Source organism: Dermacentor andersoni, chromosome 11, assembly GCF_023375885.2.
Source record: "Dermacentor andersoni chromosome 11, qqDerAnde1_hic_scaffold, whole genome shotgun sequence".
NCBI lineage: Eukaryota > Metazoa > Arthropoda > Arachnida > Ixodida > Ixodidae > Dermacentor > Dermacentor andersoni.
The window spans coordinates 65,449,379-65,571,274 of record NC_092824.1 but is presented as its reverse complement, the minus strand read 5'-3'; the positions used below and the strand labels follow the sequence as shown (position 1 = coordinate 65,571,274).

Here is a 121,896-nt window from a genome sequence, read left to right as displayed (position 1 = left end):
GCGGAATGCAAGCAACTAATCTGAGTATGTCCAAACGACAGCAAACAACACTGCCTTGGTTCTGTCCCGCTAGGTGGCACTTGCATATTTTAAATCATGGTGCATGATAGTTGGGACACCCTGTAACATGCTAAGCTCTCCCATCGCCTCTCTACACCTACCACGTGACCGGCTTCCGACACTTCACAAACACTTTTTTACACTTTGACACTCTTAACTGTAACACATTAAAGAGAAGCCATTCTTACCGTGAGAAGAGGCATCGATAAGTGAAAAAAATATGCCAAAACGAAATACAGGTGGTAATTGACGCCGCCCTCGTGACGTCATGCATCTGTGACGTCATCGTGACGTCATGCATCTTGACGGCGCCTCAGGCGCGTTTGATTTTTCTCCTGTAAAGACAGACTGCATCGGCTACTAAACGAGTAAAGGGCTTAGATTAACATGTTTGAAACATTCTGCTTAAAAACAAGAAAATGGTTTGAAATCCGTGACATCACTCCGACGCACCCACGCTGGGGCTCCTGCACGAAATTCAAGAAATGAATTTTTGGCCCTAATTTGCTCTTCTAATAATCAACCCGTTATACCATGAAATTTAACGTAGAATTTCAAAAGAATGCTTAAACCAGTGTATCTCTTCATGCGTCCCTTTAAAGGAACCCCTAGCTGCTAATGAAGCCAATACATTAACCGAAACACTCTCGCACTGTGCAGGCAAAAAACGGCAGGCAGTACGCATTAGGTGCACATCTAACCATCAAAATACATAGTCTTAGTGCCTTTGTGACACAATTTAGTCGTAATTGGTCGTAATAAGAGATGACCGCATTCTATGCGCAACTTCCCGTCCTTCCAGGTTAGTGACTGGCGCGGGCGAAAAGAAGATTGGCGGCGGCGACTCCCGAGTTCAGACCACTGCTGCGACGGCAGGCGCTGACGCGGCTAAAGAAAAACAAGGTGCGGCGCCAGCGATAAACCGTCGCATAAGTTCTCAAACTTCTGTTCATTTCCTAACTTACGCGTATAGTTAATGTCTGTTGATTTCCTAACTTATGCGTATAGATAATGCAACGTGGGTGGGCTTAATTAGCGTCCCGAAGCTGCGCACCGGACTACGAAGGATGCTTCCACAGCGGAGAGCGCCACGCGGATCGATTTTCACAAACCTGGTGTTTCACAGCGAAGCCTTCTCTGTCCCTTCCTGCAACTTGGAGGTATACGATAGTAGCCGTTACCGACAGCGCATGCGCTCAGTATCGGACCGCACATCCTGTATCCCTTCCGCACCCTGTCAACTCTCGTGAATACCTAATCGGCCGCGGTCGGCTGGGTCGTTCGACCAAAGGTTGGGCGTTACACGTTTTCTTAGCTCACCTACACGATCTAAGTGCGAGGAAATTGTCAGCGTGGGTTCTTTCGGTAGTAGCAAGAACAGTTGCGCTTCGCAGATGAGTGGGAAATTGTAACGTTCAACTACTGACCAAACGCTGACCATTGACGTCGTCACACTTACGTATATATATATATATATATATATATATATATATATAAGGACGGCAAAATCCTAGGGGTGTGCGAATATCGAATACTAGCCTATTTTTTATGGAATATCCAGTCGAATATGAAAAGATCGGAATAGCGAATCGAGTATAGAATATCAGAAAATATTTTTCCGAAATTCCATGCTTACAAATTTTGGGCAAAACAATATACTGCTGTACGTGCTCGGGAGTCTCCTATAGCATGCATAAAAAGAATGTATCGAGCTATCAATAACATAGGCACCTAGAGATCAAGATATATACAGTACGGTCTACTCTTATTCAAGGGAACGCCAAATTATATGCCAATGCTGACTACAGCTCAATTCTAGTATAATGAACATCTGGAAAAAAATGTTTATCAATAGAATCTCTGTTGAATAAAATTTTTTCCCCTCTGAAATGAATGAATTAGTGACGTTCTGTAGTACTGAATACCAATGAGGTTATCAGTTACATGGTGGACCTGTGTTTTGCGGCAATCTTTTATTTATCGTACAGAGAGCTCTTCTTTCCAGTTTTTAAAGTACAGGAGGGCTAAACCATCTTTACGGCAGTTGGGCTATAGCAAGGCCAATCCGCGCGACAAACGAAATAACCGCGCATCACGTGACTCAATAGCCACTCCGCGCGTAGCCGGCACCGACGGTAAATAGCAGGCGCCGTTCGCGACCTTTCATTGTCAGGTTCGGCTCCATTTGCCACCTGTCAAATAATCGGAAATCTGGAGGATCGCTTCATGCAAGCTTTCGCGACGCTCGCTGCCCCCCTTTCCCCTTGTCCCTCGCCCTCGTACATCCGCCGTCTTTCGCTTTCGTCTGAGAAGCGGTTTGTCGGCTTTCCCGATTGTCGCGCGGCTGCTGCGAGTATGGACCTGCGTCAACTCGGCGCCAAACCGTAACTTTGGCGCCTGATGATGAAGCAGCGCCGATTAGGCCTAATGGCCGAGGTAGTGCGGCCGTGAGGAATACTCGCCGCTGGCCGATGTCGTATAACGGGCCACAAGCCATCGAGGAATGCTTGCCACTGATTATTTCGTAAGCGACGTGAAATTCGTCGCCGCGTATCAAACACGATTTGCGTGCCTGACGGCGGCTGATAGGCCCGATCTTCGCACAGAACTAGTATTCCGATTCGAGTATTCACACACCCTTGCGAAATTTACTTTCTCTCAGTTGTGAAAAATCGAGACAGCGGCGGAACGTGAAGAAACGACCCGAAGCCAAGGACGCGTCACAATCTCTAAATAAAAAGAATTAAGAAAAACTGCACATTGTACATATAATTTGCCTTGTTTCACTGCACCGTACTCCAAAACTAAGAAAGCTTCACTTACATGCATGGACACACATCGGGGATGTGTTGGGCCTAATTATTTATTGGGATGGACCATATACGGAGGCTCGAACCACATTCCCGTCGCCGTCGTGCTGTCCTGCAGTCGAAGTATATAGCATGCGCGTTTCGCGCACGGAGGGTTGTCTCCGGAGACGCGGAGTGCGTTTAGCTGCGAAGGCTTTTAGCTGCAAAAGCGTCTAGCTGCATGAAGCCATGAGAATGGTCAATAGGAGGTAAGTGGTTAACATCTGTGCGTAAGGAAGGTTCAATTCTTCGAGCGACGCGTCTGTAAAAGTAGCATCTCGCACGGTTGGAACACGTTTAAATTTCGTTGCATGCCGCTATGTGACTACATCGTACGCAGGGATCCGGCGCCTAATTGTACGCGTGCGTCTGACCTTTATACGCGTAAGCGTAGACAAGGAAATTCCCAGGTCCCCTTAGCTATTGCCTAAGAGGTGCGAAGGCGAAAGCCTTGTGAAGCCTACTGTAGTCCACCTTCATCCACGTTTTCCCTCCTTAATGCATCCTAATGCACCTTAATACACGCTAATCCGCCGTAATACTCGTCCGTCCACCTTCGGTTCCTTAATCCACCTTAATACACCCAAATCAGATCACCCATCAGTCATTAGCTAACTTGGCTAATTAATCACCTCTTATACACGGCTAGACATGCTTTCGTTCGCTGCTGGCTTTCTTTGGGTCACGTGATATTTTATGTACCTCACAACGCGAGCTTGAAACATCTGAGGCTTTCGCCTTAAAGAAACCTGGTACAGAAGGGCCGCGCTTCTGCCGCACTGCAGAGCTGGACGCCGTGCGGCAGTGGTGCACCGCGCGGTCGGCCAAGGCCGGCGTGTTCTCGGTGATGTGGGCCCTGCTTTGCAAGCGAGGCATTCTGTGGGTGCGCGTCTGGTGGACCAAGCCGCTGTCGGTGGGCATCCCCGTGCTGTGCCTGCTGCTGCTGGCGCTGTGCGAGAGGCACTTCCTGCCGGAGATCGTCAAGGACGACAACGACTTCCCGTACGAGCCGGAGAGCGTCTTCGACGTCTCCTACGGCTTCATAGAGAAGGACAACGCCAGGTACGATCGCGTGAGCTGCGTCGGCGGATGTCGTCGAGCATTGCCGAGCGTGACGCAATCGCGGCGTCGAGGGAGAACCGTAATGAGGGCGCTGTTTTCTCTCCTCTTTTAAAGCCCCTTAAACTTTGTAAAGTAGCGACACTCTCCTCCTCCGCCTTCTCTCCTCTTCGTTTCTCCTCTCTTTCACGCTCCTTCCTCGACCGTGGCGCCGCCTACACTGCTCGAGCATAGCAACGGCGCCAACGTGCCCTCCTCGCCACTACGTAGACGCTTGTCGAGCAAAAATGGCGCTGATGCACGGCGCGAGGGCCCACGTGATGCTAGTAGGCCAATAGCGACGCGGCGTCGCCCTCGGCTAGAGCGCGCGAGGAGGAGGCGGCATTCTTCAAAGCGTGGCACTACTTTACGAAGTTTAAGGGGCTTTATCCTCTTACTTTTAGGGTTTGGCTTGAGTGCGTAAGACAGCGCGTTGAATCTGTACCAGCTAACGAAAACCTTGTTGTTTTATCCGGGGCGTGAAAGTGGGGTGAAAGGGCGTGTTTCAAACAAACAACAAACACACACACAAACAAATAGAGAACAATGTATAGTAAAAGTCTTCTATTCGTTCTTGCCTGTATAAAAAGAAAAAAAAACGGACCAGGTGCTTTATTTAGACTACGCGGAATTTTTTTATACTGCCTGCGGCAAATAGCACAATTCTAATCCTTGAACTGGACTTGAACTGGATTACTCCAACAGGTGGGTGCGACTTGCACAATAGAATGAAATGCACCATTAAATAATTTACAAAATTTTACTGCTTAGGTTTTCCTAATTTTTTTACGGCACGTATTGCAATTTACGAAATGTAGCCAGTGAGATTCCGGTGTATATCCATTTGGAACGAATTTCTGACGATGGTGTGGGTTTCGACATAAGCGCCATAAAAGTTGCGGTGCATTTGAAGCACAAGGTCAACTGGAACGCCAATGTATCTCGTCGCGCAATTTGGGGATGAGTATCTGCTGTCGTTGAATTAAGGTAACTTAAGTGGGAAAATAGCCATCAAGAAAAAGCTCAGGCAAGGAGACACAATCTCTTCAATGCTAATCACTGCATACTTACAAGTATTCAAGCTATTAGACTGGGAAGGAATTAGGAGTGAGGATCAACGGCGAATTTGTCAACGACCATCAGTTTGCAAATGGCATTGTCCCGTTCAGCAACACTGGGGAGGAATTGCAACAAATGATCGAGAACCTTAACCGAGAAAGTGTAAAGGTAGGGTTGAAGATTATTATGCAGAATACAAAAATAATGTTCAATAGCCTGGCTAGGGAACATGAATTAATGATCGCCAGTCAGCCTCTACAGTCTGTGAAGGAGTACGTTTATCTAGGCCAATTACTCACAGGGGATCTTGATCATAAGACGGAAATTTGCAGAATAGTAAAGATGGGTTGGAGTGCATACGACAGGCATTACGAAATCATGACAGGGAGCTTACCCCTGTCGTTGAAAAGAAAAGTGCACAGTCATTGCATTCTACCGGGGCTAACATATGTGGCAGAAACGTGAAGGTTAACAAAGAAGCTCGAGAACAAGTTAAGAATCGTGCGAGGAGCGATGGAAGGAAAAATGCCACAGAAGAAGGACACAGAAAAAGAGCGGTGTGAATCAGAGCAAACGGGTTTGGTAGCCGGTGGAGGGAGAGGAAGCGCAGTCGAGGGCGCCAGAAAATTAGGCGGGGTGATGAAATTAGGAAATTTTCAGTCGCAAGTTGAAATCGGATTGCGCAAGACAGCGGCAATTGGAGATCGCTGGGAGAGGCCTTCGTCCTGTGGTGGACATACAAATAGGTTGACGAGTATCTGCTGTCGTATTGCTCACGGGGTTACCAGCATACACGTGCTACACCTCCATACGAGATGACGAAGTTGGAATGCTGAATGGAACCAACAGCGCAGGTCCTGTCGCCAGGCGGCTGCGCTAAATGTACAGACAGCTGTATTCACAATGAGTGACTACGTTCCTCTCAACTGCTTGCGTGTACCAGGCATCGGCATAAAATTATCTAAAAAGGTGTTACCTTTATTTGCCTCTTATCCTCCACTTGCCGGGTGCTGGCTGCCGCAGTCTTGCTGATCATGCAAATCAAACCACGGGGTGTGCGAACACCCTTGGCGAATTCCGTCGAATAGGTGTGTGTCACATGGTGGGTGCCGGGATAGACAAATAGAACAAGAGACAGGAAGTGAAGAAGCAAGCGACAAAGGCAGCTCGGTGTAGAGTCGGTGGTAAAGCCAACTATAGGACCAGAGCGTGTACTGAGTGAGAAGGGTTGAGCTGTAGAGAAGTGAAGAAGTCAGGTGAAGATGGTTCAGTAAAAAAAACGTAACACCGGGAAATTTTGCTCGAGTCAGAGAGTCCTTCTCATTCAGAAGGACGGCTCGTAGATTGCCTGGGGGCGCATGCGCAACACGTACACCCCGTTTTCTGGAGATGCAAGCTAGTGCTTCGCTGGGGCCTGTATGCAAACCTAGGGGATAGCAGACCGCCTTGATTTCCGGCACGCCACTACGTACTCCCCCGTTTACTGTCCCCGCCCACCAAAGATGATCGTCACACGGAGATTCAAGTACCCAGTGCGCCTGTTTATCTAAATATGTTCAATATGTCAAAAGTAGTTTCGGATATCTTTGTTGAGACATCCAGATGCATTATTGCTCTACATGGCGTCGCAAGGTGTCTCTTGTTAGTGTCCTCGTATAACGACCACGGCACCACGGTGTGCACCTGTGCTCGCCGAGTGCCTTACGACGTTCCTTCGGTCCTGCTTTCTATGTGCAGCAAGCACTTCGCCGAGAACGTGCTACTGCCACTGCTGTCCGAACGCTCCGTGCGCGTCTTCTCACCGGGGAGCAGCTTCGTGGAGCGCGAGCTGCTCTTCTGGGCCCAGCAGAGCATCTACTCCTACCTGTTCGAGTACCAGTACGGAGCCAGCATCTTCGGTGACAAGAGGTGCGACGCAGCCTACCGAAATCAATCAATCAATCAATCAATCAATCAATCAATCAATCAATCAATCAATCAATCAATCAATCAATCAATCAATCAATCAATCAATCTCTTTAACACAAAGTAAATGAGTGAGAAATAGAAGCCTTTGTTTAATTAGGCAATTCGACGGGCCTACACCCCATAAGACGAGCAGCAGTTACATACAGTAACTTGCCGGGAATAAAAAGGCAGTGGATGAAGAACGTTTAAACAAGATAGTGCAGATTCGGCAGGCACAGTAATGGAGAGTGACAAATCCCAATATTACTGGTGCTCACTACTAATGAAAGGGCTACCGATACAGTGGGTATCACAGGAGATCAGCTACCGAGGTGAAGAAGGCCACGCAACACGAGTACAAACAAAGGTTGTAGGGACACCGCAATGGCGGACGCACACGAGCAACATGATAGTTCTCTTACATTTCGCGGAGGCAGCAAATGGTCGTCATCCGATTCTCATTCGAACAAACAAACAAACAAACAAACAAACAAACAAACAAACAAACAAACAAACAAACAAACAAACAAACAAACAAACAAACAAACAAACAAACAAACAAACAAACAAACAAACAAACAAGCAAGCAAGCAAGCAAGCAAGCAAGCAAGCAAACAAACAAACAAGCAAGCAAAGAATACCTAAAATATATTCACACGCGCAAGCAGGCGTTTTCTGTAATGCACAAACGTCTCTCTCTCGTCCAGGGCTTTCGTCTGGTTCAACGGCCAGTGCCCGCACAGCGCCCTGCTCTCCCTGAACCTGTTCCACACAGCGCTGCTAAGGAACTTGACGGGAAGCAAGAACTCGCGCATCACGCTCGTCAATTCGCCCTCGGTCACCAAGGACATCGAAGCGAGGACGGAGTTCGAGGCCAACTACGGGCAGCTCGAGCACTATAGCGGTGAGACGCGCACGCACGGTTGCACACGCTGGCAATCTCGCATCCGCGCGACACTCGACGGAGAATTGAAAGAGAGAGAGCGAGAGAGATAACATTTATTTTTAATAAGGTGGGATGACTTCCTCCTAGGGTGGGAACCCTTAGTTCAGGGCTCCATTGGCTTGCGCCACTCCGCGTGCCCGCCGGATCAGCCATCGCTGCTCTTGCGGGTCTAAGCTGGTCAGCGCAGTCTCCCGGGAGGAAAGTGAAGGTGAAGGAATAGGGGAATAAACCGGAGGGCGCGGGCACTCCCAGGTGCAATGATATACTGTAGGCTTTGCTCCACAGTAGGGACAGTATGAGGGATATTGTGTGGGGTGGAAGAGGTGAAGAAAAAGAGGCATCTTCTCGGTTAAGGGCATTATGTGGTGGGGGGAAGTGTCTCCTGCTATCTCAGTAATGTTGTAGAGTTTTAGTGTAGTGCTGTGATTGTGTCGGTGCGTCGTCTGGGTTGGACAGCTCTTTCAATGGCGTCCGGTTAGCGAGCTCTCGGGCTACCGCATTAGCGCGTTCATTACCATGGAGAGAGGAGTGTCTAGATGTCCAGACGATACGCACCCTGTGTAACGCTGTGGGGTGTAATGATGTAAGGATGCGGTGTGTGTTATCACCATCCCTTGTGCCAAAGTCGTGCAGGCGGTCTGTGAATCAGCGACCACTGTGATATAGGTCCATCCGGTGCCGGTATGGTTCAAGCATGTACAATGGCAAGGGCGATAGCAGCCTCTTCCTTCCTCGATAGCAAGGAGGTCGCATACCTACAGCCGGAAACATTGTTATATCCAAAATTTCGTCAAGTTGAAGATGATGTGTATTAGTGGGTAAAAAAAGATGTTCTGAAACCTTGAAAAAAAAATGCGGTGGTCCAAATGGCGGTCATAACAAACACAAAGAAAGTAGATTAAATGGCGAGTTAAAATAAATTCATACTTGCTTTACTGACGGCACATTCATTCATACTACTGACGGCACAGAAGCAGGGCGGAGGAAGCCATGGTTTCGTATTCGTGTGCCTTCGCTGAAGCAACGTGCGGTGCACTACCGAAAGCGTCATCTCGTTTCTATAGAGCAAACTGCTCCGCGAAAAGGGTCAATAGGTCCCGTGAAACGTGCTGCACGGTTAGGCTTAGCCGCCCACGCGGCTTCCTCTGCAGATCTCGCGCGCCTGGGCCACGAGTCGGAGCTGTTCGCGACGCGCAACCTGATCACGCGGGTCCTCTGCTCCTTCTTCGTGTCCCTGGCGATGGGCTTCTACGCGGCCACCCACGTGTTCACGCCTATGGTCGAGTGGTGCAGTGGCCTCAAGCACTTGCAGCTCATGACCGGCATGTCGGGCTGCCTCTACTGGATGGGCCACTTTATCTTCGACGTGCTCGTGGCGTTCTGCAACAGCGCTACGCTGACCTTCATCATCTTCGTCAGCCACATGGAGATGAGCGTCTCTTATCACCGTACGCCTTGCGCACGCACTGCTATGTAGACGCGCAGCACCCGCGAAAAATGAACTAAGGTCTGCGAGTTTTACACGCCAAAACCACGATTAGATTATGAGGCAGCCCACCGGAAAGGGGGGGGGGGGTGGACTCCGGATTAATTTTTGACCACCAGTGGATCATTTAACTGTGCCCCCTATGCACGGGACACAGGCATTTTTTTGTTTGCATTTCGCCACGCGGCGCATTCCGCCTTCCTATCGGCTAAGACGTCTTGCAGCTTCCACAGTGCTGCAAATAACTTGTGACATAAAGTCATGGGTCATGGGTCACTCCCGGCGAGCGCTAATGGCGGCGTTTATCCTTTGTTTATCAGTTTCGGTATCAAAAGAGGCTATTTTCGGGACGACCCCGCTCATATTTCAGACGTCGAAATTTTGCTGGAGGTTCCTTTATATTTACGCTATACTAAACTAGGTTTTTTTCGCGGTCCAAGATTTCGTTACAGTTGACATTTAAGGGAGCCCGCCTCTAATAAAGTTAGGTTGTCTGGCGAGAGTTGTAGGCTTCAAGAAATGTGGCATTTCAGGCCACCTGTAAGTTTGCCATGCCAGAAAAATAATAAAAACCTGCAGCAAATTCTCATTGTGGGGCAAGAAGACGTGAGCGGTAATGCACATTTCTCTCCCCCCCCCCCCTCTTCGTTCCCCGACCAGACTATGTAAAAGATCACCGCCCAAGCACTCCGTACAGATGGTTAACCAGCGAAGCTGAAACGTGCGGGCCCCGTGTTTATCACTGGGTTAATCCCGACGGTTCATTATACGACCGCTTGGTAGGCTGGGTACGCCTCGGTACGCAGTTGGCGCTTGCGCTCAGCTGCACGAGCCTGTACTTGTGCCCGGGCTGCAACATCAGCACGGTGTAGACGAGCTCGTTCCCGGTTATGCTCGCGGCGTTGCTGATCGAAAGCTGCCTGCTCCTCAGGATTACGTATGACGCGCGGCCCACCCGCTTTGGAGCCGGAGAGAAATTGCTGCGCGCGCGCTCGGCTGCGACGGAGAGCAACGACGTCACTACTGGCACAGCCAATCGCGCGCCTCTCTTTCTTTTTTTTTTTTCGCGCATGCGCATGGAGTTGCGCCCAACGAGTTTTCCGCGTACAGGCGACAGACGGGCGAACGAATCGGCTAGTGATATACATCTTTGCTGCAAAAAAAAAAAAGAGATAGAAAACGCGACATGTGACTGAACAATTCTACGCGTGGTTCCGCTGACGGGTTTGTCCTGCTGCAGTGGCCATCCTGGTTCTATTCATGGCGAACGCGTTCTCCAGCCTCCCGCTGGCCTACCTGTTCTGCGGGCTGTTCCGAAACACCACGTGGGCTTTCTCCTTCTTTGCATTGGGGCTGTTTCTCGCAGGTGAGTGCAACTGTGAAGAAGGCCCCGACGTAGCTGAGACGCGCCTCTGCGGATAGGCAACAAAAACGTGACGTCACAAGAATGTACGTGGTGGCGCTGCCGTCACCTTCGGTGCGCAGCAAACCAGGTGTCCCCTCTCCCTAGGTCTCATTTTCTCCATTTAAATATAGGGAGAGAGTGTAGCTTAAGCTGACATTTTCAGCTTCCATTACCCCCCCCCCCCTCGATTGCATTAGTGGACGAGTGGCCTGGTTGAGGGTAATTAGCGAAGTTTGAACACGTACCATAGACACATTATTTCAAAGTTGTATAAACTCTACCACACGCGTTTACGTCAAAGAACGACACTTAGCAAGTACGAAAGTTGAGAAACACTTGTTAAACATTTGAATGTCACACCAAAGTTTCATACAAAGTCCGGGCATGGTGTTATCGACGTTATCATGACGTCATGACATAGAACAAAGCTTGCTTACTTCGCGTAGCAGTGTGCTAGCATGAGGCTGTTGCTCATAAAGACCGAAGTAGAGCGTTGCGCACGTGTGTGGCAGCGGTAACATTGGACGACTTTAGAAAAGTCAGCGCCACCTGTGGCGCCAAAGGCATTATGGGACCCTTGAGGGTAAGTTTTTGTTTTGGAGGCCATATGTGCTGGCGTACCGAGATACCATTGCCGGCGCGGTACTATCTCTTGCCATCGAAATGATCAGACACCCGCGTGCTCTGATTGGTCTCTGTGGGTGACATAGCTACAGGCGCGCGGGCGTGGCTACGCGAGCTAGCCCCAGCTCGCGCTGTCTGAACACAGTGGTCGTATGCACGGCAATGCGTAGAGTCTGCAGGTGACGCTACTTTGCTTTAACGCGATAGCGTTAAGGGACGAGGGTGGCGATATGGGCTTGTTGGTCGGTCATCATTGAAATGTATCTGTATAGCGCAGCAAAACAAGGAAACAAGAAGAAACGAAGAGAAGCGCTATGGGGAACCAGCGTTAATAGGCACGTGTCGAACCAAATCCGGCGTCGGGGTCCGGCGTCGGCCGTCCTTTCGCGCAAAGTTATTCCGGACCACGCATACAACAACCGCCCTTCTATCTCTAAAGTTGCTCATGCTTTGTCTTTCATTCTTTACAAAGTTATTCCTCGGAATTTCGAGAATGACAGCCCGTAAGCAAATGTCATGAAAAGAAACACCGACAGCGCATACCTTTTATGCTAGATCTTCTGAGACAGGGATATTAAAAGTGCGAAACAATAACAGGAGATCAGCCCACGCAAAAGGCCGCGTTTCCACCAGAAAGGTCGCTTTCGTGCATAGCGTTCGCCGCCAGCGTTTCCCGGCAAACACAAGCTGCCGTTGCCGGGTAGCCTGAAAAGCACTCGGGTATTGTTTGAATGCTATCGCGTTCCACTCTTAAAGGCGAAGCTTAAGCGTCCTCCAAATTTTTCACGGGCACTTCGGCTACGATTGCCGACGCAACCACCGTTCTGTGTGAAACGCCTCAGAAGTTATGTGCTCGCGAAACACGTGAAAGACTTGAAAACATTATCAGACGGGTACTGCAATCGATCGGGGTGGTTGTGAAATAGTGTGCTCTCGCGTGCTCGTACAGATACCTCGTATCATACCAGCATACACCAAGGTGCATTTCTCAGTATAAGCTTAGAAGAAAGTGCATGTGGCAGGAAATGTTTACATGCAATCCGTCCGTGGCATCCGGCAACTCGGCAAAACATGTCGAAAGACACACACTGTTCGAAATAACATCTTCGGCATTTCAACCGGCACGAGCCGCATTCCAGTGAATAACACACACGGCTAACGGCTCCATAAGCAACCGTTGACGCACCCGATAACTTTAAACGCGATTGCTGTCGCAATGTCTCCGCGCATACAGATTGCCGTAATGAAACCAAGTATAGCAGCGCAATACCTACCCCGGTGTTCTGCACGCGTGCGACTGTCTCTTGGGCAGTGTGTCGTGGCTGTATGTTTCATGCGTTTAGGAAGAACAAGTCACGACTCACGCACTTCGCTCGCTGCATATACCGGACAGGCGATGAACGGATTCCAGAGTAGGTGTCGGTGTCACCGTAGGAGTAGGAGTAGGTGTCACGGAGTAGGTGTCGGTGCACCGAGTAGGTGCACCGACAGCGCGGAGATGTGAAGGCTGCGGAACCCGCACGACATCTTGTGGCCACTGGGACGCGCTTATCTTTCCAACCTGTTGTGCTACGGCTAGCGAAGACAGTAGAAGAAAGACTTGACTCCAGTTAGATGAAGCACATCCCACGGGGGTGGCCGCAAGCAAGTAGACGCCGAGGCGCCCTCCCTCAAGATTCCCATAAAGCCCTACCGACGGCCGCACGAGGGCACGCGCCACTTTCTAAAGTTAATTTAAAGCCGTCCGTAGCGGGAATCGAGCGAGCTAATGCATCATGACGTCATGACGCGTCCAATCCACGCGCTACCGAAACTTATTATTTGAAACAACTTAGTTAACTTTAATAGAAGTTACAAAATTAGTCAGGGTGCTCCGATGCTTGCTATCCTGTCTTATACAGTTAAAACGGCTAACACCTTCATGTAACGCAAACAAACGACATGCAGAGAATATCATACTGGTACTCCTATAATTAGCTGCTGCTTACAATACTGCTTCTTACACGACGCTGAGTAATCTGCCTTATAGAACCTGCCTTATGGAAGTCTGTATTCTATAATCTATGCTCAGTAATCTGTAATCTGTAGTCTAGCTTATAATCCGCTTTACGGCAACCTCCAGAGGATTTTGTAGCAATTGAAAATATAGTGCTCCGGCAATGTCCTCGATGACCGTTCCTGTTCTTTCTCTTAGCAGTCCTCAAGCTCTTGAGAATACTACACCGCGTTCATTCCCTATGGCGCTCCCCGTTTTGTTCCTTTCTCGGGCACTTCTGCGGTTCTTCGTCGCTCACTCGGACACTGCGCTGCGCCGCTGCGCGCAGGCATGGTGGGCTCGCTGGGCGTGGAGATCCTCAGCATGCTCACGCAGGAGAACCCAACGGCCACCTCGTCGACGGCGCTGTTCATCTGGGGCTTCGTGTGCCGCTGGTTCCCCACGTACGCGCTCGTGCGGGGCATCATCAAGGTCATCCTGCTCTTCAGGCTCAACGCAATCTGCCTCACGGGAGGGGAACTGCTCGACGACGCCTGCCGCGACACCCAGTACTCGTTGGACGAGAGGACGTCCCGCTGCTGCGACGGTGAGGCGGCTTTGGCGAACCGCCTCGCGGGCCCCGCATTCTCAAACCACCCTCGACCCGGAAGCACCTCCCTCGTTCCGCCGGGTTTAGAACCCCTTAAACTCAGCAAAGTAGCGCCACGCTTTGAAGGATGCCGCCGCCTCCTCGCGCGCTCTGGCCGACGCCGCGTCGCTATTGGCCTAATAGTATCACGTGGGCCCTCGCGCCGTGCTTCAGCGCCATTTTCGCTCGAGAAGCGTCTACGGAGTGGGGAGGAGCGCATGTTGGCGCCGTTGCTACGCTCGACCGGTGTAGGCGGCGCCATGGTCGAGGAGGGAGCGTGAAAGAGAGGATAAACGAGGAGGAGTGAAGGGGGAGGAGGAGAGTGTCGCTACTTCACGAAGGGGCTTTAACGGGGTTGAGCACACGGCACCACCCCTCGGGCGAAGAAGACGCTAAGCTTCTCAAGAACTGCCGCAGAGTGTCAATGAAGCGCAGCGACTACTTCTGTCGAGGGACGGCGCTGCCACCCACTTTCTTAAGTCAAGACAGGAGGGCTAGCTGAGTCGAGGACGTTCTAGAATATGGGAGCTCAGAACGGGCGCAGAGAGGTCCCAGATCCCATATGGAGAATCTTGGCATCAGTTTTTCAGCGTTGACTGAACGCGATACGTTTACAAACACAGTGGAACTATGTCGATATGGTTTTTTAGAGAACCAACGGAGAAACGAACGCATTAGCCGAACAAAACGAAACATCCGTTACCGCTTGCGTCACACACTGCACACAAGGCGCGCGAAACCTATTCTCACAGAAAGCTGTATCCGAAGTTGAATAGAAAGCCAACAAGCACGCTAAATTCCACTTCACTTTATTTCCAACACAAAGTTGGGGATTAAAATTATAGAAACTTGAAAACCCCCGCAGAAACGCGGCGGCAAATGCTGCCGCCGCCGAAGGACGATGCCTCGTCAATGGTGCACCGTCGCTGCTCTTCGACGTAACGACCGGGAAGGCAAAAGAGTAAAGAACGGTAATACACACGGTTCCATGGTAACTAAACGAGACCGGTGCTTCGGCACATAATGGCCGTGAAAACGCAATAAACCGGAATGCACCAGTGATTTCTACTGCGCCAATTTCGACCGCCATGAAAAAGCTATTCTCACGGACTACCTATTGTCAGCACTTTCACTTGGACATTTCGTCAAATGCCTAAGTCAGTACGTGTCACCCTTATATATATATATATATATATATATATATATATATATATATATATATATATATATATATATTATAAGGGTGACACGTACTATATATATATATATATATATATATATATATATATATATATATATATATATATATAAAGAAATCAACACGATGCTCTATTCATGGTCGGTATAGATGACTCACAGATACCTTCATGCGCATGCTTCTTACATGCTGCCACGTGCCTTTCTGGCATTGCAGCTCTGATCCTCGAGGGACGATCGTTATCACGTTCTTTAAGTGCTCCCACAAACTTACCGCAATATTAGCTTCGTACTTTCGATGGGCCCATCGCATCAGGCCATGTAAGTCGACCGGATGTAACGGTTGGTACGCGGGAATCGGTGATAAGCGATGCTTTTTTTATGTTTAAGAAAATGTCAAAACAAATATGCGGACGTATAACGCTATACTGGTGCAAATGCATCACAGTTTCTTATGCGATTTTAACGCAATCACCATAATGTAATGCAACGACTCAAATGTTTCGGTGTATAGGGGCAGCTTGCGTACATATGTTCGTGTCGCGTTGGTATACCAACGCGACACGAACGAACATATATGTTTTAGATACCAGACACGTGTGTCGTGTTTTTTCATTTTGAACATTATAGCCCGCGACTTGCAAGACGCAGTGCATGCTATGCATCGTCAGTAATGATAAAGCGTTTGTAATTGGCGATGCGATCGTGCTTCTTAAAGCGTAGCGAAGGAGTTCTTTCTCCTCTCGACGCTTCTCTCAAGCTTCGATCGCCTGTACGCTAAGTGCACGAATTGATGTCATTTCGTTCATTTCACCTCCTTTTTTCCCACACCCGACTGCTTCTTTTGCCGACTTGTTCACTTCGATGTAGCCGACTCTTTCAATTTTCAGTAGCCGACTTATTTCTTCTCTTCTTGCCTCGTGTTCTGCTTCACCATTCGGGCTACGCAACCCAGTGACACGTACTCATGCAATGGCCCAATTAAAGCATGTACCCAGCGCTCCATGTTGTCATCTACTCGGAAAGATTGTAGCAACCAGCAGCGACCACCTGCAAAGTGATTGGAGCAAGAGGCATAGGAAGCTACCCTGTAAAATAACAACGACAAAAAGTATTGTTCTGACTCGGGAACGGAAGTAGGGAACGGAAACGCTCGGAGAGAAGCATGGGCGAAGACGCGGAGCTTTCTTAGCCTGTACCCCCCCCCCCCCCCCTCCGCCCGCACACCCACTTTCCTGTTGATGGCTTGCGGCCGCTGTATGGCCGAGTGTATAAGAACCTGGGGTTACCTGAACATTCCTGGCGAATTCCACAGAATAGGTGTACGTACCCCACTGGGCGTGTCCCAGAATAGGCAAGAAGCGAAGTCGGCAACAAAAGCAGCCGAGTGTGGAGATTGAAGGGAACGAACTGGGACCAGACGGCGGCGCATTTAGCGAAGAGCGTTGAGCCACGTAAAAGTGAAGGAGGGAAGTGCAGACATCTTCGCTGAAACATCAAAGAAAGCTCCGCTTATCACCGATTCGTAATGCGCAAGATCAGCCAATTATTTCTTTTTCCTTTAATTGTGGCATTTACTGCGGCGCCTGCCACGTTCGCTGACGATGACCGTCACGGCATTCTGTACGTACACGATGCGCTCCTTCGCGATGCGTTCAAGATGTCTGAGGAAGCGTGGAAAGCTTGGGCGAGTTGGCAGAGGTTCATTTTTGATGGTGTTCACAGCGCAAACGTATCTGCCTATCCCTTATTTCCTTAGATATGCGCGTGCTGTGAAAACCATCGAAATGGTACGAGGTGGCACGAAGACAGCTCGCACGTTGTTTACCGGACGCTATTAATTTTTGCCTCGACGTAAGAAAATTAGGTGGTGCGATGAAATTGGTAAACTGGCAGGCGCAAGTTGGAATTAGCTAGCGCAAGACATTGGAGGAGCCTTCGTCCTGCAGTGGACATAAACATAGGCCGATGTCGATGATCATCATTGTAATGATGATTATGATGATTATTATGATGATGATGATGATTTTCGCAGCGCGCCAGGGTAACAGCACGGTGCAGCTTCTTTACCCGCTGGAGCCGTTCTACGAGACTGGCTTTTACGAGGCTGTGAGCATGATGGTCGAGGGGATGCTCTACTTGGCAGCGCTCTCGCTTGTGGACTCGCCACTGATTTACAGTCTGCGATGGTGAGTCTCAGTGGCAATCTGCTGGTGGACTCGCCACTGATTTACAGTCTACGGTGGTGAGTCTCAGTGGCAATCTGCTGGTGGACTCGCCACTGATTTACAGTCTACGATGGTGAGTCTCAGTGGCAATCTGCTGGTGGACTCGCCACTGATTTACAGTCTACGGTGGTGAGTCTCAGTGGCAATCTGCTTGTGGACTCGCCACTGATTTACAGTCTACGGTGGTGAGTCTCAGTGGCAATCTGCTGGTGGACTCGCCACTGATTTACAGTCTACGATGGTGAGTCTCAGTGGCAATCTGCTGGTGGACTCGCCACTGATTTACAGTCTACGGTGGTGAGTCTCAGTGGCAATCTGCTTGTGGACTCGCCACTGATTTACAGTCTGTGATGGTGAGTCTCGGTGGCAATCTGCTTGTGGACTCGCCACTGATTTACAGTCTGCGATGGTGAGTCTCGATGGCAAACAACGTTCGGTGCAGTCGGGCGCTTTGCACGGCTCTCCAGAGCTCTTCAATCAGACCAGTTCCGAAACTGCGTTTCATGCACCGAGAATACCCTAGTTACCATGGTTACCCTAGTTACCATAGTTACCATAGTTACTCTATTTACCCTATAGTTACCCTATAGTTACCCTACCTTGGTTACCTTCCTGTAGGTGTGAACTCTATCGCCCAGCGTATCGTAATTTATGCTCCGCCCAGTTTTATACCTCAAGATGCTGATCGAAGCACGAAAACCACAACGTAAACCCTCATGTAGTAGCATTTGTGACACACGGGAATGAACTTTAAGATGTGGAAAGCTCAGTAAGCCAGTGACGTTGCTATGTTTGTATTTAGAGGTTAGATGCAGTCGTGTTTCTACACAGTATCAGTTGGAAGAATTCTTCTAGCCTGTCTCCGAGATATCCGACTCCAAATTGGAATTATCATTCGCATGATTACGCATGCAAGAGAGTTAGGATCGGCGCAAAGCTCCTCCCTGATGTGACGCGGCTGTTGTGTGCGGCGTTTAGTTTGACAACGGGGCGGAGGCATTGGCAAAGAACACAACTGTCCTCCTTCCCCTCTCGGCTGGTGAAATAAAAAAAAATCGAACCCGGAACCGCTGTCGGTAACGCGCAACCGCACAGCCTGTAACGATGGCGGCAGCAGCCATGCCGAGATAATGGCGCGAGAGGAGAAGCCGCAGGGCAGCGCGCGTGCGTAATGGGAACTAAGAGAGGCGGGCACGGTCCTTGCTGGGCTGCGCAAATAAAGTGACTGCTGACTTCGAAGTATTGTAAGTTTTAATGAAATGAAGAGCAACAACTGCACGGCCACACCGCACATGTCCATATCGTCAGTGTTCTCAGACTTAAACGTCAGAAGTGCGAAACAATAACAGAAACCTGAAAGGGATGCAATTTTCCTGGCGCGGCTGTGCACTACCTCCGGGATCGGCCCACGCAAGGGGCCGCGTTTCTACCAGAAAGCTCGCCTTCGCGCTTAGCCTTCGCCGCCAGCGTTTCCCGGCAAACGTTACGGTTACATAAGCTGCAGTTGCCGGGAAGCGCGACAAACAGTCAGAGTTATTTGAATACTATCGCGTTCTACTTTTAACAAATTGTTTTGACGTCATCTAGTTTGTCAAGATTTTTGGTAGTGGTAGTATAGCATCTTCATAGACGCAGCTCCCTCCAGCGTCACTGATCACGGGATACAGGATCCGACCTCCCTTACTGCAAAACGACAATGAGGGTATACCCCTGGTGACGTGCTCCTTCGCAATAATAATAATAAAAAAACTGGCTTCGATATAGCTTCTTCTACATGTCTTGCACTCTATTGGAGAAGAGGGGAAGAGTGATTCCCCTGCACTATCATAAGAAGCATGCGGTTAGAATGATAAATGTGGCAGCTTCCCGCGACATGCTAATTGCATGCCCTTTATCCCACCCCACCACCCCAGGATGGCTGGCGTGTCATGTCGTTGGTTGTGATACCACGTGACCGCCGTCTGCACTCTCGGGGGATGGTACTAGTGCCCCTTTTCATGCCCGAAGCAGCGCTTTCTTTGGTGCCCGTTCTGGAAAAGTCGTTTTAAAGGTGCTGTAATAATTTATTTGTGGCACTCTCGACTAATTTAAATTTCGTGCCGTAATTATGGAATCAACAGCGATCCGAAAAAAAAATTATTATCAGTGCTCCTGCAACTCAGCGTGAAGGGCACCATGTTAAGCCGAGAGGTTGGCAGTGTCGTACAGAATTCCTCAGCTCAATTGACTTTCTTGGCTTTAGTACAATCACATCAAGCTGTAGTGGTTTCCTCTGGGTTTGCACCGTCGTGGTACAAAAGCGCCTCCCCGCCCCCCTCCCTCCCCACTGCAGTTTAAGAAAATTTTCTACCAGTAGCTGTTCTTTATCAAGAAAAAGACTGGTTCGGCTTTCTGTTTCATTTTAACTACAACGAAAATTGACCCGCCATCCTGGCCCTGCGAAATTGGATGTCCATCGAAGCTGTTGGAAACCACCACCAAAACTGCTGATGGGGGCATGCAATGCTTCATGGCTTTAGAGTAATGGTAGAAATGCTGTATTGGAGTAATGGTAATTTTGACAGCACGCCACCACCCTTAGCGGTGCTGCGACGACGCTGAAATCAGTTGATGGGCTGATCATTTTATAAAGGAAAGGCTAGGGGCGTCACTCCCCACATCACAAGCTGCCATCGCCGCGGCAGTTTGTGCCACAGCAATCTTTACCGGGAAGCGTATGCGGGGACCGCTACGTGCTTCACATTGCATGTAAGGCGCAGGAGCGCCTAAGCATTAATTATGTGGCGCGGATGCTTCTTTTGAGCTTGTTCTTTATTGAAACGTACGCTGTTCTGCGTGTTGTATGCTTGATTCGAAAAAACGTGTGCACTGTTCGCTTCTCTTTGCCGAGTGCTTGTAGCCTCTTAATGACAGTTTTCTGTTGACGTTACGCCACGAAGAAATCCAGCCAACTCGCGTCATTACGATTATTGCAGGAGCCAAAAGTTATTACGGTACCAAGTGAACGCTATGCTATTCAGCCGCCTAAGCTACTCTGGTTCCTTGCGTGATGTTCATCGGAAGGCTGCTTTAACCTTCCTTCGTAGCGCGGAGTGCAAGCAGCATTGCATAGACACACTCGAATAGCACCGATCTTTTAACTAAGAACATTCGTTGCGACTTTTGCAGTCTATGGAATAACTTGGCCTTAACATATCTTTTCCGGGCTAACGAGCATACCCGCAACCTGCCCTCGAAAATCAACATGTTGCAGAGCATGGTGGCGCGCTCTTTTAGCGTCATTATCTCACACCAAGAATGGGAAGTGCATTAAGCACTGTCGTTGCCAACCATTTGTACGTAATATAAAAGGCGCTTATCGAAGTGTGTGCTAATAAAGACGGTACTTACTAGCCTGTTGAACTACAAAGTGAACGTCTCGTGTAATGTGCTCACTTACATTACATGTCCTTGGCGGCTGAGGCCAAAGTTATTTGAAAAAAGAAATTTAGAGGACGCTTAAGCTTCGCCTTTAAGAGTGGAACGCGATAGCATTCAAAGGTCCCTGACTGCTTCTCACGCTTCCCGGAAACTGCAGCTTATGTAACTGTAACGTTTACCGGGAAATGCTTGCGGCCAAGGCTACGCGCGAAGGCGAGCTTTCTGGTAGAAACGCGGCCTCTCCGTGGGTCGATTCCAGAGATAGTGAGAAGCCGCGCCAAAAACAGTTACGTGATTTTCAGGTTTTCGTTAACGCTTCGCACTCCTAATATCTAAGTCTGAGGAGGTTTAACACGAAAGGCACGCACTGTCGTTGTTTTGTTTCACGACATCCTTCTGTGGGCTGTCGCTCTCGAAATTGCGAGGAATATAACTGCGTCAAGAATGTGACAATACAAGGTATGAGCAACTCTAGTGATATAATAGTGTGGCGATATAACCTGCGTATACCGCATGTCATATAGAAAGGCGTGGTGTATACATATGCATAAATACACACGGCAATTTTCGCTCACGGGGACGCCGGCGCCGGACGCCAACACTGGATTTTCTGCATGCGACACGGGGCGCTTAACGCTGTCGCGTTAAAGAATTAGGCAGGGACACTTAAGACTGCTTACGTGTGGTAATGCGAAAGCATCGTACCATTTGTAGACCTCGGAACGTCGTGAACCCGCTCATTGCACGCATGAACGCACTCGTGAACGCACGCACTTTATGGCAGCTCGCACAACAGTAATCTTAACCGGGAATACGCGGTTAGCGCTATGTGGCTTCGCATTGCATGTAGGCGCTGGAAACAACATCGACATCGGTTGACAGGCTGGCTGTTACGTCACTCCCCACGTCGCAAGCTGCCGTCGCCGTGGCAGCTTGCGCAACAACGATGTTTTTTTTTTTTGAATTATGGAGTTGGACGTGCTCAAAACACTTTCTGATTATGAGGCACGCCGTAGTGGAGGACTCCGGAAATTTCGACCACCTGGGGTTCTTTAACGTGCACCTAAATCTAAGTGCACGGGTGTTTTCGCATTTCGCCCCCGTCGAAATTCGGCCGCCGTGGCCGGGATTCGATCCCGCGACCTCGTGCTCAGCAGCCCAACACCATAGCCATTGAGCAACCACGGCGGGTAACCACGATGTTTTCCGGGAAACGTATATGCGGGAAACGTGCTTCGCATTGCATGTAGGTGCAGAAGCGCCTTATCATCAATTATGTGGTTCGTATGCTTGTTTTGAGATTGTTCGTTATTGAAACGTAAGCTGTTCTGTGTGTTCCATGCGTGATTCCAATGAATGTATGCACTGTTCGCTTCACTTTGCTGAGTGCATGCTTGTATTGTAACCTCTGCCTTACGGGGATATGAGCTACCATTGATTGCACTTAGTGGTATGAGCCATTGGTGATGGTAGCTCCGCTGTAAAGAAAAAAGCCTGAACAGAAGTTTCTTCTTTCCATTGCTTGTCAATCTAGACGGAAGTCCTATGTTGGCTGACTACACAACTCCAGAGGAAGCACTTCCAGAGCAAGATTGTGAAGGTGTTGCTTCTGACAAATAGTTTCATTAGCCAGATTTGATGTCAGGACGGCAATTCTAGGTGGACTAAAAGAAAGGTTATATTAAGCGGTATTAGTACGCCACGCTTCACATGTGACGAAACGTTTAATTTTTCCGTAAGCAGAGTGCTTGGCAAGGCAGAAAAGACGCACAAATGAAATCTGACTCGGGAGGCTTTCATGAAGCCCCCATACACTGGCTCGTCAATGCACAAAGCACTTAAACAGCATTTGCATGGGCCTGCAATAAACTATTTTTAGTAAAATAATGCACTGCGTTCTGAATCCACCAAAGGCTCAGCCTAGCAAAAATACGAGAACTTATCTGGTGCTAAAACTGATCAAATGCACGAAAAAAAATAAATATATTTTTTCGTCACGTGGTGCCACTGACGTCTCGGCAAGAAATTTAGAAAGACATATTTGGTCTTCTTTTCTTTAATTATTCACCAACATATTTTTAAGATATACAATGAAGAAAGCACTTATCATTGTAAACTGGTTTTAAACTGGTCGCTGAAGAGTATCTGCACAATTATGGCTTGTCTTCCATCGTGTCCTGCCATGTAAGGCACCCACACGTTAGAACTCGTTTTTTACCACGGGGAGCCTCAAAATATGTAACTGACCAAGTGGCAAGCACTCTGAAAATATGAAGAGAAAGAACTAAATTTCCGGAAGTGTGCAGACACGAGGACAGCTTTCTTTGCCTTTCAGGGACGGTAGACGACAATTCCGAAAGCAACCGAGAATCTCCGAGCCAAGTAAAAATAAAAAAGAAAGGGTTGCTTACTTACGCCGTCGCACGCCGGCTTTTCAAGGACGCACGATAACCATTGCGGAACTGTCATTAACATCAAATAAACTGTGGCAAAGAAGCTTCAAAGTGGGCTTGGTATAGTTGGCGCAGACGCATCTTTTTTTCTTGCGTTTGCGTTTTGCAGGCAATTCACGCGTTCAGACTCTTATTAAATTCGTGTTCCTTTCTCCTTGTTCGAGATGTTTCCTAACGCATAGCACCAAGATGCGAAGCTGTAACCGACCTCCCTTGTAACATCTTCGCTGTAATAAAGCGACATCGTGCCGCAAACGTTACCGCGACGCCGTTTGCTTTTCCGTTTTTTTTTCTTCAAATACCGCGGTAGCAATTATTGACGCGTGCGCGAATGCAGGTATGTGGCGCGTCGCCTCCACGGTCCCGACGACTCCGACGAGTCGTCCGAGCAGCAGCCGCGCGGACCCCGGCTCGTGGCCGTTTCCATGGACCCCGAAGTCGAGCGCGAGGTGAACCTGGTGAACCAGGTGTGTCGCACCAGGGCGTTCAAGGACGTCGCCATGTCGGTGCGAAACATCCAGAAGGCCGTCGGGTTCGTCGAGCAGGTATATGGGAAGCGCGCCCCTCCTCGCGAGTGCCTCGATGCAGACGTTTCATTTTAACGCGACAGCGTTAAGGAGCTCGTGTCGCAGAAAAGCCGGTGTCGGCGTCAGCGGCGTTGGCCGTGAGCGATAAATCCCAGAAGGCACTTCATAAATAAAAAAAACACCTTGCAAGATGGGCTGGTGGGAATCGAACCAGGGTCTGCGGTGTGTGAGACGGAGACGCTACCACTCAGCCACGAGTTCGTTCCTTCAAAGGGCTACAAAATCGCCTCTAGTGAATGCGGTGTTGCCTTAGAAACGCGCCGTAGAAGGTTATACTGCGGTGTATATCGGTAATTATGACCATGTAACTTACAGAAGTCGCAGTTTCACGAGTAGCGAAGTACGTTTCCGCTACATTTCTTCTGCGCTCTGCGCACACGCAGAGCCATCTTGCGGCAAACACAGAAGACCCCCTCCTCGCAATGTACGGCGCTGCCCCGACACGCGGCGCGCCACTCGTCCCATGATCGCGTCCGCCTTCATGGCGCGCCGCGGCCCGGTTATCTGTGCCCATCGCGACGTTTGGGTGGCGTAGATCGTTGGAGTAGGCGGTGCGAACGGGGTGCGATAACGCTGTCGCGTTCCACTCTTGAAGGCGAAGCTTAAGCGTCCTCCGATTTTTCTTTTCCTTTTTCAAGACAAAATGTCGTAGGTAAAAAAAGAAACAGGAAAGCACGGAGAAACAGCTGACAACAACAACAACAACTTTACTGGCCATTTAGCGCTAAACCAGAGAGAAATGGGTTGGCATTACGTCCCACCTCGTTGAGGTCCGGGATCGTCGATGTAAAACCGCGCTCACCACGTTGCTAAGTGTTGTTCAGGAGCGTACTTCGACGCCCGTCCTTGCCTCTTCGAGGAGTGAAGTGCGAGTCACGGTGGTCCAGAGCAGACCTCTCTCGATCATCATCATCCTTATTTTATCTGCACTGACCCCAGGGCGAAGGCCTCTCACAGCGATATCCAGTTACTCCTGTTTAGCGGTAACTGATTCTCACTTGCGACGGCAAATTTACTGATTTCATCATCCCAACTAGTTTTCTGCCGTCCTCGACTGCACTTTCCTTCCATTGGCACACATTGTTTAACTATAATGGTCCACCGGTTATCTACCCCACGCCTTACATGGCCTGCCCAGCTCCATTTTTTTTCTCTTAATGTTAACTAGAATGTCGGGTATATCCCCGTTTTCCCTCTGATCCACACCACTCAATTCCTGTCTCTTAACGTTACGCCTAACTTTTCTCGTTTCATAGCTCTTTGCGCGGTTCTTAACTTATTCTCGAGCTTTTTTGTTACCCTCCAAGTTTCTGCCCGATACGTTAGCACCAGTAGAATGCAATTACTGTACACTTTTTTTTTCAGCGACAGTAGTAAGCTCCCAGTCAGGATTTGGCAATGCCTGCCGTATGCAATCCAACGCAAGATAGACCGCAGAGCGTTAAATTTGACCTATTTTTCCTGCCGTTATCGCTGAATACAAAATAGCCACACGTGCAAATTTCGCCGATTCCCCCAGCATCTATTCCAAGAAGCCAAAAGCACCGTCAACTGCTGCCGACGTACTCGGCACAGTAACAGTAACTGCACATAATCAATCCCCTTCATTGCCGCAGAAGATTGTCCGCGAGTACTGAAAGAAAATAATTCTGCATCTCACGAAATATGCAAATGCGACTAACAATGAAGCAATGTAACGACCCACCGTCGTCGAAACTCGTCATGTATTCGGTGTGTGTGCGGCCATACGCTCTTACGCTTCTTTTTCAAGATGCCGCACCATCTCTTTCGCCCTACCCTTTCGAAATGGCTCGAACAATAATCCACAACCTCTCCGAACGCTGTGAAAAAAAGATCGCGGTGTACACGCGCTGCGCGAGGACAATCGATGGAACGGGGTTGGAGTTTGTGCCTCCCGTGCCTAACCTGCCATGGCCGTCGACGTGGTTCTCGACGGGCTTGCCAGCGCATCAAACTCGGGTGGCTCCACTGTGTAGGCGACGGCTTCCCCGGGTGACATGAGGTGTTTTGACGGAGCTGGTGGCGCCTACAGCTTCGTGCCCCCAGAGTTCACAGGGTGTAGGCCTACCCAGAACCTGCACCAGTACGTTGAGAGAGGGAAGAGCCAGGAAGGTCCATTTTTCAGCGAACGGTATTCTACAGCTCATGTTCCCACAGCTTAAACCTAACAACGTCCACGTCATCTCCTCTTTTTTTTCCCGCCACCGACCCGAAACGGACGCATGCATTGATGATACAGAAAATGGCTCAAACATGCAAATAATGAATGCTGATGGCGAGTGGCGCTATTATATTGAACGAAGTATTGCGATACAAGTACAGCCATTCGCAATCATGATGCATGCGCGCCGAGAGTTATTGCCTTCGTGTGTTTGGAAGTTTAGTAATGTGAAGCTCGGTAGATGGCGACACAAGAACGCACGAAACCAAAAACACGAATATTAGGCCCAAATCCAGGTATACCACCCATCATTCCCGTGGTGGCTATGTCATTCTGCTGCCGAGCACGACGTCGTACGTTCCGTTCCCGGCCACGGTGGCCGCACTTTGATGAGTACTAAATGCGAAACCTTTGTGTACTCAGATATGAGTTCGCGATAATAAACCCGCGATGGCGAAAATTAATCCAGAGTCGCCCACTATGGCTTCTCTCATAACACCATACTTGCTTAGGAGCGTTTTGATTTTGGCTCAGCCATTTGAACAGGTCCCCATACTGTTGCTGCGCATCACGCCAGAGGCCCCGTTGAAAGCCCCATGCGACGATACCTACGAGGTCTCCTGTGGTGAAAAAAAAAAAAAAATGTCGCAGTTTCACTCGAAAGGCCAAGAAGCGTCGATTTCGATAGCAGCTTATCAGACAGCCATACGAAGTAAGGATAGTAGGTTTATCAGCCGTATAGAATTGTAAGTATTCGCTCACTAACTAAATTAACTAGCACGGTGTCACGCACACGCAGGCAAATATAAACACATCTCACTCGATGAGCTCAAACACTCGCTGTCAAAACGCTGGCGTGAGTAATAGCGGCAGCAGTAGCGAGCGGAATGACCTTCGTGCTCCCTCTCGCTTCAACGCGAACTAAGCGGCGAGAACAGAACGCACACGAAGCTATCAGCCTTCGGCGCAGCTAAACTGTGTACCCATCGCAGGTCGCTCTCAAGATAGGCATGCGCGGCCATGCTACACTGAACGCCGCCAGAGTGAAATTCCTCTCCCCGTCCCCCGGTGCATTACGCGCGATGGAAGACGGCGCGTAAACCACCATCCGCCTTCCTCCCTCGCGCGCGCGAGATCGAGCCACCATCCTCGGCTCAAGTAAAACTCTTGCTTGGGCTAGTTGGTTCATGCTTGAAGTAGTAAAGGCAAGGCGCAGAAGACCAGGACTCAAGAAGAAGAACAGAAACGACAGGACCGGCGCCGGTCCTGTCGTTTGTGTTCTTCTTCTTGAGTCCTGGTCTTCTGCGCCTTGCCTTTACTACTTCAATCCTCGGCTCACCCCGCATGCTTTCACTCGCACCCACAGCACATGGCGCGAGCCCGCGCCTGCACTGTCCATACACAATCGCTCTCGCAATACAACTACGCTTTGATGATTGATGCCTATTCGTACGCCAATCTGTTTCACGACTGCCGTCGCTTCGCTCGCGTCCTCTGGCGGCAGGTGGAAGTCGTGAACGGCGTCAGCATCCTCCTGAACCGCGGCGAGTGCTTCGGCCTCATCGGCGTCAACGGCTCCGGCAAGAGCGCGCTCCTGGAGATCCTGGTCGGCCTCCAGGTCCCCACGGGAGGCGGCGCGTACACGGCCGCGCTGTCGCTGGGCGGGGACCTGCGCGCCTGGCAGCAGGGCATAGGCTACGCGCCGGACGGCCTCTCCGAGGAGAGCTTGCCGTGCCTCACCGTGGGCGAGCTGCTGGAAACCGTGGCCAGGCTGCGAGGAGTCGTCTGGAGGCGCCAGGCGCTGCTCGGCGTCCTGGCGCTCACCGGGAGGCTCCGGGAGGACCAGATGATCAACAAGTGCAGGTGATCGACGACGGCGGTGTTTCACGCCGGGCCACACAGTCGAACTTCTAAGTGGTTCTAAGGGAAAATGAGACGGAAACGCGAGAGGCTATAGTTTTTTGGGAAAAACTGAATCCCGTGAAAAGCAACGTGGGAGAAGCAAAATTTAGATTTATTGATTAGAAGCTTAAATTGTCAAACGTACCTAAACGTCGTTTTTGAGCGCAATAAGCGGCATACGAAGGGACGGACACGCACGCACCCTCCCACACACAAGTACGTACATACGTATGTATGTATGTATGTATGTATGTATGTATGTATGTATGTATGTATGTATGTATGTATGTATGTATGTATGTATGTATGTATGTATGTATGTATGTATGTATGTATGTATGTATGTATGTATGTATGTATGTATGTATGTATGTAATTCTATTCGTATGTCTCTTGCGCCCAAGAAACAATGTTTAGCAAACCCCACCAAGTTCCCCACGTTCCTCGAAACATGCATAAATTTGTGTTCAAGACCGACGAAAGAAAAAGACGGAAGGAAGTACACGGACGCAAGATACCAAGCGCTAACTATAAATTCTGTTCTTCAGAAGCTTGAGAACGTTATATGTGACAATGTTACATGCGCACTGCACTGCAAGTGCGAATTATTTTTTTGACATCAGAAAAACGGTGCGTAATTCACTAGCAAGCAAAGAAAAAAAAATCGTGAGAGCTGTCCCCTCATAGCACCTGTATCAGCGCACCTACTTTATAGAGGTAGCTCTCGGCAGAACAGAGATTATCTTAATCGGTGGTAATTGATGACATCGGAATATAGATTCGCGAACGCGTCATTGCACATGCGATGTGGCCACATATAAAGTGTTTTATTTTAGTTGCACAACATTTTTAAAAATTACCTGTGGCACAAAGCCCAGTTGTAACCCTTGATCTAAATTACCTGATGAGCTTGACGAGACGGCCGTTACTTCCACGAAAAATAAAAATGCCTAATTGAATAATTAACATAATTACACTAAATGTTAAGTTAATTACTTGACGGCGCATATTTCAATGTAGGAATTTCAGCTACTGTGTTGGCAAGGCATATCCACTTGAAACGAATTCTTCGGATGGCAGCGGTTTTGAGATATGCGGCGTCAAACTTGCGGCAGAAATGCATTGTTGTTCCTCTTAAGAACACGCTGTTCTATGCATTGAAGCACAAAAATAACTGGAACGGCAATGTATTTCGCCGGACACATTGAAAATTTATGTATGCAAACTTGCGTAGTCCTCATCCGTTTCAAATGAATGCGCGTTGCGAACTCACCGGCTACAATTTGTTAATTGAAGTATGTACCGTAAAGCAACGAACTAAAATACTGGTTAGTGTAGTTATGTTAATTATTCAATTACATATTTTGATTTCTCATAGAAGTAATGGCCGATGCATTGAATAACTTAGATCAAGGGTTAGAATTGTGCTGTTTTCCACAGGCAAATTTTTAACATTTGGTGGAGCTAAAAAATAAGCACCCCGTATATATGCAGTCGATCGACACCCGTTCCACACTTGCGGGCCATCAAGATTTGTTTGAATTACCCGAAAGATCGAATTAACAAGCGCCGGCTAACTGAAAAAATTCAAGCCTTCATCATGGCTTGAAGTAGTATGTAATGTCTTTTTGCTTCTCACTACTAAAGCGCGGCTGAACCAGAAGGCCGCGAAGAGCGCCGGAATGTTTAAGCGCTACCTTAGCGTTGAACGCAAAAGTTCCGCAGCGGTGAACCAAGTCTTAACACTATAGCCGCACAGCGGGGTGACCTCAGCGTCACTCTCGTCACAGAAGTATGCTGAATTTCTTGCGTGTTTAACCTTTCGTTAACACTTGCAGGCATGAGGGTGTTCAACGGGAGTCGGTGGGTGCCGAATTTACCGAAGTGGTATTGTTTCACGTTCGAACTAAACAGGTTTACTTTCCATGGCAATGTATGGTTAAGTCTCCGACACTTCTCAGTGCATTCGAATTATGTAGAAAAAAAAATAACCGAGGTCAAATTAGCAGCAGTGGTCGACTCTATTCTGAAGTTTCTAAATATAAAGAAATAAATAGTTGGTAGTTTGCGCTTGGTGCCCCGTGTCCGTGCGCTTGCTTCACGCAGGTCCTTCCCTTGTTTTTTTGCAGAAACTTAGGTGCACTAAAAGGAATTGGTGGACACTTAGTCGAACAAATGTTGTCGCTAGCGTCAGGGTTTCAGCAACTGGACATCTAACTTGGGGGGGAGGCGGTAGGTTGAGAAGCAAGAAAACTGCGACGGAACCCATCTTAAGATGACTGTCGACGGTAATGCGTTAGCATTGAATAACTATAGTGACGCAACGTATTGCCACCGTCGAAACGAGTTATGTAGGAGGCGTGCACTGCAGCGGGACTTCTTCGCGCTTCCCTGTGAGCACTCGGCGCCATCTGGCGGCGCCGCCGCGAAGCCTGTGCGTGGCCTCCGAGACTAGAGGCTTGGCGCGCCACTGCCTGAGAATGCTGAGAATTGTTCCCTGGCTTGCCGCACATTTCAGTGGCAGATACTCAGCTACCCAAGTTGGCGAGAGGGTCATTGTATAGCGACGAATGCGCAGTGCAGTTGTGGCGCAGCCTGCTAATGCGTCGGGCTGCGGTCCTTGGGGAATCCTTGTGACGTGAATTCGATTCCGTTCAGTATCGGATACATTTAAGCGATAGGTTTCGTCATTGTAGAGCGGCACATTCCCAGTGGTACAACATACCTAGTTACCCAATGTTGGCATCGAAGATGTTCATTGAAGGCCAACACAGACCGAGCGCCACATACGCAAGTACTTCAAGTCGGCGTCGTGTAGTTTCTTCGAACAGCGGCACCTGCCCAGTCCCACGTCTACGGTGACCCATTTCGGCGTGAGAGAGGTTCGTTGAAGAGCCGTACGTATGTACACATTGCCACATACTCAGTGACCCAAGTTGACCCAAGGGTTGGTTTCGAACCCTGTTGCCTCAGCACAGTGGCCCGATGCGCTACCCATTCGACCACTGACTACCCCCAGCGACCCAGGAGGCGGAAAAATGGTTAGATACAAACATAGATGGCCTCCGGAAATTACGTGAAGTATTCAAAAAAAGTGCTAGCACGTTGACATAGTTCCTAACTACATGTTTTCGGTGACGTCGCGAACACGATCAGTTTACTCATATGCTGAAAAATGAAAGCGCAACCGCAAAGATATTGACGCAGTCACGCCGAGATGAAGATGCTGCTGCTCGCGGCAGCAGCCATCGGCGTCCCTCCCGTGTTGCTGGTGGACGAGCCGTACTCGGACGTGGAGCCGCTCTACCGCAACGAGATCATCCGCATGCTGCAGCTGCTCAAGGGTAGCCAGGCCGTGTCCATCATCATGACCTCGCACCGGTGAGTGTTTGCCGTTTGCTGCCTTTCCCGTAAGGACCATTTGGAGCTACCCAGTTGCCTGAGAGGCGGGGAGAGAAAGTTGTCCAGAAACCACTGACGATGATCGTCAATGCAAGCGAATAGCCCGAATGAACGAGCGAGAGAACGGGAGATAGATAGATAGATAGATAGATAGATAGATAGATAGATAGATAGATAGATAGATAGATAGATAGATAGATAGATAGATAGATAGATAGATAGATAGATAGATAGATAGATAGATAGATAGATAGATAGATAGATAGATAGATAGATAGATAGATAGATAGATAGATAGATAGATAGATAGATAGATAAAGATAGCTATTCGCTTCAAATACGATTACGCGCTTGATCCTAGCGTAAGATTACCAAGTGTTCTGATCTCTGCGTATAACCCTTGTCTTCAGTAACCCACAACAGTGGGAAGTGCTGCATCATGTTATTGTGTTGCTTGCCATCAGTCATGTTTTATCACTGCAGTAGTGTTTGTTGCTTTCTTTTTTTCTATTTGCAATTAGGAGGTGCTAAATTGTAAAGAATATTTTTTCATACCTGCTTGGTTTTCAAAGACCGCAGTATATTTAATAAATAAATATCTGGGAGGCAGAAAACCGGACAGCGAAGGTTGGAGACATAGGGTATAAAGCGGATGTTTTGTAGGCGAATCGCTAGTCAAGTGTTAAACTCAGGTTCTAATCTGCGAGCTGCTTTTCCTTCGGTGTTTGTTTTGTGCTATTTAAATACACGATGTCGCCAAAATAGACGCGGGAAGCAGAAAAAGCCAAATTAGTGGCTACAGCGGGCATACGCGCTCCATTATATATTCGTTCTCACCGGTGGTGTAATGAAAAAAAGAAAGCGTTTGGGAACGTGTTTTATTACGGGGCAATTCTGCCGAGAATACGCATAGCCGGCGGCTGTAAAATTAGGACAAGAATGCTTGTGGGTGCACTATCTTTAATTAGCCGAGTTACGTCTCGTGACAAAAGATTGCTGTGATCGCATGGCCGCCCGGTGTTTGCAGGGCGGCCATGCGGACCTCTCTGCCTGCATACTTTTGATAATGGATGTTTATTTTTGCTAGCACACTCGCTGGCTTTGCGTAGTTCAAGTTTGTTGTCGCAGCATGAAGATGCCTGTCTCGATATGATACGCGTCACGGTAAACAAGTGCTACGGAAGAGATCCCAAAATAAAACCACATGTCAGCGCGACCTCCTATCGGTACGGCGTTAGTTAATTACAGGACAAGCGAGTCTAATAAGAGAAGGAGGCGAAAATGCCTAATGGAAACGATCAATATGAAAAAGAAAGTACTGGAGCAAACATGGATTCAAACACTTTAATAAGAAATTCACAGGGATCGAGAAAAATTACATTTACAAAGAAACAAAAAAAGGACCTGAAAAAGAAGAAGACTATGCACGCGTTCGTTCACCACGAAACGGCGTTGGAAATACAGACCAGAATATTGCAACAGAGATGTAACTAATGTACACGTTACACCAAAAAAGCTAAAATACGTACAATATGCAAGAACATCAGTATTACAAAGAAATGTCACGCACAACCAGACGAGAGAATTCGCGATGCGGAACATTTAGTGGTTCACATATGATTTATCAGTCTGGTTTTGAATGAGGCCAATGTTAGGCGTGTCTTAATGAACTTGTGGACAAAGACCTGGTGATCGCTAAGCCACCGGTGTTTTGCACGTAGCATGTCGCACTGCGAGGTTCTGTGCGACCGGGTGGCCGTCATGGAGGACGGCAAGATCGAGGCGCTGGGCGACGCGATCCAGATGAACCAGAAGTACGGGCGCAGCTACATGGTCACGCTGCGGCTGCCGCAGGAGAAGCGCTTCGACTACTACTTCCAGCGCTGCCTCATCGACCTGATGCAGGACGAGTTCCACCAGTGCACCTTCTGGCACAACTACAAGGTGCGACTTGCCCCCTCACACTGCAAAAACATTATATATACAGTAACGTTGCCGCCTGTGCACCCCTCCCTCCCCCCTCCCCCCAAAAAAACGAAACAATTTGAGAAACAGGTTTTTTTAATGAAAACAAAATAAAAGCCGATACGCCGAACATAAGCTTGGCGTTATTCAAATGCTGTGTAGAACATCTGATGCACTTTTAAAATGTTCTTGCTGTTCTTGCTACAAATAACTTATCTATAAGGCATTATTCGTAAGGCAATACTTATAGCGTTACATACGAACAACGTAGCAATACGCGGAAGTCAAGATGGCTGCAAAATACATGACGCCTTAAGCAATTAAGGGAATAACCGGAAATTATAGGGATGAATTCGTCGGTGACAATTCAGCCGACGTGCTATGTACAAACGCCCGACAAAGCGCTTGCGACGCAGCTTATAAGGTGCCGATTTTGGAAGAACCGGAAAACCGGCAAATAGCGTGCTGGTGTGGAGGTCGAACCGGCAGCCGGCACCATGAGGGGAAAAAAAAGAAAACCGGCTGTGCCGGTGGGAAAGCGACCACATATATGCGCGACCCCACTTATAGCCCGTTCAGACGAGCAAGTTTAATGACAATATATAATGTAAACTGACAGCTATACCAAGGTTCAGCGTTGCGCTTTAACAATACGCGGGTGCTACCGAGGCGGGGTGCTACTCGTTGGGGCGCTGCAGTACGCAAAGCTACTGCTGCTGTGCAAAAGAAACAGTGCCCCGGCAGCTGCCAGGCGCCTCACAACGTTGGTGCGGTTAGGAGCACCACCAGTGACGTTTGCAGCCGCTTCACGTCTCGATGGTACGCGATATAAGGCCGACTTGAAAACGTGTCGCCCAGTCAAATATTAGATGATGTTGCCCTGACTTTTGCTGTCCTCTCCGCTCAGACCAGTGCATACAAACAGCCGCGCATCAAGAACGCTAGTGTGCTTGTATGTAGTGTTGCGTGCGCATTGCGAACAAATAATTCCGCCCCTTCTCGACCGCCGAGCCGATTGAGCAGAGCGTTGACGGTGCGTCCACTTGTGGTTCGTCGCTTTCAATGCACCAAGCGCGTAGCGTACGTCAAGTATGATCACTTAAGCAAACGCACTGTCGACTATGTAAACCCCTGCCGTTCTCGCCTATCTTATGCAAATGCCACATTACTCAGCATCTACTTAATTCTTTAACAAACGTCGATCCACGTGTGTTGTGCGGGCAGATGATTCGCCACAACGTGGGCTCCCACACTGCGTGGGATCTGCAAACGTCTCGCTTCTTCGCAAAGCTCGTCTACACTGCTTCAAAGTGATAGAGCCCCGCAATTACGCCGGGCGCATCTCGGCTAGGACAGGTTTGGCGACTGCGTTTTCGAAACGACGATTGTAGCTCGTCGATTTGTGTAGCTTGAGCACCCATATCTTCGTGAAATATATGAAAGCGGAGAACTTAAACTATTCGCAGCGTTCTTTTTTTTTTTTGGATTGATAACTTTCTTCACTAATGGTTCTTCTCTATGCGCTAAGTTAGACGATCCTATAGAGTCTATATACACTCGTTCACGTGAAATTTCGGAAAAGATTACAAGCGCTTACAGGCACAATTTTACACCACGAAAGAACCGATCGAGAGTACACCGGTGCTCATTTCTTGAAATGAACCAGTGGAAAGTTGGTTAGTTGATAAACCGACAGAATATCGTTAAACTGGCATAAACCCAGGAATGGTTATTCTTATCGGTAAAAAAAAAAAAATGTCGTTTCATTGCAATGGAATCGAAACTTCTTGCACCAAAACTATCTCATATGCGACAAGAATACATTAAAATGCGTAACTTCACGATAGAATCCGCGACATCACCAAAGTTGCAATGAAGGTTGACTTCGGCGAAATTCCGAGGGGCCACTACCCTTTCTGGTGCTGAGGCTGCGCCGCTATGTTCAAGAGAGGTTGGCTTTGCGTCTTTCTCAACTAGTACAAGCAACGCTGTAATGTCAAATAAATAAACAGAAACGATAAATTATGGTGTTTTACGAGCCAACACCACGATCGGATTTTAAGCACGTCGTAGTGGTGGTAATTGCGGATAAATTTTTGACCAAACGGGGTTGTTTAAGGAGCGCCTAAATATACGTACTCGAGCGTTTAATTTTTTAATTTCGCCTCAATCGAAATGCAGCGGCCGCGGTAGGCATCGAACCCGTGACCTTTAGCTTTGCAGCGGAACGTCGAAGCCACTAAGCTACAAAAATAGCTACCACAGCCGCTTTGCTAACGAATGAAAATAAAAAAGAAATTGAATATATATTGTATCAGCCTCGCCAGATTTGCGTCGCTCTTTCGTGGGTGTTAGTGGGTGTGCCTATGTGGCGCCATCTGCTGGAATAATTGTAACTCGCGTAACCGTCTGGAACGCGCACCGCGTGGTATCCTGATCTCCGCTTGCCTCCTCTGCGCAGGGCATGATGAGCTTCAGCATCGGAAAGACGTACACCAGCTGGAGCGAGCTGTTCACCAAGATGGTGGCCATCAAGAGCGACCAGGGGCTTCCCGAGTTCTCGCTGAGCGACATGACCCTCGAGCACATCTTCGTGGGCCTCGCTCGGCGCCAGATACTCATCACGGGCGTCCGGCCGCACAACTACCTCAGCGGCGTGCCCTCGCGCGTGGAGACAGTGCGCCGCTAATAAAGAAGCGTAGGCGCTGGGGGAAAAAAAAGAAGCGCCGTGCATTAATTCTTCGTCAGTGTCGAGGCGCGACGCTGTAAAGTACAGAAAAGCTTGCACGATCAAAGCCAGTTCTTCGTTGTGATCCAAGCCGCCAGAGCGAGAACCAGGGAAACATTGAAAGGGAGACTAAAGAGCGTACAGTAAGTTAATGTGTGTAAGTGAAATATGCTAAGCTACAACAACACGACCATTCGTGAAAAAAAAAGGCAAAATACGGCAGAGCCCATTGCACGATGGCTATCGACGGTAATCCGATTAGCATTCGATCAACGTAGCGACACAGCGTATTCCTGAGCGGACGTTTATCAATGACCTCTAATAATTCTGAGGTTTTCCTTTCTTCGGTTATATAATGTATACGGTCCACGGTATCAGCCCACATTGTTGCGGCACTCGCTTGCCAAAGTCGCCAATGAGCACGAGTGCGCGACGACGACACTATGACGACGATGTTATGAAAACAATGGAAAGACTGAATGACGTCGACGGAACAGCAAAAGAGGTGTGACGACGGCGTGAGCACAACGGGAAGAAGATTGTGAAATGATGACGATGGTAAAACGCGGATAGCGCGACGACACCGGCATGGAGATAATGGGGAAGGACGACGAGTTTATGGTGTATGACGACAATGGCTTGACGACGCCGCTACGGCGATGACCAGACAAAGCTGTAATGGCGATGGCACAGTCACAACGGAATGACGACGGTACGGCAATGACTGCGTGAGAGCTACTGCCTGACGACGACGCAGTGAAGACGACGGCACGACGACGAAATGAAAATGGCACGAGAACGAGAGCGAGAAAGCGACTGCCTGACGACGCAATGACTGCAATGGCCCGACAAATGTGGCGCAATCACGATTTAATGTCAATAGCGTGAATACGATAGAATGACGTACAGCGACGGAATGACGTCACCGGAAGGACGTAAGCCGTATAATGACGGTGCGACGACAATGGGTTGACATTTCTGAAGTGATGACAATGGTTCAAACGTCGGCGTGACCACGACGGCATGGCAGGAGCCGGATGACGAAGTTAGAATGATGGCGATGAAGGAACCACCAGACAGGATCACGGCGATGGTGCGACAACGAATGCGTGACGACAGCACGTTGACAACGATGGCGTCACGGCTACGGCGTCCCAATATTCGCATGGTGAAGTTGGAGTCACGAAGATGGAATGACCACAGCCGCGTCACGTTGATATGAAAAGGAATGCATGGTGACTGTGTGACTACGCCGGCATGACGACAGTCAGGTAACAAAGAAGGAATGACGATGGTGCAATGGCTGCGAGAGTATCACGACAACGCTATGAAAGCGAATGCGTGACGACGACCGTATGACGACAACGCGTTGACAACGATGTCGTCACGGCGACGGCATGCGAGAGCTGCATGACGTGCCAGGAATGAGGCCGACTGAACAACCCCAACCGAATCGCAATGGAGTTATGACAACGAATGCACGCCGACTGTGTGACGACGACGAGAGGACGAGCTAGATGACAAAGGTAGAGTGATGGCGATTCACCGACTGCGACAGCATCTGGGCTCAAGCCATTCGACAACTTAGGCCACTGTGTCTGCGTAGAAGGGGTGACGACGGCATGATAAGATTCAGGTGATGAAGCTGGAATTACCACGACGATATTTACGACAACGAGCACGACGAGAATGGTATGACGGCAATTGTGCGACGACGATTGCGTGACGACTGTGGCACGATGACGATGGCACAACGGCGACAGCAGGACGAGAGTCGGATGACGAAGCTAAAGTGACTACGATGGAATGACCGCGACATCATGACAGTATGACAAATGCACGACGACGACGACGACGCAGTCACAGCGATGGCGTGGCAACGATGACATGACGAGAGTCGAATGACGAAGCGGAAGTGACGACGACAGAAAGCCAACAACGTCATTACGTTCACCGTATATGCGTGACCACTGTATGACGAAGAGGGCGTGACGACGGCGGCATCACAAGGGTCGGATAAGGATGACGTCAGTGAAAACGAAGTTCTAGCACTGGCACGCTGTGAATGTCATGCCTTATGACAGCGGTCATGAATTCACGCCAAGAACATACCGCGTACGTTCATGTCAAAAACATACTGCGCATTATGCAGGAAAATGGGCTTGGAGCATTATTCATTGGCAAAGGAAGACTAATTTGCATTCCAACGTAACGATGAAACCCTAGACCTAGCTTGCAACCTACGCGACCTTACCCTGGCGTAACGGCGCTGAAATATGGGCCCTAAATTCAGAAAATTCAATTTTTTTTTCAGTGACTGGTAAAATTCCTCGCAAGATGAACGAAAAGAGGATATTGGAAGAACAATTTACGAGTCTAAGCTGCTTGAATATTGGTCTCGGCGTCCTTTCAAGACGACTTCTGGCCAATATCCACTGCCTTTCGAGAACCGATGGAAAACAATGACAATCATTTTAACATGTAATTTCACCTTCAGTAGCACTTATTGCTCTATAGAAGTCCTGAAAATTTATTTTCGATTATAACTCTGTATAACGCACCCATCTCTCGATCAATCCGCTATTATGTGTATGAGCCGTGTGTTCGATGGGGCAACAAGCAGCAACAAGATTGGGAAATTACAGCAATATACGACAGACCTACAGAGGTCTGCGGCATATTCTCCTCCGCATGTTCCGTGTGACTGCTGCCGCTATGCGTCAAAGAGACGGTCTCTGAAGGCGGCACTACACCTTCAATGGTACTCGAGCCTCGAACTGCGGCACATTCTCGGTCCATGGCAAAGCACCACCTGGGCGTTACGCGCCACGAAACAGCTCTGCTGACCTGTGAATTGCAGGCCACGAGCCTTAACGAAACTTGGTAAATATCTCTATAGCGTATATATCCGTGCGTGTGACTGTATGTGCTGTTAAGTGTTTATCGCTGTATTGTATGTCGTAATCATCACCCAGCACCTTGAGTAGCTTGTCAGGCGAACAGCCAGGCTAAGGTCTATCTCCAGCACGTCAATAAAGCTTGTATCTCTTTCTCTTTCTCTCTCTCATCCATATGTGTTACTGCGCCAAGTAGTCCGGAATCTCTGACAATGCTTTCGGTTTCCTGGAGCAGATACTGAACCAGTGTAGCTTCCTCGTGTGACAGTTTCGTATTTGCCCAAACGCGGAAAAGTACAAAAATAATTTAAGTTTACCAATCAGTGGTGCATTTTGCTTTATGTTGCTGTTATATTTAAGTTATTTGTAATTTCTCTCCACCGACCGAAACTAACGTAAACTTTAATGTGGGACTTTTTCCAGGAGCACTTTTACTTCTTATCTCGCATTCCCCGGTAACTGGGACCCCCAACACCACCTTGGTAATCAAAAGGCTTACGCTTCTTTTCGTTAGAAGGGAAACAGTGTACACAAGCGTTAACTTCCCATTGAAGCTTTATCTCTGATACACTGCTATTTACATATCACAAGTCATGCGCTTGAACCATTTATCATCGCAGAAAGGGTGAAAGAAAATGGGGAAAAATGCTAACATTCAAAGAATTGCCCAGTCTAGGTTTGACATGTGTAGACGATGACCGACAAGCGAATTGTGGCAGGTTACTTTAATTCTAGAATTTTTTTCCCTCCTCCATAACGTGGTGTCTCTTGTTGGTCTGATTTTGTTCGTTTTCTTTCGCCATCTATGCCATTGTACCATGGTTCACGCGCATGGTTTTTCACGTATAAATAATATTGTGTTAGAAATAAAGCTTTAGTTGAAAGTTAACACTTGTGTACGTCATTACACTTCTGTCTCGTCTTTCCACATACCATTGCCTCGTGCGAGTCCTGCTTAGTACGAGCGAACACGTTTTATTTCCCAAAAACGTGCCGTACGGCAACTTTGCCTCGATACATCTAGTCCACTGTGGTGCATTTTTTACAGGGGTATAGTGGAATGTAGTTAATTTTCAACTATATATTGGCGACGATTACACGCCTACCGTTATTTTACCTACTCTGCGACCAATCTTCGATTCATGTGGACACCGCTTAAGCTGCCTTCCAGGCACCATTCCTTCGTGTGAGCCTTGCTTATTCCATGCAAACCCACTTAACTTCATCAAAACGTGCCGTATTGCAGCTTTGCCTCAACGTGGCTATATCTGCGGCGGTGCATCCTTTACAGGGGTATTGTGCGATGTTAATTTCCGACTACAAATTGGCGACAGTTAGGTCCTTGCCGTTGAATTTACCTGCTCTACGACCAACCTTCGCTTCCTCTCTCATTGAGACTTACATTTTGATACCTCCTGGGGCTCGTTCGGACGCACATGTTGGTCTAGCATACAGCGTATTTCTCTCTTCCTTTCTTTTTGGTTTGGTTCGACACGCTGCTGCGTCCGTGTCCTCCAAGCACAAATATATTGCTGACTTACAGGTGTAGCCAATTGACGTCGTGTCTAACGTGAACGCAACTATCGCGCATTCTCACGACGTATATATTCACTTCCAGAAGCTTCTCGAGGAGCTAAGAACCTCGCAAACAATATTGCACAACGGAGAGCAACTGTTTTTAACGAACTATGCATACCGTGTGTCCCAGCTAGCGCTGGGCAAGTTGTGTGACAAAACAGAAAGAGTTAAAAAACACGGTGTAATGTGCAATTATAAGACCTTCTGCAGTCGACTGATGTCTTGCGACCAAACACCATACGGCTTAAGATCCTGTTTTGCACCGTATTTTTTTAAATCATGGGTTTTGTTGCTGTTATTGAACATCTTTGCTAACGTTAGCTGGGGCACCCTATATAGGCAAATCGCGGGCATGTGCATTTTTACGAGTTGCTTTTTTGAAACCTTAAACAAACGCTATAGGCTACTTACCGAGTTATTCTTGTGGTGACAGTTTTGCAGGCTTTAGTTTCCTCAACGGACGTCAGCCCATTAGTTGAGATAATTTTTAATACTTTTTTACGGTTTTTCTTCACTTTGCTTTCGAAAATTATGTCCCCTTACTCCCTACGCGCAGCGTAGCAAGACAGCAGTAATGTGCACGGATGCCGTAAATTAACAGTAATCACAGTAAAAATTCTTATGAAGAACTGCTGAGCAAATTGGAAGAAAGTAAATGGGCTGGGAGAGTGTTGAGGTATTCGCACAGGAAAAACATTGATTAACACTGGAGGAAGAGAACTAGGAAGCTCACCAGCAAGTTTGTGGCCTATATGGTGAGCGACACAGCAACAAAGAACATCAAGCGGAAAGCCAGAGAGGCTGAATTAATCTCATGGGTGGTGGCAATGGAAAAGAAACCTGCCATGAGTAACAACTTAAGAGGAAAAAACGAAATCAGGAAAGAAACAATTTATGATAGCTCGAAGGGAAGCTCATTTATTTTCGAAGCGAGATCAGGATGCCTTAGAACACGCCTCTATAAAGCGAGATATAAGAAGGAAGAAGAAGCATGTGCTTGCTGCGGTAAAGCTCGGAAAACGATGGAGTATGTTGTATTCGAATGTGAAGATATCCGTCCGGTGGTCGATTTAGGAATCACTGACCTCCTTGAAGCCTCCGGGTTGAGCGAAAGCAGGGGGAAAGTAAACATTTCTGCTATACAGATTAGTAAGAGGCAATTGGAAGGCTGGTGGAAGAAAAGTAGTGAAACGACCAACAACGGAGACATACAAAAACAAAGTTCAGAATAGGGGGTTCATAAACTTTCTTTATGAGAATTCGGTATGGAATTTTTTTCTTTTTTTTCTTTTTTAACATAGGTAGGACATTAAGCAATAAAATACCAAGAGCTTGGTGGCGCAACCCACCGCCCCGTTCCAAAGGGGTCGCTCATAACATCCGTCCATCCATCCGGATATCGTCATCATTACGTAGTGACCAATACGGCCTCTGCGGTAGCGGTTGATGGGGCTCGCCGCGCTGCTAGCTTGCTTGGTTTTTGGCGTTTTGTTACTGCTTTCGGGGAAGAATTCCGGTGTACGGTACTCTAACATGACTACAGATATCTTTATTATGTCGCCAGGTGACCGAGAGGCCTCAACTATCAAAAAGGAGGACACTTGAAACACGTGAGCTTACACTGTTTATTGTCAATGGTGAATGAAGCTCACAATTTTCGTACAGGTCAGGCGGACTTAATGATGTTAGTCACTAAGTTTACAACATACAGGAAATCAGATAGCCATCTATTTAATGGAATTCAAAGTTGAAGTCCATCGACGTTTTTTCATCGTTTTCGGAGTGCCGCTAACGCAGGGAGAGCGAAGCTTCAGACGATATTTATGCTAAACTACCCTCGTACTTGTAGTTGCGTATGGTGCTGCTCGACGTGTTTCATACTATACGTATATTGTTCGCGTTCGACGATCTCAACTAGATTAACAAAAGAAAGATAAAAAGTGCGCGACAAAAATGTACTGTCAGCAAGATGAGCTCGAGTTGCAATGTCTCATTATTTTCATAACGCATTGGCGAGAGGCACGTATTGTAGGGGAAAAAACGTTATGCTAAATTTTACAGCATATGTTGTCTGCTGTTGATACTTCTGCTGCACATTTAGTGTTCAAGTGCGGCAGTAAAGGCTTTGATACAAGTGGAGTACCCATAGGAAACCGAAGAACGTTATGGTGTCAACAGTACCTGCACGGACTTTGCAAAGATTGCGTGAATAAACAAGGACCCTAAATAAACGTATAAGCAAGCCCAAATAATGCTCGCTGATCCTTGGCAACGCAAGTTACGGTTGGATGCTGAAAAAAAAAATATCGGTTTAGGTATTCAAATAAACTAGAGAGGTTGCAAGGAGATCAACACTTCAATTGTGTAATAGAGGTGAGCAAGGGAACCCTCAGCCTGGAGTGAGCGTTTCAACAAGCAAGCATAATTGTGAGGGCCATGAAGAACACCAGTTCGTAGGCTCAGGCTTCCCTTTCTCGTCCACTGTTGATCGGCTGAATGCTAAACCAAGCTTACTCCAAACATATTTCAAAAAACTTTTGGGGAACACACTGTGCTTAGGTTTGTCATCTGCTCTCTGACTAGAAAAAAAGATTGTTTTTAGTGGCTTGTCTGGTTGACAAGTGTGGAGAAGGCCGCTTGTGGGAACATATCTTTTCAAGCTATCTCTCACGGTGCAGGGCTAGCCTAGCTATTGATTTCATGCGAACTGTAGATGAACAAATTGTAATTAACAAATGTTAATTATAATCCAAGCACTTGCCATCTTAACAACATTCCCTTAGATTTACGTCATCACGTACAAATATCTTGCTGTACACATTGCAAATAACCTAAAGTGGACCATTATCATATAGTACATCATTAACAATGCTAATCATATGCTCCGGTACTTACGGTGCAACTTTTTCAAATCAACGTCTACGTTGAAACTGCAGCTTTACACGGCTCTAATATGCTCGCAACTTGAATATGGATCTGCGATATGGGATCCCAGTTGCGCTAAACTTATTTCACTTGAACTAGTAAAAAATATCTCTACTCGTTTCATTTTTTCTAATTATAAGCATACTGCGAGTATAGCCTCAATAAAAACTAACCTAGCACTTATTCCACTAGCTAACCACTGCAAAGTGGGCCGTCTTTCGCTATTTCATAAAACTTTTCCGTCACCGATAAGAAACATTTTCGTAAAACGTTAGCTAATGTAAAACCGGGAGAATTATTATATTACCAGAACTCACTGCACTTGTTTGTTTGTTTGTTTGTTTGTTTGTTTGTTTACTTTACTCTACTACCTTGTAACCACTCCCCTCTTTAATGCCATATGGTACTGGGGGTATGTTAAATAAAAAATAAAATAATAAAATGAACAGTGACTGCCAGAGTTTCAGTAAACATTAAGCATCATTTCCTCAGTTACATTGAGTGCGTTTGATCCTTTTAAATTCTTTGCATTTTCATGTAAAACATAACTGTTGTCAGGGATCATGTGATATTTGGTGCTACTGCCCGTCAAGTTGATTTGCAAAGAACAGATGAGAGAATTTTTGCATTAGCAAATAGGAGCCTGCAGCATTGTTCCTTTCCCGGTCGTCATAGCTATACTGACCAGAAAAGAAAGAACTTGGGACTCAACATCTTGCTTCTGTGTTTGTCATAAAACGTCCCTAAAAGCCTTGTACGTAAAATTTTAGGATTTCCACTCTGTACGATACAAAACTGTACACTGTTGCTTTCGTGATAGGGCTCACACTCCTCTATCTGGTAAACTTTTAAACATTTCATGGTCAGGAACATAGTTCGAGAGGACTTGTTGTCATTATGATGACTTGAGCTTCTTATGGTTTGGCGTGGGCAGCTTGCAGACCAATAATCTCTCTATTGTCCATTTTCTTGAAAAAGGAAATGATGAAGCCATGACAAACATGCAAACAAAGAATGCTGGAACAAAAGTTAGTCCAAAAAATCAACAAGTCACGGTTCAATTTAAGTGTTCAGAAAAATACCTATGAGGATTTTGGCCCTGGCTTGTACGTCTTGTTACGGGGACGGGGTTTTGTGACCTTCAACTGCGTCTGCTTAGAGCTGGAACCAGGTTTTTCACATCCTCATTCCAATTTAAACAGCCAACAGGAGCGGGAACTGGCATCGTATTCAGACGAATACATACCCCAACATGCACCACCTACACAGAATACACCCGCTGACGAGTGCCCGTGGTGCACAGACACACCCACACTAAAACACATCACATGGGCGTGCCCCAAGAGGCCTCCGCACATAGACAGCCCCATAATACACCAACATCCGCTAATGAGGAATAGGCAGTGGGATGCATGGTTTGCGGACGAGGGTCGGGAGAACCAATTGGCCCTGCTGGACCAAGCCCAGCGAACTGCTCGTGGCAGTGGGGCTCTGGAATAGGGGCCCCAACTATCGTGCCTTATTTTAATTTTTTTTTTCAATTAATTTTTATCCCACTCACTCACTCGGAGAGGGTTTGGCAGGGAAGACGAGGTGACGTAAAAATAAATAATAGAAGCTTAATACAGCATCACGGGTGAGTATGGCGCTCCAAGACAATACGGAAACGTTCAGCGTACGTGGACCTGCATGTATGGGCTAAGATGCGACCACACGTGGCAGCGAGCGAGTGAGTGAGTGAGTGAGTGAGTGAGTGAGTGAGTGAGTGAGTGAGTGAGTGAGTGAGTGAGTGAGTGAGTGAATAAACTTTATTGCAGGTCCGGCGAGGACGCGAACTCGTCGCGCACCCGGCTAGTCCCACGTCGGGACCGGCAGGTCTAGCCCACCGGCCCGGTCGCGGGCACGCCGGACGGCCAGGATTTGCTTTTCTAGAGCGGGGCTACGCAGAAGCGAGTCCCACTCCTCCTTGATGAACTTGGGCTATGTCGACCCGCACTCCCAGAGCATGTGAGGTAGAGTGGAGGTCTGGCCGCAGGACGGGCAGGCGTCGTCGCGATACACGTCGGGGTAAGCCTCGTGGAGAGCAGACAGAGACGGATATGTGCTGGTCTGTACAAGCCTAAGCGAAACGGCTTGCGCCCTATTAAACTTGGGGTGAGGGGGTGGAAAGACCCTTCTGGACATGTAGAAATATTTAATAATCTCGTTGTGAGTAGCGGGAGCGTCCCTGTGACCGTAGAGAGGAGGGGAGTCAGTGCTCCTTATAGAGGAAGCGCGGTCGGTGAGGTCACGCGCGGCCTCGTGGGCAGACTTATTGAGGTTCTGGGGAGCACCCTCGACCGATCCTACGTGAGCGGGAAACCAGTGAATTGAATGGTTTGTGAGAGCATGTGGACTCGAGCCGCTAAGAAGACGAACAGCTTCCTTGGCGATGCAACCCTTCTGAAAAGCCCTAACTGCCGTTTTGGAATCACTATAGATTTCGGACCCACGACCGTCTAGCAGGGCGAGGGCGATGGCGACTTGCTCGGCGACACCGGGGTCTGAAGTGCAAATCGAGGCGCTATTGGAAATTTTTCCGCTCGAGTCGACCACAACGACGGCAAAGGTCTTCCCGTCACTGTACTCCGCGGCATCGACGAAGCTTGCTCTAATGTCGTGTTGCTTGATCTGTTTGAGGATGGCTGCTGCTCTGGCCTTGCGTCTGCCTTCGTTGTGGACGGCATGGACGTTTCGGGGCACAGGGGCCACTACGAACTTGTCTCGAATGCACCTAGGGATCGGGGTACTGACCATCGGGAATTCCGCAGGGTGGTAACCCAGCTCTTCGAGGATGCGTTACCTGCCGCTGTGGTGATCAGGCGACTGAGTTGCGCGCGTTCTTGGGCTTCGGCAATCTCCTCGGCGGTGTTATGTACCCCCAGCTTCAAGAGATCCTCGGTATTGGTCATGATGGGTAGCCCAAGAGCCCTCTTGACTATTTTGCGGATAAGAACGTTGAGCTTGTCTCGCTCCGCTCTAAGCCAGTTGTGCATAGTAATCGTGTACGTGAGGTGGAAGAGTGCGAAGGCATTGATCAGCCTGAGAAGATTGTTTTCCTTCATGCCTCGATGCCGGTTTGCGATTCTGCGAACGAGGCGGAAAGCGTTGTCCGTCTTTGCAATGATCTTGCGGAGAGCAGTTCCGTTCCCGCCGTTGAATTCGACAAACGTGCCCAGAACCAAGCGCAATCTGCTTGGAGTCTGCCCACGAAAGTAGATTAACCTAGGAGCCTCTGAGTGCGTGGACCGGTTAGTAAAGAGCTTTGCATGAAAAAGCATGGAAAGCCACCCGGCTTTCTTATACCCTCTACCGCCCGGGCAACCTCATTCTCTGCTGCTCCCCGGTATAGGGCCTTGTCAGGACACATCGGGTCAACCCACACGGAGGGGCACGGGAGGGAAACCACATTCCTTGGCGTAGAGGGGTAGAATGTAGGACAGAATGGGAGTAGGTTTTGCACATCCCGCGCATAATCCAGTCGCACACACCCGACGGACGAGTCTCTTCATGTTGACAAGCGTGATGATTAGGCACACCGTGTCACAGGCGGTTGGAATCTGTTCCATTCATTGTCGCACGAACTGAACCGTAACAGTCCAGAGACAACAGAGTACAAACGGGGGAACTAGTATTAGTAGAATCTTGGAGGTTGGAGTCGAAAGAAAAAAGAGCCTCAGTTATTACGGTGTAAGCGTGAGGGAGTTTGTAATTCATGGATGACTAAGAACAGTGGCAGAAAACTGTCCATGGCATAAACGCAAACACACACACACAACACTGTTTTGCATGTTCATTTCTTTCGATGGTGTCTTTGTGTAGGCTGCGCTTAGTGAAGGCTCGATTAGATGACAATCTTTTTCTGCGAGATACTATAGGTGATAAACACACTCATTTTATTATGTCTCATATGCAGTTAATGTAACTGTATGAGCGGAAGTACATTTGCCACTAATGTGCAGACAATTTATCGCAGCGTATCATTTATGCAGAAACAGCCAAAACGATTTCTTTGTGCTGTACTCCGTGTTAGGAATTTTAGCAATGTCGCAAAATAACAAGAGCCTCGTTTGAATTGCCTTTGAAGAGCAATAACTTTATAGTTATTATTTTCCACTCTTGAGAAATGACTGCAGGAATCTTTCTTATCCGCCTCACACGTAAAGGAATTCAAAGTAATAAAGTTCTCGTCAATTGTCATTGAGAATGCGAAGCAATGCTTTTTTTACTCACCGGTGCACACACCCAGAGGCTGCAAGGTTAACCCACTTTCGCGGGCAGTCTCCAAGCAGATTGCGCTTGGTTCCAGCGATGAATTTTCGCGCCAGCTAGCACATTTTACTTTTTTAAAGCAACACGTCATTACGCGGCCAGATGCAGTATGTGAACGCCGGCATGATTAGCGGCATGGGAGCCAGCTGTGGAAGACGACGACGACGAACGCGCGAGAAGTGGCACGATCGCGTCTCCTTGACCACGTGACGCGCGCGATCAGGCACGCACTATAGGTACACCGTTAGTAAGCCAAAACTGTGCAGCAGCCGTGGCTTGGGGATCGGAACGTCATCAGCGCACCTGGCGCCGCCACCTGCCGTATAGTTTGCTTGCCTCGTCAGTTCACGTTGCGTCGGCTCCCGCAACAGTTCGTGTCACCGCAGCGCCGTCGCATTTACCGCAAGGACGCCAGGACGACTGGAACCCCTGAGCAGTGCTGAAGCACCGGCAGCGTTGAGTGTGAGCGCTCAACACCACGGCATTACTCCGAAATGTTTACGCATCACTCAGATAAGTCCCCGAGGAGATGCTACGTTTTTTTTTTTAATTTCATTTCTCTTTTCACCTTCGGCGGTGCGGGGTCACGTGACACAGCCTTTCCATTTTTTTTTCTCTCTCTTTTCGGGTGTGCGCTGACTGTCGGTCTCGTTAGCATTCCCCAATACGACATGCGGCCGTACGCGTTGACGTAGCCTCCTGATACCGCTTCTGGGGTTAAAACTGACTTCTGGACGGTGTGATCGACGCTCTCCCATAGTACGCCTAGGAGCCGATTTTCCCGAAATGAAGCCACGACGAGATCGCGGCTTCTCCATTCGGTGACACGCGGTGTGCGCCTTCGCTCGGTTTCGATATCCAGCGCTAAAGTAACCTTGCCTTGAATCAGTGCCTTCTGCTGCTGCCCTCAGACCGGGTTTAAGGCCCGTCAAGCTGCTGCGAGCAACTTTTTTCCTTAAATCCCCCATAAATTGTATGTTTATGGAAATAAAGGCGTATTGTATTGTATATTGTATGGTATGCTCTATTTCAGCGTGGCCATAGCCGGGCTAAGCGTGCTACGAAGCCTGCCTGCTGGGTTCGGAGGAGAGGGCCGGAGGGGCGAGGAGAACTACGGGCGTGGAGAAACAGGTAACGCCAACTTGCAATTTACCGAAAAAAAAAAAAAAAAGACACCTCCAGTCGAGCGGCAAGTCGGTCGACCACCCGGAGAAGACGCCAGTTTATGACGCAGGCATCGCGGACAGGAGACCGGATGAACATTACAGCAGGTACGGGTAAGCGTCGGATTCAGCTTTTTTTTTTTTTTTTAGAAAGCCGTCACTGTCAGACGTCAGACATGATGTTGAATCAAAGTACAGCGTGTAGCAGGCGTTCCTTAGCATGTCGCCACGGATAACAGATGTTGAAGTTGTGCAGCTGCTTCCATATCGTGGAAAACAGCTGCCCGCGCCAATTTCTTTTGTTTCGTTGCGGCCTGTATGCCTATTTGTTTGTTCTCTATGTGCGTCAGAGATCAAAATCTCTGTCAGCCTGACGGAAAAGAGGTAATTTACCTAAAACAAAATATGAAGATTTTGGCAGAGTCGTGTTGGAAGTATTAATTACGCTTCGTCCGAGCAAGGACGTGAGGCTGTAATTCTCAGTTTACTTTATTTGCCTTAAAGCGATTTTGTGTGTGTAGTATGTTTCCACAGATTGACCAACGAGATTCTACAAATTTAAGTGGCTCGACGCGTGAAGAAGTTACACAGGGTGATAATTTTAATGTTTTACGGAATTTTTAAATATCGCTTGTGGTACCTGAGACTACCCTCGCATAGATGGTTGAGGCTTCTGCGCTTGTGCTTCCTATGCACACAGACACGTTCCGCCGGGGTAAAAGGTGTTGGGTGTCCTTCTGCCTCGGTTAGCCGAACCTCGTCGCACCGTTTCTGAACACTATACTTGTCAAACGCAGGGCCACCCCGACCTATAGCCAGCGCAAATTTTCTGAAACGAGTCGCACACTTGCATGACCTTATAACTCCTGATGAGCACCGGTTTGAGTTCAATATATTACGCCTAGATATGGCAGAGCGAGCTCACGCAAACTCGACCACTCAAGCTCGAGTTTGAAACAAGGGATGCAACAAGTGTACAGCAGAATACGCGTCTGCAAATGCCGCGCAAGCAGCTAAATTGAGCTGAAATTGCATCATGCGCGGCGGAAAAAACCGTGCCGTCAGTCAAGGTGGCTTATGCATGATGAGTAATGGCTTTTTTTCCGCTACACAGCGTTAATAAAGTAAGGCACGTGGGCAGTGAAGTGGCAAAGCATATACTGTGATACTCTTACACATTTTCGTTTCATACGGTTCTAGCAAATTACTTCCTGTGCTGATGGTGATGAAGAAAACGTTTAACGCATTAAAAAAAAGAAAGAAAATGTCAGCTGGTGCAGTTTTACTCTCCCAACGGAGAAGAAGCAGGACGTACTCTACGCGTCCAACTATTTTATGTGATTGCATTGCGTTTCCCGACGAACAGTGATGCCCGCCGAAGGGACGCAGGGCGTCAGGAAGGACGACGGAGCCGATATTCCGTCAACCGAAGAACTGGAGCAGCGGCCGAGTCCGCTGTGGCGCGACCTCGTCGCCAGCTGCCAGAGAGTGGCCGTATGGCTCGTGTCGATGGGGGTGGTGCCGCGTCACGTCTGCCTGGTGCCGGACGGTCACCGACGCTACTCGAGGGCCACCGACACCGACCTGCGCCGGGTGTACGCGGCCGGAGCGGATAAGTACATCAAGGTGGGTGCACCGTAGTAATTAGTTGTTTACTGAAATAGCAAAAAATAAATAAGCGCGGTTACAACCAACTTGTAGGAATCTGAGAAGCGACATTTTTTCCTGAAGCGGTTTTAAACAAAACGCCGTGCAACCGATCGTAATCGGCGCAGCGTTTTGCACCGTAGCGATTTACCTGTCTGCCAGTGAAGACGGCAAGACGCGGAGAGCCCCCTACCACGTGGCCCATGTGACCGCGAATCGAGATGTGTCGGGTATTGGACCCCTTTGTTACTGAGGGTCGGTGCGCCGACTAGAGAGGACCGATACTGCAGATAGTGCAATAGTCAACTGTACTTTACTCAGCGAAAGATTGACCAAGCAGATTCGCCAAAACCCCAAACCTTAGGAATGGAGACACAGAAATGTTTGCTTTACGAGCGGAACTGTGCTCTTGATGACGCACGATCGTGGCAATGAGCATTTTTGTTAAAGTCGAAACTTCTTCTCTCAACCTGTGTCACAATGTTCACGGTTGTTCCATTATGTCGCCATGCTTGCTTATCGACCACCTTCCTGGCGTAGTCATTCGCGGGTTTCTACCAAATGGTGCCGAAACCCGCACACCAGAGACCTTTAGGAGTCCACAACCCAAGAAGGAAGTGCTGCTTCCGTGTCCTGCGCGAAAACAGTCCGACGACACCTCACGAAGACGAGAAGTCCAGTTGGTCAGCGTATAACTGTTGCACAGGGGTTGTACAGTGCTTGCTGGTACGAGATAATTCTTTTTGTGATCCAAGTACGAAGCAATGCGCGACTGGTCCTTATCCTCTTATGAAAAGCAGGGGTGGGAGTCACAGCGGTAATTCCAGTGTTCATGCGAACAGGAGTCAGCCGATGTCGTTCAGTGTTAAGCGCTAGGCGGTGACTCTCGATAGTATGTAGTCGGTCCTTGGTCCTTCTGGCAATGCCATTGAATATTTGCTTCACCCTGCGTCATCGTTAAAGAACACTACAAACCGGATACCTTATGATGTATTTGCCCTGCGGTGAGCTTACATAGCCGTTAAGGCATTGACGTGTTGTGGGCCTTGCTCCATGATGCCTTCCGGTTCTTGCCTTCCTGGATATCTGCATAGTTAGTTTTCTTACTGGGTGATTTGGTCCTTTGATGGTTGCTTCTGTCGCGCAGGATGTCTTCATTATCAAGCTATCAGTTGTGACAGGGAGAGGCAGATCAGTGGGTGGCGCTGCTCTACGTTCATAGCACAAACCTGTCGGCCTTTTGTTGTCGGGACCTGTGCTGGCCGGAATAGATTTGGCTTCGGTTCATTCGTGAGAGTTCATTCGTAGTCTTCACTACAATGTGTGCGTGTTCTTTTACCTGGACGGCACGGTGACTCGTCGATGAAAATGGGGTCTTCGAGGGCACCTGGACTGTTTTATAAGAGACACTCTCAGACCGTGTATTGTTATTTTCATCGTTCGCATGTCCTGCCCACTGTACAATCTCCTTCAGTATCACTGTGGTTACACGAGCTGCTTTTAATTTGTCTTTCTTGTGCCTTGGACGCGACTCTCAAGTCCAAGGCAATGACATCAGTTAATAAGTGTCTTCAGTTCCGTCATTCACGTCAATAACCATGTTAGTGCAGGCTTTAGACACGGCAATTTCCTTTTCAGTGGGGGCTACAATTCCATGGAAGATTTCTGTCTTTAAGCCGTGGGTCCTTCTACTTCAGTGCGGTCATGGTTTGAAACTTCCGTCTCACAATCTATTACCTGTTCTGCTTCCTGCAACGCTTCAAAGCAGAAATAATAGGACGGCGATCTCGCATTCAGAGATCTCTGACACGTCCTCACTGCTTGCATTCTGCTTCACCTCAATAGGTAGTCTGAGTTGAGACTTGAGCGTAACCAATTTATCTCCCTGTAGTCTACCTGAATAGTATATTCTTTCAATCTTTTCATCTAGAATACGAAGCCACTCGTTAAGTTCCATAAAGTTAGGCTCTGTGGAACTTATTTCCATAGAAAACAAGGTCAGCGGTCAGGACACCATGCAATGGTAGTAGGCATGGTAATGGTCTCCTACGCTTGAGCTACATTCGGCGAGAGAGAAGCAGCAGCCATGGACAGGGAAGTTAGGGGAATTCACAAAGAAAGCTTCGCTTTGAAAAGAGAAGGAAATCACTGCCAACCGCAGCGTAGCTCTCTAGTGCAATCTGTCGACACCTGAACGGCGGCCAGCAAAGGGAGGTAAAAGGCCAGGGTCGGGTTCAGTGCATCTTGCGCAGTCGCGCACAATACGCGTAGCAACCGAACCCTCTGGGACACGCGCCTCGGTGGTTTGCGATTCTGCGCATGTCTTCAAGGTATCGCGTGCAGTACACAGGCAAATTTTAGAAGACCTGGTACAAAGTCGCTACAGATGGCGCTTCCCCTGTCTGCACATCGTCTCTGTATGTGTCTCGATCTACGTTCCCCTTCTAAAACACCTGCTTCTTGCCGCAAGTTAAAACACACAAGTTAAGCACCAACTAGCCCAACAAATAGTTCTGTTGCAACAGATGTTTCCCTTCTAACTGACAGCGCCGATTTAGGCCAGGCATGGAGGCCGACCGATCCCCTCTCAGTGAATTCAACAGAACTCTATGAGGTTAAAAATAAGAAAGAAAAACAAGCACGAGAGCATCTGTGCGCCATCGTCTTTGTCGTATGCGTCGTTGAACTGGACGAATAATCGTATGCACGTTGTAGTGCACAGGACTGGCGCGTGCCGTGGCCGCTTCACTAACGCCTCCCTCGAGGGCGGAGCTAGCGGACGGCGTTCATTCGTCGTATTGTACCGAGCGAAAACACGGTCCGAATTAAGTTGCAGGTTTTTTTCGCGTTACAAACCAGCGTCCTATAATGTTTGCGCTGAATACACTTTCGCGATTACGCCTTGAGCTGCGACACATACATTGACGTGAACTGGCACCGCCTATGCGTCCAGCACGTAATATATAAGGGAGCTAATCTTCCTACGATAGAATGCTCAGCAAGATAAAATGGTGTCAACAAGTAGCTTCGTGTTACACATGCGTTGATGACATTTTTCTTTAACATTTCGCCAACCTTCCTCCGTATTTCTGGCTTCGGCAGAACCGATTTGACCTACTTTAATGAGTTTTGTATGTTACGTTTTCAGGCGTGATTTTTGGATATTTCGTGTGTCTGCCGTGCGCGTATGTATATTTCGCTTCTCATCGTTACCATTTGAAATGGCATGCTACAGGCGTACAGCCAGATCTCTGGTTCTCAATAAACTACCGCTTCCTATATGTCAATACAGCACCTTTTATTCTCTCTCTCTCTCTCTCTTTCTCTCAGCTGTCAGAATGGTGTTTTCGTGCCGGAGTGGATGTGGTAAGCGCCTTCATGTTCAGTGTGCGCAACTTAAGCCGTAACCAGTTCGAGGTGACCTCTGCTCTGGACCAGGCGAATCGGGGGCTGGTCGAGATTATGGACAACGTGTGAGTAGCTGGAAATTCAGCAATTAGCGTTTCGCTGGCTCGCTGAGTGCTTGCTAGTGATTGCATAGGCACTGTGCTGTAGACACAAGCGACTCTTGCAGCCGCAGCATTAGTATTAAGACTTTGGCCGTGAATGTTTGACGACGCACAATCAGAAAGAAATAGCAGCTTGCAGGTGGATGTTCACATTACTTTCTGAATGCGTGCTTCAATGTATACCTCACTAAATGTTCGCATTAAGAACCATAAAGGAAGGATGACGCGGAAACATACTATATATAGTATATTCTCACGGATATACTATAGATGCACAGGGCGAACATGCGCAATTGTATAACGATTATTCTGACATGGTGGCTCATATTTTCCATGACACTCTCAATCGCATTTTTAAGGAAGATGACAATTAATATTAAATTATTCTTCTACGTCAGTTGACAGCACAGTATTTAACGCTTATGCAGGGCAGTATTCGTTGTCTATAATAAGACACCGCATTTGTACGGTGTTTCTACTTGGAACAGATTGAAAAATGTGAACGATGTGCCCCGAAGGCATATTACACGACGCAAATTTTTCCTAAGAAAATTCGTTTTTTTTTTCTCTCTGTCAAAAGGCCTTGATTATTACAAGGAAAATAGTGAAGTGGTAACAGTGACTTTTGAAGCCTTGCCCGGGCCGTTCACTTGTTGTTGCAAGATCGAACGCGATATTGCAAGATAGGACACGAGTCCTATCTTGCATAGTGCAACAGCGATTTCTGAGACCGAATACGAATCGAATAGTCCCAGTAGCGAACCCAATCAAATAATAGATACATAAAACTACATTTAAGACGAACTCGAAGGGACCCTGAAAATATGCTTTTCTTATAAGAAGAATAATAGGCAAAAGGATAAGCGCATCCAAATATCTTACTTCAAATTGGTAGATAACATAAAAAACATTTATTTAGCTCAATTAATAGAAAAGGGAGAAACGAGGCGAAGCGCCACGGAAGAGGAACGTAGGCGGAAGCGCGCTGTGTTGACCTCCTCTAGCAGTTGCTGCAGGTTTTGTTTGCGATACGGGCGTACCGGCATCGTCGTGCGGTAACATCGTGCTCGCGTGCCGTGCGCAGTGTGTTCCAGTGAAAGCGTGCGAAGGTGAGCCTAAGATGCGCAAGGGAGGAAACGGGTGAGGAAGCGCGCCGTCTTCCGTCGCGTGCAAGGCACCGGGGGAGAGCAGCGAGGGGGGCATAAACCCCATGCAAACGATTTCGTGCACGACGGCGACAAGCGATGCGACGGACATGGCAGTCACGCTCGTTCGTCGCCTACAAGCCGTATACCCACGCGTGCCACAACTTTGAGCGATGTCTCCCCGGTGTTGCCGGTACGAGGACAGCAAATACGCGCCAAAACTGGCGTGACGCGTGCTATATTAATCTAAGTTGATATGTTTTAGAGTAAAGAGCAGCACAAACTATCTCTGAAGGTCTTACGGTATGTTCTTACAGAAGACAGGATCTTACAGTTACAGTTCCTACAGAAGATAGGATCTCGCTTTGACGTCAAAGTCGTGTTCTCGGCTCCCCAAAAACTTGAAAGACCTTGCAGGAGAAGCTGCCCAATTAAGAATGAGAACCCAAAATGCAAGATTAAGCATCAAAGCAATTTCGTTGCTTGCAAAGAATGAGTAGTATATCAGGTTCCCTTGTCGTGCGGCGTTATATAGGCCAAACCAGCCGATGCGTAAACGAGAGGCTAGCAGAACATCACCGCAAGGTAAAGCAAGGCATCGAAGGCCACATGGCAGAACACTGCAAGTCATGCTATAGTTGTTATCCTATCTTTACCAGATGCACGATATTATTTTGCCACACTAATCAGTTAACCAGGGATATAGTTGAGGCCAGAGAAATTCTTCGCCATGATGAGAGCTGTGTTAGTGCCCCGTCTGTAGCACTAACTGATAAGGAAGTGAGGTTTCTGGATGGTGAAAAGGAATGACAGTGACAAGATTTGGTTTCGCCGGCTCATCTGGCTATGTACTTTTGCACGTGGTTTATTTGTTTTCTTGCCATCCTGTTTTTTTTTCTTATTGTGGAAGCGTATATATATGTCGCTGTCCCAATAAAAGCCAGTTGAAGTTTGCGCATGCTGTGTGTCCCTTCTTCGTTCGATGTCCTGTCTATGTGCGCGCAAAAATTTAATAAGAACCATGTACAACCAACTCGGCGAAAACGTAATGCTTCTCAAAATTTTTCCAAGTTCGACCACCGACCAACCATGAAAATGGGTGGAAGAGGCAAAGCAGCTATTCGCTTTAAAACTGTTCAAAAGAAAAGATTAAATTGACTTTATGGTACACTTGACTATCCAAGGTTGGCACAAAAAAACAATAATCGATTAAATTCTAGGGTAATACGTGCCAGAACCGCTATCTCATTATGAGGTAAGCTAAAGTCTAATAAGAACCATGCACAAGCAACTCGCCCAAAACGCAACGCTTTTGAACTACATATATAATTATGGCCGACGTTACACAATTGGTATCTTTGAATGCATTCAGCGTAGTCCACAGACCTTCGTGCCACATCTCTGCCGCGATTGTTATCCAAACGCGCAGTTGACGTCACTTATTTAAGTGTGGGCCATAGTGGGCACTCCTTCTTAAATGTGTTAATCTTGTTTCTTTGCGTGCACCTGCGCACCTTCAGCTTTGTTTGAGAGCAGCGGGACAATGAGATCAAATGGTCTCGACTGAACCTGACAACCGCGTTTGCTCTCTGCCCACTCAATCAGGGACGTCTACCGTGCCATGGGAATGCAGGTTTGCACCTGCGGCGACCTCGAGCTGCTGCCCGAAGGGTTGCGCTCCAGTCTGGCGCGTGCTGAGATTGCCACTTCCAACATGCGCGAAAACTGGTGAGTGGGCGCTATGTTGCTTGCTGAACCACCAGGGCTTAGCGACTAACCAAAGCTATTTCTTACAACTAATATCTACTGGTGCCAACGCTTCCTACATTTGCGGAACCGTTTATACTGCTTGCTTTGCCCAGCCGTAAAGGAACCACAGAAAACGTTCCTGAAGTGTTCAGCAGAAGTCTGAATCAGTAGTGATTGGCAGTAGCAGAGCGTCCGCCATGTAGCACACTTTACGGAACACTGGAACACCAATAACGTGAACAACAACGCAGGTAGAACCGTCTTGTGACACCACCTTGAACAGTTACGAAGTGTTGGAAAATGTTTTTGCGCAGGGTCATAGTTCCCCTTGAAAAAAGAGGGGGGGGGGATAAGACGAATCACATACCCTATAAATGTTGCCCGTTATGGCGCCTGTGCGCAATCAGGTAGGTAGACCACGTGTCGCTGTAATTACTGATCTGTGTGCTCTAGCTGAAGTCAGCGTCATGAGATGGCACCACTAGGGTTGCTGGTCACACCTGTTTCTCTCTTTCTTTCTCTCTCTTCGACATTACGGCATTCTGCAAACTCTGATACCTTTACAACATCGCTAAAGCACTCTAGTAGATGCGGGAATACAAGATATTCGATGATTACGATACTCCCTATTACGAAGTTGGAGCAGAGCTGCATATGTGTTTTCATTTCGAGTCCGAACACACTGGCCGTGGGCCAGTGCTGTGAGCGCCTTCGCAGGAAAGAGGGGGAGAGAGAGGGGGGGGGGGGGGCGCTATGGTTACGCCGGCATGATGAGCGGCATCGGAGCGACCTGTGGATTTGCACCGTGCTCCCATATGGGCTGCAGCATTAAGCGTTCTTTCCCTCTCCCAAACCACGAAGAAGCAGGATACGACGACAACGAAGGCACGAGCAGTGGCACGAGCACGTTCGCGCAGTTACGCAGAGGGGCGCTGACGCTCAAACCAGGATCGGGTGCCTTAGAGCTACGCTGTAATGTTTGTGGAGTATATTATCCCAATGCTCACAACAACGATTCAGAAGAATGAGTCACAGTATTAACGAGATAGCGTTAGGGGCCCTGTATCGCATGAAATCGAGTGTCGGCGTCTTGAGTCGGATGTCGTTATGGAAAATAACATCCCGAACCAAACCCACGCAGGCCCTCCGCGTGGTGCAGATGCGTTAATGAAGTATTTCAATTCCTCGAAGTAATACGCACCAGAAAAATCGTAAAGTACAATCTAAAAACAACCTGCAGGCACGATAGCGTCGAATTGTAATTTGAATATACAAGAAAAAATAATTCTGTTAAGCGGAAACTCAAAACATAAACCCCTTTTCCAGCGTTTCTACCATTCATAGAGCGGCGTGCTGCTCTCGGTTCCTTGCGACCACGCCATCCAGATGGCGCTCCAGTCCGCGCATCCGCCGTCTACGCAAGAGGCCGCGTTTCTACCAGAAAGCTCGCCTTCGTGCATAGCGTTCGACGGCAGCGTTTCCCGGTAAACATTACGGTTACATAATCTGCAGTTCCGCAAATAGGGAGACGTTAAAGAACTGAAATATTATAGGCTCATTAGCTTACTCCCAGTATTATATAAAATATTTACCAAAATAATCTCAAATAGAATAAGGGCAACACTGGACTTTAGTCAGCCAAGGGAACAGGCTGGCTTCAGGAAGGGATACTCTACAATGGATCACATCCATTCCATTAATCAGGTTATCAAGAAATCCGCAGAGTATAATAAGCCTCTCTATATAGCTTTAATAGATTACGACAAGCAAAGAGATACCAGCAGTCATAGAGGCATTGCGTAACCAAAGAGTACAGACCGCTTACGCAAATACCCTGGAAAATATCTACAGAGATTCCGCGGCCACCTTAATTCTACACAAGAAAAGTAGGAAAATACCTTTAAAGAAAAGGGTCAGACAAGAAGACACAATCTCTCCAATGCCATTCACTGCGTGCTTGGAAGACATTTTCAAGCTATTAAACTGGGAAGGTTTAGAAGTAAGGATCGACGGCGAGTACCTCAGCAACTTTCGGTTTGCCGATGACATTGTTCTATTCAGCAACGCTGCAAACGAGTTACAACGAATGATTGAGGACCTTAGCAGAGAAATTGTAAGAGAGGGGTTGAAGATTAATATGCAGAACACAAAGGTAATGATGAACAACCGGCCAAGGGAACAAGGGTTCAGGATCGCAAGTCAGCCTCTAGAGTCTGTGAAGAAGTACGTTTACCTAGGTCAACTAATCATAGGGAACCCTGACAAGGAGAAGGAAATTCACAGAATAAAAATGGGTTGGGTCGCATAAGGAAGACATCTTGAGCTCCTGGCTGGAAGCTTAGCGTTATCATTGAAAAGGAAGGTATACAATCAGTGCGTTTTACCTGTAATGACATATGGGGCAAAGACATAGGAGATTGACAAACAAACTTGAGAACAAGTTAAGGACCGCGCAAAGAGCAATGGAACGAAGAATGCTAGCCATAACTGAACAGAGTGGTTTGAATCCGAGAGCAAACGTGGATAGACGATATTCTAATTGACATTAAGAGAAAGAAATGGCGCTGGGCAGGTCATGTAATGTGCAGATGAGATAACTGTTGGACCATTAGGGGGACAAAATGGGTACCAAGAGAAGAGAAGCGCAGTAGAGGACGGCAGAAAACTAGGTGGTGTGACGAAATTAGGAAATTTGCCGGTGCTGTATGGAATCGGTTGGTGCAGGACAGGGGTAATTGGAGATCACAGGGAGAGGCCTTCGTCCTGCAGTGGACATAAAATAAACTGATTGGGATTACGATGATGATGAATCTGGAGTTGCCGGGAAGCATGAGAAGCAGTCGGGAATCTTTGAATGCTGTCGCGTTCCACTCTTAAAGGCGAAGCTTAAGCGTCCTCTAATTTTTTTATTGAAACTACCCACACTGAGAATGAAACACAAGTGGCATTGCAAACATTTCCAATGGAAGTTGGCGTTCAAATACACGAGCCTCCTTCCTGCACGCATGGAATTTCATTCAGCGTTATTTTAGCGCAGTGCTCATCTGTTTTATGTTCTTTCAATGTCTTCCGACCTCTTTTCGTGAAATATATCTAAATTATTGTAACTAACACATGCCCAACAGGACCGCATCACTCGGTGGAAGTCGCTGAATTCTCGGCTCGCACATCTTCAGTAGTTATTTATTTTTTTCGCCACAGGATGCAACATTTCTTTGGAATATCTTTCCCCCGTCAATTTGTTGAATGCACCACAGTTTTCCTTCTCGCATACTCTCGATGCTATGAGATGGGGAGTTACAGACTCCATATCCTCTATTTGTACTGTCCGTAATTCAATCGTTGGCTCTAACCTCTCCTCGAACTGTACATGGCACAAACTTTGGATCATTGAATATTTCAGCATATCTCGTATATTTACTGCCAGTTGAGTAAGTAAATTATTTTCGTTGTCTTTCAGCAAGTTGGTGATTTCGTTAAATGCGCTGCTTAATGGCTGTTCTTATTTTTATTTGTTGATATTTTAGAGATGCTGGCGCCTCTAAGCAGCGCCGGTTACTAATTTTCAGATATAACTGGTACGTTGTAAAAATTAATAAGCTCATAAGAAGGCACTGAAGAAAGAAAACGTAACGAAAGTGAAAAAGTGAGAATTGAAGTGATGGGTCATAGGTACACTAAATACAGCTCAGAAAAGGGATGACAAGAAAACACACTGGAGATTAAAGTGAGCTAGACACAAAGACCGAAAGAACCATGTCAGATTGTTGCTTTCTTTTCTTTCTTTTCTTTCTTTTTCGAACACCTGCCTAATGCCTCAAGATCAGTGTCGAAATGAATAAATAAATAAATAAATAAATAAATAAATAAATAAATAAATAAATAAATGCAACTTGGCCTGTTCCTCACATTCACTTCTCTGTTCCAGCCTAAAGAAGCAAATATCCTGCGCCGCGTACAACACCACGCACCAGATGTCTAGGATGGCTCTGCATCTGGCCAAGGCGGTCAAGGAAGGCGTCATCCGGTCAGAGTGAGTGGGGAGATGCGATTTGTAAGCCAGAAAAGGAGTCGTCGTGCCATAACGAACGAATATAGTCGCGTTGAAAGGCTGTCTCAGGGAAGCACACTCACGTAAGTGCTGCACCTTAGTTGCTATGTGAGCTTTAAGGCTCTTTACCGGCGGGTTTCTCACTTCTTTTATTTTCCCGTCACGAGCTCCTTCAACCATTCGCAGGTCTTTTAGGTGCAACTGATCAGCAGGGCTGTGAGTGTTTATTTCTCACTCGGAACAGTAGCAAATGCGCTCAAGAAGAATTAGAACAACAATAAATGTCGTCACAGACCATCATGCCATCTGTATGCTCACATCACTGACAGATCCCTCAGTCCGCCCTGCTCACTTCGGCTGCAAGAAGACTTCGACATCCACGTCGTGCACCGAAACGGACGCCAACGTTTTGGCGCCGACGCCCTGTCACGTTCACCCTTGCCCGACTACACTTCCTGTTCCCAATGTCTCAGTCTACCATTTCGTCCATTAACATTGGAACCACCGCTTCCGAGTAGCGCAAGGACCACTAGATTGCTTCCCTTATCGACTTTCTCTCCTATTCAACACAACCAACAACTCGCACGCCGTGTCGTCGAGCTCACCATTTCGCCATTCGCGATGACCTGCTTCAACGGCGTAATTATTACTCAGTGGTTACTGGTAGTACCTAGGAGTCTCCGTCCCGAAATCTGTGCATCCTTTCGTGCTGAGCCCCACTGGCCTGGTGCATTCGAGTGTGCGCCCGTTTCTGCCGCTGACAGTCATACTGAGAAGTGCCACGAATACGCACGGGCCTAACTTCATCTGACCAGGAGCGCAGAAGAGCAGCCGCTCCTACAACACCGACGCGCCCACATTCCCTTCTGGCATGCCTGTGTGGCTGTCAATTCCTGCCAACGGAGCTGGTCTCTCTTCGAAACTACACTGCCAAAGTACGAAGACCCTCACCGCATCATCGAGCGCACGTCTCCTTTGAACTACGTCATCGAACCGGTCACGCCGTCTTCGGAATTGCGCCGCCAGGGGCGAGATATTGTACATGTGCGGCGGCTGAAGAAATACTACGACCCGCTCATCGTGGTGAGCTCTTAGGTCGCCAGGACGGCAGCTTTTCGTTCCCGGGGGTAATTGTAGTGAAGACAACGAACCTGGCTGATTACCATCACCAGCGCTAGGCACAGGGACATCCGCTCGTGCTGGGACTCTTGCTTATGTGGTACCGCCACCGGCTCTCAGTGCACGGCCGTTAAACATCTCAATATATATATATATATATATATATATATATATATATATATATATATATTCACAGTCAAAACTCCATCTAACGAAACTGATTTTACGATGTTCGCAATCTTACGAAGCAGTTTACATTCCCCGGAAGGCACCCATAGGGTTCTATGCTATCATCGACTCGAATAATGAAACAAACTTCGCCGAACTCGATTTAACGAAGTCATTCGTAATGTTTTTTTTTTTTTTATGCGACAGATGGCTGGATTAAAGGCAAATGCAATGCCGCGGTAGTCTTTTCGCGTTACTACGTTGCAATTTTAGATGTCGAAGGGCCGAAAAATTCCTTTCTCAATTTTGCGAGCTTGCAATTTACCGAAATAAATTGAGCGTGGTCATCACTTGGTTAAATCGAGTGTCAACTGTATTACTGATTATATATATATATATATATATATATATATATATATATATATATATATATATATATATATATATATATATATATATATATATAAACGCTACAACTGCTTTCGTTCGGAGTCCAGGCCTTTGTTTTCTAAGGTGTAGTCACCTTACGAGGAACGAGTACTGTTTTCTTGGTCCATATAGCATCGACACTGCTCTTAAGCGTTTCCTCATTGGCCGCCGATTGGACACGCTTCACTGTGTAGAATAGCTTCCATGCATCCCCACGGTAGCTCAGTGGCTACGGCGCTGCGCTACCGAGATCGCGGGTTCGAACCCGGCCACGGCGGTCGCATTCCGGTGGGCGGTGAAATGCAAAAAAAAAAAAAAGAAACGGGGGAAAAACGCTTGTGTATTTAGATTTAAGTGGACATTGCATAACTTCTGGTAGTTAAAAATTCACCTGGAGCCCCCTGCTACACATAAAGGCAAAGCCTTTAGCGCAATTAAAAAAGACAGGGACGTGACAGAGACACAGGACAACGCTGTCCTGTGTCTCTGTCTTGGCCCTCTCTTTTTGAATTGCGCTAATGGCTTTGCCATTATGAGTAAACCGTACCAACTAGTCCAAGAATCAGCCCTCTGCTACGGCGTTCCTTATTACATATACTGCGCAGGTCCGGCACGGTAAACTCCAAAATTAAATTTTCATTCGACGCTTCCCATTTTTTAGGACGCAGTTCGTATATATGGCGGTTATGTGCGTGCGCGCGCACGTGTGTATGTAATGCAAGGTTTCCTTTCGATCTATTCTATTCTTCCCTTATGATGCACAGCTCCCGACCATTGTTACCTGAGCGAAAATATGGGAAAAGCGTCGTTTGGAGAACTGGCTATAGGAGTGTGGAATCGCTAAAACATTCTGTCTTACATCCCGGTGCATTAGCGATTTCGCACACTCGAAAAGAACGGGCCATCTGGGACCTACAGTAACACTCAGCAAAGATAGTTAATAAAGGAGGATATTATATTAATATATAGGGGTTCATTTTGCACCTATAACCGACCTTCTGATGCTTACTCGCCCTGTCTTTTCAATTCATCGATCAACGCGCGTTTGTCGCCCGATGCTCTGTTACTGCAATACCTCCCCGAGAAATCTGCGCGGCGACAGAAGTCGAGCCCTTCTAGCCTAGCCGTTGGTTCACAGGGACCTGACCGGCGAGTTCCTGGACGAGTACCTGGCGGTGACCGAGACTCCCGAGGCCGACCTGCTGCTGCGGTCCGCGGGCGACAAGCGGTTCAGCGACTTCCAGGTGCTGCAGTGCAACTACGCCTACTTCCACCTGGACGCCAAGCAGTGGCCCGCTATGGGATTCCTCGACTGGGCGCGAGCCATGATCCACTTCCAGCTCCGCTGGCCGGCCATACGGGTGCGCATGCCCGCTGTACGGTGCTCTCTCGCCGCGGTTTGTAGTTCCGAATATGCACAGTTCCTTGCGAAATATTTCTGAATTCGAAAACGGTGGGAAGTTAACCACGCACAGTAGGCTACTTCACGGAACGTTTTGTACTAAGCGAACTAGGTTAAAGCGCCTTGGCTTCTACCGTTTGCGCGATGATAGGCAGGGGTCAGATTATCACCGTGGTGTTAGGGATTGCGGTTGGGCATGAAACAGATGGTAGCTGGCCCATGCCGTCGTCCAACTCATCCACGCTGAGGACGTTGTTGAAGGGAAGGACTTGTTCTCATCGAGAACGAGGAATATGGGATTTATTTACCATATCTACATGAAAACATTACAGTTAGTCAGTCTAGCATGACTGAAAGAGTATGCACACTGAATTTGCATGCTGCACACTGAATACACTTTGTCTTCCCTAGATCCCTAAATGAGGGAAAACAGCCATTCAACCTTCGACCAATCGGAGCGTCCAAAGTGATCGTAGCCGACCCGCCTTTGAGGGGGAGGGTTTACACACACACTTCCGCACAGGTTTCACTGAACGCACCGAGGTGAGTGGGTTCTCGCAGACAGAGGTCTTGACCCGAGCAGGCGCCTCGCAGACAGTGGCCGCTGCGTCTGTCCATTGACTGACGTCTTCTGGGGCCCGTGAGACCGCACCGCAAAACATCTTCTTCCAGGAGTTCCCTTGCTCCAAACAAACTGGGACGGCGACGGCGAATCCACTAACAATACTTGGTCCGCCGACCGCGTTAGACATACCGGCGCCATAAGACTGTTGACGCAGCGCATTGTCGTCTTTACAAAGCGAGTCGCCGCAGCGAGCTGGGGGGTTCGGAGATCGCTTCTCCTCTTCTCCGTCGCCAGCGCCGCAGCTGCAGCGGGCTTGGGAAAATTTTGCAGGCCCGCGCCCCTGCAGGCCGATCGCAACAGCGGATACAAAGGCGCCGGTGCGAAGTCTGGCGCAACCTGTTCGCGGGGCGCGTTCGTCCCTAAACTCCTGCTATTATAGCTCCTTGAAACGCCTTTGTGTTCGCGCGAGAGCTTTGGGGCGCCTAATTGATTGATTGAATGATTGATTATATGATTGACTGATAGATTTATTGATTGACATTGCATTGGAAATGTTGGCAACTGTCGTGTCACCGGTTTCGTCGCAAACAATGGATTGTCTAATGAGCAAAGGGCGATAATATGAAGTGATGGGAAAAACAAACAAATGTTTAGAGAATAAAGCACATCTCCTAATAATGCTTAAACAAGAACAGTCAATATCGAAAACCGCCCACTAAATAATCTGTAATATACACAGAATGCTGTGGCCTAACAATAGCCCGAAAGTGTTAATGCATAGAAAATGTTAATCCATACATAAAATGTCAATTTCACTAAAGAAAGCTGCTAAAGCTTTCAAAGCTGATTGCTGTTGCGATGCTTTATTCCACGGCCCATGCAACTGTTCTATGCCGAAGGCTTAGATGCTGAGGTGCAGTGCCTCGAGAACGATAGCGGTCGTCTCTACCCCTGTGGCGGCTGCGAGAGAGGTCCCTGGCGGCGGGAGAGGAGAATGACAGATGTGCTTTGTCCAATACGGAATTACGCAATGGAAATAATAACTCTGCCCATATATCCTCACTGCAACACAGTTGCGCCTTCAAGCGCATCATTTGCTTTAAAGAAGCGAATGCATTTCAAATAGCGTTTAAGTATTCCCTTACAAATGACAATCATGGTCTATGACCTTTGCACAATCGTTTGTTTCTTAACATTTCCTAGATAATAATAAAAAAAGATCCAGATCCAACGCAGCGCTGGAGCCTCAATGACGCGAAGCTTGTTTGAGTTAGCTACGTAGCACCGACAGTATTGGATGATGCGTGAACGGGTCCTCGTCGCCTGTAGCGGGTAGCTGCCGCTGCCATGAGGACGAAGGCTGTGTACGACCATGTCAAAGGAAAGAAATGGGTGAGAGGTGGGCGAGGGGCACACAGAAACACTACACGTATCTATACATGCATTTTAAGGTTTATATGTATCACAGTGGAACATGCATGTTAGGGGCGATCGGTCAAGAATTGGTAAATACCAAGCGACATCAAGAATTACTCGGCGGCACGTACCCAGTAGGCCGAGAAGTCGCTTACATTGCGAGGCACTGCCTGCAATATGGGTGAAAGAGTCGTGGAATGATTCGCTTCAATAAACGAATTCCCGTGTCTGTTATTGACGCGTTGCTTTTACCGACAATTTCAGGCCATCAAGGAGAGGCACCGTCTAATGGCTTCCTACGGCAGCGGCAGATCAGATCCCAAGCAAGTGATTCGGCAGCGAACGTTCTTACGGCACGTCAACGCTGCTAACATCCTCAACATGGAACGGCTCGCTGGACTCCGGAAAGATTTGCTTTGTCAATAAATGTTCCCCGGCTTTGCTGCAATATAACGCCACTTACACGAAAAACAGCGCAAGCGCGGAACAAGTAGACTGAGTACAATGGAAAAACACAGACCGTTTTGGACCAGAGTTGAGGGTGTAGGGTCCTTCATTACATTCCCAATCCCTTTCCGGAGGGTGGGGGACCCAGTGATACAATTCACCTTAACTTCTCGGAATGGTGGCAGTTGCATCATTCCCACTTCCGGATTGACTGAGCTGAGCCATTCCACTCCTCTTAATTCCAGTAGATGAAACGTTTTCTCCATAGTTCAGTGCCTTTACAGCGAAATTACCTGTACAACGAAAGAAAATTCGTGTACCGGTTCTATTATGAGTGGCACGAGATGGGACTTTCACAACTAAGTGACCTGAGTAACAATTTCGGTACCCCAAGCACTTCGTTATAAAGGCGTTGAACTATAATTGTTTACTAACTTCCCTCGCCTGCCTAGTAACTAAAGAACTTATTTTCCGAATTCTTAACAACGTTATAAATAATATTACGTACTGAAATGTCGCCCATCGTCTCGTGGAACGGGGTGCTGAGGGTGACGTGGTGAAACGCGCCGCGCAGGCTGATCGACCGGGGCTTCGAGACCTTCTGGCGTGGACCTGCGCTGTGCAACGAGCCGTGGCTGGACGAGAACGAATGGTACCTGGCAGTGCCTCCCGCGTGTATTCCACCCTCCCGCGAAACGCTATGCTATGGTTGTCTTGAGTGGTTGCTGCTGTTACGGTTGGCGTGTAACACCCCGGACAAAAAGGATGCTCAACCACCATGCTTCATCGAAACGGAGGGTGGATTCCTAATTTGTTATGGTTGTCTCGAGTGGTTGCCGGTCTGTTGGGCGCCTCGCATTGTTCCAGGCCCCTTTGTGTGTGTGCGTGAAAACCCTTTCCGCGAGCTGCCCGACTCCAGGAGAGGCCCTTTCCGCGAACCAACGTCGCCTAGAAGAAAGGATCAGCCACTCATCGCGGACCCGCGGGTTGCCACCAGGAGAGGCACGCAAGTGCAACGTTACCTAGGAAAGGGGGAGGAGCCGAAAAGCAACAACGGGGACGTACATCGCCCAGGAGAAAAGGAGCAGCCGCAAAGCAACGAGGGGACTCAGTACATGTCACGTGACGTTAACGAGAGCAAGGTACTACCTACGATTTTAGTGAGCCTACTTAAGGGGCCTCTCAATGTACTTTTTCATCATTCATTCACTTCTTTCACATCTTTCACCAACCATTGAATGAACAGTGCAAGTTTCGCACTAGAAATCGTCTCGTCCCTACCTGGTCGCCATGGTCTACCGGACGCTTCCAGCCTGCCGACAACGCCACGCTACCCAATCGTAACGCCGGTCGAGCTTGGAGAAACAGGCGTCGCAACAACTGGTTGGCAGCGGAGGGATACGTTACCCTGGAAACCCCAACTTTGGAAGACATCTAAGAGATCGTCTCCTCTTCGTCCTGGTGACAACCTTCGGAAGGAAGGTGTCAGGATAACAGACGCAGTGGGACCATTTCCTGCAACGAAGTCTGGCTATCGGCATATTCTCATTGTACTATGCCCCACAACGAAATTCCCAGAGGCGGTGCCCCTCAAAGAACTAAGCTCGGTGGAGATCGTCAACGCGCTTTTGTCTATCTTCGCGCGAGTGGGGTTTCCCGTAGAAATCTAGTCAGATCAAGGATCCGTCTTTACGAGTGCACTCACCTCGACTTTTCTGGAAACGTCCGGTATTAAAATCATTCATAGTTCAGTCTACCATCCGCAGTCAAACACTGTAGAGAAAGTCCACTGAATCGTGAAACGGCTTTTGCGAGCCCTTTGTTATGAGCACAAAGCCAATTGGGAGGTTTGATTGCCTGTAGCAATGTCCACGCTTCGAACTGCGCCGCACGAGCCAACGGGTTTTAAACCTTCAGAGCTCGTTTAAGGTCGCTGCATTCAGTTTCCTCTTCGCATTGTTCGAGAAGCGTGGGAAGGCCGGGCGGACGACCCTTCGGTTGTGGCATACGTGCTAGAGCTGTTAGACCGACTGCACACTTCTCAAGAATTGGCAGGGCAGGGAATGCGTAAGGCACAAAGCAATGCTACGCATTACTATGACAGGACGGCTCGAACGCAACGCTTTGAAGTTGGGAAAAGGTAATGATTCTGAAACCCTCACTGAAAAACATACAGGTTCAATGGGAAGGACCGGTTGACATAAATCAGAAATTATCTGAAACAAACTATGTAATCACGGTACCGGGAAAGCGAAGGACACCACAAGTGTACCACAACAATCTACTTAAACCCTACGGGCAGAGGGAGGCAATTGAGAACATGTCCCTTAACCAACCTGAGGAGATGCTTGTACACTTTCCGGAGTTAACATCAGTAACGGGGGCAAAAGACATTCACGAGACCATTCACAAGCTAGTAGAGCAGGCGGAGTTAAATCCCAGTCAAAGGGCCGAACTGAGGGAACTCGTGTTTGAATTTAAAGACATAATTTCGGACACACTGGCAGGACCACTGCGATCGTTCCCGATATCGAGTTAACTTTATCGGACCCAGTTGGCTCGAAAGCGTATCTCGTTTCACCTCGTCAACGTCAAGTTATGGCCGCTGAAATAAACAAGATGTTAGAGCTAGGTGTAATCGAGCTAGGAAAGAGTGATTAAACCTCGCCTCTTATCTTGGTTGAGGTACCAGGAAAGGAGCCGCGACCGTGTATCGACTACCGCAGGCTCAACTTAATCACGAAGGACCAGACCTACCCAAAAGCACATATCGAGGAAAGGCTTGTGAAAGTGAGTAGCGCTAATTTCATCGCTATGCTCGATTTAGTCAGAGGGTACTGGTATGTTCCGTTGACCGATAGGGCAAGCAGGCTTGCAGCATTTATTTCCCCGATGGGAACCTAGCGGCCGAAAGTCCTGAACTTTGGATTGAAGAATGCTCCCTATTGCTTCTCTAGGCTTATGGACCACGTGCTACGGGGAATGGAGGCATTTGCACTTCCGTATCTCGATGACATAGCAATCTTTTCTTCATCATGGGCGGACCATATGCAACACTCGCGAACCATGGTGGGTCGTCTACAAGAGGCCAACTTAACTGTCAAGGCTCCAAAATGCCAGTTAAGGCGCGCGGAGGTAACATATCTAGGTCATGTAATAGGGCAAGGCCATCGTCGGCCTTCCTAGGTTAACCTGACCGCAATAGACAACTTCCCGCAACGACGCACCAAGCGGGACATCAGGTCATTCCTTGGCTTGGCAGGTTATTACCAAAGTTATATCTCGCGTTATTCCGAGATTGCAAGTTCTTTAACAGATGCTCTCAGAAAAACAGAACCGAAAACGGCAAAGTGCGATGACGCAAAAGAAAAAGCTTTTAGTAGGCTGAAGAAAGCACTCACGAGTCAGCCAGTGTTGAACGCGCCCTACTACTCTAAGCCATTCATTCTTCAGTGTGACGCCAGCGACATGGGTATGGGGGTGGTGCTTTGCCAAAAGAGAGAACGAAAACGAACACCCCGCCAGTAGAAAGCTTTCAGTTCGTGAGGAAGCACACAGTGCATCAGAAAAGGAATGCTCCTGCGTGGTATGGGCGGCGCAGAAGCTAGCTTGCTATATCGCTCGTTCAAGGTTCACCATAGAGACTGACCACTGTTTCCACACATGGCTGCAGTTTATGTCTGCGAAAGACGGCCGTCTCTTGCGCTAGAGCTGAGCTCTTCAACAGTACACCTTCGATATTCGCTACAAGAAGGGTAAACTTAACGACAATGCCGACAGTCTGAGTCGTTGCCCCTGGAGTAGCGAAAGTCTCATGCTCACTCTGGTTTCCGTGGCACTTTTACGTTGGTAAATTTTTTTCATTCGTTTTTTTATTATCGCGAAGTTGTAGTTGATTGTTAGCTGATTTTAGTAACCACGTTTTAAGGCTTTCAATAAATGGCTGTTTTCGGTGTTTAGGGGAAGGGGGGACGCGCGATAGGATGGGAAAGCAGTAGCGGGTTTTATTGTTAATTGTTTATTTGCGCTAAGTATTTAGGTAGAAAACATATCGACAAAGATCAACACAGCTAGAAAATTAATTAATCAAATAATTGTTATCATGTGATGAACCTGTAAACTTATGTATATATGAGGGCCAGGAAAAACTTATGTATGAGCCAGTTTTATTTCCGACCGACCCGCGACCCATTAAACGAGATGGACCAATGCATTTCTCCCATTCTGTTTCGGACGCCGCGCTGTTTTATACGCATTGACAGGTTGTCTTCGTGCACTGCGAATTCGCGACGTATTTCGCTGCAGTTTGTCTAGATTTGTTGATGCAAGGAAGCTCGTACATTACCGAGATTTTGTGATGCTACGAAATATTATCTGCAAGCCTCAACAATATTTAGGACCTTATCAAGAAACGACCTAATCAAGAAATACCCTAATCAAGAAAGGACCTAATTAAGAAACGACCTAATCAAGAAAATACATAATCAAGAAAGGACCTAATGAAGGAAGGACCTAATCAAGAAAGGACCTTATCTAGAAAGGACCTAATCAAGAAAGGAACAAATCAATAAAGAACCTAACCAAGAAAGGATGTAATCAAGAAAGGACCTAATCAAGAAAGGACCTTATCAAGAAAGGACCTAATCAAGAAAAGACTTACTTAATCAAGAAATGACCTAATCAAGAAAGGATCTTATCAAGAAAGGACCTAATAGAGTAAGGACCTTATCAAGAAAGGACCTAATCAAGAAAGGACCTTATCAAGAAAGGACCTAACTAAGGAAGGGCCTAATCAAGAAAGGACATAACCAAGAAAGGACCTTATGAAGAAAGGACCCAATCAAGAAAGGGCCTAATCAAGAAAGGAGCTAATCAAGAAAGGAGATTATCAAGAAAGGACCTAATCAAGAAAGGACCTAATAAAGAAAGGACGTTATCAAGAAAGGATATAATCAAGAAAGGACATAATCAAGAAAGGCCCTAATCAAGAAAGGACATAATCAAGAAAGGACCTTATCAAGAAAGTGCCTAATCAAGGAAGGACCTAACCAAGAAAGGACCTAATTAAGAAAGGGCCTAGACCTAATCAAGAAAGGATCACGCTTCTGCGCACTGACGTACGATCTCTCGACAGACAGCTACAAGCGAACGAGCTATATCACCTTCACATGTCACTTCATGACAGGTACGTAGGTTTTTACAAATGCCTCCGCGCGATACTTGGCGATATTTGCGTGGATGTCTAAACCCGTAGCTAAGTTATAGAAATGTACGGGAAGGCTTAGTTCGCCGGTTATACGATCGACAAGAATTATAGTGTAAATGCTAGGAAACAACACTGTATTGATCATAATCGATAAAAGTGGGAACCGGTACAAAGATGCGGAAACTTGGTCGAAGATCACGTCATGTAGTTCACGCGGTAGTGCCATTTCATACAAACATTTTTAGACCAAACTTTTTTGTTGGGCGATTTGAGATGAAAAAATTGCTCATAATTCTGCAATAACATTCCTTGTGCTTCTTTTTGTTCACATGGAAGTTCTTGTTGTGCATCCTGACGCTTCAGGCGCCCTTCAAAATTTGGTGACGGTAGATGGATTTCGCGGAGGCGCATGCCTTCATGAGCTTCTAGTGCAGTGTCTAGCGCTAGTGAGAGCAGTCCGGTACAAAGCTCAACAACTGGAAATGATCGTTGATCAGGAATGCAAAACGTCAGTTCTCTCGATGGTTCAAGTCGGTGAAGTGCTCGAGACCAACGAGGCCGACCCGACTGAAGTAACGCAGAGTGAAAACCATGATTATCGCATAACCTCTACGCTACGGCGTAATCCGACAGTAAAGGGTGACGTCATTACTCATGGGCCTAATATATTGGCCATGTTCGAGAGCTCTGCTACAAAACCGCAGAGCTTCACACTTAACCGACGAGATACTGGTGGTGGCCCAGTGGGACGAGGTGCAGGAGCTTGGAGATTTTCTTAAGGGTTTGCGCGTCACTGTGGAAATCCTCTCTAAAGAAAAAGACGTGACGGCGCCTTTGCTCCTAGTGCTTCACAGTGAGATAAAGGAGTGTCTCACTGCGAGCACCGAGGACAGCCGAATGCCGAGTTGCATGAAGGAAAGACTGTGCAACAAGTTTGAGGCACCGTTTCCCAAGTAAATGAGTGCAGCGTAACTGCTGCCCTCCTAGACCCACGGTTCCAACACTTGACCGTGGTAGAGAACTACCTTAACACGAATAGTACGACGTGTGTCCAGTTCTTGACAGACCAAGTTGAAAAGCACGTCAAGAACAAAGATGTCTAGTATCAACGCGCTGCGCGTCACGGCGACATCGGGAACACGCTCGCGAGTCTCGCAAAGCGACATTCGTCATCGAATATGGAATGGGATAGCCAGCTGGCGTCGGAGTGCCATATCCTGTTCGGACCGAAGTGCTTTGAGTCGTCAGACATCTCGGGGTATCGGTCCGCAATGCAAACACAACTGCCGCACCTAGCCTGCCTCGCGAAAAAAAGGTGTTCTGTGTGCCTGCAACAAGCACACCGGGAGATCAGGTGTTGTGTTTTCGACTGCACGTCCAATAGTGCGGGCGAAAAGGGGCAAGCCTTCATCCAGCAACCACCGACAAGCTCATTTTTGTTCACGATAACTACTATGTCTGCAAGCGTTATGCTTAACGGCCCCGCCATCGTTAGCATTTAAACTCAACCCTTGCAGAGGTCATAGTGTTCTCTGCAAAGACGAACCTTTTGGACAGGAGGTATGGGCAAATGTATAAGGTACAGTAATAGTATATGTACGTATGTATATGTACGCATAGTATCCTATAAGTGGCATTTCGTTTTTTCTTCTGCTTCTTCTGCTTCTGCTTCGTTTTTTCTTCTGCACAGGAAACGCCGGCGCACAGGTGCTTCTGTACAGGTCCTTGACCTACTACACTAGGGATAGATAAATAAATGGATAAATATATCAGAGCGTTTATGCGCTTTATTCCTTTCATTCTGCCTCGTGTTAATAAATAAATAAATGAGTAAATAAATAAATAAATAAATGTAGAAGTAAAGAGAATGAACAAGGTGCCGGAGTATCTGATTTTTCCAACGGACGAGCTCATCACAGCGGCGACGATGCAACTCTCCAGAAAAAAAGACGAGCCCCCCTTCCACGGTTTTTGCATACTTTTAATTAATTTTTTCTAAATTCAAAGGACTCCTTTCTCTCTCTCCTTCACTCTCTAAAGTACGCCTCCCCCCGCAACATCACCCACCACTTCATCCGCGTCACGCCGCCGCCGGAGGTGGAAACGCCGGCGCACAGGTTTGGCCTCGTCAGTTCACGTTGCGCCGCCTTCCGCAGCAGCTCGTGTCGCCGCAGCGCTGTCGCATGTAAGGGCGTCAAGACGACCGCAACCGCTTGAGCAGCGCCAGGATTACCAGCAGTGCTGAGCGCGAGCATTCAACACCACGTCATTACTGGGAAATGCTTACGCAGCATTCAGACGAGTCCCCGTTGAGACGCTACGCTCTTCTTTTTATGCGTTGCATATTGCAATCACTCAGTTCAGCCCTTGGGCGCGGCCGCGCTGCCACCATTGGGGGTATGAGCCATCATAGTGGCTCATACCCCTACACTAGAGTTTTATGCGTTGCATATTGCAATCACTCAGTTCAGCCCTTGGGCGCGGCCGCGCAGCCACCATTGGGGGTATGAGCCATCATAGTGGCTCATACCCCTACACTAAAGTTTTATGCGTTGCATATTGCAATCACTCAGTTCAGCCCTAGGGCGCGGCCGCGCAGCCACCATTGGGGGTATGAGCCATCATAGTGGCTCATACCCCTACACTAGAGTTTTATGCGTTGCATATTGCAATCACTCAGTTCAGCCCTTGGGCGCGGCCGGGCAGCAACCATTGACCTTTAGCGCAACCACGTGACGTGACGTCACGACAGCCGGAGGAAAAGCTGGGCCCCAACTCGCGACGCAACGCAACGCGCGCAATATGCAACGCATTCTTGGCTTAACCAAGCTAAGCCTGGCCATTTTTTTATTTCATTTTATTTCTCTTTCTGCCTTCGGTGGTGCGGGGTCACGTGACACAGCCTTTCCGCTTTTTTTTCTCTCTCTTTTTTAGTCGACACGGGGGTGCGCGCCGACTGTCGGTCTCCTTAGCGTTCCCTACTACAATACGTGCCATACGCGCCGACGCAGCCGCCTGATACCCGATTCTGGGGGTGAAAAACAAGACTTCCGCGGTGTGATCGCGCCTCTCCCACCGTACGTTTATTAAGAGCCGATTTTCACGGAAACAAGCCACGATGTGATCGCGGCTTCTCCTTTCGGTGACACGTGGTGCGCGCCTTCGCTCGGCTTCGATATCCAGCGCTAAAGTAACTTTATTCCAGCGCGTGGCCATACTTTATTCCTGTGCAGGGGCGTGGCGCGAGGGCGCGAGGTGCGAGGAGAGCTACGGGATAGGCGAAACGGGTAACGCCAACGAGGAAGTTATACCGAAAGAGAAGAACCAGGAAAAGACGTCTCCAGGAGAGCGGCCAGGCCGACCAACCGACCTCCCGAAGACGGCGCCAGTTTCCAGGCATCGCGGACAGGAGACGGGATGAACATTACAGCAGGAACGGGTAAGCGTCGGATTCAGCCATTTTAGAAAGCCGCCACCGTCAGACATGATGCTCCAAAAAAAAGTACAGCGTGTGGCAGGCGTTCCTTGCAACGGTGCCGCGAGTACAGTACCACGAGAAACAGATGTTGACGTTGTACTGCTGATCCCATATCGCGGAAAACAGTTGCTCGCGCTACTTTCCTTGTTTCCGTACGGTTTCTTTGTTGTTTTCTGCGTACGTCAGAGATAAAACTCTCTGTCAGCCTTATGGGAACAACGGTAATTTACTTAAAACTAAACATGAAGAATTTTGGCAGGGTCATGTTGGAAGTATCAATTATGCTTCATCCGAGCAACCACATGAGGCTGTAATTTGTAGTTGATTTTATTCACCCTAAAGCGATCTTTTTTTTGTGTGTGTGTGTGTGTGTGTGTGTTAGATCAGTTTCGAGATATTTCCCAAATTTCGACAAGAAAGACATGGGCGTTCCAGTAAGTTTCGTGTTTTATTGCATAAACGAGCGTTCTCTGAAAGGGCCCCTCACCAGGCCCCATAGAAAACTTTGGTTACACCATGCCTGGGTACGCCTTGCAAACTCACCTGCAGGAGTTCGTAAATTTGCGCATATGTTCCATAATGTAATTAACTTAAAAGTTAATTAGTCAATTCTTTTATTAGTCGGATAGGTGTTGACAATTTTCATGCAAGCAGTGTCCGCCTCTTCGTAGAGTCCAGCTCAAGCACCATGGTCGCGTTATCTGCAACAGGCTATTCTTAATAAATATCCCGTAAATCTGGAAAAGGATCACCCCGTACGTAAACTATGGGGCGCTACGATATTCCGTCCTCCCCGTTAGAAATTTGCCGACTCAGGTGGTTTAGAATACTCCAGGAGGGCAAACCCGTCAACAGCGTCAGTACGGCCTTCTCGCAGCAACTGTGCGCAGTATGGGCACAGCGCGTCGGCAAAGTATAGCGGAGTTCTCCGCCAGGCATCACACACGGGAGTGATACGTCTCCTTGCCGCACATTTTTTATTCCCACACCAATCTGGTCTTTCGCAAGATATGAAAACGACCTACGTGCATAGTGAAGGGTCAACGCAGCAGTGGCTGAACCCGCAGTAGCGCTAAAGAAAATTGGGCAGGTTTTATCAGAGTCTTGGCCGCAGCTAGATGCTTGAAACACCCTGTGTGTGTGCTGCGGAGGGTGTAAGGGCGCCAGGGTACAGAAATGACGTAACCCAATGCCCAACTTACATTTATGCACGCAGTAGAAAATTCAAATGCTTAGCTTATGTTATGCTTAACTTACGTGACAGCTTATGGGGGTCTTACGGCCTAAATTTGAAATCGTTAGCGCTCACTATTTGTGCTTTGCTCACTATTTGTGCAAAGCACAAATAGTGAGCAAAATCTGCACAGGATATTTGGGCTCTATAGGGGACAGAAATTATCCCCCTCGCATAGATGGTTGAGGCTTCTGCGCTTGCGCTTCCCATGCGCACAGACACATTTCGCCGTGGCCAAAGGGGTTGCAGATCCTTCCGTGTTGGTCACCCGAGCCTCATCTCACCATTTCTGAAGCCTACACTTGTTCAACGCAGGGCCGCTACAGCCTAGCAAGCGTGAATTTTCTCAAGCTGATTATATCGTACACTAGGCCTTATAATTCTTAATGATCACCGGTTTGAGTTCGACGTACTAACACCCACATATGGACAGAGCGAGCTCACGCAAACTCGACCGCTCCAGCTCGAGTAAACAAGCGTACAGCCAGGATAATCGTTTACGAAAGCCATGCACACGACTAAATTCAGCTCAGATTGCATCATGCGTTGCGGACGAACCGCGCCATCAGTCCACATGACTCTCACATGATCGAGTAATGGCTTCTTTCATATACACAACAATGCCACGGTGAGGCACGTGGGTAGCACGGTTGCAAAGATATAAGCAGTATTACTATTACATGTTTCCCTTATATATGGTTTTCCCAAGTGACTCCCTATGCTCACCATAATGAAAGACGTTTCATGTATTTAAAGAAAAGTTAAAAAAGGACTCAGCTGGTGCAGTTTTACCAACCCCCGGAAGGCGATTGCTATAGTTTCGGTTTCAAGGAACATGCGCGCTCCAAGCGGCTGCCGGACATCCTAACTTATTTTTATATATTTCTCTTTTTGTGAATTTTAAATCAGGCGAAGCGCGGGAAGTGACTGTATTCGTGCGTCCGTCGAGCTTACCTCCGCTCACCCTTGCCACTCGCTCAGCAATATCACAAGTCGCATCGCGCTTGGTCATCTGCTTCGGTTGTCGTCCCTAGTCTGAAGGTGTGAGAGATAAGACAGAGAAGCTTGATAAGGCGCACAATGAACGGAACGCGCAGGAAACCAGGTGAACGAAGCATTAGACGAAGATGATTAAATCGGGGCATCACATGTGTTGTGCGGCTCTGTGGTGATCCAACAACGGCAATCTCAGTCCTGCGAAGTTTTTCAGGTTTCCCAGTGACAGCAGGTAAGTACAATTATTTCGTTTCATTTTCTGAGCAGGTATTCATTTTGCATCAGTAAACTAGTTCTGTGCAAGCCTGAGTGGACTGACACAGGAGTAGTGTCGCTCGACCCATTCATCATGACGTCAGCCAATCCGCTGTCGGTGAAATACTTGTACTGAAGGGTTTGAGTGTGTCTATTTTGGGTCATTTTGTGCACTCTTTCTCGACACATACAGCGAAGGTTAAAGCAAAGAAAAAAAAGGCACAGCCGTGATGTTTTGTCAATTTTCAAGAACAACGACGGCAAAAGGATGCGCGCACGTAATTCCTTGTTGCGTTTTGATGTCACCACTGCTATGATGTCGTACTGAAGAAGGCTGAGCTCTCTATTTTATCTGAATTTTGGAGCGTAGACGGTACCATACGCTCAGCTAACTTGCTTTAGGCTCAGCTTCGGTGTGTGCAACTTTTTGAGCACCTGTATTATAGCCGAGACGCAGCGTTGTTTGTTTCGCAGGCAAAATGTATGTAATAATACCGGTAACACAAGTAAACACTTTTTAGTGCTAATTAAGAACGAACTGGTAACCCCCTTGCGATGAAGAGTGCTATTAAGTTTTCTTTTAATGAATGGTTGGTTTCTTGCGTTGCTGTAGGGTCAGAAATAGCGTCCTAATACTCGTTGCGATTTTCTCTATATATGAATATGACGCAAAATATGACGACAGGCAGATTATATGCGAATGTAAGCGCTATAGAAGTATGCTGCCTCATTCGGCATGTAGTTTAAATAATGAGAGCAATTATGGGCTGCTTCCTGTTCATGCAGATGCACATAACCAGCTTAAAATCATGTGGCTCCTTACTTCTCATACTATCAATGAAATACATGTATTGTACTCTACCTTCTTTCTGTAAGCCACAAAATGTGTCACCGTCCAAACATACGTGACAGTCAAATTTCGTGTGACCAGCCCGCGATGGTAAATTTTCTCATCGATTTGCGTCTTCTGGAATCTATGTTCGCACATTATGTACAAATTTCAGTTGCAAATGAAAATTGCTTCTGCAGATCGACATATTCGCACTGTGCGGAGGTCAGTCTTTTTGCAGTACGGAATGTGTGAATAAAAACAAAGACGTTAGACTTTTACTTGCGTTTTGGCTGACTGAGAAATTGGCCAACTTTAGTTGATCCACTTCACAACACACAAACAAAAGTAACGAATGATGGTACCTGGTAGTTATTTTCTTTATGCTACCCCCACTATATCTGCGGACTATTTGATCTGAAGCCCGAAACTTAACGACAAGTTAGGAATTTCAAAGCGACTACGTTCACAAGATGGCGGAATTATTACCTGCGAATATTTGTAGTTAACGAGAGGTTGCTATATGAATATTATTCATTATTATTGCTCGGCACTGGTGTGTACGCGCGCTGTCCAAGTGCTTTAAAAATGAATAGAAGCTTCCAAGGTGAACGCGGCAGAAAAAAGGTGCTTCGTAAACACGGCACACCTAGCGGGTTGTGCACCGTCATTTGGCCAAATATCTCCGCGCGGCCAGCGGACCTGCACGAGAGCACGAACACAACCCGCTTGTATGCGAAGTGGGAAAGGATAGCTTCGCGCCAAGACTCCTACTCCCGGCGGTGCCGCCTTTCCCTCTACCCTCTGACCTCATCAATGACGTCATGGAGGCATTGTTTTGTTTGCGAATTGTTCCCAGTCGGATAACCGGCAACCGCGAGTGGTGGAAGCCGCGCTGCATGCCGCCGCGTGTCGGCATGGGACCGAGTGTCCCAAGGGAGGCATAGGGAGTTCCCGCACCCTTGTTTTACTCTCAAACGGAGAAGTAGCAGGACGTATTCTGCGCGTCCGACGATTTTATGCGATTGCAATGCGTTTCCCGACGAACAGTGATGCCCGCCGAAGGGACGCAGGGCGACGGAGCCGAGATTCCGTCGACCGAAGAACTGGAGCAGCGGGCGAATCCGCTGTGGCGCGACCTCGTCGGCAGCTGCCAGAGAGCGGCGGTGTGGCTCGTGTCGATGGGGGTGGTACCTCGTCACGTGCTCATGGTGCCGGACGGTCACCGGCGCTTCTCGAGGGCCACCGGCATCGACCTGCGCCGGGCGTACGACGTCGGGATGCACATGTGCGTCAAGGTGGGTGCGCCGTAGTAAACGGTTGTGTATTGAAATAGCAAAATAAATAAATGTGGATACAACCCACATGTCGGAATTCGAGAGGCGAAGTTTTCGTGAAGCGGTTTTACTCAAAAGCCCCGTGCAACCGATCATATTCGGCGCAGCGTTTTGTACCGTAGCGATTTACCTGCCTGCCAGTGAAGACGGCAAGACGCAGAGACCCCCCCCCCCCCCACCACGTGATTCAAGTGACGGCGCATCGAAATGTCTCCGGGATTGGTCCCCTTTGTTACTGAGGGTCGGTGAGCCGACTAGGGAGGAGGAATCCCGGAGATTGGGCAATAATAAACTGCACTTTACTCGGCGAAAGACTGACCAAGCATATGCACCAGAACACCACATCCAAGGAATGTAGGCACAGAAAGGTTTGCTTTATGAGCGGAATTGTGCTCTTGATGACGCATGATTGTGTCAATGAGGACATTTGTTAAAGTCGAAACTTCTATCATAATCATCATTGTTGTTCCGTTATACCGCCATGTTTGCTTATCGACCACTCTTCCTGTGTGGTCCTTCGCGGGTTTCTGTCAAGTAGTCCCGAAACCAGCAAACCAGGGACCTTTAGGATCCCACAACCCAACGAGGAAGTGCTGCTTCCATGTCCTATGCGAAAACACAGTTCGACGACACCTCACGAAGACGAGAAGGCACAGTTGGCCAATGTAGAACTGTTGCGCAGGGGTTGAGCAGTGCTCGCTGGTAGAAGATAATTCGTATTGTAATCTAAGTGTGACGCAATGCGCGCCCAGTCCTTATCTTCTTATCAAAAGCAGAGGTGGGAGTCTATTACTACATATAGAGGGGAAATTCCAGCGTACATGCGAACAGGAGTCAGCCGCTGTCGTTCAATGTTAAACACTAGGCAGTGACCCTAGGTATTATGTAGTCGGTGCTTGGTCTCCTTCTGGCAATGCGATTAAAGATTTGCTTCACCCTGCATCATCAGTAAAGAATACCACAAAGAGGGTAGTCTATGCTGTCTTTGCTCCGCGCTGAGCTTACATAGACGCTCAGGCTTTGGCGTGTTGTGGGCCTTGCTCCATGATCCCTGCCGGTTCTTCCCTTCCTGGATATATCCATAGGTGGTTTTCTTACTGGATAGTTTGGTCCGTCCTTTGATAGTTACTTCTGTCACGTAGGATGCAGTCGTTATCAAGCTATCAATTGTGACGTGGAGAGACAGATTAGTGGGTGACGCTCCTCTACGTTGATAACACAAGAGCTGTCGGCCTTCTGTTGTCGGCACCTGTACTGGCCGGAATAGATTTCGCTTTGGTTCATTCGTGAGCCGTTGCAGCCACACTAAGTGTTGTGTCGGTATCGTGGAAGATGAGGCTTAACCGTCGTTCTGATAAATGTCCTATTAATGGTTAGCTAGGCCTCCCAGAAGCAGGCGACTGTCCGTGGATGGACGAGGGCCGTCGGCAGCGTTGCCTCCGCTCTTCTTGACGAATCCGTGCATGGGCTCGCCGTCGGTCAGTCCTGGGAGCTGTTCGGTCGTTGATTAATATGGCTGCCTGGTTTCGACACCAGGAAACGTGAAACAAAGGAGTCTTCGCAGTAGAAGTTCGGCAGAAAAGGGTATTTTATTGCCCGGAGAACAGTAGCAACGCGTCCACACTTACAGTGGAGGAAGTCAAGAAGCGCGTAAACACGAGCGCGCCGCATTTGCTGAGCGTGCTAGTCGCCGTCGTTGTCCTCTTCCTCTGGTATTTAACAGGACCCGTTAGTTTTATCACTCCTTCATTCCGTAGAGAGAAAGAGAGAACTAAAGTTTATTGCAGGCGTATTAGTTATTGAGAACCTGTCAGAGGAACTAGCGTGGATGCAATGTGGCCGCGACGCGGCTAGCCCGCTCTGCCAGCATGACTTGCCATTTTGGGTCATCAATCTTGATCATACACTCCCAGGCCTCGAGCGTGGGAGGTCGCCGAAGAATGGTTCTTGGTGGGGGGTCGGATGGGTACCCCCAAAGTATGTGATCTTGGTCTACGGTTAGTTCTTCGCAGTGCCTGCAGTTAGATTTAAACTCTCGCTTAGAAATTTCAGTCAACCTTTTGGGGCTTAGCACGGATCGAGTCTGTACCTGCCGTAGAGTCGTGGCCTGCTCCAGGGAGAGAATCTTGCTCGGCTACGGATACGCTCTGCGCAAATCCTTGTAAAATTGAGTGAATTCGTGATATGTGAGGATAGGTTCAAGCCGTCCGTCCAGTTCGAGTAGTCCCACCTCCCGGTTATCTGCTGCTCGGGAGGCTAGGTGAGCTGCTTCGTTACCCGGCTTGCCGGCATGAGGTGGCACACACAATAGACCGATAGTGTCCTGAGGTTTGAGAAGTCTGCTTGCAATGGGGCCGATTACCCCAATTCTTATGGCCGATTTAGAGTCTGACTCAATGAATTTAACGTCAGGTAGGGACGCACCCATGGCAGTTGCGGCCTTGGAGGGCGTGTTGACCGTGGCGGAGCTAATCGTCCGACCGCAGCAATCAACGGCAGCGATTGTGCAACGGTCATTGCCGCGCAAGTGATGCCAACATAGATGGCCGGTTTTTTTTAAGAGTTCGTCAGAGAGCGTCCGCGCAGGCTGGCGTCGATCCCCGTTGTCCTTTCCCATATTTTGGGGGAGAGGAATAGTAGTAATTTTGGCGCGGATGCTATTAGGAATTCGGCAGCGACGTCGGATGTCTAAATTCCTTCTTTCCTTTTGAAAGCGAAGCTTTCTTTGTGAAGGCCCCCGAACTTCCCTGACCATATCTGCTGCTTCTCTCTTGCCGAATGTAGCTCAAGCGCACGACAGCATTATCATGTTTACTACCCTGCTCGCCTTGCTTTCTATTGAACTTAACTACATAGGAAACAAAGCCAGCAGTCAGGACACCACGTAAGGGCAGTAAACATGGTAATGGTGTCCTGCGCTTGAACTACATTCAGCAAGAGAGAAGCAGCAGTCATGGTCAGGGAATTTCGGAGGAGTTCACAACGAAAGCTTCGCTTTGAAAAGAAGATGAGGAAATTACGGCCAACCGGCAGCGTAGCTCTCTGGTGTAGTCTGTCGCCACCTGAACGGCGGTTAGCAAAGGGAGGTGAAAGGCCAGGATCGGGTTCAGTGCACTTTGCGCAGGCGTGCACAACGTGCGCAGCAACCTAACTCTCCGGGACACGCGCCAATGTGGCTTGCGATTCTGCGCATGTCTTCAAGGTATCGCGTGCAGTACACAGGCGAATTTTAGAAGACCTCGTACAAAGTCGGTACAGATGGCGCTTCCCCTGTCCGTACATCGTCTCTGTATGTGCCTCGATCTACGTCCCCATTCTAAAACACCTGCTTCTTGCCGCAAGTTCAAACACACAAGTTAGGAGGAAGCTTTAGCTCGGGCCCAACGCCGACGCGGCCTGTTCAAATACATGTAAAAACGCAAAAACGTTTTTCTGAGATAACCCGTGGACCGATTTTAATGAAATTTGTTGCTTTTGAGACAGAAAGTTAAATTCTAGTGACTGTTGGAAGCGGAATTTCGATTTAGGACTTGAATTTTGTTAAAAAGATTTTCAAAAATTCAGAAGCTCGAAAAATATAGAAGCACGAAGTTTACAAACCAATAGCTCTGCATCAAGAATAGATATCGTGGTTCTGTAAACGGCATCCATTAGATCATTCAAAGCGGACAAATTTCATATGTCATTTTACATCTTACGTGAGTTTGTTACGTTGTTTACGAGGGTTCTGCAAAAGTTGTAATTACATATTAATAAATTTTTGAGACTCATGTATAAAATGTCAAATTTGTCCGCTTTAGATGTGCTATTAGGTACAATTCAGAGAATTGCGATATCACCTATTCTTTCTGAGTTACGGAGTTGTAAACTTGATAGTTTCGTTTTCTGAAAATTTGCGATTTTTGCCCATTTTTAATAAAAAATTGACGACCTAAATTAAAAATCCGAAACCAACAGTCACTAGATTTTAAGCTTTTCTTTTAAATGCAACAAACCCCGTCAAATTTGGTGTTGTGGTTGCCAAGAAAAACGAATTCTCCTTTTACATGTATTTAGATAGGAGCACCAGAGCTAAAGCTTTCTCTTAAGCACCAACTAGGCCAACAAGCAGTTCTGTTGCAACAGATGTCCCCCTTCTAACTGACAGCGTCAATTTTGGCCGCGCATGGAGGCCGACTTATCCCCTCCCAGTGAATTCAACAGAACTCTATGACTAAAAAAAAAAAAGAAAAACAAGCACGAGAACGTCCGCGCGCAATCGTCTTCATCGTGTGCGTCGTGTCACCGTTGAGCTGCACGATTAAGTGTATGCACGTTGTAGTGCACAGGACTGACGTGGGCTGTGGCCCCGCTTCCCTAACGCCTCGCTCGCGGGCGCAGCTAGCGGGCGGCGTTCATTCGTCGTAATATATTGAGCGAAAACGCTGTCTCAATTTACTTGCAGGCTTTTCGCGTTACAAAGCAGCGTCGTATATTGCTTGCACTGGATACACTTTTGCGATTACGCCTTAAGCTGCGACACATACATTGACGTGGAGTGGTACCGCGTACGGTACGTGGTACCGCGTATGTGTCCAGCACGCAATATGCGAAGGAGTTAACCTTCCTGCGATAGAATGATCTCAGCGAGATAAAATGGTGTCATCAAGTAGCTTCGCGCTACATATGCGTTGATGACAACTTTTTTTTTTTTTTTTACATTCCACAAACCTTCCTCCGTATTTCTCGCTTCGGCAGAACTGATTTGCCGTACTTTAAGTAGTTTTGTATTCATCTTAAAACCTTTCGTGCGCAAACAAACAGGGACGAAGAATAGGAGCAACACAAGGACGAGCGCTTTCTAACAACTGGTTTTATTTTTGAAGAACCACCTGCTTAAATACCCACAGATCTGCGCGATCTGGTCAACAGAGCACGCCTATAGCGCATATAAAAATTGGAGGACGCTCAAGCTCTACGCGAGCGAAACATCGCGATCGGCACGGACAGCCGGGCCGCGACGCACCATGATGGCGGACGCGATCATGGGGCGAGTGGCGCTCCACGTGTCGGGGCAGCGCCATACATTGCGAGGAGGGGGTTTTCTGTGTTTGCCGCAAGATGGCTCTGCGTGTGCCTCAGAGCGCAGAACAAATGTAGCGGGAACGTACTTCGCTACTCGTGTAACTGCGACTTCTGTAATTTACATGCTCATGATTACCTATATACACCACAGTATAACATTCTACGGCACGTTTCTAAGGCAACACAGCATTCACTAGAGGCGCTTTTGTCGCGCATTGAACCATCGAGCTCGTGGCACGGAAGTTGGGACAACACACCGTCTGTCTTTGCCAATTTACAATGGTCCGTGTCTCCTACGAAATATTTGGGGGTACCGCTTGAGCACTACGAGAGTGCCGCGCAGTACTGGGAGGAAGAGACGTCGCGCGTAAAAGAGAAAACCGGAGGATGGCAGGGTCGTGATTTGTCAATGTTTGCAAGGGCAACGGTTTGTAATTTGTTTTTAATTGCCAAAGTGTGGTATGTCCTCCAATTTTTGTCGATGACCCGTGTGAATGTACAGAAAATACACAGAGTATTTGCTGTTATTATCTGGGGTTCCACTTGGGAAAGGGTCAGCCGTACCAACTTGTTTCGTCCTGTTCGAAATGGTGGTCTTGGATTGTCGCATTTGTTCTTACGACAGATTGTTTCTCGTTTTGTCTTCTTACGAGATCAAAGTGATTCATTCTTGCGTACGATGATCCAGATCCGTTTGAAAAGCGTTTTGCCTGAATTTATTGTGTCTAGTGCACAGCCTGTACACTATCGGCTTAAAGGCTACTTGCGAGAGGTAGTCGACTCCCTTCGAATATTAAAAGCTCGGTTTTCCCTTCAGTACCTGAGCAAAGTAACAAGAAAGAAACTTTACAAGGATTTAGTTGAAGTTATGATGCCAGTGCCATTGTACCGAATGAAATACTATGGAGGCCCAGGACAAGATGTTTTAAAAAGAGTTAAAAGGATGCCAGTGAGAGCAAGCGTAAAGTCGTTCTTCTTTAAATTGCATACATCTACCCTTCCGGTCAAAACATGGATAGCCGACAAAGGAATATTTGTACCATGGACGACAAACTGTGCGCTATGTAACAAGCCGGAGACCATTGAGCACGCTTTCATTGAGTGCTGGGATGCAATTTTTTATTGGGACGTCTTGCAAAGAACTCTTAAAAAGGAACTGCCGATAACAGCACAGGGTATACGTTTCCTGCCGGTAGACAGCCATCAGGGCTTTCCGTACGACATGATAATGCTCCTGGGCCTCCATAGTCTTTGGAAGACACGGATGGCGGTAACGCACGCCGATGTGAATGCGCGCTCAGCACGAGAAAACTTTGTTGAAAGCATTATCTTCATACGCGAGATATATCGTGTACAGGCAGATCCGCCTGACTGGTTGGGTATTCTTGATGAATTAGTGAATTTCAAGAAATTTTAGCTTGTCACGTTGGTCCAAGTAGCCCAACGGGTTTTTACGTATGTATGTCATTTTGTGAATAAAGAAAAAAAAAAAAAGCTCGTGGCTGAATGTTAGCGTCTCCGTGTCACACTCCGGAGGCCCTGGTTCGATTCCCACCCAGCCCATCTTACAAGTTTTTTTTTTAATACGTCTTTATTTCTGCGTTTAATAGGCCAAGCCTTGCCGCAGAAAAGGGGTGCTCTATGGGGGAGGGGGAGGGGGACCGGTGCTCTCTTCTTTATTTATGAATTACCTTGCGGGATTCTTCGCTCACGGCCAACGCCGCCGACGACATTGGCCTTTCTGCGACACGAGCTCCTTAACGCTCCTTAAAGCCACAGATCTAGGCGATCTAGTCAACATAGCACGTCTATAGCACATATAACACTTGTAATAAAAAGCCGTGGACCAAAGCCACCCGGTCAACATAAAAACAGTAAGGTGCGTGAAACAGCCACTTACAATAATATGCGCTAAAGATGTGATGATAGAAGCGAATATTCTTTATCCAACAATGAAACAGAAGGATGCCTGTCTTAGTAGCACCGACATTCTGTATACGCATAGGAATCAAACCGCGAGAAAAATTGTGGAAGCATACTGGATTGAAAAACAAAAAGAAAAATGCATCAGCCATCCTTGCGTTTCATTGTTGGATAAAGAAAATTCGTTTCTATCATCACATCTTTAACGCATTTTATTGTAAGTGGTTGTTTCATGCACCTTACTGTTTTTATGTTGACCAGGCTTTTAGTCCACGTCTTTTTATCACAACTGTTATATCTGCTATAGACGTGCTCTATTGACTAGATCGCGCAGATCTGTGGGTATTATATGCGCTATAGGCGGGCTCTGTTGACTGGATCGCGCAGACCTGTGGGTACCTAATCAGGTGGTTCTACAAAAATAAAACCAGTTGTTAGAAAGCGCTCGTCCTTTTGTTGCTCCTATTCTTCGTCCCTGTTTGTTTGCGCCCAAGAAGTTTTAAGATGAATCTCTTCCAACTAGGCCGACTCGCAGTTATGCTTCAGTTTTGTATATTGAGTTTCCAGGCACGCTTCTTTTTTTGCATATTTTGTGTGTGCGCGGTGCGCGTATTTATATTTCGCTTCTTATCCTTATCATTTGGAGTGGCGTGCCACAGGCGTACAGCCTCGCAAATCTCTCTAGTTCTCATTAGAATACCGCTTCCTATATGTCAATACAGCACTTTTATGCGAAGCATATTAACGTAGGTTTCGGGCCTTCGCGCGACGCCCGGCGGTGGCCACCATTGACCCTGAACTGGGGTCACGTGACATGACGTCACGTGATGACGTCACACAGGCTGCAGATGGGGCCTCATATCGCGCCGTCGGTCGCCTCCCGGCGGTGGCCACCATTGACCCTGAAGTGAGATCACATGATGTGACGTCACGTGATGACGTCACACCGGCTGCAGATGGGGCCTCATATCGCGCCGTCGGTCGCCTCCCGGCGGTGGCCACCATTGACCCTGAAGTGAGATCACATGGTGTGACGTCACGTGATGACGTCACACCGGCTGCAGATGGGGCCTCATATCGCGCCGTCGGACGTCACCCGGCGGAGGCCTCCACGCTTCGGTTCGCGCCGTCGCGCGCGACGCGGCGGCGCTTCGCATCCACTGGGCTTAACCTTGATAAGCCTCCAATTTTTTTATTCTCTCTCTCTCTCTCAGCTGCGGGAATGGTGCTTCCATGCCGGAGTGGATGTCATAAGCGTCTCCGTGTTCACTGTGCGCAACTTACGCCGCAACGCGTTCGAGGTGACCTCTGTTCTGGACCAGGCGAATCGGATGCACGTCGAAGTCGTGGACAACATGTGAGTGGCTGGAAATTCAGCAATTAGCGCTTCGCTGCCTCGCTGTGTGCTTGCTAGCGATGGGATAGGCACTGTGCTTTAGACACAAGCGATCCTTGCCGCTGCAGTGATAGACCTTCGCCGTGAATGTTTGACGACGCACAATTAGAAAGAAATAACAGCTTGCAGGTGGATGTTTGCATTATGTTCTGAATGCGTATTCAATGTATGCATCGCTAAATCTTCACATCAGAAACCATAAAGGAAGTATGACGCGAAAAGTTACTATATATAGTATATTTTCGCGAATATACTATGGATTTATAAGGTGAACATGCGCAACTGCATAGCGCTTATTCTGCCATAGTGGCTCAGTTTCCCTGACACGTTGAATCGCATATCTAAGGAAGATGGCAATTAATATTAAATTATTCTTCTACGTCAGTTGACACGAAAGTGTTTAACGCTTATGCAAGGCAGTATTCGTTGTCTATAAAAAGACACAGCATTTTCACGGTGTTTTTGCACGATAGAGACAATGCGTGCTCTTTCACGGTTCTTAGGCGACACGGGCTTGGACTCACGCTTGTGATAACAGTTATACAATGTGTCCTTCACCTCGTTCCTCCCATTATCATCCCCCATTGTGACTCTTTTTCTTCCCGTTCCATTACGTAGAGTGGCAGGCCAGATGCTCCATTTTCCGGCCGACTTCTCTACATTTTCCACTCATTAAACTACTTCTTCTTTGCTTGGAACACATTGAAGGATGCGGGCGATGGTGCCCCGAAGGCAGATTACATGACGCAAATCTTTCCTAAGAAGATTCTTTTTTTTCTCCCTGTCAAAAAGCCTAGACTATAACAAAGAAAATATTGAAGTGGTATACCAGTGATATTGAAAGCCTTGCCCGGGTCATTCACTTAGTGTTGCCAATATATTGCAAGACAGGACGTGAGTCCTATCCTGCGTACTGCAATAGCGAGTTCTGAGACTGAATACGAATCGCATAGTGCCAGCAGCGCACCGAATCGAATATTAAACACAGAAGACTACATTCAGGACGAATTCGAAGGGACCCTGACGATTTGTTTGTCTAATCAGAAGAATAATAGGCAACATGATGGGGTGCATCCACGTATGTTTCTAAATATGGTAGATCACATTAAAAAATTTATTTAGCTCAATTTTATAGAAAAGGGCGAAACGAGGCGAAGCTCCACGGATGAGGAATGTAGGCGGAGGCGTGCTGTGTTTTACCTCCTCTAGCAGTTGCTACAGGTTTTGTTTGCGATACGGACGTACCGGCTTCGTCGTGTGGTAACATCCTGCTGGCGCGCCACGCGCTGTGTGTGCCAGTGAAAACATGCGAAAGTGGGCCGAAGATGGCGGCTCAATCTCACGTGCACAAGGGAGGAAAGGGGCGAGGAGGCGCGCCGTCTTCCGTCGCGCGCATGGCACCGGGGGAGGGCAGGGAGGATGCGTTACACTTCACCCGCGCGCTGTCGCATGGGCTTCAAGTATAAATCTCATGCAAGCGATTTTGCGAACGACGGCAGCAAGCGACGCGACGGGGATGGCTGTCGTGTTCGCTTGTCGCCTACAAGTCGTGCCACACGCGAGCGACAACTTTGAGCGACGTCACCCCGCTGTTGCCGATACGAGGACAGCAAATACGCGCCGAAACTGGCGTGACGTGCGCTTTATTAATTTCAGTTGATATGTTTTTCAGTAAAGAGCAGCACAAGATATTTCTGAAGGTCCTGCAGTATTTTCTTATCCTTGCACGTGTCAAATTATACGCTTGCTCGTTCTATGCGACAATCGGTGCATTAAGTTCCGGTTTCGCGCTATTGGCTGGTCAATCATAGCACTTCCGGGAGACGAGCGACGGATTCTAGATTTCTAGAACCGAGCTGTCGATGGACAAGCACGAGCGATCTGTTCGCGCAACGTGCCCGTTTCGTCGCTCACAACCGTCGCTCAAAGGCGTTGCGCACAAAATAGCTCTCATGGGGTTAAATGAAAGCGATATACTTTGGAGGGCACAGTCTAGATGGGCCAATGGCTCGTAGCGTTGCGTGCGCTCTGTTCTCGTTGCTCAGGTAGCGTCGAAGCGATAGACAGCACGAAGAACAGCACCTTCGCTCGCTGCTGCTGCCGCAATTCCTCACGCCAGCGTTTTGACAGCGAGCGTCCGCGGTCATCGAGTGTAATGTGTTCATGTTTGCCTGTGCGCTCGCTGACACCATGCTTGTAAATTTAGTTAATAAGCGAATGTTTACACAGGGGAGTTCTACTCCGGCGGCTGCTGCGTTGGCGTGGCCGCGCGTGCCCCCTGTCTTTAATAAGATCCGCGATGCGGAGAGTGTAGGCGTCTAGGCGCACAAAGGGCCGATAGCTTCGTTTGCGCTACAGCACTCATACGCTTGCGCGTCACTCGCGTTCAGGAAGTGAAAACTCACTAACTTTTTTGTCTCATCCTGTTGTTTACGCCTCTGTCCTCGGGCGCTGTGCGCCACAGGTCTCCAGTATAGGGTGCCGTGATGCACGGGCCCCCAGACGCGGCGCGTCGAGGCACCCTGGCCTCCAGGATCGTTAGCGGACACTCCGAATGTTCGTCTTAACCGAGGAGTACGTCTGAGGCGGTTCGTCTTAAGCGGATTTGTTTTTCTTTCTTTTTGTTCTATTCATTGAGCCTATGGAAAATAAAACAAACGTTCCCATGTTGGAAAAAGGACACAGCGCAAAAAAGGCAACGACACGGGAGAGCGACACGCACAGAGCGCCGTGTCCTTTTTCCAATGAATCACCAAGCCCAAGCTTCCACGCTAAGTTCCCGTGTTGTTCGCTGTGCGCGAGAATTCGGATTAACCGAGTTCGTCTTTACGAGATTTCACTGTAGTTTTCGAATAATGAACAGCCGTTATCAATTTAGTATAAAACGACGTCCACATCCCAGTACACATAAGGTTAGCAAGTTTCTGTCATTGCACAGTACGTTATTAAACTTTGTTTATTAAAGTTCAAATGAAAAACTAGAAGCAAAGCAGTAGTTTCTTCGCACGCACACAGATCTTCAGAGTGTGCGAACGATCGTTTCCCAGCCTGTAACGTACGGCTACCTAAGTGACGTGGTCAGCTCCGCTACTCAAGTTCTCATGTTTTATGTATACACTACGCTAGTGCGGGTGACAATTTACCACACTTTTACTTCAAATTTAGGTTTATTTAGGTGCAGTGGACGTTCTGAAATGGTTGAAAAATAATCGTACTTAGGAATGTGGCTATCGGATTCGAAGACCGAATCAAATAGGACGCTATGCGATTCGTTATGCGAAAGTTTCGCATATTCGCACTCGCCTAGACAAGAGCCGTGAATGCAGTTTCCGCTAAAGCACCTCTAAACACACCTTTCGACCAAGGTCATGAAGGAGCGCGAAAGTAACAATAGCGATATTTATTTTATTCTGCGTTAAATAAATGTCCTCGACCTCTGAACCTTTCGAATATACTGACAAGCCTTAGGGCGCCAGAAATAATATCCGCTTTTCCAAAAATCCAGTTTCGCTGTTGTTTCCCAGGGGGTGTGTGTATTGCGACGGTGTACCTACAGAGGGCGCCAGTGTCGCGCTCATCACTCTTAGAGGCTTTGCTGTGGTAGTAAGCACAGCAATGTAAAATTTGGAGGACGCCTAAGCTTCGCCTTAAAGAGTGGCGGGCTTTCTGGCAGAAACGCAGCCTCATGCATGAGCCGCTATGCGGCGGAGGCGAGCGCCATTTCGAAGTGTTTCAAGGAAGCGGGTGGGCCGTACCGTGGACTCCGAGATATTTACGCGCCGGCGCGCGCTAATGGCGGACGCCGTCGCCGGTCTATGTACTGTAGAAACGCTGCAAAAGGGCTTTGTTTGGGTTTTCACTAAACAGAATTATGTTTTCTTGTATATTAAAATTACAATAGGAAAGATATGTTTTAGGTTGTGTGTAAGTCATACTTTACGACTTTCTGAGGTATTCTAACTTGAGAAATTCAATAAGTTAAAGCAATTCCCTGCATCACATGGAGGGCCTGGTTATGCGTGGTTCCAGAATCTTTTTACCGAAACGACGCCGGACGCTGGATTTTCTGAGACACGGGATTCTTATAGCTATCGCGTTAAAACGTGCCACGTAGAGTCACTGACTATGGCGTCCTGCTGGTGAGCAAGGGGTCGCTCGTTCGACTCCCCCTCGCGGCGCCTCTATTCCGATGGAAGCAGAATGAAAAGAAACGCTTGTGTGTACCCAGATTAATGTGGAAAAGAACTCCAAGTAGTCACTTTTATTCCACAGCCCTACTCCCCTCCCCCACTCTCCCCTCCCCTCACAATATCGTCTCTCATATTTCTATGTGACTTTTGGACGTAAAACCAAACAATCTGATTATATATAATAATATAGGAAGCTTGAGAACGTTGAAAAACCTTAATACTTGGGTTTAACTTTTACATCAGATTTACGATGGAATACACACACAGAAAATGTGTTCATCAAATCGCTTAAAGCGCTGTGGTCATTGACGCGGAACCTCAATCGGGCTACCCCCGAAATTAAATGTCTTGCTTACAAAACTCTAGTTAGACCAACTATATTGAATATGCTAAAATTGTTTGGGACCCACAAACCATAACTAACTGTTCTAAACTTGACCGAATACAGAGGCTAGCTGCCAGGTTTATATTTAATAAATATCGTCGCATCCATTTTCCAACAGAGTTATGTCAATTATCTGATCTACCACCACTTCAGCTCAGAACTAAATACAACAGATTAAAATTCCTTTTCAAAGGTATTCACAATCAAGGAGATATTAAACCAGATGATTATGTTGAGCTTCCTATGAATGCGTCAACGAGGCATCGTCATAGTATGCACATTCTTCCTCCACTCGCCCGCCATGATTGCTTCAAGTTCAGTTTCTTTCCTAGGGCGATAAGAGAATGGAATTTGCTACCCGACTCTCTTGTAACCTCGATGTCTTTAACTGCCTTTTTGGGAAGTCCTAAAAGCGCAATTTTTTGTAATAACACGTAGTGTATTGGCCAATATGTATGCATTTATTTTTGCATGTGTGACTCTTATTCTGTCTATGACGATGCGGTGCCAAATTGTGAATGGTTTCTATATTACTTTCCCATGTATGTTGTATTTCATGTCTTTTCCACTCTAAGACAAGCTTCGTGAGTCAAACCTTATAACTCGGTCGCATTCTATATTTCTTTTTGTTGTTTTTATTCTCCACTCCTGTAATAGCCCTAAGAGGGCTGACATTTTAAATAAATGAAATGAGATGAAAAGTTCATTGATAATAATACCAATATAACTTGTAGCGGACACAGCGGGGGAAATGAGGACAATACCCACTAGCCCAGCGTAGCAACTTGTTTTAGATATGGCGGTAATATCCTTTCGTGATATGAGTATATAATTATGGCCTACGTCACACATTTGGTATTTTTGAATACATACAGCGCAGACCGCAAACCTTCGTGCCACATCTCTGCCGCGATTGTTATCCGAATGCAAAGTAGCCGTAACTTTTTTAAGAGGGGGCCATATTGGACACTCCTTCTTAAATGTGTTAACCTTGTTTCTTTACGTGCACCTGCAAACCATCAGCTTAGTTTGACAGCAGTGAGACACGTCAGATCAAATGGTCTCGCCTGAACCTGCTTACAGCGTTTGCTCTCTGCCCACTCAATCAGGGGCGTCTACCGTGCCAGGGGAATGCAGGTTGGCGCCTGCGGCGACCTCGAGCTGCTGCCCGAAGAGTTGCGCTCCAGTCTGGCGCGTGCTGAGATCGCCACATCGAACATGCGCGAAAACTGGTGAGTGGGCGCTACGTTGCTTGCTGAACCACCACGGCTTAGCTACTAACCAAAGCTATTTCTTAAAGCTAATATCTACTGGTGCCAACGCTTCCTACATTTGCGGAACCGTTTATGCTGCTTGCGTTGCCCAGCCATAACGGAACCACAGAAAACGTTCGTGAAGTGTTCAGCAGAAGTCTGAATCAGTAGTGATTGGCAGTAGCAGAGCGTCCGCCATGTAGCACACTTTACGAACACTGGAACACCAATAACGTGAACAACAACGCAGGTAGAACCGTCTTGTGACACTACCTTCAACAGTTACGAAGTCTTGGAAAATGTTTTTGCGCTGGGTCATAGTTCCCTTTGAAAAAGGGGGGGGGGGAGGGGATAAGACGAATCACATACCCTATAATGGTTGCCCGTTACGGCGCCTGTGCGCAAGTAGCTAGGTAGACCATCAGTCGTTCTAATTACTGATCTGTCTGCTCTAGTTGAAGTCAGCGTCACGAAAGGCACCACCAGGGTTGCTGGTCACATCTTTTTCTCTCTTTCTATCTTTCTCACCGACGTTCCGGCATTCTGCAAACTGTGATACCTTTACAGCATCGCTAAAACACTCTAGCAGATACGGGAATACAAAATATTCGACGATTACGATACTCCCCAATGCGAAGTTTGAGCGCAGCTGTATCCGTGTTTTCATACCGAGACCGAAATCACCCAACCGACTAGCAGTGGGCCAGTGCCGTAAGCGCCTTCGCGAAATGGAGGGAGGGGGGGGGGGGAGTGGCACTATTTTTACGCCGTCATGATGAGCGGCATCGGAGCCAGCTGTGGATTTGCACCGTGCTCCCATATGGACTGCAGGATTAAGCGTTCCTTCCCTCTCCCAAACCACGAAGAAGCAGAACACGACGACAACGAAGGCACGAGCAGTGGCACGAGCACGTTCGCGCAGTTACGCAGAGGGGCGCTGACGCTCAAACGAGGATCGGGTGCCTTAGGGCTACGCTGTAATGTTTGTGGAGTACATTATCTTAAAGCTCACAACAACGATTCAGAAGAATGAGTCACAGTATTAACGAGATAGCGTTAGGTGTGTTTAGAAAAAGTTTATTTCGACAAGAGACGATACGAACACTGAGTCATAATCACGACACAATTCCACCGGGACGATAACATGTAAGAAACGAAACACAGCACGTTTTCAACGTAAGTAATGTCCGAGTCCTCACGCACTAACATATAAACACATATACCCACGGAAAGGAACAGTTACACATAAACTAAATGCCACATGTACAAAATGATTTTCAATATATACAGTGTACACAATGGTTATGTACAGTGATGATGTGATAAAACACTTTACACAATTTTGAAGTGATGTGCACGAGATGTGTATATACAAAAATGATCATGTATACGAGAGGACACACACACAGAAATCACGGGCACCTGCATTCTATGTGCATTAATTGAATACTTCTGATAGTCTGGCTACAAGAACCAGGCTGGACGAAAATTCAGCCATACGCGTCCATCAGCCACCGACAGGAAACGACATGACCATTGTCGAAGGAACTCTTCTTCTCCAAGGAAGAACAACTCCTCCGACAGAAACGACAGTAGCTCAGAGTAGAGCCTCCCCATAAGTGGAAACAGAGCGCGGTGACGACGTCCCGTGGCAACTGCCTCGCACCGGTTACGCCATAGACAGAAGGCCCCCGCAGCAATTAAAAGTCGCGCGAAGCGGCCACGTGAGCAGCGACCAGACGTAATAAAGCGGTTAACTCCAAGGCCACGAAATCCAGTATGCACGGCCCTCCAAAATATCCTGGCAACGACGCATTGCAGCAGTACATGTTTATTGGATTCTTGAAGGGGGCAATTGGGACACCGCGAAGATGGGACAACGCCCCACCGCTCAAGCCTGTCCCGAGTTGGAAGCACTTGCCACCCTAGACGCCACATGAAGTCGCGTAGGTGGCCAGGCAGGAATGATGCCGTTATCGCATCCCACGACACATTATTTGAACGTGCGAGGCGCGCTGGGGGAACTAGAGGAAGCAGTAAGGCTGACATAGTATCTACCACACGGTTTTGGAGAACGTCTACATCAGGACATACCTGTTGTATGTGGCGATAAAATGCCACGGCCGTACAGTAAAATGTAGGTGCGTTTAACACTTGTGGTCCGCGATTTAAGTGTACGCCCGGTAACATGTAGCGAATTTTTGTGCCAAGGAAATAGCAAGCGAGTTCACGCGCTGGACACTGATCATGCTGTAACAGACGGAGCAGAAATCGCAGAGCAAGCAGCCGGCAGCGGACAGACACGGATGGGAAGGCGAACCCACCGCGAGAGCGTGGTTGCCCAAGCGCCGCGCGACAGACCAGTTCTGTACGGCCCGACCAGAAGAAGGCACCAAGAAGGGACTGCAAGGACCTAGTAACCCGTAATGGTGGCTGTACGACGTGACAAACGTACCACACTCGGCCGCAAAATACAGACTGCGCTAAGTACCTTCTTTCTGATAGGGGTAAATCATACCCTTGAACCTCTTCAATATTTCGCCTTACATCTTCAAGAATTGAGAGCCACACAGAGTCTGATATGCCATTAGAGGTGTAGTCAAGGCCTAAAATGCGAAGAGAATCGCTCTTTTGAAGACGGAAAAGGGGACTTAGGCGTGTCTGTGGTGAACCAATGAACAAATAACGACATTTTGAAAAATTTAGCGCAGCACCTGAAATATTTCCGTACTCAGTGAAAATTCGGAGGCTACGGGTTAAGCTATCTTCATTCCTGAGATATAATGTGATGTCATCGGCGAAGGCTGTCACCTTCACAACACCGCTACCAGGCAGTGGGAGACCGCATACGCAAGGGTCTCTCACTATTGAGCGCAGAAATGGTTCAAGGCTGAGCACAAAGAGTACTGGGGATAGAGGGCACCCTTGACGAACGCCACGAGTAACGGGAAACGGTGCACTTTCTCGACCATCAAGGAACAATGTACTTCGGATATTTGAATAGGTATTCCTAATAAGTTCAACAAAATTTGACGAAAAGCCGAACGAGGTCAGTACATTAAAAATGTAGTTATGTTCGAGGCGATCGAATGCCTTTTCTTGATCTAGTGAAACTAAGAGACCACGTGCCGACCTGGTGAGCGTGTATGTCATGTCACGCGTAACGAACGAAAGACTGTGTATCTCTCTGCCAGGGACTGAGCATGCCTGATGGTGTCCTATTAGGGAAGGCATCAGGCTTCTCAAGCGCCGGGTGAGAACAGCTGTGAAGGTTTTGTAGTCAACGTTGAGAAGCGTGATTGGCCTCCATTCCTCTGGACGAACTGATGACGGATCGTGTTTAGGGATTAGCACAATACGACCGTCCCGAAAACTAAGCGGGAAATCAAAGTTCTCAAAGCATTGGCTGATAACAGATACGAAAGTGGCACCAATATCTTCCCAGAACGTTAGATAAAACTCAACGGGTAACCCGTCCGGCCCTGGGGCCGAGCCATGCTTCATGGAAGATAATGCTGCCTTCACTTCCTCGGCTGATGGTCGTGCACAAAGACGGTCAGCTACCGCAGGTGGAACCTGAGGCAGCCCACTAAGCAATGTACGAAATCCTTGAGAGCCAGAATCTATTTGCGTGGTCGTACGCGCCATGTTTTCAAAATGCGTTACAAACAGTGAATAATCACGCGTGGGAGGTGGTGTAACAGGAAGTGCTCTTGGGGCCGCAGAATCAAATGCATTCGGCTGTCTAAACAGCGAGTTTCTTGAAAAGCGCAGAACTTCGGGGTGTGCACACGGATTACGTCTGCATCGCCAAGCAGCAGCTGACAAAGACGACGCCGCGATGAGGCGTTGGAAACGCCTCCGTAGCTCACGCTGCCATGACTGCATCAACGGAGTCAGTTGATTGACCCGAAGGGCGATGCGGAGCTTCGTGGCAGTATCCGCCAGTTCTTCTGACATACGTCGTCTGAGTGCACGTCCTTCAACTGAACAGTGCAGACGCCACTGCACCTTGAGCGCATCCCATGACTCTCGGTCAGATCTAGAAACAGAGGCGCCCAAGACTCTTGACAAACAAGAGCGCGAGCGTGCGTCATGTAGAACGCGGATGTCTAGACGCCAAGGTTTTACTGATGAGGAAGCAGGGAAGCGAATTTCAAGTAAAACTGGTTTGTGATCGGAAATATAAACAGGGGATGAAGGTAACGTTATGACATCAGACCGGGTGACATACTGAGCTAAACTGCTTGGAACATAGGCACGGTCTAACCTGCTTGACGACGCACCGCGTCGCCAGGTCCAGGCAAATAAAGAACCATGAAAAAGTCTATATGTATCGAGCAATGAAAATTGCTGGACGAGGCGACGCAACTCCCGTGCGTTCCAATCAGGACGACCCCAGCCCGGGCCTTGAACGTCTGCTCGCGTGTCTAAGACGCAGTTAAAATCCCCAACAAGCACCACGTGACGACCGTCAAGGAAATACACGTCCAGGTCACGAAAAAAATCATTGGACTTAATGGCCTGCGCGGGTCCATATATGCACAAAATCCGTAACCTAAATGAAGATAGTACACAATCAAATGCCAATATTCGCCCAGTCCCATCATAAAAGACATGATGGTCTCGTAAGAGAGCTCTGTTGAAAATAATAATACCAACTCCGCTGGATCGTGATGTCGCGAAGGAGAAGTAACAGTCTAGGTTAAAAGTGCGTTTGAAAGTAAGGACATGTCCAATGGTGAAAAAATTTGTTTCTTGTAAACACAGTATGTCACATTTCTTTGCGCGGGCCACGCTGATAACTTCGGCTCGTTTTACAGGACTTCGGAACCCTTGTGCATTTAATGAAATAATCCTCAGGGTGTCAGCCATATTTAATTAAATGTATCACTAAACTGACCTGGTCGTGTTGTTCAAGTCGGCGCCCCGGGAAGAAGTCCAGGGGTTAAGCAGTGCACGCATCACTTCTTCGACCCTCTCGAAGAAGGCCGAGGTTTTTTGGGCCGCTGTAACTCGGCACGGCGATCTGGGCCGCCGTGCATGAGCGCGCTTTACGTCTCGTGGGGCCGCCATTTCTATGTCGAGTTCATCCAGGCTTGGTGAGAGTCCAACGCTGCTATCAACTCCGAGGCTGAAGCTGTTTTCTGATGAGGTTGATGTCGGTAGCGGTAGGGCGGCGGGATTGATTTCATCTTCGCCGACAACTTCGGCAGCTGGAGGCTCATTCAGATGTAATGGTTGCGCCGTTGCAGGAGATGCAATTGAGGCGGATGAAGCCACAGCAGATTTCGCGGGTGTATCGACTGTAGTAATCGCATGGTCAGGTGTTTTATCTGCGTTTAAATCTTTGCTGCGATCAGGAGGAGTGATGGTAGCAGCCGAAGTGGAGGCGCTTTCGGCCACAGCACGCGTGTCGTTCGCTGCTTGGAAGGCCAGCGAACATGGCGTGTTGCGATCCGCCACGTCACGGTCTTCTTTTTCAGTAGAGGAGGCCGGTGAAGATGGCGCGTTGTGACTTCTCGAACTGCATGCCTCTTCTTTTTCATTTCTTGACGCTGTTTCATGCGGTGTCAGTGCAATTTCTTTGGTTACGGCGTCACGCGCAGTCGCAACCGCAGTTGACGCCGGCGGTAAGGGGGGAAAGGCTCCAGTAGCAGCGTCTGAGTATGAACGCCGCACAGGGCACGCGACCGTAGGGTGACCATCCCCGCAACGCCGACAAGGACGGTCGCATCCGTCGCTCTCATGGCCATGGACACCACAACGGCCACAGAATGCTGCGGTGCACTGTGCACGGTAGTGGTCGCTGGAGCCGCACCGACGACACACGCGTTGCAAACCGCGGTAGTCAAACGTCACACGATGACCAGAGACTCGCAGATAATTTGGGACCGGGGTTGTAGTACTCATTTCCATACGCACGAAGCGTGTGCCCGTGAGCACGCCACGTCGTCCGCTCATAAGACCAGCGTTGACAGACAGGACCTTGCCGTATGGTGATAGTGCCTGGACGAGGACTTCGTTCGGAACGAAGGACGGCAAAAAGAGGCAGGTTACGTTGGTTACCTGCGGGCCGACGGGAACGACGGGACAACGCTCGCCACCGATGACGAGGCAGCCAGCATCGACGATTAGAGACATGGAAGCCATGCTCTTGACGGTGACTTGGAAGTTGAGGCCTCCCATGTGCTGAACGCAGTAGACCTCAGAGAGGCCAACTATTGAGGCCGTCGCGTCGACGACGGTCTCGGGACCATTCCCCGCAGGGACAACAACATCGAAGACGTGGGCCTTCGAGGGAGTCCATGACGCTGTAGGCGCCATGGCGTGAGAGGTGGACGTCCCCGACGTGGAACACGCAGGGGCGTCGGCACCAGGTAAGTATCGCATAAAATTGAGTGTCGGCGTCTTGAGTCGAACGTCGTTTAAGAAAATATCATCTCGAACCACAACCATGCCGGCCCTCCGCGTGGTGCAGATGCGTTAATGAAGTATTTCAGTTCCTCGAAGTAATACGCACCAGAAAGATCGTAAAGTACAGCCTAAAAACAACCTGCAGGCATGATAGCGTCCAATTTTAATTTGAATATACCAGAAAAAATCATTCTGTTAAGCGGAAACTCAAAACGTAAAAACTTTTGCCAGCATTTCTACCATTCATAGAGCGGCGCGCTGCCCTCGGTTCCTTGCAACCACGCCATCGAGATGGCGCTCGCCTCATTGCATCCGCGGTCCACGCAAGAGGCCGCGTTTCTACCAGAAAGCTCACCTTCCTGCATAAAGTTCGCCGCCAGCGTTTCCCGGTAATCTTAATCTTAATCTTAATCGGTAATCTTAATCCCGGTTACGTAATCTACAGTTTGCCGGGAAGCGTGAGAAGCAGTTGGGGGGGATCTTTGAATGCTATCACGTTCCACTCTTAAAGGCGAAGCTTAAGCGTCCTCTAAATTTTTAATTGAAACTACGCACACTGAGAATGCAACACAAGCGACATTGCAAACATTTCCAATGGAATTTGGCGTTCAATTACACGAACCTCCATCCTGCACGCATGGAATTTCAGTCAGCGTGATTTGTGCGCAGTGCTCATCTGTTTTACGTTTTTTTCAATGTCTGCCGACCTCTTTTCATGAAATGCATTTAAATTAGTGTAACTAACAGATGTCCAACACGACCGCATCAATCGGTGGAAGTCGCTGAATTCTCGTCTCGCACATCTTCAGTAGTTATTTATTTTATTCGCCGCAGGATGCAACATTTCTTTGTAATATCTTTCCCCCGTCAATTTGTTGAATGCGCCACAGTTTTCCTTCTCGCATACTCTCGATGGCATGAGATGCGGAGTTACTGACTCCACATCCTCTATTTGTACTGTCCGTAATTCAATCGTTGGCTCTAACCTCTCCTTGAACTGTACATCACACAAACTTTGGATTATTGAACAGTTCACCTTATCTTGTATTTGTACTGCCAGTTGAGTAAATAAATTATTTTTGTTGTCGTTCAGCAAGTTGGTGATTTCTTTAAATGCGCTGCTTACAGGCTGTTCTTATTTTTAATTGTTGATATATTGAGATGCTGGCGCATTTAAGGAGCGCCGGTTACTAATTTTCAGATATAACTGGCACGTTGTAAAAATTAATAAGATCATAAGAAGGCACTGAAGAAAGAAAACGTAACGAAAGTGAAAAAATTAGATTTCAAGTGATGGGTCATAGATACACTAAATACAGCTGAGAAAAGAGATGACAAGAAAACACACTGGAGATTAAAGTGAGCTAAACAGAAAGACAGAAAGAAGAAAGTCAGGTTGTTGCTTTCTTTTCTTTCTTCTTCCCACACCTGCCTAAGTCCTCAAGATCAGTGTCAATATAATAAACAGATCCAACTTCGCCTGTTCATCACATTCACTTCTCTGTTCCAGCCAAAAGAAGCAAATATCCTGCGCCGCATACAACACCACGCACCAGATGACCAGGATGGCTCTGCATCTGGCCAAGGCTGTCAAGGAAGGTGTCATCCGGTCAGAGTGAGTGGGGACATTCGATTTGTAAGCGAGAAAAGGAGTCGTCGTAGCACAACGAACGAATGTGGTTGCGTTGAAAGGCTTTCTCAGGGAAGCACGCTCTGGTCAGTCAGTAGAGAGTTTTAGAATAGGGGCCCCAAACGTTTTGGGGCCCCAAAGAAATAGCGTCGAAACCACTGCGCATGCGCGAGACGCAAACTGCGTTTGGGTTTTGCGTTGGGAACGCTATTTCACCGATTTAGCGGGAGCTCAAATAACGTTCCCAAAAGCTTTGCGTCAACAAACATGGCGGCACCCATCTAAGCGACGGCTCTAACCTAGCACCAAACTGGGTTCGATTCGCGGTAATGCGTGAAGTTCGCAAGCTAGGAGAAGTGACTGCAGTTATCGCTTTCTCTCAACTAGCGTGTGTTATGAAGATTGAATCATTAGACGCCGCTGATTCCGAATTCGAGTGTGGATTTTATGGCTCGTAGGCCTAACACGGCTAAGCTTGGCTGGTGAAGGCACGTAAAGTTGGTTTTGTTGCTCCAAACTAAGCACAACTAATTGTTTGCGGCTTGAAGAATAACCTCTAAATTGTAATTAAACGCGAATACACGCAAGTCAAGATTACTATTCATATCATAAGATGGTATATTTTATTTAATTATTTTTAATCGTTTTTCTTAGACGCCGTAGTGGCGCTGTCAGCGCAAGACGCTATCTGCAAACGCAAAGCCCTATTCTAAAACTCTTCACTCCTGCGTGCCCCAACGCTAACACCCGCAAAGCTCTTTGGGGCCCCAAAATATTGGGGCCCCTATTCTAAAACTCCCTAGTGTTGCACCTTAGTTGCAATGTGAGCTTTAAGGCATTCGTTCGCTCTGCACCGGCGGGTGTTCCACTTATTTTATTTTACCTTCACGAACTCCTTCAACCATTCGCAGGTCCTTTAGGTGTAACCGGTCAGCAGGGCTGTGAGTCGATGAGGATAGCTATACGGGCTTGTTGGTACGGCATATCTTACTTTGTTGTAGCGCGGCCTGAACAAAGACAAGAGTTGTGTCAGATGTGCCTTTGTGTAGTCCTTCTTCAGCTTGCGCTACAACAAAATAAGATGGGCTGTGAGTGTTTATTTCTCACTCAGAATAGTGTCAAACGCGCTCAAGAGGATTAATAACAATAATAAATGTCGTCACAGACCATCATGCCGTCTGTTGGCTCACATCACTGAAAGATCCCTCACGCGGCCTTGCTCACTTCGGCTGCAAGAAGACTTCGACATCCACGTCGTGTACCAAAACGGACGCCAGCATTCTGATGCCGACGCCCTGTCACGCTCTTCCTTGCCCGACAACATTTCCTGTTCCCAACGTCTCAGTCTATCATTTCATCCATTGACAATGGAGCCATCGCCTCCGAGTATCGCAAGGACCAATGGATTGCTTCCCCTATCGACTTTCTCTCCGATTCAACACAACCGACAACTCGCACGCCGCGTCGTCGAGCTCACCATTTCGCCATTCGCGATGACCTGCTTCAACGGTGTAATTATTACTCAGTGGTTAATGGTAACACCTCGAAGTCTGCGTCCCGAAATCTGCGCATCCTCCCGTGCTGATCCTAACTGTGTGTGCTCTGAGTCTTTTCTTATCGTGCGGCCGCCACTCGTCGCACACACCGTCGACACAATGCTGCCTTACCGGCCTGGCGCATTCGAGTGTGCGCCCGTTTCTGCCGCTGCCAGTCATACCGAGGAGTGCCGGGAACTCGCACGGCACTTAACTTCAACTGACCCAGAATCACCAGGAGGGCAGCAAGCCCACTTTCATTCCTGGCACGCTTGTGCGGCTGTCAGTGCCTGCCAATGCAACTGGTCTCTCTTCGAAACTACTGCCCAAGTACAAAAGGCCCTTACCGCATCATCGAGCGCACATCACCTGTGAACTACGTCATCGTACCCGTCACGCCATCTTCGGACCGGCGCCGCCGGGGGCGAGATATTTTTCTTGGGCAATGCCTCAAGACATACTATGACACGCTCATCGTGCTGAGCTCTTCAGTCGCCAGGACGGCTCCTTTTCGTTCCCGGCGGTAAGTGTAGTGAAGGTGACGAAGGCAAGCCAATCATCATCACCAGCGCAAGGAACGGGTTCGCCGCTCGTGCTGGAACTCATGCTCATGTTTTGCCGCCGCGTTATCGGCTCTCAGTTCACGGCCATTAAACATCTTTACAAAATTAATTTTAATTTGATATTTCCCACTTAAATTGCAGTTCGTATATCTGGCGGTCTTGTTCGTGCTCGCGCGTTTGTGTAATGCGTGGATTCATTTCGCTCTAACCTCTTGTTCTCTTATAAATGAAGCATTCACGACCGGCCGACGAGGACGATAACGTACAGGAGTGTGGAATCGCTAAAATATTCCTTCTTAGATGCCGGCGCGTTAGTGAGAATGGGGCACCTGGGACCTACAATAACACTCAGAAAAGATAGTTAATAAAAGAGCACATCGTAATAGTATAGTATATAGGGAACCATCTTGCTCTTATAGCCGACTTTCTGCCACTATGCCACTAACTCACCCCTTCTCTAATTCCTTCCTCGATCAACGCGCGATTGTCGTCCGATGCTCTGTTACTGCAATACCTCCCTGAGAAATCTGCGTGGCGACAGCAGTCGAGCCCTTCTAAGCCTAGCGGTTGCTCAACAGGGACCTGACCAGCGAGTTCCTGGACGAGTACGTGGCGCTGACCGAGAGTCCCGAGACCGACCTGCTGCTGCGGTCGGGGGGCGACCAGCGGTTCAGCGACTTCCAGGTGCTGCAGTGCAACTACGCCTACTTCCACCTGGACGCCAAGCTGTGGCCCTCGGTGGGATTCCTCGACTGGGCGCGAGTCATGATCCTCTTCCAGCTGCACTGGCCGGCTATACAGGTGCACTTGCGTGCTATGTGGTGCCGTCTGACCGCGATCTGTAGTTCCGAATATGCACAGTTGCGTGCGAAAGTTTTCGGAATGCGAGAAAGGTGGAAAGTTGACTATATATACGTACAGTAGCCTACTTCCCGAAAACTTCAGTGCTAAGCGAACTAGGATTAAACGCCTCGACTTTTTTCTCCGGTTTGCTTAATGATCGGCGGGAGTGAGATTATCACCGCGGAGTACAAAGGCGCCGGTGCGTAGTCTCGCGCAACAGATTGGCGGGGCCCGTTCGTCCCTGAAACTCCAGCTATTATAGCTCCTTGAAACAACTTTGTTGTCGCGCGAGAGCTTTGGGACGTCTGGTTCATTGATTGATTGATTGATTGATTGATTGGTATTGCATTGAAAATGTTGGCAACTGTCGTGTCGCCGTTTCGTCACAAAGAAGGGATTGTCTAATGAGCAAAGGGCGATGATATATAAGGTGATAGGAAAAACAAACACACGGTGAGGGAATAAAATAAATCTCCTAAACATGCTGAATCGACAACAGTCAATATCGAAAATATCCCAGTGATCAATCTGTAACCCACACAGAATGCTGTGGCATCAAAATTACACAGAAGGACATACAAAGTGTTAATGCATACATACAATGTCGATTTCGCAAAGAAGGTTGTTAAAGCTTTCAAAGCTGATCGCTGTTGCGATGCCTTATTCCACAGCCCAACCAACTGTTAGATGCCGAAGGCTTAGGTGCTGGTGTGCAGTGCCTCGGGAAGGATAGCCGTCGTCTCTCCCCCTGTGGCGGCTGCGAGAGAGATCCCAGGCGGCCGGAGAGGAGAAGGGCAGATGTGCTTGTTAATGGCTTTGTCCCATACGGAATTAGGCAATGGAAATAATAACTGTGCCCATATATCCTCACTGCAACGTAGTTGTGCCTTCAAGCGCATCATGTGCTTTAAAAAAAGCGAATGCATTTGAAAAACCGTTCAGCGATTCCTTTACAAATGACAATCATCGTCTATGACCGTTGCACCATCTTTTGTTGCTCATCATTTACGACATCATAATAAAATAGATACAGATCCAAAGCTGATCGCTGTTGCGATGCCTTATTCCACAGCCCAAGTAACTGTTATATACTGAAGGCTTAGATGCTGGGGTTGAGTGCCTCAAGAACGATAGCCGTCGTCTCTACCCCTGTGGCGACTGCGAGAGAGGTCCCTGATGGCGGCAGAGGAGGACAGATGTGCTTGTTAATGGCTTTGTCCCATACGGAATTAGGCAATGGAAATAATAACTGTGCCCATGCATCCTCACTGCAACGTAGTTGTGCCTTCAAGCGCATCATGTGCTTTAAAAAAGCGAATGCATTTGAAAAACCGTTCAGCCATTCCTTTACAAATGACAATCATCGTCTATGACCATTGCACCATCTTTTGTTGCTCATCATTTACAACATCATAATAAAATAGATAGAGATCCAACGCAATGCTGGAATCTAAATGACGTCAAGCTCGTTTGAGTTAGCGAGGTAGCAGCATTGGATGATGCGTGAACGGGCCTCGTCGCCTGTAGCAGTCAGCTGCCGCTACCACGTGGACGAAGGCTGTGTACGATGCAGGTCGAAGGAAAGAAATTGGTGAGAGGTGTGCGAGGGGCCCACAGAAACACTACACGTATCTATAGATACATATTAACGTTTATATGTATCACAGTGGAACATGCATGTTAGGGGCGACCGGTGAAGAATTGGTAAATACCAAGCGACATACATAATTACTCGGTGGCACATACCCAGCCGAGTTGTCGCTTCCATTGCGAGGCACAGCCTGCAATGTGGGCGGAATAGTCGAGGAAGGATTCGCTTCAATAAACGAATTCGCGTGGCTGTTATTGACGTGTTGCTTTTACCGACAATTTCAGGCCATCAAGGAGAGGCACCGTCTAATGGCTTCCTACGGCAGCGGCAGATCGGACCCCGAGCAAATGATTCGGCAGCGAACGTTCCTACGGCACCTCCACGCGGCTAACATCCTCAACATGGAACGGCTCGCTGGTCTCCGGAAAGACGTGGTTTGCCAATAAAACTGTGTACCGGCTTCACTGCAATATAACGCCGCTAACACGGCAAACAGCGCAAGCGCGGAACAAGTAGACTGAATACAATGGAAAAACACAGACCGTTTTGGACCAGAGTTGCGGGTGTAGGGTCCTTCATTACATTCCCAATCCCCTTGTGGAGTGTGGAGGACCCAGTGATACAACTCACGTTAACTCCTCGGAATGGTGGCACTTGCATCATTCTCACTGACTGTGTGACTGACTGTCAACCGTTTTCTAGAGACATTCAGCCCAACAGTATTAGCATGGTAACGTTTACTAAAGGGCACATTCTCACAATGTTTTGTACATATAAATAAAAATTGCATAGTAACCTTTATTCAAGTAACCTTTAATAAAGGAACATACTCTCACAATATTCTGTACCTGTAAAATAAATAAAATTAATGTTGTGTTGTGAATGTTGTGTTTCGACGTAGGTAACGGAAAGTTGTTGAACTTCGGCCGATCTTCTGAAATGCCATTTTTTGAAAGTTACGCTTTGAGTTACGCTAGTGCACTGCAGTGAAGCTGAATGGATGGCCGAAAGAGCAATGTACAACATTCATGGGCACGCGCAGAAGGACGCATGGGTGAAGACGTGCAAGGCTGTATGCCTGTACGAAAGATTACAAAGAAAAAGCAAAGGTTCACAAAAATGGCCGGAGAGGCTATGCCTAAAATTCTTGGACATGACTCATTGTGTAAAATTAAGAAAAATTCAGGACTTAAAATGACATTTTATCGATGTGACATCTTCATAGCGGCAACAGACATCAGAATTTGCGCGATAGTCCAATACAACTATATAGGGTCAAAACTGTACTAATTAGCTTTTCTGTATTTTTTTAGAGGCCATCTCATTGCCTACAGCAGGCAGCCAGTATCGAAAGCATGCGAATTTGCTATATATGTCGTGCCTAGCTCCAGTTCCGAGAAATTCGAAGTTGGAATTTGCAATGAAGCTCATTGCTGTTTCAGTTGTTTCTGCACGCTCTACAGCAAAATTCTGCAAATAAATATTTTGTAGAGGCACGACTATCTCCTCCAAAGCCGGTGGAGAGCAAGATGGCTCGTGTTCATGTAGCGCGAGGATAGAACTTCTAGCTCCAATGGCCAAGGTTTTCACATAAGAAATTATCGTTTATCTTAAGTAAGTAAGTAAGTGTTTTTTTATTTACAGTAAGCAGTATACAAAGCTCATTGCTTTTTGTATTTCGATTATACAGTCCATCAAGAGGCGGAGGATTTGCTTTCTTTGTAACTAAAATATGCCACGACGCAAAAATATCCTATCCGTATATGTCTATGGAGTGCGAGATACTAGCAATCCATGTAACCAATCCTGGTTGTTACCCATATTCCTTAGTTAATACACATTTTCCCACAGGTATTCAGGACGTTCGTTACCTTGATACCGTTGTCAAATCTTGTAAGAAAAAAACTGCGACAGCCGGAGACTTCAATTCGCATCATGTGTCTTGGGGTTTCAAAACGGACTCATATGGAAACCGATTGTTGGACTGGGAAACTAACAAAAATTTTTGTTCCTTAAACACGAAAGACTTTACGTTTATTCAAGGTCTTTCTAAATCAGCGTTGGATCTAACATTTGCCACTTCGGGGATTTCGAACACTTAGTGGTCGACTGCCGACTCTGCCTCAAACAATGATCATCTACCTATTAGGTTTGATATTGTATGCCCTCTTATTTCTTTATAGAGTCTCCGGCCCACACTTTTGTAAATTACCAGAAACTTCAGAGTATCTTGAAAACAGTCTTCAACTCCCAGATAACAGTGCCGGGTGATATCAAAGGCATGGGGCTTTGCTCTGTATTAAAATATTCCGCTAAAAAGCCTCAGTTTAATATATATATATATATATATATATATATATATATATATATATATATATATATATATATATATATATATATATATATATATATGTGTGTGTGTGCGTGTGCGTGTGCGTGTGCGTGTGCGTGTGCGTGTGCGTGTGCGTGTGCGTGTGCGTGTGCGTGCGTGTGCGTGTGTGTGTGTGTGTGTGTGTGTGTGTGTGTGTGTGTGTGTGTGTGTGTGTGTGTTCACAGACAAAAGTACTACCTCTCCTTGGTGTAATTTGGAGTGTACACGGGATTATAGATGATGAAAAGCCGCTTGGAAAAAGTTACTTTAAAATCAGTTTCCGAGTAACAGAGCGATTATAAGTTCGCATCTGCTACATTCAGGAGAACAGTATCGAATGCCAAAGACGAGTGTGAATAAAAACAGCGTGTCTTTCAATCTAAGCCCAGCACCAAAAAGCTCTGTTGAGATTCCTTCGATATAGAAAGTTCATACTAACACCAGCGAATATTGCGTCGATAATTCTTCCCCCACGCGATATATCTGATTCTTTAGAATTCATAGAAAAGGGCTTAGCGCAACGCTTAACATTACGTTTGTCGAATGGGTCATTAAGACCTCCCATTGCAGATGACTTTGTGGAAGTCACAGTGCCAGAGCTTTCGAATACCGTTAGATCTCTGCCTGCCTCATCCCCAGCTACTGACAGCATTTCCAATGCCATGTAATGTTTACAATGTTTACGTTCTGAACACGGTGAATTATCCTCTAAACATGCTTGGAGACCTCCAGAATGAAGGACAGCCAAAACAATTACGCTAATTAAAAAACAAAGAGCTGCTACAATCTTGACAATATTAGACCTATTTCTCTTACGTCAAATATGGTAAAACTTAATGAAAGAGTTTTATATTAGAGCATGATGGATCACATATATCAAAATTCGCAACTGAGCCCAAGTCAAACAGTTTTCCGGCCTGGTCTCTCCATTTGTTGTGCGCATGGAAAGCCGTATCCAACTTGCTCGGCATAGAACAGAATTTTGTGCTTTAGTGACTCTCGACGTAGCGAAAGCTTATGACAGCATCGAGTACTCACTGATGTTGGAAAAATTAGTCCAACGATTTTCCCAGATATATAATAGCACAGATTTTCGCATTTCTACGAAACAGAAAATGTCATTGTTTTGAAAACCGCTTTTCTTCAACAAAGTTTCTGTTGAGTTCAGCACCATTGTTACAGGATGTAAATACGTATGTCTATGCAGATGACGTCGCATTTTTTCGCGACAACACAAGAGACATCAATTCCCTTTACCTGCTCTTGCAAACGTACCTCTGTACTCTACAGATGTGGCTTCACAATCTTCATCTGTCACTCAACGCAAACAAAAGTTTAGTCCTTGTCTTTTCGTTTTCCGGGCCAATACAGTTATCATTAGTATATGATCAGAGAGCCATTCCACAGGTAGAGTCGCTTCAGTACTTGGGTATCACAATGACGGTATAGGTTTTAGCCGAAGGAATAGATTAGAATAGAATTTATTGACAGGAAAGACAGAGAGGTCGACCTGAGCTAGTGCGCTCTAGTCTTCTACTCTGCACTGGGGAAGAGGGAAGTGGAGTGAAAGTACTGGGATGGATGATGAAAATAAGCGAAGTGGTAAGTGCTTATGTATATGAGACAGTTGCCTTGCTAGTGCCGCTCGTCAAGCTTGGTGTCTTGCAGAAACTTCAACACTTCAGTTGCACGCACTGAACTTGCAGTGTCAGGCCATGGGCTGCAGGGATAGCTTCCTCTGACAGTGGTTGCCTGCCAACGCTGGCTAGGAAACTTTCTAACGTCATTCGCTTCAGCATATATGCTGGGCAATCGCACAGTATGTGTTCCAGTGTTTCAGGCACATGGCAATGTTCACAATCAGGGCTGTTCGATTGGCCGATGAGGTGCGCGTAGTGACGGGTGAGAGCAACGCCCAGGCGAATCCTGTGTAACAATGACGTTTTGCTCCGCGTAACCTTCGGGGGCAAACAGAATTTACCGTCTGGGTCGATCATACGTAGGCGTCTGTGAATGTTGTCATCGTGGGCTCTGTATGCCTTTATGAGCTCTTGCATGAGTGCCTTGATCATGGAGTTGGTGTAAGATCGCGAGTATGCAATCTGTACTTCATAAGAGGAAGAGGAGGCCGATCTTGCCTCACTGTCAGCGAGTTCATTGTCAATCACACCACAATGACTACGCACCCATTGAGAAGTGACCCCTTCGCCACTTAACTCGGCGCTGTGATGAAGTTAGGCGATTTCCAGCACGAGCAGGCAGTGTGATCCTTTCTTTTGGAAGCATTTGCATCGCAGAATATCGTCCATTTATGAGGTGTCTGCGTTCTCATAAAATGGACTGTCTCCCGTATTCCTGGAAGTTCCGCAGCCGTAGATGTCAATTTGTGGTCTAACTGAAATCACCGACTAATTCCAAGTTGTGGGATGACAAATGCGGCCGTTGTGGCAGATGGCGTGACCGAACCGTCGGTATATACTTGTACAGTGCCACTAAATAACGTAAATATATCGGACAGGGTGAGCTGTTTCAAGCCAATGGAGGAAACGTGGGATTTATTCATATTTCCAGGTATCTGAAGCCTCACTATTGGTCTTGGCAATGTCCATGGAGGTGTCTCGGACATGTTAGTTGCCTGGAACCTGGCAGGTATGATGCTTGTGTGACATGTAGTTGTTTTAGAAAAACCACAGTCAAGGTTGGTGTGAGTGCCTGATCAGCAGGCGAAGAGAGGTTCGCACAGGTTCACAGGACCTGTATATGTCGATTGGACAAGCCCGTGCTTGCGCTATTGTGCCCTTAGTTGACGTGCAACGTGGCAAGCCAAGGCATATCCGCAGTGCTTGTGCCTGAATGCTCTCCAGCGCGCGTATATAAGATGATCCCATGTTAGATAGCACAGGCATGCTGTAGCGTATGTAGCCCACAAAAAGTGCCTGGTACACTTGGAGCAAACTTCGCTCAGAGGGACCCCATCTCAGTCTAGATATTACACGAAGAATGTGAATGAAGTTGTTCAATTTAGCTCTAAGCGCAGGAACATGTTTGGTCCAAGAAAGACTGCGGTCTATCATCACGCCAAGAAATTCGTGGTGGGTGACTAAAGGGAGCGCCGTTCCGTCGACAACGATTGGATATTGTGACATTGATATGCGCGTGAATGCCAACACGGGATGTGCCATGAAACGAGCGGTTAAGAGGAGGAGGAGGAATGAGCGTTTATTGTGAGAAACAGCGAGAAAGTGTTCTTTCTTCGCCATAGGTGGGCGGCTCTCTTAGTCCAGAAAGCCGTTGGCTAATGCCGCAGCCCGGGCCCGGTCCACCAGACTTCGCTGATCTTCCAGGCTCTGTGCCTTTAACATTGCCTCCCACGTTTCTTCAATCGCTTGCAGCGGTTCTGAGGCATCATCCTGATTGTTTTTCTCGCGGTGTGGGCACACCAACACCATGTGTTGGACGGTGTCTGGTACATCACAATATCGGCATAGGTATGAGAGCGGATAAGAGAAAAGGTTTTTTGTCCACTCCTCTGTAGTGGGTAGGCGCCATTATTTAGAGAGCAAGCAAGCAAGCAAGCAAGCGACGCCATGGGAACTCCGAGCCCCCGCGACGAGCTCATCAACCGGCTGGTGGACCGGCGACCAGCCTGCGCCTCGCACAACATGTACCGCTCGGGCGACTACGACTTCATCATCCTGCTGGCCTTCCTGGCCGCGGTGGTCGTGGTGTTCGTGCTGTTCTTCCAGTACGACTTCGGCCAGAGGGTGCAACAACGCGTGCGCAGAACGGCGACGACGAGGAGGGCCGCCTATTACCGTGACACTGCCAGCACCGGCCCGGCCCCCGACGACCACCAGGCTGTGCCTCCCGGGGCTCTGAGAGAGGTGCCGACCCTGACCGAGCCGCCACCTTTCGAGACCTTGACACCAGAAGAGCGTGCAGGTGAGCATAAGGGAGAAAACGGGGCGTTCTTCGCAGAATGACCGAATGAATTCGGGCGTACAAGCGAGTGACATTCATAGAAGAAGCCATCATAAAGAGGAGGAGAAGGACGCTTAAGCGGAAATCGGTGTTAGGCTTGGCTTTCTCTGGTGTCGTTTTCCTTTACCGATGGCGCATACCTACTATGGGGGAGTAGTAAAGAGTCGGATAACACTACTAAAATTTGGAGAGCACCAAAGGATCAAAATATGTTAGAATAGCGATTGTGTCGTTCATAATATGTTTGTGACTAACAAAAGATTTAGCCTAATCTGAGCCCCTTTTTCCAAGTATTTAGCGAAAGAAAAATCGCCTTAGGACGAGTAGAAATCGCAAGATATAAAAAACGCAAAAAAATATAGGCACTGGAATTGCGTTGCACAGCAACAAAATGGAACAGCAGAAAAAAAAAAAAGAGGCGACGGGGCGTAGTAAAACATCTCAATCTCGTTCTACATAGGTTCCATTCAGTGAGTGAAACATTTTTTTGCGAAAATGTTACGCTTACCCAGTCATAAATCGTGTGGAACGAGGTTAAAAGCGCAGCGCTTCTGGTGAGTTTTGTAGGAAACTGTACGATGCATGGAGCTCAAAAGTTTCGACGCCCGCCCAGTCCCCGAACAGCCGATCACGGCCGCGCGGGCAGAAGAGCCGGTGACGATGATGGCGCCGGCCCCGACCGAGCGGACGTTCGACACCTGTGACGGGCCGGGCTGTCGAGAGATGGCCGAGGAACTGCGCGCCGCCCTGGAAGACGGCGTGAACCCCTGCGGCGACTTCTACCAGCACGTGTGCGGCAAGTGGGTCAGGAACCACACGCCTGAACTCGGTGAGCCAATACATGCCCTGTGAAAAGTTAAGGCTTAAGGTAAGTGTGTGTAAGGTATAGCCCCTTCAGGCTCTCTCCACTTTTCCTAATTCGCAGCTGGGCACTTCTGGGCATCGCACAACATTGGCAGCACCGTTTGTTTCAACGAACACGGACTGCCGGTTTCACACGCTGGGGATTTTCATTCGCGCTTGAGTCCGACACGAGAGCCAAGTCTATACAGTCTCCGTGTCATATAGGACAAGCCAGCTATGCTGGTACGCGCCGACTGAAAAATTTATTTTGGGGCCATATTATGGCAAAGTGCTTCGCGGGAAAGCTAGATCTTTAGAAATGTGAAAAAAAAAAAGCCCATTGTGCGCGAGTACTTAATAAAAAGCAAAAGCAAAAACGTGTCACATGCATCTTGAAACACTTCCCAATGCATCTGTGAGGCAAGTTTGAATATTACGTGCCAAGTGTCTCAGAAAAGCGACTTCGAGGGTACACTGGTGCTTGCTCGCTCTCAAGTGTCAAACATGTTGTTATGTGACGGGTTGACTTATTTGATTCTACTTTTCGGTGTTTTACGTCGGAAAAGTATATTTCAATTGGCCGCAGAGGTGCTTTCCAAGTATGCCAGACGTGAAACAGCTGATGTTCTCATGTCTGACGTTCCTGTATAGTTCTCGCATGCACTTCACATTCTACACAGAACACACGGAATAATTGAATATTCTTAATCCATTCAGTATCTGTACACTGTTTATGACTCTGGAGGTGCAAGAAGTGTGGCTCACTTAGCCCAACAAGGGGCATGGTTTCAGCATGAAGTTGACTTGGGCGAGAAGGGTTCGCTTCTGCAATTCTTTTGCAAGCAAAATATAAATATAAGTAAAATATGATATATAAATCTAATACATAAATATAAATATATAAGTTAAACATATAAATATATTAAGCGATAACTATATGTAATTTAACAGCTCAATGCGTTAAGGCGGCATCCATAGCAGTAAAGAGTCCATTATTTATTAATTTTCGTTAAAGCGCCCTGAGTACAATTAATCTACTCGACATATCACAGGGTTATGAAATTCAGACCTGCCATTCTTTGACATTCAATGCTAGCACAGTCGTAGCCAAAACCTAGTAAACTTGGTGACAAAATAATAAAGCTTATTTAATTTGAAGAATTTGACTGTTTTCAAATTCGTAGACGTTGCACTGTATAGGGACGCTGTCAACAGAATAAGCTATACAAATGTTTATGAAGCGTCTCAACAATGTATTCACGCAACGACGCCCGAAGCTTTAGATTCGCTCTATAAGTTGGTGTCTACAACGCAGGTAGGTGCGTATAATCAACCACTCCCGAAAATCAGGCAATTGAAAATTCGGTCAGCGAATGCGTTTGCATTCTTTCGGCACAAGTTCTGCCCTAAACCTAGGCGCAAATCTAAAGCACCATCGGAGCCAATGTTGACAATCGCCAACAGGCTCTAACAATCGGTCATTCCTGCGACAAGATCGTAAAAAAAGTTGGCAGATGTAGAATGCGCATAGATGCCGCAGCTCTTGATTTCGAGTCCCTTCTTCTGTGCGGCTCCAGCAAGTTGCAGCTTCTGCAACGCTGCTCTAACTTAAACGAGACAGACAGAGTTCAGAGGCACTGCGGCTTCAAACTTACTCAGAACAAGGAACACGGGGAATCTTGTTGTTCCTAACTTCGCACCTACAGAACAAGCTTGAAAAACACTTGCCAAAGGAGGTTGCTCGACTTGCCATTATTTATTAAACTATTAAAGGCCCCTCGGGGAGCTACAAAAGCGGGGAGCATATGCAGAATAGGCAGATCACTGATCTTGCACAACGTGGACCGGAAGCGAAAGAAAGAGTTACTTAAAGCAGTACTGATAGAAATAGTTTTTTCTTGTTTTTATTACTTCATAGAATAGCCGTCGAACCAGTAATTAAGTTATTTAGTCTCAACTGTGCAAGAGTGCAGCGAATACTTAATTGCGTTAGCGTTTTAATACGACCGTTTCAAAGCGCGCGCCAAAAAGCAGCGCGGCTTCGGACGTGAAAGCTTACCTATTTAGTCGCCGAAACCTGTTGTGGCGGCCTCGTGTCACCGCATACCACTGACGCGTACACTCACCCACTGTGTTCTTGGTGCCCAGAGCTGAGTAGATTCAGTACTCGGTGGAACAATAGGAAAGAGAGCGTCCCCCTGCGTTTGCAAGAGAAGCGAGCAACGGGAGGGGCCAGTCTGGCAACTTTCTGCGACATGGGCTTGAACCGTCACACCCCGCCACCTCCGCTTTCGGTGACGTGAGAGTAAAGAGAGAGTAAAACATCTTTATTAGTAATATTTGAATGGTGAGAGCAGTGTGGGAGGAACCTTCAGTCCAGGGTCCCTAAGATGATTCCCGCGATGTTTCGGGCCAGTTGTATCACAGCTCGGAGGACCTCGGGAGGTCCGTCGCGGAGGGCATCGTCCCACAGCGCTTTGTTGCGTAGGGGGTAAAGGAGAGAAGCAACCTTTTTCACGTCCGGGCCGCGCTGCTCGCACGAAAGGTGCTGTAATGATTAAGGCGAAAACCTTGGACGGCTCGTGGGACGAAAAACCCGATGTACGGCTTTACGCCGTCCGGCGTTATTGCGCCGAAATTCGTGGCACCAAAATTCGTAGGGAGTCGGACGCACGACCCTGCGGTGAATGCTGATAGCTTTGTGAGCGCTGTGTTCTTAACTCGCGTTGAAGCGAGAAGTAGCACGAAGGTGAATTCGCTCGCTGCTGTGGGCCCTATTTCGAAAGCGATTGTCTTACGCGACGGACGCAGGGACGGACGGACGGTTTTCCTTGTCCGGTAAGCATTACGCATTTAAAAATGACATTGAGGACTTCACTTACACAACGTTAAACATGAGCGATGCAAGCGTTAGCAGGTTAAATGAATGCTACCTGCTTAAACTCTGAAGAGTTATCTCCATTGACGATGAATCAGTACATTCCATTCTTATGAAATAGAATTCACACTCGTTCATGCAAAATGTTATACTGTACTTTCACATAAAAGCGTTGGAGAGCCTCTTCAAGCGCCTGACTCTACTGCGACCGTCACGTCAATGGTTGGTCACTTTTCCCACAGGGGAGGCGCTGGTCTCCGAGCACACCTTGCGCCATCGCCGACTGGAGAGCCAGCTGCTGGTCGAGCTGCGATCGGGCACCGACGACGGCTCGCTGCGGTGGCCCTTGCGCTTGTGGCGAGACTGCAGCACCACCACGGGAGAGCCGCACTCGCACGACGTGCTGCGCACCATCTTTGCCGTGCACGGGCTGGCAGGCTTTCCTTTCGGCTCAGCCGACAGCCACAGGGACATTTCCATCACAGCCGCCAAGTACGCTCAATAGTTTGGAAAGGGGGGGGGGGGTGGCGAGGCTGCTGGGTCGGCCGGCACTCTTGTGTGTGTTCTCAGCTCTAAACACAAAAACAGCGCCGAGGATTTTAGAGCGCTGCGCGTCGGCGACGTCCCTCGGCGTAACCAAGGGAACAAGCACAGCAAAGGATGAACGAGCGAACGCAGAGCGCAGCGGGATATGAAAGACGGCGATAGCGAAGAGAGTACGAGTAGGAAAGCGGAGGAGGAGGGTATGGCGAAAGCGTGAGAAAAAAAAAGCGCAGTGCCGCGCAATACGGGCTCTGCGGTGACGACCTCTACGAGGTGGCGCCAGAGTAGCGTGCCGTCGTCTGTTCATCGATGGCGTACGGCGAGTGCGCCCACCGGTACCATATTTGGAAACAAAGCGCTGTATATGAGCGGAGGTCTGTCTGCAGCGGCTGCTGTGAATCGCGCCCACGTGTCACCCACGCGCTGCCTCTCGCGATCTCCCGGTCAGCGAGGCAGTCGCGCCACACTTTATTCTATCTGCAATGGGCCCCACGAGACAAATTGCCCGTGCCAGCCAATATATAGCGAAATGAGAACACATATAGAGCGGCGCTCAAATTTCGCATTAGGGACTATCGTAATCGTCAATGAATTTTTTCAGGAGTAGCTCATTTTCAGACATTGGAAAATATTCTTCAATATTATCGTACTTCTAGTGGTGGAAACAATTTAGACAAAGTACCACATGAAGATAGAGATTTGGGTTGATCAGTGTAGTAAGTGATCAAGAAAAGTCTAAAGGAACTCTAAAGGGTCCTTAAGAAGTACTCCACCTGTCAAAACATAGGCTGCGGATTGAGGCTTTCTCTATCTCCCCCAATCGTGTACATTCACTCTATTTGGGCGCAATAGGTGCGAGCGTACACCACGATGATGGCCGAGAACTCTCGAAAATTGATTGTACTTATGGGACCCTTTACCAGCACTGACTTGTCTTTGAATTGTTATTAGAGGTAACCCTACAGATTGATGAAAATGTTTAAAACGTACTCGTTCTTTTGTTCGTTTTTCTACTTTAAAGAAAAATGACCGCTTTGAAAGGTTTGGCTGGGCATGTGAAGTTTAGAAAATTTAGAAACAACTTTGTGCATCATGAAAAGCCAGTGAGAATATATAACGTCTATACAGTGTGTCTTTCTAGACAATACAGATTTCTTTATAATGTTGTAAGCTAAGCGAACGTGGTTTTTGCGAAGGAGTTTCTAGGTGAGGTGGACACACTTTGGCGCTAATAACGTGAGCTTTTTCTAGGTGAGGTGGACACACTTTGGCGCTAATAACGTGAGCTTGAGATGACTAACAAAATCAATAATTAACCTTTTATTAGTGCCTTAGGGGCAGTTGCGCAAATGGCGTATTTGAAGGCATGCAGTAACATTTTAATGCACCCTCCCTGTCTTTCCGTCTATTCCTGCTTCCTCCTCCTAACCTTTTCTTTTTTTTTGAAATATATGAAGTCTCACTTCATTCGAGGTATTCATCATGAAACTTCAACGCTAAATTACAGGCAATATCGAAACCTAGCCCCGTGGGAACGGAGAAGAGGCGGCCCCGCAATAATATCAGATCCAAGCGACCGATGAAGACAAGGGCAAGAAGTTTGAAACCGAACGTCTCTGCCAGTCGCCGCAGCTACTGATATGGCACGCTTTGCCTTGAGTGTCAGACCATGGGCTGCAGGGATAGCTGTGCGTCGGGTCAGGATTTGCCGCGGCACGCTATCAAACTTCGCCCCATACTTCTTTATGGGACGTTGCCGCCTGACGCGCAGTGGGACACGCTCGCTCTCGCTATTGCCTTCATTGAGCTTTGGAATTTGATGGTGATTACCCCGAGTCAAATGCGACTTTCAAAAAAAAAAAAAATTAATGAGTCTACATGAAAATGGCACTGCAACCAAATCTGTCATTTAGACAAGTGCCCCCAAGGAACTAATAAAATGTTAAAGAATTTTCGGTAATTGGTCGCGTGAAGCTCAGGTTATTAGCGGTAAAGTATGTCCACCTTTTCTAGGAACTCGTCTACAAAAACGCCACGCTCACTGCCCTCATTATTTTTTATAAAAATATATGTATGGTCTAAAAAAATACCCTGTAAAATTGTGCATGCGTTTCATGAAATTGGTGATTGATTGGTTGATTGATTGATTGATTGATAATAACGTCTCAAACAACCCAGGCTGTTATATACGCCGCAGTGGAGGCCCCAGATAAAGTTTGTGACGGCACGGACACCTTAAAGGTGCACCATAAATATATGTTGACAATCTTTTTTTTTCTTCTTTTTCATGTATGTTTTCATAAAAAATTCAACTGCCGTGTCCGCGAATAGAACGCGTGACCACGTGCTGAGCAGAACGCCATGGGAGTGTACTATAAACCAACGCGACGGTAGAGTACACCGTCCGCACTTATTACAACAAAGCAAATTTAATGAGAGCATCATTCCGGACCCAAGTTGGTAACAAAAAAAAAATATACACGGACGTAAGAGAAGAATAAATTTAGTTGACAGTTTGCGCTTTGTGTGTGTTCTTCTCTTACGTCCGTGTCTTTTTTGTGGCGCAATAATACTTGAGTGAGAGCAAATTTATAATCAGTGAAATGTAGCCCCCAACACAGGGATCATGCCCCACCTACCGCCCACTGCAAGGCGACGAAAAGTTGCTTTTTATTCATGAATGGCCTCCCGGGATTTGTCGCTCACGGCCAACGCCGCCGACGCCGACGACACCGGCTTTTCTGCGACACGAGCTCCATAACGCTGTCGCGTTAAAACAGGGTCCTATCGCACTCGGGGCTCCCCGCACTCATCGACATCCGGGTCGTCCGGAAGCCCGCGGAAGACGTCCCGCCAGCCGACGGTCGCAGGGGCGGTAGGAACAAGACCAGGACGCGCTCCTCCCAGGTGGACGCGCGACCGTCTCCACGCTGGGTCATCCGCGTGGGGGCGCCACAGCCGCTCTTCCGGTACTTCGTCAGCATGCGGGACGTGCACGACGAATGGTTCATGGCGGCCGTGCAGAGCATCGCGGGGACGCGCGACATGCCCGAAATGGTCGAGGTGAGGACAGCACGGACGGCTCCGCCTCGCGCGTGATGACTCGTTAAGAAGCGCTGCGCACAAGCAGCTTTAAGATGGCGAGAATATTTCGTCCAGTGTTCGCGGCCTCCCGTGATGGCGACGCCCTCGGGAAATTCCAGAATATTCGCCGTTCAGAGCCTTTCAAGTTACTTTACTACCGAAAACCCTGGATCTTTGTCCGAGATTGAACTCTCGAACTAATTACATCAGCCACAAAGGCCGAAGACAAGCCCGAGCCAATCAACTTATCAAAAGCTTTTCGAATAATCAAGAAGTGCAATACACAGACGCCGCTCCGACTGTTAGAGGACACGTCATAGTAGCAGTTCGCAACACGCAGCGGAAAAGAACCGAGATAAGGGCCTCCATAAACACAACATGCATAGCCACTGCCGAAGCTTGATTGAATTGATTGATCGCGATGGCAATCAAACACAGCGACGGCGCCGGTTATCTCCGACTCTCAAGCAGCATGCAGAATGTACATGCAAGGCAGGCTGCCACGAAGCGTGCTGAGAATCATAGGCGACGCACTTCAAGAAGAAGATGCAATGATATGGTGGCAAGGACACGAGGGCACCCCAGGCAGCGAGAGGGCACACTCCCTAGCTCGAGAACCCACAAAGCGAAGGGGGTTAACCACAGCCCTTTCCAACAGAGTCAACTCATAGCCGCAGACACCCTCGAACACCAACGTCGCACGAGAGCCCAACAGCAGCAGCTCGGCAGCCCAACATCATAGCCACTAAGCAACCACGGCGAGTCCTAGCAATCGAGTTCCTCGATAATGTTGGCTAAAAACGTAAAGTGAGTGCACAAGTACGCTAAGCCACCTTAAGTGTGTCGTTGCGTAGAGCATTTCGGGCCATTCTCCCTGCAGCGATGCCAACGTCTGCTACAAAGTCATTAAGAACAATCTTTACACAGGTGAAACGCTTGTCGTGATATTCAGCTGCCTTCAGGCAAGGTCCCCAGCGCTTGATCACATGATCAACAAAAGATAATGCAAGGACAAAGCACGGAAAATACAATTTTTTAGGTTCGGAAAATACAGGCACCAACATCGAAATAGGCATTTTTAGGCACCATAAATAGCCACTAAAGTGTTTCTAGACCCATAGTTTGTGCTTATATCTTAAATAGGCATGATCAGGTCGTAAGGAAACAATAAAGGCATTTCGCCTGAATTTCCGCGGTCTCTATACATGACGCGTTTCGGCGGTGGCGGTACGGGGCAACACTACATTGCTTCAATGTTAATCGCATTAACGTCGACAGTCAACCTGAGATGGTCTACCGCCGGACTTCTTTTTGCTGTCTTTGTTTGTTTTGTTAGCTTGACTGCTTGCTAGTTTGTTCATTTATTTGCTTATTTTAGTAAGGCGGGA

At 47.9% G+C, this 121,896-nt stretch overlaps 5 protein-coding genes across 7 annotated transcripts; all 5 read left to right on the top strand.

Moving 5' to 3' along the window:
• Positions 1–868: 868 nt before the first annotated feature.
• LOC129381399 (retinal-specific phospholipid-transporting ATPase ABCA4-like) lies at positions 869–23,934 on the top strand. Its single transcript, XM_055064224.2, has 8 exons — positions 869–963; positions 3,695–3,971; positions 6,804–6,974; positions 7,721–7,917; positions 9,111–9,407; positions 10,686–10,811; positions 13,799–14,056; positions 23,734–23,934. Exons 2-8 carry the CDS (start codon positions 3,757–3,759, stop codon positions 23,847–23,849), a joined length of 1,380 nt encoding a protein of 459 aa, XP_054920199.2. The 5' UTR covers positions 869–963; positions 3,695–3,756; the 3' UTR covers positions 23,850–23,934.
• A 3,662-nt stretch (positions 23,935–27,596) lies between these two features.
• Positions 27,597–36,251, top strand: LOC126518384 (uncharacterized). The gene is made up of 4 exons (XM_050168253.3): positions 27,597–28,028; positions 31,275–31,448; positions 33,191–33,413; positions 35,896–36,251. The coding sequence occupies exons 1-4, from the start codon at positions 27,598–27,600 to the stop codon at positions 36,121–36,123; spliced, it is 1,056 nt and encodes a 351-aa protein (XP_050024210.3). The 5' UTR covers position 27,597; the 3' UTR covers positions 36,124–36,251.
• Positions 36,252–48,049: 11,798 nt separating this feature from the next.
• Positions 48,050–66,708, top strand: LOC129381687 (uncharacterized). Of its 2 annotated transcripts, none has more exons than XM_072285673.1 (8): positions 48,050–48,335; positions 48,907–49,150; positions 50,403–50,662; positions 54,014–54,156; positions 56,943–57,065; positions 61,015–61,119; positions 63,992–64,214; positions 66,501–66,708. In XM_072285673.1, exons 2-8 carry the CDS (start codon positions 49,099–49,101, stop codon positions 66,660–66,662), a joined length of 1,068 nt encoding a protein of 355 aa, XP_072141774.1. In that variant the 5' UTR covers positions 48,050–48,335; positions 48,907–49,098; the 3' UTR covers positions 66,663–66,708. The 2 variants fall into 2 exon arrangements, with proteins under 2 accessions (XP_072141774.1, XP_072141775.1); XM_072285674.1 differs by having other exon boundaries at positions 48,053–48,335; positions 48,907–49,144.
• Positions 66,709–74,478: 7,770 nt separating this feature from the next.
• Positions 74,479–107,623, top strand: LOC126518231 (dehydrodolichyl diphosphate synthase complex subunit DHDDS-like). Of its 2 annotated transcripts, none has more exons than XM_072285675.1 (7): positions 74,479–75,328; positions 79,747–79,979; positions 88,220–88,362; positions 94,086–94,208; positions 102,157–102,261; positions 104,953–105,175; positions 107,093–107,623. In XM_072285675.1, exons 1-7 carry the CDS (start codon positions 75,307–75,309, stop codon positions 107,252–107,254), a joined length of 1,011 nt encoding a protein of 336 aa, XP_072141776.1. In that variant the 5' UTR covers positions 74,479–75,306; the 3' UTR covers positions 107,255–107,623. The 2 variants fall into 2 exon arrangements, with proteins under 2 accessions (XP_072141776.1, XP_054920708.2); XM_055064733.2 differs by having other exon boundaries at positions 79,732–79,979.
• LOC140214011 (uncharacterized) lies at positions 85,642–86,570 on the top strand. Its single transcript, XM_072285247.1, has one exon. The coding sequence runs from the start codon at positions 85,762–85,764 to the stop codon at positions 86,497–86,499; it is 738 nt and encodes a 245-aa protein (XP_072141348.1). The 5' UTR covers positions 85,642–85,761; the 3' UTR covers positions 86,500–86,570.
• Positions 107,624–121,896: the final 14,273 nt, after the last annotated feature.

What these genes read in the sequence shown, in the direction of transcription:
- LOC140214011 (XM_072285247.1), top strand. Translation starts at nt 85,762, where the DNA reads ATGATCCAGATCCGTTTGAAAAGCGTTTTGCCTGAATTTATTGTGTCT.
- LOC129381399 (XM_055064224.2), top strand. Translation starts at nt 3,757, where the DNA reads ATGTGGGCCCTGCTTTGCAAGCGAGGCATTCTGTGGGTGCGCGTCTGG. An exon ending in AGCATCTTCGGTGACAAGAG is followed by an intron (nt 6,975 to 7,720) that starts GTGCGACGCAGC and finishes TCTCTCGTCCAG; the next exon opens with GGCTTTCGTCTGGTTCAACG. An exon ending in ATTGGGGCTGTTTCTCGCAG is followed by an intron (nt 10,812 to 13,798) that starts GTGAGTGCAACT and finishes CGCTGCGCGCAG; the next exon opens with GCATGGTGGGCTCGCTGGGC.
- LOC126518384 (XM_050168253.3), top strand. Translation starts at nt 27,598, where the DNA reads ATGATTGATGCCTATTCGTACGCCAATCTGTTTCACGACTGCCGTCGC. An exon ending in CAGATGATCAACAAGTGCAG is followed by an intron (nt 28,029 to 31,274) that starts GTGATCGACGAC and finishes ATATTGACGCAG; the next exon opens with TCACGCCGAGATGAAGATGC. An exon ending in ATCATCATGACCTCGCACCG is followed by an intron (nt 31,449 to 33,190) that starts GTGAGTGTTTGC and finishes TTTTGCACGTAG; the next exon opens with CATGTCGCACTGCGAGGTTC.
- LOC129381687 (XM_072285673.1), top strand. Translation starts at nt 49,099, where the DNA reads ATGACGCAGGCATCGCGGACAGGAGACCGGATGAACATTACAGCAGGT. An exon ending in GTCGAGATTATGGACAACGT is followed by an intron (nt 54,157 to 56,942) that starts GTGAGTAGCTGG and finishes CCACTCAATCAG; the next exon opens with GGACGTCTACCGTGCCATGG. An exon ending in TCCAACATGCGCGAAAACTG is followed by an intron (nt 57,066 to 61,014) that starts GTGAGTGGGCGC and finishes TCTCTGTTCCAG; the next exon opens with CCTAAAGAAGCAAATATCCT.
- LOC126518231 (XM_055064733.2), top strand. Translation starts at nt 75,307, where the DNA reads ATGAACATTACAGCAGGAACGG. An exon ending in TCGAACATGCGCGAAAACTG is followed by an intron (nt 94,209 to 102,156) that starts GTGAGTGGGCGC and finishes TCTCTGTTCCAG; the next exon opens with CCAAAAGAAGCAAATATCCT. An exon ending in GAAGGTGTCATCCGGTCAGA is followed by an intron (nt 102,262 to 104,952) that starts GTGAGTGGGGAC and finishes GTTGCTCAACAG; the next exon opens with GGACCTGACCAGCGAGTTCC.